This window comes from Podarcis vaucheri (genome assembly GCF_965113315.1).
Source record: "Podarcis vaucheri genome assembly, chromosome: 7".
Lineage (NCBI taxonomy): Eukaryota > Metazoa > Chordata > Lepidosauria > Squamata > Lacertidae > Podarcis > Podarcis vaucheri.
The window spans coordinates 27,707,337-27,820,207 of record NC_138765.1 but is presented as its reverse complement, the minus strand read 5'-3'; the positions used below and the strand labels follow the sequence as shown (position 1 = coordinate 27,820,207).

The following is a 112,871-nucleotide window of genomic DNA, read 5'->3' as shown; positions in this document are numbered from 1 at the left end:
TTTTAAATAAAAGGACACATTCTACCCATGTAAAAACATGTGATTCCCAGACCGTCCGCGGGCCAGATTTAGAAGGCGATTAGGCTGGGTCCAGCCCCCGGGCCATAGTTTGCTTACCCATGCCTTATAGTAAGTGTACTTAAGACTGCAGTCTTCATCTGCTACCAAGGCCTCTGCTCTGAACAGATTTTGGCTTCCTCCGGGCTGAGCTTTTCAAGCAACCGAGCAATCTAAGGAGGGTTTTGTTATTTTGCATAAAATGGAATGGCAATCGCCTACTTTTTTTAAACTAGCATTTCAGATAATACCATAACAAGAGAGAGAGGGAGGGGAGAAAATAAAACAAGAAAGCACTTTTTAAAAAAGAGCAAACAAAAACTTATTCAAGTAGGTAACAGTTTTCCCCACTACGGTGAAATGTAGTTCTGTTTAAATTATGGTAACTATTCCTAAGTGTGTGTGTGTGTGTGTGTGTGTGTGTGTGTGTGTATTAGCATAGGCACATTTTGTGCAAATCTGTGTCCTCCCTTTTTGGGTACATGTAAGTGGCCACCCTAGAAACAAGCCTGACGCCTTCTCTGAGTAATATTGCAAACTGATTCAGGGGGTGGTTGTGAGCAAAAGAACCTTTTAAGCCATGGCCTTCACAGATAGACACACTTTGTCCTTTTGCTTCCTTTTCAGGTGCTAGGCAAATAATGTTTGTTTTTAAGGTCTTTTAAACCTCACCCTGTGTTGCACTTTTTTCACAGTTGTTTAGCTCTGTTAATATACATTGGGCCCCAGGTCAGTTGGCAACCCTATTTTTTTTGGTTTTATGGCAGAGCAGTCGCAAGTTGCAAAGGAGTAACTAATCTGTGCCAGATGATCTTGGGTATGGACTCTTGCACATGGCTACTAAGAGCAGACAGCAAATCAAGTGGAAGTGAGATAAGGGTATGTCATTGAGGGGAAGAGGCTGGCAGAGGCCTGATGTGTGGTTCTGCAGCTCCTCCATCTGACTCTTCTCATCCACCTCACCCAGGCAGCTAAAATCTCCAGCCGCGTCTGTGCCATTGCAAGCAGCCAAGGAGCTCCCAGCAAAGGGTCCATTGTGCTGATGGCGTCTCAAGAGCAGAGCAGAGAGGATGGCCACCGTCTTGCAGCCCCCGTTTCTATACCGGTTGCCAATTGGAGGCTCTGGTGACAACACAAGAAAGATTAAGGAGAGTGGAGTGGAATGGCCAGAAAGCTCATCTCGTGGGCTTTAGGACACGGGAAGCAAATTGGCGGGTAGGAGCAGCTTCTTAAGAGTGGCCTCATGTGCAATTTTTCTTTTCTTTTAAAAATGGCACTTCCCGGCCTCTCTTTGTGCACTAGGCTTTTTCTGTGAACACTGGATCAATGTGGGCGAGAAGGGCAAAAGGGAGGCATTTGTTATGCAGACAAGCAGCATGGCACAAGGTGGTTTCATATTCACACTACAAAAAGATTACTGATTAAGATGAGAGTTAATACTCCATCCAGCCCACTGTTCTATTCAAATACAGTGGTACCTCGGTTTACGAACTTAAACCGAGTTCTGGAAGTCTGTTCTTAAACTGAGGTGCACTTTCCCTAATGAGGCATCCTGGCGCCGGTGCCCTTCCACCGTTTGGCTTCCGTTCTTAGACCGAAGTAAACTTCACAAACCGGGACACTACTTCCGGTTTTGAGGAGTTCTTAAGCCAATAGTTCGTAAACAGGGCTGTTCTTAAACCGAGGTACCACTGTAACACTCAAAGCATACTTTAGTTGTATATTGTATTGTAGGACAATATATACTAATAAAAATATATATTGGATATAATCATATCAAGAACAAGAATATATTCCATTTGCTATATTCCACTTCTTGTCTCCATCAGAGCAGGGTATGACTAACACTCACATTGCAAGCAGTAGCTCCTAATATAATGCATATTCCTGTTATGTTTAATGAATAGATTCTTTTTTATGCACACTTCCCCTAATAGATGCATTTTTGTACACATTGACTGGTTGGAGAACTGCATTGCAAAATTCAGATGAATGTGAATTTTGAAGGATGGCTGTTTTTTGTTCTCATATTGTTTTGGAAATGGGTAGATTTACCTTTAAATGCAAACTTTCGTATCTGTATAAATGTACTGCATCTATGTGCTGGCGAGGATGTGGGGGGAGAGGATAGATACTTTGGATGGACATGTCCAAAAGTGGCAAATTTGGAGGAACAAGTGTTTAATGAGATACGTAACATTACAACATCAGCGCTTCACAATGTCTCCAGAGCTTGTGGTACTGAATCTGTATTTAAATGAGAATCGGGACCTGGTAGATAAATCTCTGTTTGCCTCTCCTTTGCCTTGCTGCCCACTGGCCAGATGGAGCAAATAGCAGGCAGCTGCTCTGGCTATGGAGAAGTTTTTGGAATGTGGTAAGTGAAAAAGCACAGGATCCCCCTATTTTCTGCTTGATTCATTTTGTTTTGCTGCCTGTCAGCCACATGGAGCACTAGGTGGCATCTACTTTTTAAAAAAGCTTCTTCTGGGGTGTGGAAAGCATGAGAATCACATGTTGCTCATTTTGTTGCCTGCCAGGTACATAGCAGGCAACTGCTTGAGGGGATATTTGGAAAGGGTGGTGGTGGAGAAAGAAACATGGGAATCCAGCAATTGTCTTTTTGCTGCTGTGTTTGTTTTGGTTCTGCTTGTATGTCGAGAGCTACCTTAGAGGTTGGAACATAAGGATGAAGGGAGGATGCGGCAATGCTTTCCTGCACTCCATATAACAGAGATTGTTCCCAAGCTGTTGGAGTGGGGGGAGCCCAGTGCAGAGGCACCATAATAATCATACCCGCTTTTTCCTGATTATTCTCCTTGTATACTCTTAATTTGGAAATATCACTGTTTATGTTTAGGTTGCCATGAATAGGGCCCTTAAAAAGCGTTGTGCACAGAGCCCCACCAACCAGAAATCCACCGCTGATGAAAGCAGCAGCAAATGGCTACTTGTCTAATGTGTCATTGCTGGCTTTTGTTTCCTGCCAAGGAGAGGTACTTTGGGGGGTTTTCGGCGTCAGGTGCCAAAATAGAGTGTCTAGCCTCTGCATCCCCTCCTCATCCTGCAAAATGTCTTGGCGTGTCCTTGTTCTAAGGATGCAGTTCTGAGCACTCAGTGGAATATATGTGCACAGGATCAGGCAATAATGCCCCAAGAAAACACATTGCTTTTCTCTGACACTTGAAAAAGCAGGCGTGTCTGATGCATGCACAACACAGCTTGGGAAGACGTCCCACTGAATTTATGTTTCTAAACATCCCTAGTGCATTCCACTGCACCTGTGGCAGATGTGGGGAACCTTTGCCCTCCACAGCTGTTTCTGAACTACAGCTTCCATCACCCCTGGCTATTGGCCAAGCTTGCTGAAGCTGATGGGAGTTGTTGTTCAGCAACCACTGGAGGGTCCAAGGTTCCCCAAACCCCAACGTAGGGTATCTTCCCTTCATGTTGGATGACCAGTTGCAAAAAGGGAAAGGGCTCGTGCACCTTTAATAGTTATGTGGAATGTGGAAATCTGGGGCTTCTGCACCTTTAATAATTGTGTGGAAGAGGAAATTTCAGCAGGTAATGCTTGCACGACAGGCTATGTACATCAACTGAAGTTCTCTCTTCTACACAATGATTAGAGGTGCATATGAATTGGCCCTGAATCACCAGAGTGGTTTCAGGGCTAGGCAGAATGCTGAGAAGTGCAGAACTGGTTAGGTGATCAAGAAACAGTCACTAAATGTGAACTGCTAAATAGCTCTGATCTAAAAGCTTTAACGTCTCATTGCAAGCCCTAATACTTTCACTCTCCAGCAGATATCATATTTATCAAACTTTGGTCACCTCCAGGCTAATAAAATTAAAATACATGGCTTCGGGGGACTTCCGGGGTGGCGCCTCCGGCGATGGCGGACTCCCTCTGAACTGGAGGGACAAGCTCCGCACGAAACGGGTCTTTTCCGCTGCGGCATAGCGGGGACCCTTCTGAAAATCACAGGCGGATGAAGCCTGTGACCATGGGACTCGGCGGGCACCCTTAGAGCCCCCCAACCCACTAAGGAACCCATAAACGGGCTCCGAAGTGAAGAGGGGGAAGTGGCGCAGTGCTGTGAGTCAATTGCTTTTTCTGCGGAGCGAAGCCACACAGCCGTTGCCGGAGAGTGCTGCTTTTTTCTTGGGACAATTTGGTATCGAAAATAACCAACCGTGAGTACTGGAACGCTAAATATTTGGATTTTAAACAAGAATTGGTGAAATAAAAGGAATTTGGACTTTAAAATTTACCCTAATTTGGTACTGAAACGGAAAGGACTAAACAGGAAGTCACCCTTCCGTTTTTTGTAGTTACAACAAAGCAAAGACAACGCAAACTAGAGCCTTAAAAATCACTTTTAAAGGATCGTCTTTCATCATTCAAAATCGCGGAACCCCCCTTCGGAAGCAGGAGAAGAAGGGGGACTTTTATTGAGTTGTTTAAACCTGCAGAAACAAAGCTAAAGTAAAGTAATTTTCCACCATCCTGACCCTGGAGCGGGGTGTCAGATTTGATGATTGAAGCTCATTGACCAGAAATAAATGCTTTGACAGATAGTTAAAAGAAGGGAAATATTATGATTCCATTGTTTCCTTTCGTCTTTTAAAAGAACAAATATGGACAAAATATCTTTAAAAAGAAACTCTGTTGCTATTGTTTTCAAGGAAAAGAACAATCAGAAGTTCTTCCCCCTAGAGGGGAACTGTGAAATTGTAACTAAATCCTGGGAACTTGCAGCTGTTACTGATTACAACTGTGGGAAAGAATTTTGTGACCTTGCAGGACAATGCCTTCAGAAGCACTGTTGGGTGCTTTCTATAAAATACATTCCCTATTGGATCAGTTAAGTTAGAAGATGGTTTTTATGACTAATGCGGCCAGAACCTTTGATCAGGTAGTGGAAAATTATATGGAGCCCACTCAGGAACTAAAACAGGAGTGTGCCATGACAGAACAACAGAAAGAAGAGGATCTTGCTGAATCTGGGACGCCAGGGATGGAAGGACATTTGGCCCAGCAGGAAAATGAGCCTTTGGATCTGATAAATGAACTTGGAAAAAACCAGATTTGGAAAGATAAAGTTTGGATTGAACTGGAAATGGGGGGTTGGACTGACCCCCCTCTGCAGGGATGTTTGGACTTTCCGAGACTGGTAATGGGCCGTCAGAGGTTTGGAGCTGTTGGGACTTCCAATTTCGGAGGGATCTGAAATATGTTTTTAAACATCACATGGAGTTTAGTCTGGACTATGAGAAAGGGGCTGATTTGTTGAAAAGGGTCAAAAACACTACTAAGCTGGAGTTCCCGCGAGTGAAAGGAAAATATGAAGAAGAGCTGCGAAAGGGGCATGGAAGAGATTTGAAGGCCTCGGATATAAGAGCACCAGGTTAATGTCCCAGACTAATGGGGCAAATAAGACTGACAATCCCGGGACCGGGGGGAGGGGACGCTGAAAGAAGATTGGATTGTTTTTATTCTATTGTATTTTTTTTATTACCAGAAATGTTTTATGAACGTTGGGAAAATGTTGAAATGAAATTACTTGGCTCTTGTAAAAATGTTTAAAGAACTAGGCAGAAAGGGAATGGTTATGAGAAGTTGGTAAAAATAAGATTTAAGTTTTAAGCTTTAAGGTCGTTTTTATAAGATAAGTTGATAATAGAGTAAGGTAACGTAATGACAAAATATTATGACTTATGGAAAGGATTTGCTGTGACAATTATTAATCAAGATACAAGAGATGGGAGGAGGAGGAGGTCATGGAAAGAAGGTAATGAAAATGGAGAATTTGAAAGGGATGGTTTTATTTTTTTATTTTTATGTTTTTGCCTTTTTTGTAATTTTGTCTTTTTTCTGTGTAATTTAAAAAAAATTGGTTTCAATAAATATCATTAAAAAATAAAAATAAAATAAAATACATGGCTTCCCCCAAGAATCCTAGGAACTATAGTTTGTTACAGACTCCCAGGAAGTGTGCTTTTGTAAAGGGGTAAACTACAATTCCCAGGATTCTTGGGGGAGGTAGTCCTGCGCTTTAAAAGCATGGCATAGATGTGACCTTTCTTAATTCAATCCTAAGCAGCTCCTTAGGTTCCCCTTCCTTGCTCTAAGGGAATCTCACGTCTGGTGCAACGGTGAGTGGGCTGGGATTGTCTCTGCTTTTACATCAGCTTGCAGAAAGTCACCCTGCGGAGGCTAGCAAAGGTGTAGGTAGAGAGAGGGGGTTCAAAGGGATCCTGCATCCATGGAGATCATGAGAGAGCAAATTGTTTAAAAAAAAAAAGAGCAACTCAAGGTATTTATTTTCCACGGGGGCCCAAATTGCAGGAGTTATCGGTGGAGGCAGAAGCTGTCCACCATTTCCTGCCTTGTGTGCGGAACACAATCTCCTAAGGGAAGGGATTAGGGGGATTATATTATTCTTGGTTATCGCTGAAAGGCGGTGGGGGGACAGCAAAGAAGAAACCTCTGTTGCTGGGAATTCTGCCTAATCGGAGCAATTATTAGCTCTCCTCTCCCAGCTCACTCAGCAGTGCTGCTAGGAGGACATCTCTGACAGGTCTGCCTGCTTCCCATTTCCCTTCTTTTCAGGAAGGGAACGTTTGGTTAAAGGAGACCCCTGATGTAAAAACAAAAGGGGACGGGGCATTATTCAGGCAGACCCAATTATGATCAAGCACATTCTGTTCTGATGTAATAAGAAATAGGATGAAAAATCATACTACAGATGACTCTGATTTTTCTGCCTGTTCCAATCCTGGAGCAATGTTGTGATGTAATGGTGAGGACAGCTATCCACGGGTGCCGTGTGACCCAGCAAAAGGATTGTGAGAAGGCACCTTATTCTGTTCCCTGAATTTTGTCGCAAGCAGCGCCGTTTCCATGCCACTACAGTTTGCCTTCTGCCCCCCAAATGTTATTTGTCCTGTAATGTAGGTAAATTAGTTCGTTCCATCTCCATTTCAATACAAACTAAATGCAAATAGGGGGGAGCACTCAATTAATGTCTTGTTGGTGGAGTGAAAGCAGCAACGGCAACCTTTGCCCATCAAATTTGCTGGACTGATTTCCATTCCAGACATAGGCAAATAAGTGAAAACTGACCATTTCCACTCCTCTTTCTGTTTTCGTTGGAATTCTCTACATTTCTACCGAGCCATAAGTTGTCCTTGGAGTGGAGAGCAGAAGAGAAGCACACTCTGGTCCCTGCCAGCAAAAGGAAACCCATGACCCCCACCGCCAAGCTGCAGTTGGCTTCTCTCAAACAAGGATTTTATTGGGTTGCAGCAGCCGGTAACACAACTGCACATTTCACATGGAGCAGCATGTGAGGCTCCTTTGAACTGTTAAGCATACCATGTTATAGAGCCATTATGATTATTTAAGACTTTTTATTCTTTATTTTAATGTAGAGGTTAGAGCTCTGATCTTCCTTGGTCTAAACAAAACAAAAACAAAAAATCAGCAGAATGTTGCCCCTTTTCTCTCCTGAAAAGCAGCCTATCAAGCTGCTACTGCAATCCTGTAGAAGCAAGACCCATTGAATAGACTGGGGTTGACTTCTGAGTAAACATGCAAAGGAATTTGCTGTAAATCATCCTTGTGAAACGCTCACAGAATGGGAGGGGAAGCCCCTCCCCTAGTGGTATAGCCCTGCTAAAAACATTTGTGGTGAGGCCTGCTAGTGGTGCAGCAATAAAACTGCTAGCCCCTTCGCAAAGCTAAGCACGGTCTGGTATGGTTTCAGATTGGATGGGGGATGGTGTGTTGAGATGCCTGCATTGCAGGGGGTTGGACTAGATGACCCTCAGGGTCATTTCCAACTCTAGAATTCTATGATCTATTGATTTGTGCAGGCTTTGTCTGTCTGCTTGCCAGGCAGCTGCTACTTCAGCTGCAAAAGTTGTGTCTTGCTACAGAGGCCAATCCTCTAATTTGAAGGGATGCTAAGGGACCGTTTTCTATTTGTAGGCATGCTTACTTTTATGGGGAATGTACATAGCTCACTGATTAGAGAGTCTGCTTTGCATGCAGAAGGTCCCTGGTTCAATCCCTGGCATGTTCAGGTAGGGCTTGCAGAGATTCCTGCATGAAACCCTGGCCAAACCGTGTAGACAGTACAGTGCTAGTGGTCTGACTTGGTACAAGGCAGGTTCCTCTGTTCCTATGAAGGGGTGTCTGGTTCAAGTTTGGTTTAAAGATAAAGAACTGCATGGTTCAATCTGCAGTGTCTCAGGTAAGCCTGAGAGTTTCCTGCCTGAAACCCTGGAGAGCTGCTGCCGCTCAGTGTGGACAATACTGAGCTCAATGGATCAGTGGTCTGGCTCAGTACAAAAGCACTTCCTCTGTTCTTAAGAAGGGAGAGCAGGAGGGGATTTTCTGTTGCCCATCAACCATTAGCACTAGGACAGCAGGCTGAGCAGACATCCAGGATCCCCACTAGGGTGAGAAGTATTTCTATCAAAATCATAGTGATGTATACATTTGCATCTATTAGCACATGCAAATGTTATGTAGATCTCTTGTCCTTTTGTCCTCTTCTTTTGGTGATGCATTTTGTCTTCCTTTTTTGGACAGCAGTGTATGCTACTGTTTACCCAAGTGAATGTATATAAGGAGCCAGACTTCCAGTTACTGCTGGAAGGTTCTGATGTGGTTCTGGATATCCCAGGTGAGTCTTAAGGAGACAACAGATAAATGCTTCTAGAGAAAAATTATTGACCAAGTTGTTGGTTTTTTAAAAAAATAAACGTGTCATTGCTCCTTTATTTTCTTGAAAGGACTGCTGCTCTTTTAACAGACACGTGACAGGCAGCGTACCAACAGGTGAAGCTGCCCCTCATATTCTAGCGTCTCTTATGCTGTGCATAGCTGTGTTTGTTGGAATGCTGCATCTCACGTAGACGTTAAATCATTCTCTTGTGGGATTCACCCGGCTGGGAGAGCCATCTGCAGTGTGAAGTGCAAGAGAGGAGAAATTAGGACAAGCGCACTGCGGCTTCACTTGGTTCCTCAGTCTGCCAGAGGCGTTTTCTCTGGACCCTCGGCTCCCCAAAATGAGTTTTGCAAGTGAGGAGCAATTACACTCTCTGGTGGCAATACCAGACCAGATCCAAGCCGGGGATCTGATCCTCCTCCTCCTCCTCCATTTTGTTTTGTTTTGGGACTAGGCCGCCATGAAGCTGGAAATGTGGTTTCCGCCTAGGCTAGGAGTGCCACTGGGGGCCATTTTGTTTGTTTGTGCTTACGACTTCCCTCTTGCTGTGATGAATGATCTGCCGTGCCAGAGAGCTTCCAAGGCTGCAGCAGCAGAAATGTTGCTCTGTGTCAGCTAGAGGACTGCTGATCATACCGATCAGGGCCAGCAACCTCTCTTTCAGGCCCTTGCATGCTGCGGGAGCAGCAGGCTTTCATGTCGCCTGAGGGAAATCCTCCGGCCTGTGCTAGCAAAGGTCCTTCAGTAAACTGCAAATGAGGCCGCCTGTCCCTGCTCTCATTAGTCGGGGCCCTCCCCACACTGTCGTTTACAGACCTTCCAAGTGTCCCTGTCTTGCAGGGAGAGCCCTGGATTTAGAGAAGCCATCCTGGTTTCTGATCTCATCCTGGAACGTCCCACTTTTCCTTAGGGTGTCCCTATTTTCACTGGAGAACTGTTGGAGGGTATGGAGTTATCTGACCTCCAAGCCATCTGAAGGCAGCCCTGTGTAGAAAAGTTTTTAAATGTTTAAAGTTTTGTTGTGTTTTTATACACATTGGAAGCCACCCAGAGTGTCTGGGGCAACCCGGTCAGACGGGTGGGGTATAAAAAGTAAAAAAAATATTATTATGGAATACAACGTCCCTATTTTCATCGGAGAAATGTTGGAGGGTATGCAGTTAGTTTGGGCAAGAAAGCTAGGACGCAAGGAGAGCCGGACTCGCAAAATTGGATCAGAATTGCCCTCCAGTTGCTTTGGGTCTCCAGCTCTCATCAGCCTCTGGACCAGTGGTCAAAGATGATGGGAGTTGTAGTATAGCAACATTTGGAGGGCACCATACTGGTTACCCAGTCTATTCCAGTGTTCTGTTTCCAGTAGGGGTCAGCGACTGTCAGATGCTTCTGTGAAGCTCACAAGTGGGGCATGTTGACTCCCAGCATCTCCTACTTGGGAGTAGGCTGCTTCTGAACATGGAGGGTCCGCATAGCTCACAGCCCCTTGATAACAGGACGGATGCCTCTTGTATTACTATAACTTCCCCATGAAAAAAAATTAAGAACAAACTGCTTAAGAAAGACCAGACACCACACAAATTTTGTGCAAGCAAACCAGGATGAGTGCTCCATAAAGTCTGGAGGAGTCCTGGGTTATTTTTGTTTTTCCTCGGTGACCTTAGAAAACCCCAGCAAGATGTGGTCCAGCAGCCCTGGGCTATTGACAGCCAGTCTCTCCAGCGCTTACATACATCTGCACCCTGTAGGTAGGACACAGACTGCCTTGCCAGGCTCAGCAGCCAATCACCAGCCGGAGAGCCAGACCTGGAAGGCATGAGATTGCGGCGGGGTGGGGGGGGGCGGCATCACGGAGAGAGGAAATGCTAAAACACCCACATGCAACCCAACAGAGAGAGGGAGAGAGGACGACTGAACGCAAAACAGCCGAGCCCTCGCAACCCGGCTTCTGTTCCTTCAATTCCCTAGTTGGCTCCTTTTTTCTCACCTGACTTTTCCTTCCACTTGTTTGGCCACAGCAGAAAGCTGAAGGCTTGTCAACAATGCACACACGAAAGCATTCTGCTTTGTCCCTGCGCAGCCTGGGCTCCGGGCAAGAGAAAGGAGAAGCTACCAGAGACACAGAGGCAGTTTACTGAAATAGAAAGAGGTCCTTTTAAGCACCAGGTTTTAATTGCGAAGCTTCCCTTCCTTGGAGAAATGTTTTTGTTTTTGTTTTGCATTGGTACTGGTGACATCACTGAAAAAACAGGTAGAGGCAGGTGTGGATTTTTGAAACAAGGAAACAGTGGGACTTTGCAGCCCCAAGCGGAGTGATTTTGTTTGCTGTTTGCTGAGGAAGCTGTCTTATATCCTTGGTCTATGTAGCTCCATATTGTTTACACAGACTGGCAGCAGCATTTCAGGCAGGAGATGTTCCCAGCCATACCTGAAGATGCTGATGACTGGACTCTCTTGCCTGGGAGTGAGTCCTGTTTAGCTCCCTGGGACATACATTGGCGTAGATATGTCTATAGGCTCACCCTGTTAACTGAGATATACATATGTGTATTTATTTATTTTTCTTCTAGGCTGTTTGTTTAAATACTTTGCCTATCTCGGGGCCTTATTGGGTGGGGAAATAATAATCCACAACAAACATAGCTAATAATGCCATTTAAACAAAGGAAAAGCAAGTAACACCTGATAAAAATCTGTAAAAAACAAAACAAAAAACCTCCCTTGGTCAGTTTGACCTTGCTCTGAAAAAGGCTATTCTAAATAGCTCAAGTCTGACACCTGGCTTGTCCATACCAGAGCAAAATGCGGATTTGCACGAGCTTGTTTCCCAGTTGATGTGTGGATGTCCACATGATGTTTTCCCCATGCCAGAATTATCCCAGACCAGTTCCCCCTTTAAATGTGGGGTTTTTTTCAATCCTTGGAAAGTTTGAAATGGCCAGGATTGAAAAACTTTGCATTTAAAGGGGGAAATATCTGGGACAATGCTGTGACGGCAAGGACGTCACATGGACATACTTTAAAGGTGAGACAGGCTGGTGCAAATCTATGTTTTGCTCTAGGGACAAGCCCAGTGTTTCTGAAAAAGTGCTCCTGTCTGGGGTGTTGGGGCAAGAAGGAGGAAGTAATCTCGAGTTGCTGTATTGCAGTTTGAAAGCATGTCAAAGTGCAAGTAGATAAATAGGTACCACTCCGGCGGGAAGGTAAACAGTGTTTCCGAGCGCTGCTCTGGTTCACCAGAAGCGGCTGAGTCATGCTGGCCACATGACCTGGAAGCTGTATGCCGGCTCCCTCGGCCAATAAAGCGAGATGAGCGCCGCAACCCCAGAGTCGTCCGCAACTGGACCTAATGGTCAGGAGTCCCTTTACCTTTACCTTTTTACATCCCCCCCATGTGCTTTTAACATGGGGCATGGGTGCTTTCTGCTCTTGAGTTGTGATATCAGGCTGGAAGGAGGTAAATAACTTGGGTAAGGCTGGCTCTGTCTTGAGACAGATTTCACTGCCGCTCCAGTTGTTGAACCCTCTCTTTAGAAGTCTCTGCCCAGAGAAGTGTGTCTGGCACTGACTGTCAGAGTTGGTATGAAAATAAAAAAATTCCTTCCAGTAGCATCTTAAAGACCAACAAAGTTAGTTCTTGGTATGCGCTTTCTTGTGCATGCACACGAAAGCTCATACCAAGAACTAACTTAGTTGGTCTTTAAGGTGCTACTGGAAGGAATTTTTTATTTTATTTTTTGACTATGGCAGACCAACACGGCTACCTATCTGTAACTGGAACCATGGAAGGCACCACATTGAGCCGCATGAAATGGAAGCCATCAACCTCACCAAGGTATCTGAAGAAGTGTGCATGCACACGAAAGCTCATACCAAGAACTAAGTTTGTTGGTCTTTAAGGTGCTACTGGAAGGAATTTTTTTATTTTGACTATGGCAGACCAACACGGCTACCTATCTGTAACTGAGAGTTGGTAAGGTTGGCCATCTGCGATGGGTCCACACTCCAGCCCAACTAGTTATTATTATAACCTTGGGATCTCAGCATTTAATCTTTTATTTGTGTTAGGTTGACAGAAAACCCTAGAACTGTTTGGGAACTTAACTTCTGGCTAATTGTTTTTATTTTAATCAGCAGCGGTGGTGGCTGGTGCCCTTTAGGACTGGTAGGGCGGCCAACAGAACATTGAGCCAATTGCAGGCAAAGCCAATTAATTCTTCTTTGGTCCCCCTCCCCCTCCCTGGTGAGTTCTTCAAGGCCAGCACTGAGAGTAAGGAGGAGGAAGCTCACCACCAGGGCCACCTCCCTGAACTGGTTTGTAAGTAAGAAGGCTTGTGCTTTTGTCATGCGTTCAACCTGTGCTTAATGCAGGATGATGGAATGCAAGAAGCATGAAATTCATATACTATTTGATTGTTTTCTTTTTTAAAAAAACCCCCTCAGAGGTTTACAAAATAAGGGGAAATGAAATAATAATAACATATATCAAGCATAGGCAAACTCCGGCCCTCCAGATGTTTGGGACTACAATTCCCATCATCCCTGACCACTGGTCCTGTTAGCTAGGAATGATAGGAATTGTAGTCCTAAACATCTGGAGGTCCGGAGTTTGCCTATGCCTGGCATATATACCACCCACGGACCTTTTAATTATCTTCTTTGACTATATGAAAGAACTAGTGTTGGTACAGGATTAAAAAAAAATAAAAAATTAGTGCATCATTTACCAACTTTTTCTAGAATAACCATTTGTTACAACGGGGGGGGGGGGTTTTCCAGGGAATTGGAATGCCAGCTTTGGAAAAATAGATTATTGAAGTGCGGGAAATTGTATGCTTGGTCAACTTAATGAATACAGTAAGCATCAGAGGAGGAAGACTGCCTGAGAATTTATTCATGGAAAAAAGGAGCACATTTTGGGGGGTATAACAAGGTACTGGATAACATTGGCCCCGTAGACACTAATAGGAACATTATGTGACTATATGTTGGAAATCTAGTGGTAGTGTTTATGCTCCTGGTTTTATGTATGTAGTACAGATTCTAAATATTGGTATTTAATCAATTAAGTGACAAACTCTTCCCTTTGGACACTTTCCCAAGTGCACCCAATAAACTCTTGTTCAATCAACAACCCACCTGCACCCACTTGGTGGTGGTTCTTATCACACACCCCATGGAGACTGAAAGGAGCTGCTGGTCTCCACTGTGGTCTCCCAGACCCAGGAGCTCCAGGGTCCAGCTGGAACAGACATGCGCTATTTTAATACTCCTGCTACTGCATGGGATCCATCTCCTCATTAGGAGGGGATGACAAATCCCGCAGAGAGCCCCTCCCCAACCCCCAGCATGCGCGAGAGAGGTTCCCAGTGAGAGAATGCATTCACCCTCTGAAAATGGATTTTTCTTGCTCCCGTTTCCCTCTTCTTCTCACTTTGCAACGACCCCCCTCCTGCCCTTTTGCAAGCTGCAAAGTTTTCTGGGCTGTCGGCCGAATAAAGATTTCTTTTTTTGTCAACTAAACATGCTGCATTTTCAGCAACAGTTAATCCATTCATTGACTGATTCAGACAGCTAGATGGGCTTGGGCCCAACAGCCGTAGGAGGAAAGAGACCACTAGATACAATTCAGGATGGAGATCCTGTCTCTTTAATAGTTGTGTAGGAGAAGGGATTTTGACAGGGCGTAGTTTATCACATCAGTGCTGCAAAGGTAAGAAAAGCTCTGCCAGAATTCCATATTCTGCATAACTAGGTGAAGCACCCATGATATATTGGTGCTTGAAGGAGAAAATCGCCCCAATGTGCTAAAAATATAACAATCAACAAAACGATTGGCAATTTCCTCTTGTGGTGCCCTAGGATCTGCCACCTAGAAACGCCAGAAGGCATCACTTTCAATTCCATCTTCTATCTATTGCTTGCAACACTGCTTGTGTTCCACTGCAGTTCAGTTTCCAGCAAAAGCTACGTTACTTGTCTCACTGTTGGCTATGGCGAAATTTTACGCAATTATGTTATCATTACGTTATGATTGCCTTATTCCACATCATTTATATGCATCATTTGCGGACTGACGAAAACAGCAAACACTGATTGCTTGGTTTCCGTTCCGAACATGGGGCAAATAAGCCAACATTGACAAATTTTTGCTCCCATTTCCATCAGAATCCTCAGGCATCCCAACAGCCTCCTGCATTGGCCTGCACTGCGGTAGAACTTGCCTTGGAAAGGGAAGCCACTTCAGGCAGGTGGGGCAACACGCAGACCGGAGTGAGAGAAAGGGAAAGAGAACTGCAGCCCCATACATACCTACTTAAGAGAAAAATGGAGAAGATGAATACGAAATGAAGCTGGGGTTTTCACGTGCTTCACTTTACTGAGCGCAGAATTTGAAGCCCTTCTGCATGACAGTCTTCTGTTTGAGCAGCTGTCTGTTTCAGTATAATAATAATAATAGTTTTATTTATACCCGGCCCTCCCTGGCCAAGACCAGGCTCAGGGCGGCTAACACGGAATATAACTACAGTAAAAACATTAAAAAAACAAAACAAAACAAAACAAAAAACCCAGTTGATTAAAATACAAGTTAGAATACAGTTGAAGGCCGGTTTAAAGATAAGGAACCCTGAGAAGCGAGAGTGAGGAAGGCTTGATGTCACCTGTTATGTACTGAAGTTCTCACCCTGGGCCAGCAGGGGGATACTGTAGATAGTTATGCAAATGAAGGGTTGAAAGTGACGTTCAGTGATTGGATAGTTTTAGAAAGTTGTTACAGTAACAAGGTACTGGAGCTCTATATAAGCAGGCTGACTGAGGCCTTCAGTTCAGTTCTGTTCTGGCATCTGAATAAAGAAGAGCTGTTTGAAGAATCGCTGTGTCGTCTGATATGTTCACCCACAACATAACATCACCCATCAACAGAGACTACCTGGGCATTAAACTGAGCAAGGCACACCGTGCTCCTGGTCACAGTCTTTTTCACTATGGTGAGATGCATTGTGTTTCTGTTTCAATTGTGGTAACTGTCTAAATTTGCCTCTCTGCATGTAAGTTAACACAACTCATTTGCCTGTCCATCTCCTTTAAGTGCAGCATAAGTTGCCACCCTTGGAAAGGGCTCTGTCATCTGTTTTTTCTTTGTTTGCCCATGGACAGTGTGGGGAGAGAAGGCTTAGAAATGGGACAGCTCATCACCAAATAAGTGCACAGCTTTGGCAGACGCCCCACAAACAGATGAAAACGCAGCCCCAGTGTCTGGCACGACAGAGAGGGACCTCCTGAACAGCTACATCCTGTTCTGTTAGGAGCTGGACCACCAGAAGGTAAATCTCCCAGTCTGGGGATTGCCAGCCATGTAGACCTCTGGGCAGTGGCGGAGCCCTAAATGGCCTCGGTCCAGCATACCTGAAGGAGCATCTCCACCCCCATTGTTCAGCCCAGACACTGAGGTCCAGTGCCGAGGGCCTTCTGGTGGTTCCCTCACTGTGAGAAGCCAAGTTACAGGGAACCAGGCAGGGGGCCTTCTTGGTAGTGGCACCTGCCCTGTGGAACGCCCTCCCACCAGATGTCAAAGAGAAAAACAACTACCAGACTTTTAGAAGACATCTAAAGGCAGCCCTGCTTAGGGAAGTTTTTAACGTTTAATAGATTTTTGTATTTTAATATTCTGTTGAAAGCCGCCCAGAGTGGCTGGGGAAACCCAGCCAGATGGGCGGGGTATAAATAATAAATTATTTTTATTATTATTCATGCTCCGGCACCAGGGGGCGGAGAGCAGGCGGGGGCAGGGCTGGCACGTGTCCCGGGGGCATGATGCGCTGCCTGCAGTGGCTTGGTGCCCAGCGTGGGCAGGGGGGCAGCCACGATGGTACCCCACTGGGAACATGGTGGTGCGCTCCCCGTGCACTCCTCTTCCTCCGCCAGTGCCTCTGGGCCACTAAATATAAGACTGTGAATCTCCTGTTGCTCAGTTGGTAGTCCATGGACCAGGCTGGAACATAGGAATCTGCCTTCTCTCAAGCCAGACTATTGGTGCATCTGATTCACTATTTTTGATGCTAGCAGCGGCTCTCTAGGATTTGGGGCAGGAGGCAGGGCTGTTCTTGTGTTCTTACAGATGCTGGTAGAGAATCTGTTTGAAGGCAGGTGATCCCAGGTGTAATCCTTGGTATCTCCAGGTCTGGCTGGAGATCTCCTCCAGGTGGTGGGCTTGCTTGAGTCTTCCATAATATAGAAGAGTGTGTAAGCAGCTTCTGCAAGCTTAAGCCCAGCAGGAGCTGACTGCAAAATAGAGTAGAGTCACTTGGGAGAAGGGGGTTGCCCTCTTTCTCTCCCCTTTCCCAATTAACTTCCATCTCTAGGGACCCCCTCCATGACATGGAGGTACTGAGGATAATATCTTCACTGTCAGGGTTGGAGTCTGCATCCAGCCAGTCCATGACAACAGGAAACTGAGGAGGTGCTACAGAAACCTGGTAAAGGTCAGAAAACTACAAGAAGAAAGCAGTTGGAGGGAATGATTCATGGTTTTATTTGTCTCTCAGTATCTGATGGCAAATACAACCTAACAGACACTACTGAAACTTGGTGGGATAAGACTCATGACTGCAACGTAGGAACTGAGGAGTATAACCTACTTGTGAACAGATCCATGACTTGGAGCATGGAAGGCAGATTGAGAGTAAATGTGTAAAAATTGAAGGAGAAGGAAACAGTGATCTTCCTGTGGGTGTCTCCTGGGGGGGGGCTCTCTTTTGCTGGAGAGTGTGTTTAGCCCCATGCGTTGGATGTAGCGATCCAGCCAATTCTTTTACTAATTACCACGCAGGTGTTCTATATCTATTATTACTACCCACCCCACAAAATGGTTCTCATTCAGATTTGGGATAAAAAGCAAGGTTGGCTTGTGTCTGTGTCTTTCTTTCAACCCAGATGCTCAAACGCAGAGCCCTGCTGCAGAAGATAATCAAAGCTCTTTCAGCTTGTGCCCTTTCCAGGCGGCCAGAGCTGTCTTCCAAAGTCTTTTATTTACACTTTTATGGCTCTTGTTTTTGCAGTAGCAGCCTCTGCTGGAGCCCTGAGCAAATCCTTCAGATCTTGGCTGGTGGCAGAGATCCACCTAATCATAGTCATTATCTGGTAGCAGGTAATGGGCATCTTTCCCCGTATTAATTTTGAGAGGGAAGACAAGGGAAAGCAAGGCACTTCTGGGAAAGGGAGGTGCTTTTAACCCTCCCTGGGATTGAAATTCTTTACCTCCTATCTCCTCTTTTACCACCCCCCTGGAAGTTATGATAAGAAAACATTTCTACTTGATAAGACCAGAACCATTCTGAATAAGATTTGGATTCTTTCCCTTCCCAACAGCATATTTCCTTGGAGTTCCTCAAATTTTATTTTGGCTCAGGCTCCTTAGGCTGTGTACACAACATACATTTAAAGCAAACTGCATTCCCCTCTAGCCAAGAATCCTAGGAACTGTAGTTTAAGTGCTGGAAGAGTAAACTACAGTTCCCAGGATTGTTTCGGGGACAGCATGTGGTTTAAATGTGCTTTAAAAATACAGTGTAAATATGAACAAAAGTCTCTGCATGCACACCATCTATTTAATTACTTCACCCAAAGAATCTTGGGAACTCATGCTTGCTAAGCATTCTGGTCGCTCTGTGAAGGCAAAACTACAGTTCCCAGGATTCTTTGGAGGAAACCATGTGCTTTAAGGTGTGGATGCAAACAAAAACATCTTAGAGCTCATCCTACCCTTAGGCAGAGGGAGGGGGTTGCGCCAGTCAGGTGATTTTGGGTATCATGAAAGGGCAGCAGCTCATTATTTATCTAATGCATCATTACGGTGTTTTGTTTCATTTTTACTGCTAGGGAGAGGTGCCAAAATAACATGCCTAGCCTTAGGTGCTGCGCGTCTCCCCCTCATCCACCAAAATGTAATGGTCTGGCCCTGCAGTCCTAGGCACTCAGTGGAATACACTTCCAAGTAAACTTGTGGAGGGTGAGTCTTTTTGGGAGGAGAGAAGGCACAGAATCCTTGTCAACCGCTGTGTTTGCATGACAGGGGTCTGTGGCTTAGGGCAGCTTTATAAAAGCCACCAAGGTTACCAGACTGCAAAGATGACAAGCCTGCTAGGGGCTAGCAGAGGAAAGAGAACTCTGCCTCTCATCCAGCAGACTGCTGAATTTCTCCCATGGATGGTGAGAAGGGGGCTTCCCTCCCCTGTGAGAACTAGATGGGCCACTGGCCTGAACCACCAGCCGCATTTTATGGCTTGAGCTTTCAGCTACCGATTCAAGAAAAGGCTCTCATTTCTATGGCTCACCTGGCTTTATAAGCGAGCAAAAGCGTTGATTTTTTTTTAAAAATAGAGTGAACTGAGTCCAAATGAGTAGGAGATTTTGAACCAGCATGATGTGGTTTAAGAACGCCTAGCTTCTTCCCTGTGCAATTCTGTTCCTTTAAGATAAAACAAACATGCAACAGTGACACCCCTTTCCGGAAGAATAAAGGTATGGAAAGAATTAGACCACACACAGAGTACATTTAAAGCCCAAAAGAAAAACAAAGAATCATGGGAACTGTAGTTTACCTCCACAGTACTACAATTTTCAGTGCCTTGAACAAACTACAGGATTCTTTTTTAGTTGAAGGGACAGTGCTTTAAATGCATACTGCACCTGCAGCCAGAAGTGGTTCTTCTCCCCCGCTCCTTCTATTGGACAAAGTGCCCCTTATCCACCTGGCTCTAATGGGAAGGAAGGAGAGAGCGGGTTTTGTTTTTCGGTGGTGTTTTTGTGTGTGTGTGTGTGCTTTCGGAGGTACCATTAGCTTGTGAGCAAAGGTTGCTGTGTGTCTCCATGGAGACAAGACAGCAAGCCAGACAGTGCATGTGTAGATCTAAGGTTAAAGCTGATTAGCAAATGTCAGCAGGATCATGGCAGCAGCGGCGTTCCTAGAACTGTCCTCCATCAGCGTTGGCGTGGGTCCCTGTCGGAAAGGGAAACGCAGCAGGGTAGAGCAGGCTGAAAGGCAAGGAGCAGGGGGGAGAACAGAGTGGGGGGGGGGCTTCTCCTCCTCCTTCCCAAGCTAAGCATTACAGAATTAAAACAACACAGAGCCTTTCTGCAGTGGTGATGCGTGCTGCCCTCATTGCTCTTCTGTGACCATCAGCAGCATTAACACCATATTATTTGGGGCTGTTGGCTGATGGTACCATCAAGTTGGTTGGTGTTCGTTTCAGCTGACATATCAGTTCAACTCCGTAGCTTTGCATCTTGCCATGCCCTCAAATTGAGCTTCCTCTTTGAAAAAAGTAGGGGATAACTTAATATTTAATATACCAAGGATTGCTGTTCTTGTTTATTTCTATCCCACCTTTCCTAGAAGTAGAGCAGGGCAGTTTACAGGGTTCCCACCCACTATATCCTCAACCAACACTCTGTGGTAGGGCAGGTGTGGGGGACATTTGTCCGTCCAGACATTGCTGAACTCTGATTCCCATTGTGCCTCACTATTGGCCGTGTTTGGTGGGGCTGCTGGGAGTTTAGTTCAGCAACAGCTGGAGAGCTAAAGGTTCCCCACACCTGAGGTAGGTTTAGGTTGAGTTGAGAGTGCCTGACCCAACGTTGCCACATGAGCTTTATAGCAGAGTGGGGATTTGAACTGTCTCGACAGTCCTGACCATCTAACCAAGACTTCCTCAACTTGGTGCCTGCCGGGAGCAGGTCAGCAATAACTCACACGGTGTCTGTGAAGTTAACTCTTTATTCAAAGAAACAAAACAGTTCAGGATGCCACGCCTGGTGAGCACAGCAACTCTTCTCAGTAGATCTTGCTCCAGTGAGGCAGTTTTAGGGACTAAGGGTCCTTGCCTCCCCACAGTTCCCTAAGTCTCCTCTTTCCCCAGGTGCTTATCCCAGGCAAACTGAGACTTTATTGGCTCGTCTGCCATTGCTCCGCCCTCTTCATACCTCTTCTGGTTCCGGGATACCAAGGAGGAGGGGAGATAGTTGCAGCAGGAGGGGGAAACCCACTGGCTTCTTCAGCAGCCTGCCTCATCTCTGCCTCTTGGCCCCCCTCCTCTCCAGCCTCCGCTTCTGCCTCTGGTTCTGGGCTGCTGTCTGCCACAGAGTCTTCCTGCTCACTAAACCCTGTTACCTTTTCAGTTTCTGACACTTCCTCTTCCCAGTCTGCTCCCTCTTCTCCCTCTGACCATTCATCATCACCCCATCACCAATTCCCTGGCTCAGAGCCTTCTTCCCTTGGGGGTTTCACAGCTGGTGCCTCCCTCTGCATCCAGCCAGTCCATGACAGTGCCCTCCAGATGTTTTGGACTATAGCTCCCATCCGCCCCAGTCAGCATGATGGGAATTGTCATCCAGGGTGTCTGGAGGGAACCAGGGTGAAGAAGGCTGAATCTAACCCGTAATTCAGGACTCAGGTGTTGTTAAGACTCCAACTCCCATCAATCCCAGTCAACATGGTCAATGGTCAGGTATGACGGGAGCTATCTAGCAACATTTGGAGAGGCACAGGTTCCCCGCCCCAGCACTAAATAAACAAAACTTGATATTCATTATTAGGTAGAAGGGCCATCTTTAATTGTTTATGATACATTCCTGATTGTAGTAAGATCCTTTTGCTGAAAGACAGGCTAAAAACCTTTTAAATTAAATGTGCAGTAAATTAAATAAATCATTACAGGAATGTTTGTTTTATAGTGTACATGGGTACCTAGATCAAAATTGCCTTACAGGTGTTCATTTAATTCAGAGTCCAATTAAAATGTGCCCATCCCAATTATCACTGTGCAATGCGATCCTATCCACGTTTATTTGGAGGCAAATCCCATATAGTTCAATGGGACTTTCCTCCAGGTAAGTGGATATGATTGCATCTTTTAGCTGATGGGTAAGCTACCAATATAAACCAATCTAAGCTTGCTGTCCTGCTGATTTATTTAGATGTATGGCTCTGCTAAGGATCAGGGGAGGCAAAGATCGGAGTCGCTACATAAACACTGTTGTGTGTGTTGAAGCAGCAAAAGCTAAATCGTTATTTGGTGACCTTTCCATGACTTTAGTTTCTCCACCACTACTTCTGCTGTGAAATTAACGGGGGAAGTGGGGGGTGGGGGGAGAATGCGCTTTAACAAAACAATTGCTCTTGGCATAATACCCAAGAGGTATTATGTCGTCCCAAAAGGATTATAAAGGCGGAGCAAGATGGGGTGCAAAATGCTGGTTTTCTGCCAGAAATGGAAACCCATATCCAGTTCCTCCGCTTCTCCTTAAGTATTTGGTTCTTGAATCTTTTAGAATGACACACTGTCACATCACTGCAGAGGAACAGATGACTTAATGGTGTCCACATTATAGTGTTATAGGTTTGCGGGGGCCAGACCACTACCACCCCCAAATTCAGAAATCCTTGACCTTAGTGGTTGGGGCTGATGGGAGCTGGAGTCCAATAACGTTTTGGCTTTTTAGTTTAGAAAAAAGGTGAGTAAGAGAGGACACGAGAGAGGTGTATAAAACTAGACTTGGCCTGGGGAAAGTGCATATAGATTTTTCTTCTTCTTCTCCCATAGCACGATAACTAGTGGACATTCAATGAAGATGCGGGGCAGATAAAAGAAAGGACCTCTTCACACATAATTAAGCGATGGAAGTTGCTCCTGCAGGAGACAGTAATGCACACCAAATTGCATGGCTTTCAAAGAGGATTAGACAAATTCTGCAGGATAAGCCTATTGATGGCTACTAGCCATGATGGCTATGCCCTGCCTGCCCAGTCGGAGGCAGTAATGCTTGTGAATACCAGTTGCTGGAAACCACAGGAGGGGAAAGAGGAGGTCTTGTACTTGGCTCCTGCTTGCATCTGGTTGGCCTCTGAGAGAACAGAATGGGGCACTGGGGCACTGAGAGAACTAGATGGCGCATTGGCCTGATCCCGCTGGCTCTTCTTATGTCTCTCAACATTGGGAGAGGCACAGGTTTTCCAGCGCTGTCTAAAACGTAAACTGCAGGCTCAGGAGTGGAGGAGTCCAGCCTATCCTAGGCACCCACAGCCAAGGAAGGTGCATGTCTGAAAGTTAATTCTTTATTGACAAAAGCATGCTCCTACGGTGCTCCAGATACGCACATGTACACACTTCTAAAGGTAAAGGGACCCCTGGCCGTTAGGTCCAGTCGCGGACGACTCTGGGGTTGCGGTGCTCATCTCACTCTATAGGCCGAGGGAGCTGGTGTTTGTCTGCAGACAGCTTCCGGGTCATGTGGCCAGCATGACTAAGCCCCTTCTGGCGAACCAGAGCAGCACACGGAAACGCCGTTTACCTTCCCGCCGGAGCAGTATCTATTTATCTACTTGCACTTTGACATGCTTTCAAACTGCTAGGTTGGCAGGAGCAGGGACCAAGCAACGGGAGCTCACCCTGTTGCAGGGATTTGAACCGCAGACCTTCTGATCGGCAAGCCCTAGGCTCTGTGGTTTAGGCCACACGCTTCTAGCCATGTGCTTTAAATGCATGGTGTCTACCCAGCCTCTCACCCCCTTCAGGTAAATAAGAGGTAGTATCACAGGTAGTATCACATTTGAAGTGTTGACTCCCTGCTTGTGGAATGATTCCCTAGTAAGGCTTGCCTGCCACCATTGTTACGTATCTTTAGCTGCCTTTTTCATCCGGCCTTTGACTATCTATGGCCTTCACATGAGTGGGATGTGTGTGTATATATATATATATATATATTTGCTTTCGTAGATTTTCACGGGTACAGGAATGCAGGTTTTGGTGTCTTCGGGTGTCTTCCCGTGTAAGAGTCGGGGTGTCTGTGCGACGTTTCGACGAGGTCTCACTCGTCATCTTCAGGCTGGTGCTTTCGGCTTCTTGTTACTGGTGTTTGTAACAAGAAGCCGAAAGCACCAGCCTGAAGATGACGAGTGAGACCTCGTCGAAACGTCGCACAGACACCCCGACTCTTACACGGGAAGACACCCGAAGACACCAAAACCTATATATATATATATATATATATATATATATATATATATATATGGAACTGTCTTTTAGACTTTTAAAAAATGCTGGTTTAAATGTATGCCTGTGTGTGTGTTTGCTTTTGCTTCGAATATTTTAAGTTTGCTTGGAGCTGCTGTGACAAAAGCAATTTAATAAATAATGGTAATCCATGCATAAGAGGGAGGAATTAACAGGCTTGGGGGAAGTCTCAAGGTTTGCAAACCTGCAAAGCTAAATTAGCACATATGAACCCTAAAGAGAGCAGGGCAACCGTGAAAAAGCCATACATGGAATGAGCGTGGTCAGTGGCCGTGGGTGGAGGGCTGACGGTTGAGGCGGGGGGGGGGCAACCTTTTTCAGCCCAAGGGCCACATTCTCTCAGGCAGCCTTTCAGGGCACTTGCCAGTGGTGGTGGGTAGATAGGGAAATGTGGGTGGAGCAAGGAATGTAAATGTTACCTTTGTAGAGAAGACTAGTTTCTCCAAACACCCCTCTCTATCCTCCCTGCAAACAAGCACATTGGGTCAACGAAATCCAGCATCGCCTGAGCTCTGCGAGTGCGGCTTTCTCCCAATTGAATTGCAGAGTGTTTGAAGACCGGGAAGTTCACAGGGAAACCAAAATGCTTGTTTACAAAGCTATTGTACTACCAACCTTACTGTATGCTTGTGAAACATGGACCACTTATAAACACCATCTCCAATTCCTCGAAAGATTCCATCAATGGTGTCTCTGAAAAATTTTACACATCACTTGGGAAGACAGGCGAACTAATATTAGTGTACTGGAAGAAGCAAAGATCACCAATGTTGAAGCAATGATTCTTCAACCTCAACTTTGTCAGACTGGTCATGTTGTGTAGATGCCTGATTATCGTCTTCCAAAGCAACTACTCTATTCCGAACTTAAAAATGGAAAGCGTAATGCTGGTGGTCAACAAGAGGTGTAAAGAGTGTCTCAAGGCAAATCTTAAACTGGGAAACATTGGCCTGTGAGCACTCCAGTTGGAGAACAGCCTTTACCAAAGGTGTCATGGGCTTTGAAGACACTTGAACTCAGGATGCAAGGGAGAAACATGCTAAGAGGAAGGCACGCTTGGCAAATCCACACAGTGGACTTTCATGTGGAAACCAATGTCCCCACTGTGGAAGGATTTGTGGATCCAGAATTGGCCTCCACAGTCACTTACAGACTCATTGTTGAAACCGTGTTTATGGAAGACAATCTTACTCGGCTACGAGTGATCGCCAAAGAAGAAAGAGAAGCAGCAGCAACGTCGACTATTGGCTACTAGGGGTGGACAGATCTGTCCATTCTGATTCTCTCAAGTTTCTGACTTTTCCCATCTTAAATTCACTTCTGAAATACTTTGCTTTTTTTCCTTTAAAAAAAAATACTCTCATGAAAATTCATCAGCATCTTAGTATGCCTTTCTCCTAATAAACACATTTTTTAAAATGCAGTTTTGACTACGGCACACATTTTTGCAAGCAATTGCTCCTAATATAAAGCATTTGTGTATGCTATTTTCAATGTTGTTTGCATTTTTATGCATACTTTCATTTTCACCAAGGTCGTTTGCCTGAAGAACTGCTTTGCAAAATTCAGAGACGCTTACCATAAGTTTTGAAAATCACGGTGTTTCGGTTCTCACATTGTTTTGGAAAGCGCAAATTAGCCAGCTTCACCTTTAAATGAGGACCAGTTGAATTTCTACACTCATCTTTAGCTAGAGTAGAATATTTCTTTCAAGGCTACGATTTGTGGTGTGTGTATGGATGTGACAGGGGAGGGGATCCCGTGGGCTCTAGGGAGAGCCTCTGTGGGCACATGTTAGTGACCCTTAGTGGTCCTGCCTCTTTCAACTGCAATGTGTATTACTCCACAGGCTTCAAAGTACAGTGATGAAGCTGCTGTGTTTGGGGCCCTCCCATCCATTCTGCAGCCTGGGTTCCTGGGCTCTTGCCCCCAAGTTGTGCCCTGGTGGCACCCCTGGGAGTGGGGAGGCAACTTTGGAAAGGGAAGACTTGCTAAAAATCATTTAGGGATCTAAGTCTTTTATGCTGAAATTAGCAGCAATTGGTGCCCAAATCAGAATGTACAAAAATAGAAATGATGTCATCAAAGTGTGCATATTTGTAGAGAGGGGGTCAATTGTGTGAGTAGCAGGTGATTGGAAGCTTTCGAGATTGCTAAGGTGCAGAGTATTACATGTGGCTTTTTAATCTTTCCCAAAGTTGATTCAAGCATCTACACCTGCAGTTTGTCTCTTGAAAACACCTGTGTTCCAGCTCTTTAGCGACCCACGTCTCCTAATCTCAGATCAGATTCTTGGTGAGGCTGACATACTAAATGCAGCATAAAGACTCCTTCTCTCAGCTGCAGGCTTGAGCAAACTTATTTGCTGAGGAAAACAACTGTGTGCTGGGGGTCGGGGCGGGCAGCCCTGATTACGTGAGGGCTGTTTGTTCCCCATGCTTTTGTGAATGTGGGATTGCGTGTGACACCTGCTCATGTGTTTCCAAGATGCTCTGTTTTTTTAGAAAAGTCAGCGAGCTTCTGGTCTTCATGAAACTGAAGGTTTGTTTGAAAATATTCAGGGCTGTGGGTGTGTGCACCCTTTATTCCTAGGCATTGCCACCTCTATGGCCTGCAGAACTAGCACTCCTTTTTCCTTCCTGACCTCTACTGCCACTTCGTTGTTTACTGTAAGAAATTCAAAACCCTTTGAAAATTCAGACCCAACTAACCCATCTAATTATGTTTGACAGATACAGGCGAGGACCATTTCTTGCTGGAGTTCCCTTCCTGCCCCCCCCCCCACACACAATGGAAGAACTTGCATAAGTGCACCCCACCCTCTTATGCCCCGCACACATTATGCCCACTTCCGGTTCCAAAAGGACCTGCATGTTGGCGATCACATGCCAATTGGACGCACACAAAATGGTGGCCAGCTGTACAACTTTATGGGTTTTAGCCATACTTGCAAGTTTTAACACATACAGATGAGACATATCAAAGCAAGTGATATAACAACGGTATGAGTTTGTGCAGGGGAGGGGGAGGGAGGCTGCATGTCAAGACCCTTCTAACCCCTGGATCCAGAACATGTGAAATTGTAAGTCAGGCTAGATTCCTGGTGAGCGCCTGGAATCTCACCCCTCTCAGAGACTGGGGTGGTGTGCAACAATAATGATGTCACCTGTATCATGAGGCACTGGTGAGGGATATGTGTCATTTCCCCAGTTAATAACATTTGGAAGAATCCAAGGGGAATCTCAGGCTTGGGGAGACCAAATGTAATCCTCCAAGTCTCTTTAACTAGACCTCAAGGCTCTTCCAAGTCTGCACCCTGCTTTGCATCTTCCTTGAGTGTTTTGGGCTGGCTGCAATGTGTTCTTGAATTCTGATATTGCCTCTTGCTTGCTGGGATGGAGAACGGAGAGTGGGGTGTGGGTGTGTACAGAAGCTAGCCTACTAGACAAAGGCAAAACTCACATTCATTGCTGCACCTGCTTTGCTTCTGGCCCTGGCCATCAATGACATGTGGCCCCCAGAAAATTGCACAGAAGGGAATGTTGCCTCCTGGCAGAGAAGGCACTCTGGCTTAAATGTAGCGTGCACACACAAACACGGTTAAAACAATGCAATAATCATCCAACCAATAGAAAATAAAAAAGTTGAGTAGAACATTAAGAAAGACATGTAAATGAGAAAGGATGGGTTTTAATAATTTATTTAAGCAGGATAAAGAGGCCTGGTGAGCCTGAAACCTTTTCATCCATCTCTTTTACCGTATTTTTACGTCTATAAGACGCCCCATGTATAAGACGCCTCCTATTTTTGGGGACTCCGATTTGGGGACTCCCCACTCTGCACTATCCATGTATAAGACGAGCCCAGATTTTGAACATAATTTTAGAGTAAAAAAAATAGTCTTATACATGGAAAAGTACGGTAATTGTTTTTTAAGTACAGTTGTACCTCTAAATACGAACAGGATCCATTCTGGAGCCCCGTTCGCATCTAGAAGCAAATGTAAGTAGCGACAACACGTCTGCGCACGTGTGCGTCACTTTTCGTCGCTTCTGCGCATGCACGTGAAGTCATTTTGAGCGCATGCGCACACGCAAGCGGCAAAACCCAGAAGTAACATGCTACGTTACTTCCGAGTTGCCGCGGAGCACAACTTGAACACGCCCAACTCGAAGTGTATTCAACCTGAGGTATGACTGGATTCAGTTATGCTTTTTAATTGGCTTGTTTTATTGTATCTTCCTATACAGTGTATACATTAAAACACAGTGATGCAACGCTCTGCAGTTCACACGACCACCAACAGAGGCTTATCATGGTGGCCAGGGTGGGGGCAGAGAGGCCCTTCAGGCAGTTTTAGCAAGGTGTGTGAAGTGTCTCTCCCCTCCTTTAAAGGGTTGTGGGACTTGGGACAGGAGGGGCTTGGGTTGATACTTTGGGGGATAGGTGAGGTGTAAAGGGAAGGAGGAGGGGCTGGTCAAGTGTGGGGAAAGAGGAATGGGGTATGTGGAGTTGATTCCTGGCAGTAGCCACTAGTATTTTAAATATGTGTGTTTTAATGTTTTGATGGAATTGTTTCTTGTGTGTTTTAATTCTGTATAGATTTTATTATTTATCTATATTGATCTATATATTAGTAAAAGTTAAACACCACTTGACTGTAGAAACCTCAGAGGTTTACAAAAAATCAAGAAAAATGCACAGCCCTATTTTAAAAGATACAAAATACTAAAAAGAGAGAGAAAGATTGAAATTAACTCAACTTTCTAAGCATCTGGGTAGGCTTGCCCAAACAGGGATGTCTTTAACAGGCGCCGAAGATAGTACAGGGAAGGCACCTCCTGCTTGATCTCCAAAGGCAGGGAGTTCCACAGTGCAGGCTCTGCCACGCTAGACGATGGAGTCCTTACAGAGGCAGCGGACTGATTTTTATGCCTGGAAATGAAATCAATCAACATCTGGATAATTCCGCATAAGGAGCCATCAGGGACAGACAGACCACAACAGGGTCGGGACTCGGGAGAGGGGGGTGGAGAGAGAAATAGCAAAAGGAAGCAGGGTTTTTAAAAATAAAAAAATAAGGTTAGTGTTTAGAGTAGCCAGATGCAAGCCAGAGTTGGGCTCTTACACCTCAAACAGCTCTTTGGAATTATACATAACTTTAAAAGTTCCAGGAGCCTTGCCCCCTTTTGCACCTGGCTACCCTATTTTGTGCTTCATGAATGGAGAGGCCGCCGGCAGAGACGTCTGAAAGTACGTGGGTCTTATGCAGGTAAGATCCTCCCTCAGAAGGACTGGATTGACCGCAGGTTCCACTGAAAGAGAAGTCCCGAGCGAGCGCCACCCCGGCTCTCGCCGCTCCCTTCCGTCTCCGGAGTCTCAAAAAGCAACCCCGCCCCTTTTCCCTTCTTGCAGTAATACCCCTAACGCGCCAGGGGGCGCCCTCCTTTTAAGCCCGAAGAGCAGAGCACTGGTCGGCCCCGCCCGGGCGAACGAAGGAGAGGCTGGGCGAAACCACGAGGAGGTCCGTTCTCTGCTGAAAACTCTGACGCGAATTTATCAACAAAGAAATAACTTCTATTTAAAAGCAAAACAGCAACCGTAAAAAGCTGTAACTTTCCCTTCTCAATCTATTGGAATTCGCTCCAAAACGTGCTTCACCTCCCCGACCTACCACTTTAAATATCCCCCTACCCACCTCGGCATTATGGTACGCCCCGCGTTGTTATCTTATAAAAAAAAAATCAAAGAGGAGGCTCGGTTTGGGTGTGGTCATTTAAGAAATCTGGGTGGGTACGCAAATCGCGGAAGGTTATCAAGTGACTGACAGCACGGCCCGGCCAATGGCGCTGGGGCGGGAAGACACCGGCCGGCCAATGGGGGCGCGGACCGGCGGCGGAGCAGGCGGGGCCACCTTCAGTCAGCGCAGGCTGGGGCGGGGCGGGGCGGGGCGGGGAGAGGAAAAGCTGTGGAATGGCGGCCGGCCGGGACAGGCCGCTTCGGTGCTGAGGAGTTCGGAGGGAGGCGCGGAGAAGGCGGCCGTGGGCGGGTAAGCCTCGCTCCGTGGCGGCGGGAGGGCGAGGCGCTGCCCTTTTCCGGGTGTCCGCTGGAGGGCATGGGCAGGAGCGGTTATTATGGGATGGGGCAGGTTTTTTGCCTTCGCTGTGTGGGAAGAGGCTGACACGGGAGAGACCGAGGAGCGATAGGAGGGTCGTGGCGCGGGCGGGGCCTTCGGGCTTTCTGAACAGGAAGGTGTTGGGCAAAGGTGGTTGGGGAGCCGCGGCCCTCCAGGTGCTGCCGGTCTACAACTCCCAGCATCCCTTAGCCTCGGCTGCGCTTGCTGGGGCTGATGGGAGTTGTAGTTCAACTTTATAGAGGGCCGCAGGGTCCTCAGCACCTGGTGCAGGAAGCGGGCTGGGATGGCTACCTCTTCCTCCTCCACCCTTGGTGTGTGTCTCGTCCCCTCTACCTTCTTCGTCAACGCCCTTCCTAGGCAGACCCATCTTTTTGTAGGAGTTGTTTCCCCCTTCACTATGAGCCACTGGTGTAACTTACTGATCGAAGTGGTTTTTATTTATCCCTTCGGCCAAAAGAAAAAAGGAGAGTTAGGGGCTTCCCAGAGTGGGTTACGAACCACAGGATTAAGAGGGAGGAGAAAATAAGGAAATGTTTGAAAGTTTAGTTGGGTTCTGCTTTTAATAAGGGCTGCATCACCCACCGGTGGGGTGGGGTGAGAGGGTTTCTTTCGAAAATGAGAAACTGTCTTGATTGTGTTGGTCTAAGATGGTTTTTGTTCTACGAAGCGTACAAGATGGTATACATACATGCACGCACACATCTAAACTGCAATAGCTTGCTCTCTTGATAAATTCTGAAGCAAAGCACTCTTTCTACCATGCAGTCTCGCACTGCTTTCTAGGTGGAGGAGTTGGAGGGACAGATAGTATCAAGTGGAGTACTTAGCTGCTGAAGCAAGAAATCGTTTTTTGAGAGGGCAATCCTGTATGTCCTTAAGCAAAATTAAGTTCCATTGTAAGAACCAATGTGATGTAGTGGTTGGAGCAGCCTTTCTCAACCATGGGTCTCCAGATGTTGTTGGACTATAACTCCCATCATTCCTGGCCACTGGGCCTGCTAGCTAGGAATGATAGGAGTTGTAGTCCAACAACACCTGAGGACCCAAGGTTGAGAAAGTCTGGATTAGGGTGTCAAACTGCGACTGAGGTCCAAATCCTCATTCAGTCAGGATGCTCACTGAGTAATCCTGTTCCTGTTGCTATCTCTTAGCCTAACCTACCTGATACTAGGAATGTTGTCTTAAGTAAAAAGGGAGAGAAATCATATATCCTGAGCTTCTTGAAGGAAGGGTGAGATAAAAATGAAATAAATCACAATATAACAATAATAGTTGTGCCCAGTACATTCCTGATCAATGTTTTTTGGATAGCAGCCTGAATTTATTGTCACCTCCCCAATGTAACATAGTAAAGCATTTTGCTTCTGTAATGTACATCAACGGCCTTGTCCCAGTATACCTGAAGGAGCATCTCTACCCCCATCTTTCAGCCTGGACACTGAGGTCCAGCTCTGAGGGCCTTCTGGAGGTTCCCTCACTGCAGTGAGGTTACAGGGAACCAGGCACAGGGCCTTCTCAGTAGTGGCACCCGCCCTGTGGCGTGCCCTCCCATCAGATGTCAAATAAATAAACAACTATCCGACTTTTAGAAGACATCTGAAGGCAGCCCTGTTTAGGGAAGTTTTTAATGTTTGAAGTTTTATTCTGTTTTTAATGTTCTGTTGAAAGCCGCCCAGAGTGGCTGGGGAAACCCAGCCAGATGGGCGGGGTAGGAATAATAATTAATAACAACAACAACAACAACAACACTACCACCCATACAGGGCAGATGCAGGAAACTTTTGTCCTGCCAAAGGTTGCTGAACTAACTACATCTCCCCATCATCCTTGGCCATTGTTCATGTTTCCTGAGTATGATGGGAGTTACAGTTCAATATCTGCAGGGGTGAATGATGCCTACACACCTAGTATAGGAAATGCTGTTATATTAAAATGTAAAGTTGCTTTTTAACTGCACTTGGGGCATACTGAGTTGGCAGTGCAAACAATACAAAAGGGGAAAGTTCTGCAGCTGCAGAAAATTATTGCTCTCTTGAGAGCATAGGTATGAATGTACCCATTTGTGTGCTCCACAACACAGCCCTTTTAGCTTATGGCAGGTTCTTGGGTTTGCCCTAAAGCAATGCATGTCCTTCTCCATCTCTTTCCACTTATCTGGTAAGCTTGTTTTGGGATTGGATTTCCTATCATTTCTTCCTTAGGGGTTCATCAGTTGCAAGTGATGGGGGAAACTGTTTATGAGTGAGGTGTTACAGTTAAATGTGTTGTGTGATAGGAAGGATGTGGGTACTCTGGGACTTGAAGAAGGGCAGTGTGTTTTTGTGTTTATGATGGTGGAAGGTAGGACAACTGATATACTGTAGGTGGCACAGCTAGGTAAAGACAATAAGAACAGGAAAGGGAATCCAGGAGGAATAACTTTGAATGCGGGTGGGACAGGCTTCTGACCATATTGAATGTGAGGGTGTTGGTGCAGGAGACAAAGTATGAAGCAAGTCTGCAAAGAGATGGAGACTGTCTTAGTCATTAAAAGCAAAGATAGCTGTATTGGTCTGTAAGGCGGGGGGGGGGACCAAATACAAAAGCTAAAGTTGGGCAAATCCTTTTTTTAAGACCAATACTTTTGGTTAGTCCCAATAAAGGTATTGCCCAGCTGTGGATTTTGTCATTTCAATTGTAGGACTCTTGGTAGGATCATGGTAGATTAGGGAGTCTTTGTGGTTTATGTGGGGGAGGAGCCTAAATTGGGCCCTAGGATTAAGAAGTCCTGGGTTTTAAAGCTACATATAAAGTGTATGACAAATGCTGTAGGCATGGCTGGAGGTCTTGGGGTAGTGATCTATGTATTTGTGACCTTAAAGTGTCAGTGTGACATGGACAATGATACCTTTGAGAAAGGTGATCATCCTGTAATAAGAATGGTATCCATACTCCTTATTTTAATTTCAGATTTATGCTCTATTATAAAGGCAGTGGCTGGGCAGAGATAGAGGAATGTTTGCTTTGGGAGGCTCTTGGATTGTGAAATCCAGGGATACATTGAAAAGTGCACCTGCACTCAGTTGGAGTTGTCCAGATACAAGACTGGATTTTATAACGTTGTCACCAGCATTGGGGCAATTGTGGTACTCAGTAGCAAGTAATGAGACTCTATGCATCTGCATCTACAAGTTTAGACTTTGGAAAGGGAAGGAAGTTGTGTGCCTGCGGTCTCTCTTGTTGTCCTCAACTTTCGCCAAGGAGGTCAGAGCAGTACACATACAGTTTCCTCCATTTCATTCACACAGCAACCCTCTGACGTAGGATAGGCTGAGGAATTTGTGACAGGCCCAAGGTTGTACAGTGAGCAGTGTGACTGAGTGAGGATTTGAACCTGTTTCTCCTGATCCGAGTTCCATGCTTTGACCATTACGCTGGCAATGGCATGCTACAGTAGGGGTGCCAGTTCTGGAATGCAGGAATGTTTCCTTTATATGATGAAAGAATTTGTTCCTTTAAGGCCACCTGAAGATCTCTTTAAGAAACATAACAGGCCTTATTTCTCAAGGAAACCTGGTGGATATTATGATCGGCTTGCTCCTGAACAAACCAACAAAGTTTATTACCATTTTTGTTTATGTGGTATCATTTTCTGTATGTACGTTGATGGAATTTGTCTCCATGAAACTTGCTTTGCTTGTGAAAATCTCACCCTTTTTGTTGGCACATGCAGCCAGTTGCCCTTACTTGTAAAATCTATTATGGGTGGAATTGTTCTGGAATTTACTTGCATAGTAACCTTTTAAAATGTGTATCAGTTTTCACTGGTGTGCAGTATTGGCTGTGAAACAATTGTCTGCTACTTATTAATTGCCCTTCACAGGGAGCTGCATTTGGGTGCTTTTCTATATAAAAATATGGAGATATATTGAATGCTCAGCTAATGTTTGCCTATGTATGTAAGTAGAACAGTGCATAGCATAAGATTGCTTCCTTTTGCCATCAATACTAATATTAGAAATGTCTGAACTCCTTAATTGCCCTAGTACTTTACTGTAAATATCACTGGCAGCATTGCACCAGAACTGTCCTTGTTTTTAAGTTACCCCAAGATTCTTTGTTTACATAGCATTAATATCCTTTTCCCTTTCTTCTATTTGTGTTATTTTATTTCTTAACGAGAGCCTTTTATAGAATCGTTCAATATAAATTTCCCAAGGACTGTGCAACATAAAACCACAACAATCCAAGAACAAAAATATAGTGGTACCTCAGGTTACAGACGCTTCAGGTTATGTGTTTGCGGGTTGCGCACCGTGCCGAACCCAGAAGTACCGGAACGGGTTACTTCCGGGTTTCGGCGCATGTGCAGAATTGCCAAATCACGCTTTGCACATGCGCAGAAGCGCCAAATCATGACCTGCGTGTGCGCAGATGCGGTGCTGCGGGTTGCGAATGTGCCTCCCATACTGATCACGTTCGCAAGCCGAGGTTCCACTGTACAGTTTAACATAAATCAAAGCTAATAAATAAAATAGAAGTTTATGCGTTGCTACCCATTTGGAATACATGACTGAGCCATTCAAAAATAAATCCCATTTGCCCACAAACATACCTTCCACAAACAGAAAAATAGGATTTGTCATGGTTCCCTCTTAAAGAAGGAAAAGAACTGGGGAACAGCTGGCCAGTGTCTGCATAGCCTATCTGTGGAAATGAGTCATCTACAGACCAAATGGTCTCATACTAGTTTTATTAGAAATTCTATTTCAAGCCATATATAAAGTGTTTGTTATATTTAAGTTCTGATTGCTTTCTGCAATTATTAGTCTGCCAGAAGGTCTTGGTTCAAAGTAGATTCATCGCTTGAATTCGTGGTATACTTCTTGTGCAACTTTTCAAAACTGAGGCTGCAGTCTTATGCACACATACCTGTAAGTTCTGTTGAACTCAGGACATATATTAGAGTGTCATGCCACTTTTAGGTTAATGTCATGTTGCATTGTATTCTGATAGGCATATGTTGTACACTACCCTGAAATCCTTTCAATAAAGGATGGCATACAAGTGTTTTTAAACAGGTGGAGCAACTGATTTATTCATCACACTTGACTAATCTCAGTCTACTATGGTGTCACTCACATTGTTTATCTTGGAATCCCCAGTAGAAAGGAGTAGGGAGGAAAACTGCTTGGGTTATTGGGTGTGGCCATGATTACTTAAGTGTAAAGGAGTGGAGAAGCTTTCCAAATTGAGAGTTGGATGTCTTTACTGTACTGTAATGAGAAATTCCAATTTACCTTTTAGCACAGCCTTTTAGATTTAGTTTAAAATTAAATACCTTTGAAATAAGCCTTCCTAAGAGGATGCGGGTGGCACTGTGGTCTAAACCACTGAGCCTAGGACTTGCTGATCGGAAGGTTGGCGGTTCGAATCCCCGCGACAGGGCGAGTTGCCGTTGTTCGGTCCCAGCTCCTGCCAACTAGCAGTTCGAAAGCATGTCAAAGTGCAAGTAGATAACTAGGTGCTGCTCTAGCGGGAAGGTAAACGGTGTTTCTGTGCACTGCTCTGGTTTGTCCAGAAGCAGCTTAGTCATGCTGGCCACATGCCCTGGGAAAACTCTCTGCAGACAAACGTCTGCTCCCTCAGCCATTAAAGCAAGATGAGCACTGCAACCCCAGAGTCGTCTGCGACTGGACTTAACTGTCAGGGGTCCTTTACCTTTACCTTTAAGAGTTGTATTTATAACAAGCCGTAGTCAGTCCCCTCTTAAACTGCGCTTGCAGCTTCTTTTCATGTTGGCAGCATGATTTCCTGAAGAGGTGCGAGTATTTATTCCAAGGATAGGCAGGTTCAGTTTTCTTAATGTTAGTTGGTTCACTTCATTTCTCACAACAAGTCATGGCTGATAACTTACCGTATTTTTCGCTCTATAACACGCACCCGACCATAACACGCACGTAGTTTTTAGAGGAGGAAAATCCGTAGGCATGCCACCCGTAGGCATTTCCTCCATAACACGCACAGACATTTCCCCTTACTTTCTAGGAGGAAAAAAGTGAGTGTTATGGTGCAAAAAATACGGTATTTTAAATGAGCAGTGTACCAATGCCTGCTGCTCCATCACACCCCCTGTGCTCCATCTCTAGTGCAAATAAGAGCAGCAAGCCAAGGCTTGGCTTGTCATTAATGTCCAAACACCAGCATTGTGTTTTATGCCTGTGTAACAAACCATGGTCATGGTTTGTTCTTGGCTGGCGTGTTGTTACGTCCTGGTTTGGATGTCAGACTTCGTGGCTTGTTACTTCTGCTTGCCCCAGGGGAAGAGCGAAGCAGAAGCAACTAGGCAAGCTTGTACTATTACTCTGTTCATGCAAGGTAACCCGTTTAACCATAACTTATGGTGATGTGTGAACTAAGTTACCCCATCAGGAGGCAGACACTGGCTGTTAGTGCATTGCTTTATTTGTATTTGTATTTATATATCAGATTTGCAAATCCCCAGCAGATGTTTTCTCTTTCTCGTGTTTTCAAGGCTTCTTATATTTTGTTTTTGCTTGTATACAAAGTATATGCTGCTAAATCTCATGGTGCCTACTCAGTGCTTAACCAAACAAGAAAAGTTGAGTAGTGCCTAATGGATTGGTATCCCAGTTAATACAGCATTTGTCATACACATTACAGCTTTAAAAAGCAGCTTAAAAATGTAAAACTGTGATGTGGCATGAATATCAAGTCTCCTGCATTGCTACAGTCTTGGAAAAGCACACAACATGCTTATGTTACAATTGGATAGAGGTTTTTATACCTGCTTAACTGTTGTGATTCCCCCAAATCTTAAAAATTATAGTTTGCTGATAGTGCTGCAGCCTTCTTCTCAATTTGGAAGTGGGCGTAGCAGGTATGAATCTCGCAGTTGAAGCATAGTGGTTGGGGATTATTCTCTCCTTGGCTCCAACCTGGAGATGAGGTTAGGTCCCCTCTCACATTTGCCAAAGGGTAATGGGACACTTGTCTATAGTGATTGAAATTGTGGACTCCTGCTCTTACATCTCTTCCCCACCTGCACATTTAAAATGCTGAACTGGCATTTACATGGTTTGATACATTTTAAAGAACGCCCCCCCCCCCCATATTTTTTTAGCACAGTCCTATTGGGTTAAAAGAGTCCATTAGAGGGATAACTGCACTTCCAACAGTAGGTCTGAAAAAATGATAGTAGGAATTTGCCATTGGAGGTTGTCTGCTTTTTCATATGTCCTAGTCACTAGGATAGGTTTCCACTTACTTATTCCCTAGACACTGCAGCTTTCACAGATGATAAGGCTATTAAGGAGAAGCAGGGGTACAGCTGTACAAGGATCCAGTTTTTCTCTTGGCATTCAATGTTCCTACTCAGGTTTTATTTTTATGTTCTTAATTCTCCCTACATTACTGAACTTTCGGATTCTGATCATCTGTTTATCTCTTTTTTTTCCATGGGCCTGAATAAAGTCTGTGTGCAGTTTATTTTAGCCTCGTATCTACTAAGATAGAAATAAATGTCTCCAAACAGATGGCTCATAGAAGACAGAGTTGAGTTTTCTCTTGAGACATAGGCAAAAGGGGAGATGGGACTATTGTTCATTTAGCCTCACTTTGCAACAAAGTTCCACATTCCTTGTAATAAGTATCGAATGTCTGGTATACAAGAAAATGCTGAACTAGTATTAAATATCTATCCAGAATTAATAGACACTCTCATACTTGTTTTTCAGCTTGGTAGTAACCATTAGGTGTATTTTATTTTTTAGTTTCAGACTTGCTCAAAGTGAAGCTACTTAAAATGGAATTTAACTTAAGGATAGTAAGCGCGGTTAAGATGGTTTTGCTTCTGAGGCTGTTGTTCCCACTTGCTTTCTTGCATTCATTGTCTTTGATTCTCTGCATATAGTTTTGCAGGGGGAAACGTGATACTGTCCTTTGGCTTTCAAGCAGCTTTACAGTGAGATACTCCAAATTGCATCCATGGGCGAAAAACATTCCATGTGGGGCATGTTGCTATGGCTGCAACATGCGCAGAATGCAAGCGGTAGCGCCTAATTGGGAATAAGTGCTGGTGTAATTGTGGTACAGTGGTACCTCAGGTTAAGTACTTAATTCGTTCCGGAGGGCCGTTCTTAACCTGAAACTGTTCTTAACCTGAAGCACCACTTTAGTTAATGGGGCCTCCTGCTGCCGCCGCACTGCCAGAGCACCATTTCTGTTCTCATCCTGAAGCAAAGTTCTTAACCCGAGTTATTATTTCTGGGTTAGCAGAGTCTCTAACCTGAAGCGTATGTAACCCGAGGTACCACTGTACTCTCAAGGTTCAACCAAAAAGACCTCTTAAAGTGGTGTAAGAGCAGAAGTGATAGTTCCCCTTTTCCACACATCTGCTTGTATATGCAACAGCTGGTTGCATATATAGTTACACACCTATAATATACGAGTTCGCTGGTGGGATTAGTCCCACAGCCCATTTAGTTTAGCACTGTAACTCAAATAAAGGCCTGTTGTAAGCTATGTGAAACTCGCAAGTAGGGGTATGGTAAAGGTAGCCATTTCTTATTTTTGTCTTGCCTTTGATAGTAAGAGGTACACTGCCTCTTGTCACACAGTTTCCATTCTTAAGCCATAGTGAAAACCATAATTGGACCTAGCCTTCATGAATTTGTGTAATCCCTTTTAAATAACATAAATGCTAGAGGCCATCCTAACATTTTGTGCCAGTGAATTAAAGGTGGTTATGTTGAAACTGTCTGATTCTTTTCAGATATATCTTCTCCCCAATCATGAGGACTAGAATCATTCTTTGAGAAAAGTCTTGAGAGACTGAATATCTCAGAATGTCAAATCCTCTGCTACATTCTGTATTCTGTGTGGAGCATTTAAAGGTAAAAAGAATAAAGGTGACTCACAGCCCCGAGGATTTGACCCATTCTCTCTGACTAACCTAGCCAGTGACTTCCAGCAGTAAAACATCTGAATCTTGTTCTGCTAATTCTAGCAGCTTCTGGGTCTGGTTCATTGGAGAAATCTTCTGAAGGCAACTTGCACAAAGGCTTAACTGTGCCTCTGAGAGTGCAAAAGCTGTCTGTTTCCCCAGAGAAATGCCCTTGACCTACCTGTTTTACAAAGCAGCATTTTAAAAAACCTCTGAGAAACCAGAACAGCATCAAGGGCATTTCTGTGAAACTTTGCTTTACGTAAGAGGCTTCAGTTAGCCCTCATTCCCAAGCAAGGCAGATATTATAAAGCCTTCACAATAAAAGGACATAGAATCTCAGGTTTACATTGGTGATGACCCTAGTGGTGTGTGTTTAAAACCACCTCTATTTTAAATTATTTCTGAAACAAATAAATCAAAATAAAGCAACTAATTATAGCAATGGGGACAAGGAATGTGTATTTCCTGACCAAGAGCTTAAATTAGTGGGTTACATAAGCTGTTTTTGAATATATTGACATATAGGTCATTTGTGGCAATCTGTCTTCAATAGATGACAGAAAATATAACTATCAAGAAAGTGATCTACAGGCCTCTTGTAATCTCCTGGGTCTTTGCTGCTATATTGCTTATCAACAAATAGTCCCAGATATTCGCAAAGCAGCACTGGGCGGATAGATCCTTATTTTCACTGAGCAGCAAGCTGAGATTTGCAGTTGCTAAGGGTATATAATTTATAACCTTTAGGATAACAACTTTTGGTCTCATTGATTAAATCCAGTGATTTTCTATCTATGGGTGTGGTATGGTACCTTGTTCTCATAGTTCAGGCCTATGGCAAGTTCACCAGATATACTTAAACTACTTTTCCTTTTCAAACCTTTGTCAACACTGGCCAAATCTTACCATTGTGCATCACTTAAGTTCATCCGATTTATGATGCCATCAGTTTAAAAAGTGCTTTGTCTATCTTTGAGGCATGGAGATGTTTTCCAGTCCAGAGCCTCAAGTTTCTTTCTCTGGTTTCCACCACCCCTACTCCCTGTACCTATAACTTAATGTCTCTTGTTTCTATCCCCCCCCCCCCCAGTAATAAGAACCTAAGTGGCATAAAAATGTAGTAGCACTTTTAAAATATGCAGTATATCTGATTGATTTCTCAAAAAGTTAAATCTCTCAAGTATTTTTAAGATGTGGAAATTACAAGAACTGAGACCTGGAAATACTGGTACCTAGGGGAATTTACTTATTAGCTAACACTTTATCCTCCTGGAGGGTTTAAGTGAACCCAAAATATTTGCATTGGCTCTTGAAGTTGCAACTTTGGATTAATTACAAATGGGAGATATTGGGGATGTAGCTGGAGCCAGATGCTTTCCCCCCATAGTTCCAGACTTTTAATTTGGTGTATAAATACAAATTTTGTCAAGAGCCGCCTTTGTCATTACCCACATCATTTCTTCAAAGGACATAAGAGGAGTCTGCTGGATAAAACCATCCAGTCCAGCATCCTGTTCTCACTGTGGCCAACCAGATACCTATGGGGAAACTGCAAGCAGGACTTGAGTACAGGAGCACTCTCCCGTCCTGCAATTTCCAGCAACTGATATTTAGAAGCATACTACTTTCGACTGTGGAGGCAGAGCATAGCCGTCATGTCTAGTAATCATTGATAGTCTTCTGCACAAATTTGTCTTATCCTTCTATAATAATAATAGTATTTTATTATTTATATGTCACCCATCTGACTGGGTTGCTCCAGCCACTCTTGGGTGGCTTCCAACAAATTAAAATACCAAACATAGTAGAACATCAAACATTAAAAACATCCCTATACAAGGCTGCCTTCAGATGTCTTCTGAAAGTGTGAAAGTTGTTTATTTCCTTGACATCTGATGGGAGGTTGTTCTACTAGGTGGCATATCTCTCTCTCTCTCATCTCTCATCTATCTGTCTATCTATCTATCTTCTATATCACTGATCAATAGCTTCTTACTATCTCTGACAAGAAATAGGCATGGAAATGTAAGAAATGGGTATTGTGGAATTGGAGAAAAGCTCTATTTAGTCCTGCATTCTCTTTTCCACTGTGACTAACCAGTTGTTTTGGGGAAGTCTACAGTCATGGAATTGGCAACAGTCTTCTCTAACTGTTGTTCCCAGCAAATGGTATAGAAACGTATATTGCCTCTTATTTTGGAGGTTCAATATGGTCATAGTGTGTTTGATTTTTATATTGTACATTGATTTTGAGGTTTCTTGTTTGTATTATAGTTTATCTCTTTTTGTACACTTTTTATATTCTTTGTTTGGTACTGGACCTCTAATTTGTACAGTGTTCTGAAATTCTGTTCTATTTTTTCCCTTTTTTTGACTATTTTATTAGTTGAATATAAGAACAACATATAATCAAATACAAGCAATCAAATACAGTTTTGAAATTCTGTTCTATTGTATTTGATTTTCCTGTACATTGCCTTTGTGATTTTTTAAAAAATACAAAATAAATAATTTTTCTAAATCAAATCATGGCTATATTCCATGAATTTGTCAAATCCCCTTTTAATAACCTATTGGCTACTGTCCATCTCTACCCATCTTGCCTGTGAATTCCATAAACTAATGGATGTGAAGGTACTTGTAGTTGCTTATTACTGCAATACTTTGTACTACCTCTCTTTTGTAGTTGTAATTGGACTTTATGTCCTCTCTGACATAAAGAGCACCATCACTTCCAGTACACCCTATCCTTTTCTTCCTATGCAGCTTTTAGCCGGGAATAAATGTTCCACTGACTTTCTCCATTCCATCAGGCTTCTGATATTTTTACTTTATTGGTGGTCTCTTTTAGCATCAAGTGCTCTACCTCCTCAATCTTGGCTTGGTGGTTTCTAGTTGACTAACAGAATGCTTTAAGAACTGGTGGTAGTCAGTATATTTTAGCTCTTGCCTTACTCCTGGGTTTAGTGAACTATCCAGTTGTTTGGTTACACCAGAAATAACATCTGGACTACCAAGAAGCTGCTTAGGTTCTTGAATTCCTAGTTTTTTGTTTGCATTTGTTTGTTTGTTTTAAATAATCTTTTCCTCAGATGCAACTACTGTATTTAGTCACTAGTAAGCATGTCTGTATTTGTGCAACTAAATGTCTCACAAGCAAAGACTGAAGAAGAAACCTAAGATGTTAATGAGGACAGGAGCTCAGATTGCAAACCCACTTTAGCGTAGCATGGTCACTGATGAGACCGGAAGGCGCCCCAAAATTTTTAACCTTGGTATTTTGTGAAGTTTTATCCTGATTCCCGTAACTTCTGTTTCTTAAACTGAATTTTATCCTGAGGAAGTAAAACATGAGTTTGAAGTATAGATTGCTAACAAAAAAAATATAATGTGTTCAGAGCTCAACTCCTTTTCTGTCGTGGTACCATTTATATACAGGCATTCCTGGAATCCACATATGTGCATTAGTCTGCCCTACCCAGTTATGCCTTCCCCCAGTTTCATCCCCTTTCTACCTTCTTCAGATTTACACGTCAGTTGGACACGTGCAAAATCTTTGCCGCCTGTATTCTTATTTGAAATGCTTGAGACAGTTTTGTTTTTTTTTAAAAAGTTGATTTCGTTTCCAAAAAATTATCTGTAAAAACATTTTAAGAAGATAAAATTGACTGCCATAAATTTTGTAATGTCAAAGGTTGACTTAATAATATGAATGCAGCCATGATTAATTTAAGATATTAAATCTATTCAGGCAAGAATGCGTGTACATATTGTAATGACTTCCTTTTCGTACAATTAAAGTAATTGGATTATATTTAATGAGCTATTTACATTTAATAATTAAGGAAAGACTTATCTTTCCAGTATTCCCTAAGTGCAACAAACGGAAGGGTGGGGGCATTCAGTACTGGGATATAATTAACAAGCCATAAGTTGAAACTGAAAGAGCTGCTGAGCTGCTGTGGAAAAGACTGCTTTATTCCTGTAATTTAGAATTGCTATTGAAAGAGCAGTGCATAATTTAGAATCTGCATGAAGGGAAAGAGAGCTGACTGCTTCTAGGGACTTTCTTGTATGATACAATTTTGGGCACACATCCTGGAGAATGCCAACAGATAACCATTCCTAGCTAGATACAATGTGAGAGGAAGGAAATGTCTGTAAAGGGAAGATAAATTTTCTGCTTTTTTTGTAGGGAAGCAACCCTCTCTTTTGTAGTCTGGCTCTAGCACATGTAAATTTTAAGAGAGGAGAAGATGCAGGGTATTTCCCAGGTGAAGAATGCAGTATGCCAGCCATGAGCAAATGAGAGTGAACTATCCTTAGATGTACTTTGATACTGGAGTAACCCCTTTTGTAAATAGGTGCATAAACACTAGAGCTGGGGGATATATTGATATATTGCCCCAAACCAGTTTGAAGGCCGTATCATGATACTGGTTTCATAATTTTTGACCTGGTAATATATTGCGAATCGTGATGTGTGCTATGCAAAAATCAGAGTGTGGGATAAACCATGAAGCCAGCCGATGCCTCTACATAGCTCCATCCTTATTTCAGACATCAAGATATATTGGTATATCACAATGTTTAGCTGGTGATGAAAAAACAGGTAGCGCCCAGCCTACTGTTCACCTCTACATAGTTCCACCCATATTTCAGACATTGTAATATATCAGTAAATTATGATGCTTAACTGCTATATGTATCACCCAGCCCTAGTCTACGCAGACACAAACACACATAGAGAGACGCATGTATGCTAATAATTTGTGGAATGTCCTTGGGCGTGGAAGAAGAAACTAAGCAGTTTACAAATGCTTTCTTGTCTGGTCACCTCAAAGTGTTTATTTGTCACAGGCAAGTGATGATTTACAAGTTTTCTTAATCTCTTTGCAACTGCTGCTAGGATACTGAAAAGCACAGGAGGATTTTAAGGATGTGCCGCCTATGGTACACCAGTTGTTTGTAGCTGCCCTCACCCATGTCATTGGAGTAGAGGTCATCTATAGTGGAGGAGGCTTGAAGTGTTCCCCCGCCCCTTCACCTGGGAAAGTTCATGGCTTAGTTTATTGCTGACCAGCCTAGAATGCTTTGCACATCTTCTCAACGATAAGCCATGTTGGTAAGTAGCCATGGAGTAATTGTTGCATCAATAACAGTTTGAATTCCCTGCTTGAAATTTTGGTGGTGTGGAATATGCTAGTGACGCAGTTTTCACAAATTAGGTGAGCAGTTGAAATACACTGTAGAACAAGGAGTGTGGAACCCTTTTCAGCCCAAGGGCCACATTTCCTAATGTGGATCTTCTGGAGGCTTCATGTTGTTGGTGGGCAGGACTAGAGGTGAAAGTGTGTGGAGCAGTGGATATCTCTCTTGCCTTTGTACCATAGGCTACATTCCAGCCATACAAAAGTCAGAGGTTTCTGTACACACCATGCCTCACCATCATCCATCCAAACAGTCAAGTAACATTATCACATGGATCAATTTTATCCAGCCAAAACCTATTAAGAAGGGCATGGAGCAGGCCCAGTGAGGGGTGTAGTCTGCCATTGCCTAGGACACCTTCCAAGGACCAGATGGAGAGGCCTGGAGGTTTGCATTCAGTCCCCGGGCCTGAGCTTTCTTTCTCTTCTGTAATATATTTGCCAACTAGGTGGACCAGCATTAGGCCATACAAAGTGGCTTCAGTCTGTAGAATTGAATCAAAATCTCTCACTAATAACCTAGGGGGTAAACTAGGTTTCCTATTTGAGGTTGTACCTCAAAATCCGGTCGCAATCACTGCACAACCAAAGGAGTCATAGATCACGCATGTAAACAGCCCCCAACTGCATTGTTTCACCTATTTGCAGAAAATGTATATGCCTATGTGACCCACAAGAGCAAGACTAATCTGCTACTCACACAGTATTGTTACTAGCTTTGGGCAAGTGACTTACAGGCTTAGAGGTGGTGCAGGGTTAAGAAGAATCCTACAGTTTATATTGCCAAATCACCAACTTCTCTGTTTGGTTGTCTCCCTCTCCTGCCTATAATGAACTCACTGGCTGGTGATAGTGGTGATCTTTATTGGTCTTTATTATTGCAAATTAGAAATAAGTGAATTTGGTATAGTTTGATTTTCTCATTAGCAAGACATTTGCTTCGGTTAGACTGGGGCATGCTGTATTTGCGAAACATGACCAGAAAACAGATAGACTCATTTTTTAAAAGCTGGTTAAAGAACATAAATAGCACTTTTGAGATGCAGAAGGTGCTGAAGGCATGTTCTCCTCACTGCCTGTTTATTAGTGACAGTTGAAACATGCTGCACATGTGCACACTGCACCTTTTTATGTCCGAAAGATACCTGCTCTTAGAGCAGCTCTGTTAATTTATGGGCTTCAGTTAATATTTACCATCCACAGAAATGTGTGTGCTAAAATGTCAGAATGGTGGGATGAGTGATCCTTCCCAGAACACGTTCCTGGAGTCAAACTGGCATTGTGGCTTTGCAAAACATGAATCTGAGAATGAATAACCATTCTGTCATTCTTCATTTTAATGTGCATGCTTTTTTTGAAACTTGCTGATATCCAAACATAACACATAAAGTAACAGTTAATCAACCCTTGACCAAGTCAGTCATTAGCTTGTTGACTTAAATTCCTGTGATACCCAGCTTACCGTGATAGGATTTTTTCCATTGGAAGGAAATATTAGTTTTAATCTAGTCCACGCTACTCACTCACTATAAATTATATAACCATTTATACAGTGTGGGAAAGCTTTTGCCCCTTATCATTTCCCTTATCTATCATTTATTGCATACAGTTCTAATATTGAAGGTGCATAATGCCTTGGATGCTTGGAATTGCTGAAACCAACTTCCATGCTTGTAGCTCTCTGTAGCAGGGGTTGTATTGTTTTTTGTAGAAAAACAAGCTGCAAGAATGAACATTGTGGAGTCATTCCATATTAAAGGGGCATGGGAGCGTGCCTTCCTTTAGTACATTGTAAGCCTCAAAATTATACAGCACCTGTTGAACTAATAACTTGAAAGTTGGGATATATGAGCTACCTAATGGAGTCTACCAATGTGCCAAATGTTGACCTGATCCATGTTTCCTAGCACTGTTGTGATTGATGGTGCCAAAAAATAATTGTTAAAGCAAGTTTAAAGAGGCAACAACAAAAAGTGCAACTTTGCATAGTGAAGATGATTTGCATGCAGAAAGGGGTTGTTTAATCATTTACATTTCAATGCATTTGTTGGCCAGTTACTCTCCTCACTCCCAAAGGCTCCCTCGGAATTTACATAAAGTATAAAGTTAGACAGTTGAGCTCACTGATCTTAGCCCCACACATTTTTCCCCCCTGTTGCAAGACGATGTTGGAAACGGACAGTTTAAATAAAGAAGAGCTGTTCTGAATGAAGATATTCGGCTCCTTGAGAGAGGGAGGAACATCCAAGCAGAGTCTGGATGCTGTCAATTGCTGTGTCAAAGGCCATGTTTTCCCATGAGTACAGTTATCGGTAGTGCTCTGCCCATCACTTCATCTGCTTGCTGCAGTCTGTGATGGTCTCTCCAGACAAAGTTTTCAGCGGTGAAGTTTTTCCAACTGTTGTTCCAAAGGCTTTCTTCATGCCTTTGGACATTTTACCCTACAGGTACTAGAAATCTTGTCAGTTGGATGAACATTGGTTACTGCAGTTACCCAATTTTAATTGGTAACCTAGTATTTGAGGAATTAAACCTTTGTCTAGATATTTTCATTTGTGTATTACCGTATTTTTCGCCCCATAGGGCACACTGGCCCATAGGACGCACCTAGGTTTTTTTGGGGGGGGGGATAAAGGGGAAAAATTATTTTCCCCCCAGGCGCAGGGCTGGGCTTCCCTCGACCCCAGCCCCCAGAACAGGCTGCTATCTGCAAGCCTAGGGAGCCCAGGTTTCAGGATGCAGGCAGCTCTCCGCAAGCCTTGGGAGAGCTGTGCGACTTCGTGCCGGGCTCCCAAGGCTTGTGGATAGCTTCCTGAAGCCTGGAGAGCGAGAGGGGTCAGTGTGTACCGACCCCTCTCACTCTCCAGGCTTCAGCGAAAGCCTGCATTCGCCCCATAGGACGCACACACATTTCCCCTTCATTTTTGGCGGGGAAAAAGTGCGTCCTATAGGGCGAAAAATACGGTAGTTTGCAGTGATTTTTGTTCCGGCAAGCATTTTTGTGAATCTCTTAAACAGATTAATATTTTCAATTTGTGGGTACCATTATGAGGAATAGCCTAGGATTTTCTTAGTGCTGCCTTTAAACCGATTGAGCTGTGAGACTTTTATTCTGCTCTGGGTTCCTCATGAGGAAAGAAATAAAACCTGTTATGAGTGTATAGTGAGGACCACACACAAACAAACTTCCTTATGATTAGGAAATGTGAGAGGTCAGAGTTTTTGTTTTTATATTTGTGGTGAATATCCAGGCCTCTTAGGGTTGTTGGGAGAAGAGGATCCTGTTCAAATCACTATAGCTGCCCTTTCCTACCAATTATTATTTGGCTGCTGGCTATAGCAGGGCAGCTATAGCCAGCAATGACAGATGAACCCATGATATTTGTGAAAGAATAAGTGCTCATTACAGGGAGAGAATAAGCACTCATTACAGGCGGAAAGCAATAGCATGTGGCATCACGTGGTAGTTGCTTCATAATTATCACTCTAGTGCCGATTGCTGAGGCACCTCCCTTAGGTTGCCCTGTAATTCTAGTGCCCTGGATTTACAGCATCCTTTTCTGTGAATCTTGCTCTGGGCCCTCAGCAGAACTTTTTGCTGAACATCCTTTTTATTTTTTGGTCTCTGCATGTATTTCCAGTGTTATTTTTATTATTTTTTCCCTGGCCTTTTGGAGTTTCACAAAGCCAGACTTTCTGGCTTTTTCAAGGAGGAACTGCTACTGCTGAGAGACGCTTAAAGCTAGTTGTCTTTTTAGATGTTGGAAGGAACAGTTGGCCTGTGTTGGCAGAATGAAACAGGACTTCTAGCTCTGTGGCCTGATGAGAATTTCAGATTTGATGATCCTCTTTCTCCCTTGCTTCCAAACCTTCTGGTGTGTCTAATCCACCAGTGGGTATTCTCAAAAGCTATCCCTGAGGTTCTGCTTGGTTTTGCTGTTTGGGTTTGTAGGGTGTGTGTGTGTTGGGGGGGGGGATAATTTGCAACTACAGGCATCCCATTTACACGTGATCAACTTGAGTGTGACCGCGTATATGCGTGGAGCCAGGAAATAATGAAAGAATTCAATTCAAATCAGGAAATGGCATGAGAGAGCTGGAGAGTCCTTGTGGCTCAAGAGGAGACTCTCCCCGAAGCCAGAAGAGGACATCAGTGAGGGTGGAGGAAGCCCTGAAGAAACCAGAGGAGCAGTGAGGCTTTGTTTACACTGTTCAACCCCCCTGTCTAACAGCTTGTATACGAGGTAGCGCAGCAGCAGCTGCTCTCTGATGTGTTCTCCAGCCTCCTGCCGGCCTCAAAGCTTCAATTCTAGTTTTGGATTTTTGGATACAGAATTTTTGGCATGGCAAAAAAAGAAAGAAAAAGAAAAGAAAAGTGGCAGAGACGGCATTTAAAAGGTGTTTAGGAGGTGCTCCCTACTTTACATGATTTCACTCATGTGCGTAGGGCCCTGCAATGTAACCCCCCATGTAAGTGGGGGGAGGTCTCATCTGTAGAAATGCTCCAGAAACGCTGGCCTTGGGTTCAGGGTCAGGTATCTTGAGTTATTACAAAAGTGCTCAGTTCCTAAAAATGCCAGACCTTTAAGGGGATGGCTTGCTGCTAGCAGACAGCTATTGTGGCTGTGCTAGTTTAAAGATGTTTCACACAGATGGTGTTTAGTAAAAGGTAATCTCTCACAGTAAAGAAGAAGTGAAATTGGTAAAGTCCATGTGTGGTTCCTCCCTACCCTTTTCTGTCTTCACTCTCACCTTTAAGTATCAGTGCTAAAGCAGGCTCCCAATTTCCTCTGGTTTACTTCAAGTGGTTCTTACGGTTGTGTTGGGGAGGGTGGGGCATATGTTGGCTTCCTTCCTTTCTGTATTCACAGATAGCTTTTAAACAAAAAATAACACCCCCCTCCAGTTTGGTGCCAAAAGATTGCTGCCATGCGGTAAATTTTCTGGAAGGGCACTGCGACTGTGTTGGTCTGCTTACTTTAGGGCAGTTGTTCTCTAACTTTTTTCTCTGGGTCACACTTTCAGAATAATTTTTTTAATTGACAGAAATGCAATGGAAAACAAAAAGAAGCACCTCCTAGCAGTGCTTGTTTTGTAACATAGAACACAACTACAGCTCCATGTGGACAAAATATTTCTGCATTGCTTGGAATTTGAGTAGATGAGCCTTACAGTCCCTTCCAACTCTGCAATTCTGTGATTCTGTAAAACTTTATAACAAGCATAGGCAAACTTGGCCCTCCAGATGTTTTGGGACTACAATTCCCATCATCCCTGACCACTGGTCCTGTTAGCTAGGGATGATGGGAGTTGTAGTCCCAAAACATCTGGAGGGCCGGGTTTGCCTATGCCTCCTTTATAATATGGTCATGGGGTAGCCAGAAAGTAAAAAACAATGCAGCTACATAAGAACATGAATCATTCTCAAAATACAATATTGATTGTCCTTGACTCTTCCCACCACAATTGCTATTCTCTCCTGCCACACCCTTTGAGAACTACTGGTTTGGGGACACATTACCTGGGTACATGCTTATGTGTTTGGTGTTATGCAAGAGTAGCTTCTTCAGCTCATTGTGGTAAGTTTGTCTGTATCATGTTTTGAGAGTGCTATAATTTATACTACCACAATCTTTATGAGAACCTATTTGGTAACCACGTTCTATTAAAATGTTAATGCTTGCATATGCATTATTATTGTTTTTATATGGGGTTTAATGTTTTTTATATTCTAGGTTGCTTTGGGGCACTGTCCTGTGTATGAAAAAAGGTTAATAAATATAAATAGATAAATAAGCAATATATTTAGCTGTACTTAGCATGTGGTTGCTAGTGCACTTTATGCAAGTGGGAGACTTCTGTCTCTGACATAGCTGCTGTTCAGTGCTAGAAATAGCCAGTCTTGTATGTGGACCTTTTGGACCATAGCTCAGCCATTTCTGGTTTTTGAAGCTTAAAATAACCACAACCCCACAGGATTATGTCAGCATCATGATTGCCACAGGTCAGGAAGGCTGCTATTGTTGGATTTCTGGTCAAGATACATAACACAGGCAGAGTTCCTCCACCCTCATATTTTGAGGTTACAAAGTCATATGTTGGGAGGGTGCCCACAGACACTCAACAGTCCAGGTGGCTCTCTTCTTTACTATTGCCATGGAAGTCGGGCCTTTTCAGTGTGCCTCCAAGGCATGGAAGCAAGTGACTAATCTTGGAGTGCTTTTACATTGTCTTCTACAATTTCCACAGAACAAACCTGAGGTAAACTTTCAGAGAGCAAAACTTGTGAAGCAAAGATTTCTTCTCTTTAGTTTTGTTTCTGGTGGATGATTTGTCTCCCTGCCCCCTTTTTTTGCTCTGTTGCTTGTGCTTGCACTTTTATTTCCTCTTCCTTTCTTTAAAAAAAAAATTTAATCCATTACAACCCACTCCTTCCCGTTTTCCTTTTTACATTTGTCTTCCTTCTCACATTCTTGCTTCTGTATTTCTGATATGCCAAACTTGATTCTTAGGCTGATTCTTGAGTGTTCCATTTCTACCTCCTGTGATGGTGCAGCGTGTATTTCAAAGAATCAGAGCATTGAAAGGGACAGTGAAGGTCATAGAGTCTAGCCCCCTGTTTTGCCCAATGTGGGGCTCAAATGCATGACCCTGAGATGAAGAGTCTCATGCTCATGTGTTGCAGGAGTGACTAGATATCCCAGTGTGAGTGTGTGTTCATCGTTCTGGCACAGATTCTGGGGGAAGGGATGTTCTGAAAGTTATCCTACTCCATATCCCCACTCCACCACATCTGCTGTTAAATTTGATAAAATACATGGGCTTGTACCATGCCCATATTTTTCCCCAGTAGGGCAATTTAGGATGGAAAATGGGCAGGAAGGAAAGCACCCCTTCCTCTAGAACTGCTATTCTGACCTAATTTACAGGCCTAACAGCTGTGTATTAAAATGTTGCAAAAGGGTGGGGACTTTATGGGGATTTGAGTCCTTCCAGAAGATGGGTTTTGGGGGTTTTTTAGGCTTTGTGTTATGATTATGGGCAAAGAGTACTATTGGAAAACTCATGGACTTTAGAATATGTGGTTTTAATTCTGTAATAATCTTCCAGGTGGTGCATTTGCATGTGGTGTTTATGAATTACATCACCATTAAACTGCTTAAATCAGTATATGAGATTTTAAAACCTTAATAAACATCAGTCAAACAATAATCAAATGTTATCACAGTAGATTCCAAATCACAATAAAAAGGTAGAACAAAAAGGGTATCCCTTAAGGTAGAACAGGTATTTTTTAATTAGGCCTGCCACTTGATTAAATTTTAGTTGATGATGCATCCACCTTCTTACCAACTGATTAAATATATATGATAACAACAGCAATTGAGGTGACCTTTTCAGATCCTAAGTATGGTGTGAATTTTCATTTCTCATAGGAAAGGCCCTCTTTAGCAGCACAGAACATTAAATACCGCGTGTAGAAGTCTGTTTCCACCTGTGTGTGTTCATTTCTAATGTTTGTTATGTGAAAGTTGGCATGTTGTATCTTTGCTTTTCCACTGCAGTCCTGAATTCAGTGATAATTTGGTGTGGGGGAATTTTCCTTGTATTTGGAACATTAACATTGTGGTCACATGGGATGCAGCTTGGGGTGATGTCATATATCCACCTAAACAATCACCAGTGCTTCTGAGTGACTTGAAACTGTTCGTATGCAGTATTCTGTAGTTGTCCTTGGCAGAACTGACATGAAGAAATCTGTTGCTCTGGGAGTGCCTTTGTACTTTACATAGCTAATCACATGTGGTCTTCCAGACTTTTCCTTTGGACCTCTGCAAGTTATGCTGTCTACTGCAGTGTTTGGAATCACTCCATTGTATGACATTGTGTATTGTCCTCCCACCCACCCCCAATACTGCAGCCAGTGATGTGAGGGAAAACTCACAACATGATGACTGGCAAGTGATTCTCTAGGGATGCTATTTGCAGCATTTTGTGTAGTTCCGCCTTTCAACAGGAATAGAAAACTATTCTAATTGTAGTAATAAAAAGTCTGATGCTGCCCTTATGAAGAGTTAGAGTCAGATTCAGGTTTAGCCAAGACAGTGGTTGACTTTGAGCAAATTTTCTTTAGCCTCAGTTTTCCACCTCCGAAATAGGTTAAAGAGCTGTGCTGCACACAAAAATGGATGGAAGACTTCAGTCATATACAAAGTATACCAACTTTTCTGGCTATGAAAAATAGAAGTCTGTCCTTTTTATCATTTGTTGTGATTGTGCATACAGCAAGCTGGCTGACCTCTGCAGTATCCAAGCACAGGAAGACCCATTAAAAGGTGAATGTATTCCTGTCAAGTTTTGCTGGCGCTTCTTGGCTCACACTGTTAATTTCTTGAGATTTTTTTTAACCTCATGTTACATATAAAACCTTGGATGCTGTTCTGTGCCCTCCAGATCTTGAACTCCTCTGCGGTGGCAGGTCAGATTTGGAAATTCAGATTTTTGACTTGGGAGGTAATTAGCAAAAGCTAATATCGGCTTCAGTCCCTTAACGCACTGATAGAAAAGCATCCAGGAATGACTCCTGGACCTCAGAGATAAGCTGCCAGCTGCCACAGAGACTATAAAAGGGTGGTTCAAAGTCAAGCACAAACAGCTGACTTTTAAAAATGATTCTTGGTTTGTTGCTGTTGGTGACAGGAAGTCATGTTCCCCAAGCTGTCAGCTTCCTGCTTTTATTTTTTCCATTCCATCCACAGCAGATCAGAGTCTTTGTCATAAGACGGCTGTCTCCTCCGGTGGAGCTGTTCACCATCTGACCTAGGAAGGGGTCCACCCTTTTCCTTCAAAGAAATGAGCAAATGAATTTCAGTGTACTCTATTTTCACTAGTTGGATATCTTTTTAATGCTTGTTTTTGTTCTCCACTAGAGCTTAAATTTCTCAGAGAAATACTCTCTTGAGGATGAATGACTTAGGCATATAGGCACTACAAATGGACTTTATATTTGCTAGAAACAGGTTTGTGTTTTTTGTAATTAAGTGGAAAGGAGATAGTGATGATCAGAATATTCTTATTGGGATGTGTGTATTTGATATTTTTATACTGGAATGCTGTAAAATGGGGGGGGTGCTTTCTTCAAGTGTCAGGTTAGCATAACTGCAGATTCTTTGATAGTATAACTTCTGGGAGAGCAGATCAGCACGATTCCCTGTCAAACCATTTCAAACTTGTACTTTAATTCCTAGAGCTGCAGTCTTCGTTTGTCAAGCTATCAGCTGCTGTATGCCTTTCTAAAACTACTAGTGTGCATGTATCTCTAAAACCATAGCTGCTTTAGTGGGAGAACCTTCCAACACAAGGGACTTGGGGTGTGTGTGTGTGTGTGTGTGTGTGTGTGTGTGTGTGATGCAGACCTCAGACTGAGAAGCATTTGTTAGCAAGCTTCCTGGTCAGTTAAAAGTGCTTCCTGTTTTGTCCTGAGAGCCCAACTTGTCTGGTGTGATGGAAAATGTTTAACCCTTTCCCAACTGGACTTGGGTTGGTGTTTGTTCTCCACACCCCTCCTGTTAGCCTTTAATGGTTTTGGCTGAATGTTTAGCAGTATTTGAAAGAAGTCGGCTAGATAGATTTGAGCACATGGTTTGTGGGACAGATCACAGCAGCCCAGAGTGGGAAGCACCTTACAGTGGCTGGCCCCAGCTTCTCTGTAGCAAGCCTTAAAACTGCAGGGTTTTTTATTTTAAAAGCCTAGTTCTGACAGGTGTGTGTGTGTGTGTGTGTAGGGGGGGTGGAGATGAAAGCAGATTTGGATAAAGCTGATTTCTGAGCAGGGAAACGAATGTTGTGCTGCTGGTGATGCCAGCATCTGTGGCTGAGTAATCCTTTTCCTGTTTGCGGGATTTTTTTCCTCTTTTCAGAACGCCGCCTGAAGCTGGTCCACCATGCCATTAGTAACAAGGAACATCGAGCCAAGGCACCTGTGCCGTCAGACATTGCCTAGTGTTCGGAATGAGCTGGAATGCGTGACCAACATCACCCTGGCAAATGTCATTCGACAGCTGGGCAGCCTGAGTGAGTACCATGGCCAGCCTGCCTGCTGCCCTCAGGAGCTGCTAGGCTCTTGATTCAGCTGCCTTCTCTCTCTTCTTGTGTTCCTATTTCTCCCCCATCTGTCTTCCATGGGTAGTGCTAAAATATCTTCCTATGAAACCTCCTTGAACCTTCTCTCTCCTCCTTGAATTTCTCCCTCCTCTACTCAGCCAGTCTGTGTTGGAGAGGGATGAGCAAGGGATAACTGCAGCTGAAGCACAGCTGGAAGGAATACAAGACAGGCAGCCTCCATACAGAAGCGGTGGGCTAAGAACCTTCAATATGTTGAGCACATAATCAAGTGTCCCTCTCATTTGTTTTCAGTATTTAGTGTGCTAGCATTCCTTTTTATCCGATTCCTGTCATGATGCAGATGCAGCTACTTACTGATTTGAAAATTATGCATGTACCACATTGTATACTGAAATTCCCTCATGGAGACTATGAACCGTCACTCTATTTGGTTTTTTCATGCTGTTTATTTCTGTGGATGATGAATATGTTTTGGCTTTTATTTAGCTGGCTTTGTAAAAGGGCAGGATTACTACATGGGCAAAGGTTTAAAAAGAGAGAAATCGGCCACTTGGGTCTTTGTTACTCTTTAAAAATCATGATTGGATTGGAGTTGCATTAACTCTATTTCTCTAGACTTTTGACTTTCTAAAATGCTTGCAAAGGGGTCCTCATATACTCTGTGAGGTTGATACTCATTAGAGAGTGCCTGTATAAAGCTATGTAGGGTTAAGGTTGAATAGCTGTGTGAATTGATTTAAATAAAGCTGTTTTTAATGCACATATTTCCTGAACAAGCGTACCTGGTTGCAATTAAACAATTAAAACAACTGATTTGCAACTTTTAGAGCTTTTTACAAGCAAAGAGCAAAGTCAAAAGCCTTTTGGTCATGAAGATATAGGTCTTTTGTTTGGTTTTCTCCATGTACATGCAAGGATACTAAGCATGAACAAAATGGATCACATATGAGTAAACATCCATAAAATCAGCCTTTAAGTATCCATATCTTTGTAGAAGCAAGGGCTAATACAATATGTATGCAGATGAGCTAGAATCCTCCTCTTGTTAGGTGTCATCTGAGCCTGCTTGTATCTGGGCTGCTGCTTTTTTCCTTTCCAGCATAAGAGAGACTGTTCAAGGAGGTAGGTTTGTGGGCTGCATACCACTTTCTTTTATGTGGTTCCTTGTGGAGTTGCAAAACGTCGTGCGTCTGTTTCAACTGGGCCAGCATGCCATGGCTGGAAAGCAATACAGCAAGCCCTCAACATACGCAGGGGTTACGTTCCAGGGCTTGTGTCTAAAGCCAAAATCATGTATAGACAAAACACATTAGGTGCAATGGCAGGTGGGATTAATAAGAAGGATATTGAAATGCTGGAATGCGTGAGGAGGAGAGCGACCAAGGTGCTAAATGGTCTGGAAGCCAAGCCTTATGAGGAACAGTTTAGCTTGGAAAAGAGGAGACTAAGAGGAGGTAGGCATCTTAAAATAACTATGGTGCTGTCACATGGAAGATGGAGCAAGCTTGTTTTCTCCTTCTCTAGAGGGTAAGACTCAAACCAATGGATTCAAGTTATAAAAAAGGAGATTGTGACTAAACACCAGGAAGAACTTTCTGACAGTAAGAGCTGTTTCACAGTGCAACGGACTCCCTCTTGAGGTTGTGGGCTCTTCTTCACTGGAGGTTTTTAAGCAGAGGTTGGGTGGCCATCTGTCATGGATGCTCTAGTTGATTCCTGCATTGCAGAGGGTTGGACTAGATGACTTTTGGGTAACTTCCAACTGTACAATTCTGTGATTGCCAAAGTCTTTTATCCTGGATGCTTGCCCCTCCTTCCCCTTTTAATTTTTTTGCCAAGCATGTGAAGCTGAATGCACACAAGTTAAATGTGAGTAAGTTGCAGGCTGCATCCATAAAAGGGATGGCCTAGGAAGTTGGCAGACTTAGAAATCCCATCTCTGCTTCCCCAGGCATAGGCCAGTTCCCTTGGGTGCACAAGCACCATGAGAAAATAAAATGTGTGTCAAATTCATTAGCAGGTGTTGCCATTTATCAAGAGTATGTGTGCTAAAATCAGTGGAATGGCCGAAGTCTGCACCAGAATAAAGCACAGTTACCACAGTACAGAGTTTCAAAAGAGCCACCAGATAATACTATTTGATAAAGTGTATATAGCAGTGCTATATAGAGGGACGCGGGTGGCGCTGTGGGTAAAAGCCTCAGCGCCTAGGGCTTGCCGATCGAAAGGTCGGCGGTTCAAATCCCCGCAGCGGGGTGCGCTCCCGTTGTTCGGTCCCAGCGCCTGCCAACCTAGCAGTTCGAAAGCACCCTCGGGTGCAAGTAGATAAATAGGTACCGCTTACTAGCGGGAAGGTAAACGGCGTTTCCGTGTGCGGCTCTGGCTCGCCAGAGCAGCGATGTCACGCTGGCCACGTGACCCGGAAGTGTCTCCGGACAGCGCTGGCCCCCGGCCTCTTGAGTGAGATGGGCGCACAACCCTAGAGTCTGTCAAGACTGGCCCGTACGGGCAGGGGTACCTTTACCTTTACCTTTATATAGCAGTGCAGCTTTACTAGATGCACATGCATAGACTCAGACTGTATATCAGTTGCACCGATAACTTAATGTGCAAATGCATAATACAATACAGTGGTACCTCGCAAGACGAATGCCTCGCAAGACGAAAAACGCGCAAGAGGAAAGAGTTTTCCGTTTTTTGAGTCGTTCCGCAAGACGAATTTCCCTATGGGCTTGCTTCGCAAGACGAAACGTCTTGCGAGTTCTTGCGAGTTTGTTTCCTTTTTCTTAAAGCCGCTAAGCCGTTAATAGCCGCTAAGCCGCTAATAGCCGTGCTTCGCAAGACGAAAAAACTGCAAGACGAAGAGACTCGCGGAACGGATTCATTTCGTCTTGCGAGGCACCACTGTATCAATGCGCTTTCCTCTCTTTTCATGGTGAAACAGCTTGAATGTAAGTGTGGCTATCCAACACTATAAATGGACTGGTTCAGTTCCATGAGAGTGGGAATAAATGTCCCTTCAAGCAGGTATGGGCAGAACATAGCTCTGTGGTTGAACACATGGCATTTAGAAAGTCCCAGGTTCAATCACTGGCATCTCAATTTCAAGTGATCAGGTGTTGGGTGGTGGGAGATATTTGCCTGAAGCATTAAATTGCTGCTGCTAATCAGAGTACATAGCACAGGGCTAGAATTTATTTTGACTTTATGTAAGGCAGCTGTATCTTCATATATACACTGAAACTGATTCCCTTGACAGAAGTCTAGTTGCAGTGCAGTCACCCCTTTTTGTGTGAGGGGATATACCATAAAAGCAAGTATTCCACAAAGCTGTTTAGGGGGACTCCTGCTCTTCATCTAGGTCTAACTAACAGTGAATATTGTTTAAACATCTTATGTGGTCTTGCTGACAATGAGAACCCACTGCTAGCAATACTAAGGAAAACAAATATTCTAAGTTATTTTGTTGTGCCCACAGCTTTTATGGGTGGGCTTTGAGGCTGGTATATCTCCGAAGTCTGGAATCTGTATACATTTTGTAGCTATTAGTAGCTGAGGCTTGATTGGTGGCGATGCTGAAACTGAATTGCTTTCCCAGAGTTTCTAGCAGCTGACTTATAAGATTCCACTAGCTGCTTCTGCTTTCAAGGCAGCATCACCTGTCTTGCTACCTTTGCTTCCACCTAAACGTATTAAAGTGTCTTTCATTTAAGACTATTTACAGTGGTACCTCCGGTTGTGGAAACCTTGGGATCCGACCCGGAGCTCCGGAACGGATCCCGGGGTTTCCGCAACCGGAGGTGCCTGTTCTGCATATGTATGTGGTGCAGTAGAGTGCTTTTGTGCATACGTGAGCAGCAAAACCCAGAAGAATACTTCCGGGTTTGCCGCTTTCGCAACCTGAAGTTTACGTTACCCGAGGGTACTGTAAGCCAAGGTTCTGCTGTACTCACAAAAACAGTGAATTTTTGTACTTGTAGCCTGCCTTTCAGCCCTCTGGGACCTTCAGGGCTACTCACTAGATTTGACACTGCTTGGGGATGAGGATCTCTCTTCTTTAAATCCTTCCCTTATTTCCTTTGTGTTATACTTTAAAATTTACATAATCCACTGTGCTTGCATGAGAAGTTGACCTGCAGAGCTAAACTGAATACTGAATGGTTTACTTTGCTTTGTTGGCTTCTTAAATACACCAAACACTAATTTAGGGTACTTGGGTACCAGTGGGAACTTCAAGTGTTCTGTAGTTTTGAATTTCATCTTTAAATTTTAAATTGCTTAACTTCAGGTTCCTTCCTTCAAAATACTTGTTGTAAGTGTCTAGTCTGGCAGGAACATTAACATCTCCCAACTCAAATTCGGAGGCATTGTTTTCAACCTTGAAAGCACCTTGCTTTTTTTGTGCTGCCACCTGCAAGTAATAAATGACTCTGTGCCTACTGTGAAAGAGAGCCGAGAGATGGGGAGTTTCTTTTGGCAGCATTTAATGAAGTGAGTCTTTTTGAGCTTTTAGAGGACAATGAAATGTAGCTGTCATTGTGTGTCTATCCAGTAGACCATCCTAGAAGCTAAAGAGATCACAGACCCACAAGATGAAGGCTAAATGCAACAATATCATCTGATTCATGGCTGCCCTCCTTCTTTATTACTTTATGGAAGTCTTTAAGTTTTTTGTTTCGCTTCCTTCCTTGTTTAATGATGCTGTGGAAGGGTCATGTTTAGCTAGATTGGTTTGTAGACTTTTTCCCTACATGATTTGCTTGTTATAAATGTCCTGATTAGGAGAGCAAAACGTGACTGTTTCCAGTCATTCCCTCCTGAGATAAGAGGGCTAAAATACTTATGTATAAATACTTAGCACACCTATGCATGCACATACAATTTCTGGCACCCCTCTACCAATTGACATGTGGGGTACATAACAAAACTATAATGAAAAAGGAGCCTTTGCCAGCTTGCTTTATGACACACAGAGAGCAAGAAATTGTTCATTTAGAATTATAACGTTCTGCTATTCTTTTTCAGGTAAATTTGCTGAAGACATATTTGGAGAGCTTTTTACTCAGGCAAACACCTTTGCCTTTCGTGTAAGCTCTCTAGTCGAGAGAGTTGACCGCCTTCAGATCAAAGTTACTCAGCTGGATCCCAAGGAGGAGGAAGGTAATGGTGCAAAATTGATACACTTTTAGGCCAACTACGCTAAATTGCCATAGCAGCAGCTGCAAAATGCTTGTGGACTTGGAATGAACTTGACACCTGCAGACTGTCAGACTGTGGTCAGCTAACTTGCTTATCGCCCCATGGATGTGTGTGTCACTTGGTAGTAATGGCAAAAGTGAGGACCTCTTGCTCACCTGCTCTGCAGGTTTAGGGACACACATGCATAAGCCTGATACAGCAGCAGGCACCTTTTTCTTCTTGCAGCTCCCTCCAAAGAGCTTCTGTCCTCTTCTCTCAAGGTAAACTGTTTAGTTGTTCCTGCAGGCCATGCAAGTTAGCTGCAGGGATTTTGGAGCAAGCTGAAATTGGAGTTCATGAGGGCTTAATGAAGCAAAAATACAATCTGTAAGGATTCTGAGCTTTATTGGCCTCCAGAGATTTTTAGAAGGTGGTAGTTTTTGTCAATAACCATAATTCTCAGTTGTAATAAATATGTCCCAATACTTGGCTGTTATTTGACTGGTCATTAGACGAAAGAGGGGTTTTGGTTTTTTATGGGGGTGGATGGAGGTGAACTGTTCAAAGTCCAATTCTACTTGGAAGTTTTTCTGAATGCATATAGATCTTCTCTTTGATTAAAGGGGGTTTGTCTTTCCCCCCATGTTCTGTTTTTGTGTGTATGATTCTTTTCTTTTTTAAAAGCATAATTTCAGGGGATACTGTCTTGAAAGCTTTATTGATGTGGCAGAAGGATCCCATGTTGTGACAGCAGAGAGTATTGAGAACTATAACTGGGCAAACATGGGCTTAGGTTGTGTTTGAAGTGGCTTTATTTTCCTTATTCTTTCATTTCTCTCCTCTTAGTGTCTCTGCAAGGTATTAACACCAGGAAAGCCTTCAAAAGCTCCACAACTCAGGACCAAAAGCTCTTTGACAGAGACTCTCTCCCTGTGCCTGTCCTTGAAACTTATGGCGTTTGTAATATGCCTCCACCTCTTAATATCCTCTCGTCTTACAGGTAATGCACCTTATGCTTCTAGCTAAGTGGGGAGGCTGCCCATTCAGTTGAGAAGGTAATGGACCTGCTCTTAAAGGGCTTTCTTCTGTAAAGACTGTGGCGTGGTCCAGCTAGCCCATAAGAAAACCTGCTGACTCACCAAGGGGCCAGCGGACCTTCCTTACAAAGGCTAAAATGTCTTGGCCTTTTTAGTTGAGAGAAAAGTTGATGAGAGTGGTGGGCAAAGACTACACTATACAGATTTGTAACATTAAGGAGATGGGGAAACATGTTCTGCTACAGTACTAGAACACTCAGTTGAAATTAGGAACTGGTTTTGAAAAAAGAAGCAGCAGCACTACTTCACACAGCATGCAGTTGACTTCTGCATCACTCCCACAGTGACTGGTGATGCCTTCTAGTCTTCGAAAACTGTTAAAAAGCAGTAAACGAATCTGTGTAATATAGGGCCCATCTGTGGTGGGTAGCCATGATACGTAAATGAAACTCCCATGTTCAGAGCCTGCCTAGCCTGAGTATGCTGGAGATGTGCTGTGCATATGAGGCTCTAGAGCCAGCTAGCCAGTCACTGCTCAACTAAGTGAGTCTTTGCTGCAATTCAGCAAGATGGTTCTTAACATTGCCTTCTCTGCAATGGAGGGATGTCTAATGTCTTGAGCCTACAGACTGGATTTCCTTTAGCCAAACGGCTCAAGGGCCATATTTCTCCACCCGGAGCAGTAGCATAATTTCATGCTCCTTCTGCACACCCTTGCCAGATCAAGCATTTGACGGAACAGCATGTGCAAGGTGGAGAGTCAGAACAGGAGGGTTGCATAGTACATCCCTACCTTGCAAGTGCCCCTTCCAGTGGGAAATAAGCTGCCCCTGCCAACGGAGGCCTTTTGCTTTCAAACGGAGGATATGTCTGTCCATGAGGTCTACACTGGGCGTGGGCAAGTGCTTACCTTATTTCCTGATGTGTTTCCCAATGTGCTATGGGGAGAGGCTGCTATTTAGTGGTAGTTCTCACACGTACCATGCAGAAGGATCGAGGTTCAATCCCTGGCATCACTAGGTAGAGCTGGACTCTGGCCTGAAAGCACGGAGAACCACTGCCAGCCAGTGTAGACATTATGGAGCTAGATGGCAGGGGTCTTATGTGGCCTGGAGGCCTCCATTCAGCTCTCCCTGCTACTGAGGTTATTTGTAACTTTCCTTTTGGGAATTTTGAGAATTGATGTGCTTTGAAAAACGGTTCGGTGCTTTGTGGTATAGATTTGTAGTCATAGCAGTAAATAAGTTTCTGTGGTGGCAAGCCTAGCATATAACTTTGGTGTTTGTTCATACAAGCTCTTTTGTGTAATCTTGCTGTTCCTTTCTTACTCCCTTTGCACAATTTGCAGTGCATACATTTGCACGTATTATTGCCTGAAGTGGGTGCAGACAGTTCTTCTGAAAAGTGTGATTGTCTGTTGGTCCTTTTGCATCTCCAGAGACTGATACATCCTAGAGGAGAATGTGCCAGTGATACCAGACAGCTTTTCTTTGCTTGCCATCTAATTATGTCAGGTCATCTTGTGAAGATAGTACACATGGTGCAATTGGAATGGGATCAGGGTTAAGAATACACATATTTACTCAGTCCCCATCAACAAATATCTTTTGAATAGGTAAAAAGTAATTACTGATAGCTGGAGGCAGCTGTCTTTGAGATGCGACTGCACTGCAGTGGAGGTGTGTGGCTGTGAGCTAGTGACTGAGAACCTGTTTCCTCTCCATGATCAGGGACTATGAGGTGTCCCATCCCCAGACTCTACAGTTTAAACAGGGGTCTTGCTTCTTTCAGGAGCAGCCAGATGGGTGGAGTATAAATAATAAATTATTATTATTATTATTATTATTATTATTATTATTATTATTCCTTCTCAGCCTCCTTATTAGAGCAGAGAATCTCTGCTCATCTTAAGGTGGGTGGGAAGAGTAGAGAAAGAAACCCACCTAATACTTAACACCAGTTTTAATATACTTCCAGGTGTGGCCTCTTCCACTTTCCCCCTCCTCTTCCTTGGTGGTCTAAGAAACTTAGAAGCTGTCAGCCCAAGTCTGGAGGACTTGCCTCTTATCAGCCCCACACTTGAGTTGCAGCCCATCGTGTCTGATTGGACTACTTGTGAGAAAGCAACAAGGTTTAGACTCTTTCCCACATGAGAGTCGTAGTCCAACAACATCTGAGAGGGCAACAGGTTCTCTAACCCTGATGAATACTGTGAAAAATTGCCTTCTGCACCTGGAAGGCACAGCAGATGCCCTGGCTAGTGCAGGATGGGATGGAAAGATTCAATCCTTTTCCACCTGTCCCAGACGGTTTTTAAAAAAGAGGCGGGGGGTGTTTTCATTCTTGGACCACAGCGTTTGCATCTGAAATTTGGTGCATCTTAGTTGGGCTTTAGGTAAACATTTGACTATCTTGTGGTGAGTCAGTCTCTCTCTCTCCCACCCCCTCCTAGGGATGACGGCAAAGAAGCACTTAAATTCTATACAGATCCGTCATATTTCTTTGATCTTTGGAAGGAGAAAATGCTGCAGGACACGAAGGATATCATGAAAGAGAAGCGGAAGCATAGGGTAAGATGAAGGGTATCTTTTGCTCTTTGTGGGTTTTTTATCCCTTAAACAGGGAAAGGCAAGATATAAGATATTGCCACTGTCTGAATCCAGGCAGCCCTTTTTTGAAGTGGACATGAACACACAACAGGGTTGGTTCTTTTTATTTCAGTTTAAGTAGATAAAGTGGAATCAAATCTGCATCATTGGGTGTTTGTGCTGCGACAAGTCATGCCATTTATTTACCTATGGAGATAATATTTAGAGTCTCTTCACAAATTCCAGTGTGGTGTTAACATCTCTTCATTGAATATAGTGAGATTTGCATCAGAGTAAACACAAATACATACGATTGGACTACAAGCTTTTCACTCTGAAGAAAAATCTGGCTTTTGTACTTATTTGCTGTAACTCATCAAGGCTGTCTTTAACATTCTGGAAAATAATTAAGTGCATTAGGAACATTTTCCTCCCTTTCCCTGCAGTGTGTCAATTGTGTTGGGATTGTGCTCAGATGAAGCTTTTCCAAAACTAACCCCTTTTCCCCTGATCTGAGGCCTGCAATCCCTGGCGGGGGTGGGGGTGGGGAGGAATAAAGGGGAAGGACTGAAGCCCCACTTATTTTCCAAAATGTCCATGGTAGAGTGGCAGGGCAGGGAGAGAAGGCAAATGGGCTCCAACACAATATGCTAAAAGGTGTTTTCTCTGAACCAAATTTTCACACTCCCTCTCCTTGATCTCTTCTGAGGCAAAGGGAGCCATGCTTCTCTTTTGCTTTGAAAGGGATTGTGGCTGTGCAGATTGTGGTTTTATGGCACGTGCATGAAGGTAAAGGTAAAGGGACCCCTGACCGTTAGGTCCAGTTGCGGACAATTCTGGGGCTGCAGCGCTCATCTCGCTTTACTGGCCGAGGGAGCCGGCGTACAGCTACCAGGTCATGTGGCCAGCATGACTAAGCTGCTTCTGGCAAACCAGAGCAGCACACAGAAACGCCGTTTACCTTCCTGCCGGAGTGGTACCTATTTATCTACTTGCACTTTGACGTGCTTTTGAACTGCTAGGTTGGCAGGAGCACATGCATAGTTGCAGACAATTCAGTATAGAAGGAGTTTCTATACTGAGCCAGTGTGGTGTAGTGGTTAAGAGCGGTAGTCACGTAATCTTTGAGACTCCTGAAGGGGAGTGAAAGGCGGGATATCAAATCCAAACTCTTCTTCTTCTCTTCTTTTTTGGAGGTAAGAAGTGAACACTATTGGTCTCTTCCACCTGAGTTGCAGGTAGAGCCTTTTGGCAGCTGCAACACAAGGTTTGGCATATTAGTAGCTTCTCCTATGTCCTATGAAATCTAGGGTGAGGGGCAGCACTTGGTCGTCTTTGTGTCTTTTGTTCAACACCATTGCAGGTTATTGTGGCAACTCATAATCCTTTTTATATATTTTCTAGAAAGAAAAGAAGGATAATCCAAACAGAGGAAATGTGAACCCTCGGAAAATCAAAAGCCGGAAGGAAGAATGGGAGAAAATGAAAATGGGACAGGAGTTTGTTGAGTCGAGGGAAAAACTTGGACCAGGAGGGTAAGAGCTTATTCAGCAAATGGTCTGCTTGGTTGATCTGAATATGATCCACATAGCTCTGCTGTTCCTCTGGTTTAACATTTCAATGCTACTCTTATTGTGGCTTTTACATTCTACCAGTAATCCATTTGGTGATGAGGTTTTAGAACAAGTCCAGGAGTGAAACGTTTGTCATAAGTTTGCAACTTGCTGCATGTGTGTGGTGCTTAGGGGAGGTTACTTAAAACTGGCTGAGAGTCTTTAACGAAGTGTTTTCAGAATTTGATTATCCTTGGGCTGGCTTCAGTGCAAGCACAGCAGAAGTGCAAAAAACAAAAATGCAAGGAGCTTGAGGTTTCCATTTCTTGAATAGCAGCCCTGTGTCACATGGCAGCCCACATGGAAACTGGAGGGGCTCTCTGGCTGCTTGTGATCTGGCACAGAGGTGGTCTGTTGCTCAAAGCAAAGTCAGGATTCGTATTGAGCATGACCCACCCATAGGCATGCCTGAAGCAGCTTTTCAGATCCTAGCCCAAGTCAGTTTTCTGTATATCTGGTGCAGAAGTTCAAGGGCTTGGAAGCTGATTTCCCCACTTCTCAGATCTTCATGATTTTGATAGCTGTCTGCAGGAGTCCTGTATCATTCTGCTTTCACAAAACCCTCTTCCACTCCCAAATACTGCATGTTTATTGATTTGCATAATTCTGAAATGGGATAAAATGAAGAGGGAAACGAGCAGGAGGAAAATTTGTAATAGATGTTAAGTACGTGATATGTAACTGCATGCTATACAGCCTGATGGATCGTCTTAAGGTAATAGCTGCTGAACTTGCATACTGGTGCTTGGAGCCATTACAAGTGGTAATAGGGACTGAGGTAGCTGCTCCTGGTATGGCTTACTGGAATTAAGGTCAGAGCATGCTCTCCAAGCTGGCCATTCTTCATGAGGAACACAGCCATTTATAAGTAGAGAATTCTCTCTGCAGAATCCAAATTGAGGGTACTTTCTTCACCCAAACTTGGCCACAAGCTATGTGTTCCTGTTTGGCCCCAGCTCGTGACTGTAGAGGTGGCACTTCGGACATGGCGTTCTGGCATTCAGAACAATTCTCAGCTGGTTAGCTTGGCAGCATTCTAGGCGGTAGCTTTCTACCCGGAGAGATAAGCACACAAGATGATTCTGGCTCTTTCTGATACTCTCTTAACAGAGAAGGGAGGGATCAGAAATGGAACCGTTTAGTAGCCTTTCTCCTTTTAGTTGAATCAGAGATTTAATGGAACTGTCCATTTCAAGGTTGAATGCCACAGCAGGTGGGGAGAAGATGGCAGGGACCAGGTTTAATGGCCACTTCCCCTATAAAAGAATGTGGCCTTCTGTTTTAGACCCATGTAGTATGAAGCTTCCACCCATTTTGCATTTTCCAAGCCTTCCTTTTAGGAAAAGAAACCCTCATTTTTCTTCCATACCTCTTTCTTGTTTGTGGATTTTGCTTTTAGTTCTTGCCTTAGCTTCCACAGATTTGCATAATCATAGTCTAAAGAACACCGTTCCTGCCCTTTAAGTGAGTGGACTGGAAAGCTGTGTGCACTCAGGTTGTGGATACTTGTTTGTTCCTACTTGCTGTCCCTTTAAAAACATAGCTTGTCTAAAGCTGCTCCTAAAATTGCAAGCATTTCTGTTGCAAAAGAGAAGCCTTTGGCTGTGCTGGAATGGAAGGATGATTGGCAAAGGTGTGCCCTTGCCTTGCCTCTTTTCCAGTGTGCCTTCTGCTGGGCCCTGATCTGAAGGTTATTAGAAGGGGCTGCCCACACTATCACACTTTTCAGAGTCCCTCAACATGTGCCTGCTAGCGCCTGTTTTCCACACTGATGTGGTCTAGCAGTGAATTGTAAATGTCAATTAGATAACTTTAAAGGGTTTTCTTAATTGTTCAGGCAAGCAGGTGAAGCTTCAGTAACTGTGTATTTATGTCCATCACCTACAGCTGGTACCTGTCGGCTTGGAGACATATAGCAAATTTGCAAAAACAAATGGAGCCTATATCTGAATCGGGTGCAGCACTACAGACATATTGCTGGCCACACAAATGAGCGTTTGTGATTTGCCTGAGTTGGTGTGATCATGAGCAGACTCCCAGGACTGCACTTCCCACCTTTGGCAGGAGAAGGTGGTTTGTGTGAATTATTCACCCGTGCTTTATCTTAAAGCAGTTCCTGTACTGGACACTTCACTATTTCTAACTGAATCCAATCTGTATATGGCTAGATCACTTTCAAATGTGCAGGAAGGGACAGTTGGAGCTCCTAAAAATTGGTGGTCCTTTGGAGAGGACTTCCCAAATTTTCAGAACACGCGTCGCAAATAGATGTATGCACATATATTCCTTTCTAGCTCCTGCCTGAAAAAGTATGGAATATGCAGCCCCACCTCACTCTATGATGCAATGAGAGCCATCTGGGGAGCTGGAGAGTTCCCCTCTATACCAGTGTTAGAAACTGAGATAAATGGCACCTTTAAGATAGGTTATGGGTGCAACAACAGAATGTCTGTTGTTGTTGTTTAGTTGTGTCCGACTCTTCGTGACCCCCCTGGACCAGAGCACGCCAGGCACTCCTGTCTTCCACTGCCTCCCGCAGTTTGGTCAAACTCATGTTGGTAGCTTCAAGAACACTGTCCAACCATCTCGTCCTCGGTCGTCCCCTTCTCCTAGTGCCCTCCATCTTTCCCAGCATCAGGGTCTTTTCCAGGGAGTCTTCTCTTCTCATGAGGTGGCCAAATTATTGGAGGCTCAGCTTCAGGATCTGTCTATCCCCTCTCTTCCAAATAAAAGCTTTATTTCAGTATTATATGCAATATCTCATTCTAATGAGTCAAATTTATATAATAATAATAATGATTTTTTATTTATACCCCGCCCTCCCCAGCTCCCTCAGAGCGGCTATGTGGTGGTTTCCTTTTTTAAAGCCATAATCTTTATTGAAATTTTAACAATACATAATGAAAACAAAGTAGACGAATAGAAAATGTTGACTAAGCAAAAGAACCGAACAGTGGGAATGTGCGTAAACACAGCTCATAGAACATGCAGTTGTAACAGTAGGGGACACAACTTGTATTTTAATTTTGTTTAATTAATAAACTCCATTCTCTTGCTGCTTCACGTGTGATCTCATAATGATCCCCAGCTGCAGCTGCCCTGCCTTGCACACATTAGTAGGAGAGTCATTGGGATTGGAAGTCTTTTGACAGGGGTTGTTCTCTGACTCTTCATGGGCACACAGCACCACTCTGGTACTGAAAATGGTAGCCTCTTACTAGACTTTCAATCCAAATGATCTGGCAAGATGCTACAGTTTTCAGTACCAGAGTGGTTCTGATCTTGATGGCATTGTTTGTATTTCTTCCTGACTTGAATGTTCTGGAAGTATTCTTTACTTGGGGACCATTGAAGCCTTGGAAGGGAAGGGTTTTTATCTGATGTAGTCCATCTTGTCCTTTTGCTGATTTTTAGATACCCGTCTAATATGGTCTATCAGAATGGTAGCATTGGTTCCAATGAGAGTGTTGATGCCAACTACTACCCCCCGCCTCCGCAGCCAGATTCACCATCGCCTCCTTCGTTCACAGAGGACAGTCTTCCACCACCACCAATGGAATTTAGGTAAGCACCACTGAAGGACCACAATCAATGGAGTGAAAGAAGCAAGCTGTTTCGTTTTTCCATAAAACAAGTGCTTCCAATAAGACCACAGTGAGCCTGTCATATAAACCTCGTCCATGAAGCTTGTAGTGGTAGCTTGGGAGGAGAAGTGCTCATTATTGTTTTTTAAGCAATCCACAAAACACCTCACAAATAAGGGTGTTGCCCCGTGGTTTCTTGCCAGATACTGCTTAGGGTTGTGTTGTGCAGCACATTTACCCTTCATGGAGAGATCAGATTCCCTCCATGTTAGGCTGCTATGTGCAACCCAAGTGTCTTGCCATGATTGCACATGACTGTCAGCCACTCTGAATCCAATTGGTGAGGAACAGCTATAGTTACTGTTCAGACTGGGGAAGCGTTTTACTAAGAGGGAGAGTATACTCCTCCTTAGGGGAGGTATGTGGAGGAGGGGGGGGATTTTAGGTGAGAATTCACATACAGTGGTACCTCGTCAAACATCTGCGGCAAACCCAGAAGTACCGGAACGGTTTACTTCTGGGTTCGCCACTCGTGCATGCGCAGAAGTGCAAACTGTTCTGCACACGTGCGCAGATGCAGCACTTTGTCCAGCGTCCTTTTCAGCCCAGCGACCCGGGCTCCGGAACAGACCCTGGTCGCAAAATGAGATACAGTACTGTATTACTTTTCATTACCACGAGGGCTTCGAAAATCGATGTCTCTGTCATCCTGACATTCCGATGCAATTTTGTGTTAATGTGTTAATGTGCCATATTCCTAAATCAAGTTCCGATGGATTTCCTTCCCTCTTCAGGGTTGCTTTAAGAGTGGTTCCTGTAGCTATCTTAGCTGGAAAATACTATTGTGGAATGATGGGATTCCAAGGTACCAGCATTTGCTGGAGCTGGATATAAAACAAACACACACACACACACACACACACACCCTGGCAACAAGAATTTTTAATCTTTTGAGCAAGCTGTGCTCAAATACTTTCACATGTGTGCATGTGTTGGAATACTTTCCAAAGTCAGTCGTTGGATGCTAAACAGAATATTGGAACATAACTCCCAAACTCCTGGATCTCTTAGCCAAGCGTGATCTAATAAATGAAGCAAGTTACTATCAGGAAAACCTGAGAAATAGTGCTTACCCTTTTCCAGTTTATGATATTTGCAAAACTCATGGGACGTTTCCCCCCTGTCTCCTTCCCAATCTCTACTTTCAACAGCTATCCAGCACAAAATCAGAGTGGTTCCGGAGGGCTGAGAAAACCCAGCCTAGTCAGCCCAAGCCACCCTCCACCAGCTCCACCTATTGGCTCGCCACAGGGTGCCAGGCCAGGATTTGCACCACCTCCTGCACCGCCACCACCGCCACCGATGATTGGTGTTCCTCCACCGCCTCCACTGTCAGGCTTTCCGACTGCAGGCATCCCACCGCCACCATCTCCACCCTCATTCCCACCTCACCCCGATTTTGCCGCCCCTCCTCCTCCACCACCTCCAGCAGCAGATTACGCTGCTGTGCCTCCACCCCTGGTACCCCCGCCAACAGGAGGTGCACCGCCCCCTCCTCCACCCCCACCCCCTCCTGGTCCACCTCCATCGTCTTTTGGCGGCATGGATGGGCCAGAAACCCATCTTCCACAACCAGATTCGGGATCATCCAAGGCCAAGTCCTCATTGCCTGCTGTTAGTGAGGCTAGGAGCGACTTGCTTTCTGCTATCCGTCAAGGTAAGTCTCTTCTCATTTTGCATATCCTAAGTTTTAATGCCTGAAACGAGACCAATGGATTGGGAACTTGGAGTCCTCCGGGTGTTTTAGAGCACCCATCAGCCTCAGCCAGCATGCCTAGTAGTCATGGATTATGAGAGTTGTGGTCTTGCAATGTCTGGACTCGACATTTCACGTGTGTGTATGTATTTTGGTGGGGCTTACTGGAGCTGCAAGATGCCTAGTCATTTAGCAAATGTGTACTGGGAATACTTGCAATAAACCTTCCTTTTTCACTCCAGTGAGGGCATCCTCTTTGAACCTTTGCAATTTAGCCTGTTTGTAACTGTCTATCACGTGTCCTAAGCTGGGAAAGTAGTGAAAGAGCCACACTTTTTTACTCTCGTTTCCTTATTACTCAATTGAATTCTTCACTGCCAGTGATAGTTCCACCAGACTATAGCTGTAGCGGAATATTAGGAGCAGTTGAAACTTTAAAAACTGCAAGTCGAAATAACTGCTGGTTTTTGTCTTTTCAAAGGGAGGCTGCTTTTTGCTGCTTTATCCCAATATGCTTTACTTCAACCTGAGATCCTTTGCTGTTGACATAATCAGTCTTCAATAAGCTTCCTGCGCCACAGTCTTCAGAGGATCATATATTAGGCCCCTGCTAAGTCCTGCACCAGCAACATTTAAAAAAAAATCTCTCTTGAGATCTAGCTTGTTTTTTTTGTTTGTTTGTTTTCAGTTCGCCCTAATAAAGGTATTTCATACTACTTCCGTGTCTGCCCCTCCCCTGACACTGAGCAGCCCTTACCAAACATTACCAAAGACCACTGTTCCCTGGAAGGACCACCTCTAACCTTTTCTTTCCTCCCTTGATAGGATTCCAGCTTCGTAAAGTAGAAGAGGAGCGTGAACAAGAGAAGCGAGAAGTTGTGGGCAATGATGTGGCAACCATCCTCGCCCGCCGCATTGCAGTGGAATACAGCGATTCCGAGGATGATTCTTCAGAGTTTGATGAGGACGACTGGTCCGATTAAACACCAGCCCACCATTTGGGGGTGGGGGGAGTGGGTTTGAGAGAAAACGTATATAACTTCTGAGATTGCCAAAACCATTTCCCCCTTATTTTTCTCTCTCGTCCAGTAACCAAAGATCAATGTGCCCAACTTCCAAGTAACTACCAGCCACTTTCCATTGTTGGGATTTGTGCCTCCTTCCAGCAAGAAGGAAACTGAAACTAACCCCAGATCTCCATATTCTCAGGGTCCTAATCAAAAAAAACTGCTCTCTCGGGGTTGGGAGATAATTTCGTAAAAACAAAACAAAAGAACATTGCCTGTCCTGTCGCAGTCAGTATGTGTTGGTTAAAATGATGGGCATCTTGAAGGGCAATAAAACTTCCAGGCGATGCTCTTCCACTTTACAGCTTTACGGTGTGCATTGGAAATACTCTGCAAGCAGCCGGTGATTTGCCTTATCCAGTCAAATCGGCAAATGGATTTGAATTTCTATTCCCAACCCATTCCATCAACAATCTCCAGAATGCTCAATTCAAAATGTAAAGCCCAATGTTCATGAGAGTTGCACTATATACAGAACAGTTACTCCCCCCCCCCAATTCCTGTTTTTACAGTCTGAGGTGTGGCCCAGAGGTCATAGATCCTTTTTGCCCAGTTCCATATTGCCAAGCTGGTTTCACTTATGATAGAATTAGTACCTGCTACATGGGCAATATAACTTTCTGCCATGTTCCCCAAATAGAAAGCAATAAGCACTGGGCATAAGCAGACAATATAGCTGCATCATCTTGGTCTGTTGGGGGCCAAAAGTGGATCAGATTGGTTGCACATCTGTTTCAAAATTATGAGACTGTAACATCTTATATTAGAGGCTGAGCAGCAGCAATTTCAAGCCATTGGCCCAAGCTCTCTGTCTCTTCAGGCATCACATGGGGGCTTTGAGGATTAAAAAGTTGGTCATCTCTATACGCCTAGTCTGCTTCACTAGCTTGCTTTAATCCTTCAGCAGTTAGTTCCAAGGTCTATAGCAGCAGCTTTAGATCCCCTTACCTCTTTTTAGACAGGTGCCTTTTTACATTAGCCTTTCTAGGTCAAGAGCTCTGGATACATTAGCTTCTCTGGGTCAGTTAGCTCCCTTGGCCAAGAGCTGGTGTGCAGAAGGTCCTTAAATTTATCTGGGGATCCTGGTTACTGGAATAATGACAGCCACTCCCATAATGAGGGTGCTTGTTCTGGGTGCTAATTGGGAGCTCTCCTTTTTTTTTAACCTGTTTGAAATTCTTTACCTTTCCACATGCCTCTCCTCCTTTTTCACACTGTGACATGCCTTGTAACAGCTTTCGTACACCAAAGGAAAGGTGTCATCTTGTTTCTTTCTGTCTCATGCTTCCAACCCTTTATTACATGTCCTTTTTTTTTAAGGGTGTCTGATGCCAGAGCTTAGTGTTTTGTTTTAGCCAAGGGACCAAAGTATTAAAAGCAGGCACAAATTTGTTTTGGACTGAACGCAGAGTCCCAGCGAGGGAGCGGGGAGAATTTGTATCTAAACTACACTATGAGGTTCCTTCAGACATTCCCTGATGGAAGGCTGGTGCTTTTTGCTTTTGGTGCAGAGCTGCTTTAAGCATATGTTTCCATTGTCTTGAGAAAAAGGAGACAATAGGCTCTTCACTGGTGGATTAGCACTCAATGTTAGAACACAGGATATTTGTATCATAAAAAGGCAGGGGGGAGACAGGGTGCTGTTTTCACATAAACCGTGCATCCTGGAAGGTGCTGTGCCTGCTGTGATTTGGAACACTGAGTTTCTTGTTCAGGCACCAAGATCAGCAGCTGGCTTATAATGTCTGTTGTATAATGTGCCTTGCAGTTCTTCCCAGTCTTTGCTCTCAAAATCTATGCAACAGAACCTGCAGCTTTGCACTAGCGTAACTATTTAGAGATGGCATTTGTGTGTGTGGTGTTCTGTCTAAGGCAGTGTTAGCCAAGCTTGGCCCTCCAACTGTTTTGGGACTACAACTCCCATCATCCCTGACCACTGGTCCTGTTAGCTAGGGAACAAGTAATACTCTCTGCAAAGCCTAGTGTACACATTAAGGATCACTAAAAATGGACTGGTTATTCATGGACTTGCTACGCCCATTATTTTGTAATCAGGTCAGTGGTAGTTAGCGTGGCTGTCCACCTCACCCAGTGGATGGTTGCACACTGGCTGGCAGTTTGACGATTGTAATCGAGTGAACAGAAATAGGAGTAGTGGCCATCCTTAACTGTGCAGAATAAACGTGAACTTCTCAGCATGTGCTTGGACTTCTAAAGGTTTTATAGTGGTGATGATAACTTTCTGCAGTCTGTAGATGTGGATATAACATATGCACAGAGCAATTCATTTTAAGAGTTGAAAAATAAGTTGCCTGTAACCAGTGCTATTTTTCTAGAAAAAGAGGTGCCGGAACTCACCATGAACACCTCCCTTGTTCTCTTATAATGCCAATGGCGCCCATCTGAGCGGTCCTGGAACTGAGTTCCAACTGAAAAAAAAAGTCATGCCTGTAACTCAGGTTCTCCCTGCTAAATCTGTGTCTGCTGTTGCCCTTTGAAATGGGCAGCATGATGCATTGGAGAATGACATGCAACCAATGGGAGTTTAAGATGAATAGTTTAAAATAAGAGATTGTTTGCCCATATTGTATCATTGAGGCTTGTGAACCTCTGCCTGCAGCCGTGTAATGGGTGCTGTCAAAATACTGAACATTTCCTGTCCCATTTTTGCAGTTTAGTTTTGCAGTAGAAACAGGTATCAAGCTTTCTAAAAGAAATCGCACTGTCTCCTCTTGAAACATCTGCTAGTGTGTGCTGGTAACCAAAATGGAAACAAGATGTGTGTCCGGGATGGTTTCCATCAGTCAGTTGGCTTTTTTTAAAGCTATTTTGACTGTAGAATTGCTTGTCTATCATGGGCATTGTGTGGTTTCTGTTGATTGGTTTTTAACCCCTCCTTGAGGGTTCTTAAATTTTACTTAGCAGTCTTCTAAAGCAGAGTGATAGGGAACAGCCATTGTTCAGTTAAGTGAAGGGGGGAGCAAATTTCTTGAAAACCCTTATGCTTGAGCCTTTTTAGGCCCCAGGACCCTTAAGCACATCCGCTAGAACTGTGGTACCCCCCATTGCATTCTGCAGAAAGCTTGCCAGTTACTCTGCCCCCTTCTCTTTTACTTCACAGCACATTTCCGAGTCAGTCCTTTTTCAAGCTCTTTTAAAGTGCTCCTTCTCTTCTTCCTTGGCTCCAATTTTCGACCACAGCTACCTGGGATGCAGAGTGTTCGGTCTTAAACCTCTTCTACAGCCAATGAATTTCCGCTTCTTTCCTTGCTTCTCCATCACCGCTGACCAAATCCAAGGAGAAAGACCCTTGACTGTCCCAGAGGCCACAAGCAGCCTTTCAGTTCTCTAAACTGTGCCTCCTTTTGAACTACATGCTTGGGGAAAGGAGAGAGTGTCCTTTTTGACAAGCTGTTCATGCCTTCAGAGACTCTCAAGCTGTTCTGTGTTTGATTTTCCTTTGTATGTACCTTAAAAAAAATCTTTATAAAGTGTGGGGTGGGATAAGGGTCTGATTATATATTTTTTTTGTATTGCCGCTTTTAACACAATTCATTTTAAATGATTTTTTAAAAAACTAACCAATTTCTTTTTGTTTCCTGTCTAGGATGATAGATGACTTTGATAAGTGCCTTATTTCGTATGACACAAATATATTTATAAGAGTAATTATTTCATGTGTATTGCTAGGGGCTCACCTAAACAAAAGATGGAATGCTGAAAGAAAACCGCCTTTAATTCTTCCCCTTCCCCAGTTCCCCTGGTGGATTTTACGGTAGAGAAACATCATTAGATGCGCCTTGGTATCTGTGGGGGAAGCAGTTATGACTGGAGTTGTTTGATTCTTACTGGGGGCAAAATATTCCTGTCAGACCAAGGGTTGGTTCACATGCTTCTGAGTGGTAGGCACAATGGCTGCTGCCATGTTTTCCCAGATTGATCATCATGTATATTTTCACATGCTTACTGAATAATGAGGCATGTGGTCAGGCAACCGTTTTTGTTGCTGTACATGCAGAACTTACTAGATGCCCAGAAACTGGCTGTTGCCATAGATCCAGTGGTTGTGTGAACTTGCCCTTGGGTGGCTCTAAGAAAATATTGTCTGATCTTACCAGAAAATGCTATTATGAGCCCACCTTTGTTCAACACTGAGGCCAGTAACGGCTTGATGGTGAGGTGCCAAATTTTAGTTTGTCCACCTTGGGTGAGGAGGGAAGTAACATTGCTTTCCTTCATTACCTTCAAACAGAATTTGGCCCTCCTTGTTCATCTGATTATTATTTCTGGCTACAGTTCTTAATCCAGACTTTTTAAATAATTGCTTTTATAAATTCTTCCAGTCTTCTCTCTCTCTCTCTCTCTTTTCTTGAGGGACTTTTTGTAATGTACATGTGATTTTAAAAAAATACTTTTTACCATGTAAACTTTAAAGAAATGATAAATTCTTTCTAGCCAATCAAAAGTTGTGTTCATATTACTTGGAAGTGGAGGGGGGGATGATACGTTTGAGGTAGGAGAAGTGTAAGATGCTTTCTCCTTCATGCTCAGTCTGAGGATTGAAAAGGCTCTTAAAACTGCTGTTGTGTCTATGCAAACTAAACTTAAAAAGGAGGTCACCTTCTTCAGCCTCCCTGTGCTCATAATGCCCCAAATAAATAGCTAACCTTGTCATTTGTTTCCAGGAAATTCTATCTGTCAAAGCAAAAATGGTCTTGCCAGATCAGATCAAGACTGTCTCATCCAGCAGTTCATCTCCCAACAGTGGCCAGCCAGATACCTTGAAGTTCACGGGTAATAGCTGTGCCCTGTTTGTAATAAGAATGCACTGCCTTCAGTCACGAAAGCTCTGTTTTTGGCTTTGTCATAGCTAATGCACATTGATAAGTCTATTTTCTGCACATTTGTCTAATCCTCAACAAAAAACAACCAACCCACATCAACCATATGTGTAGCAGAAATTCCACTTAGCCTGGTCGGTGTCTGTAAGATTGAGGGTGTTCCAAAGCTTATTTTAGGTGGAGATACATGAAACTTCAGCTCATATTCACGTTGTTTGCACAACTCTGTTGAATCTTGGATTGGCACTTAGAAACAGACTTCAGTTATGCACGTTACCCTTAACACACACATCTCCCTAAAAGATTTTTAAGAAGTCTGGAGTGAATCGTGAAAGAGCCCTGGACTCTGCAAGGCAAACAGAGAATTCTGCATTTACAGAAGAATGTCCGTCGTGGTTTCCCAAGTCCAAAATACAACTTTTCATGTTCCTTCCTTGCCCTTGTCACTGTTCCTAATAACTCCTCACTTGCTTTTTTCTCTCTACCTGCTGCCCCAAAGTTTCAGATTCATTAGTTCAAGAAAAAATAGTGATACAGAAGGATGCTATAGATGTGTTTTTGTACTGTTGGTGGGTTTTGCCAGTCAGTTTGGTGTCCTTGGCCTTCTGTATTAAGTATTTTGTCATGATTAGGCACTGGCCTCGCTTAATATTATTGTATCTTCCCCTCCCCACCCCACCCCACAAAATAGTGTATTAAAAACAGTGACACAAAAATGGCAAAACTATTAAATCTATATAGCCATTGGCCATTTCAAATATCTAGAAGTTTAGAGAATGTCTGCAAGGATAATAAGAGGTGGATGGAGACCAGGGTTTCAGTAGTGGGGAAAACTCACTTAAAAGGGAGTATAATTAGCTAGGCAAGATCTCCTTTCTTATTCTCAACTGCTGGAGGGAGTCATCCCAGCAGCTTCTGATTTTCTCAGCCTGCACCAACTAAAGGCCACATAGCTCAAACATCTTTCTGTAATCTGAAGCAGGCATTGCTCAGCATGCCAAATTTCATGTTGGATTGTGCATTTGTATGGAAAAGCACAGGGGGAAAATAATCATACTAAACAGCAAGCTCGTTCCCAGAAGACATCTGTTTGTAGAAGAAATACCAAAAATCCTTAGGAGAAGAAACCCCCGAGACAGGAAAAACCACCCAAACAGTTCATGTGGACTGAGTGTGCTGAGTAGCCATGGAATGCAGACCGGGAGAATGGAAAACAGAATGGGGAAGGGAGCAAGAAAAAGGGGGAAGACCAGCAAAAGACCAGGTCTGGAATCTTGAACAAGAGCACCCCACCATTTGTATCAAATATTTTTTAGAATATTCAGTGTCCATGCTCATAGAAAGAAATCGGCCATTCATTTCAGGTTGATGTAACGCCATCTTCTATTTCCTTTTGCTGGAATTCTTCATCAGTATACTGCTAGGACCACCAGGGGAAGTGCCCCAGGCTGTATAGAGTATGTGGTTGCACATGGCTCCCCCTAAAGAATGCTGGGAATTGTAGTTAAGTGTGGTGGAAGCTGCAGCTCTGCAAAGAATAAAGCCCAGTTCCCAATGTTCTTTGGGGGTGCCATGGCCTTTGTGCAGAGCCCGACCACCCATGAGGCAAGGTGAAGTGGTTGCCTTAGGCAGCGAAAGTGCCAAGAGGCAGCTCCCCCCTCCGCTTCCACCCCTGGCAGAATGCCCCCTCTCACTAGGAACATTCCAGCACACAGTGTTGCCACTTGTGTTCTCCGCCCCTGAAGCGGAGAAGACAAGTGTCAAGGCCTTATGGAACGCTCTCCCTCTTGCCAAGGGAGGGGTTCCAGCCTGCCACTTTGCCTCTCATCTTCCCCGCCCCTGGGGTGGCAAGGATAAGCATTAAAGCATCACAGAACGCTCCCCCTCTTGCCAAGTGTATCTGCCTATGTGTATCTGCGGTCATTAGTTAACAACTTAGGTTTAAGTTACAGATAGGTAGCCATGTTCGTCTGCCATAGTCAAAATAAAAAAATTCCTTCCAGTAGCAACTTAAAGACCAACTAAGTTAGTTCTTGGTATGAGCTTTCATGTGCGTGCACACGTAAGCTCATACCAAGAACTAACTTAGTTGGTCTTTAAGGTGCTACTGGAAGGAATTTTTTTATTTTAACTTAGGTTTAGTTAGGGCTGGCAGAACCAGCAATAGTTACAAGACTCAAAGAGGTTTCAAGATCTAGAGAGAGTTTGGGCAGGCATCCACTTGAATATTTCTGCCTCCTTGCTTGTTTTCCTCACTGGAAGTGGATTGGACACTGCAATGTTGTTGTTTTCTGTCAACACAAATTTGGGGAGAGAAATAAGAGGGAGGTTGATCGCTAATTGTGCAAGCTGCTTCCGATGTTATCAGCTTGCAGGGAGATGCCCTATGGTGCTCACATTTCAAACCCTAAGACTTTGGGCAGGAGTCATGAATAGGTGTACCAAAATATCTCAGTCCCTGCCCTGCTCCTTGATTTCAAAATGCACACAGTTGAGTCATTCCAACCTTTTTAAGCTGCTTCTTGGCTTGCTGCTTAATTAAGGGTTTTAAGACATTTTTTGCCAACAAAGGTCCATATAGTTAAAGCTATAGTTTTCCCAGTAGTGATGTATGGAAGTGAGAGCTGGACCATAAAGAAGGCTGATCACCGAAGAATTGATGCTTTTGAATTACGGTGCTGGAAGAGATTCTTGAGAGTCCCATGGACTGCAAGAAGATCAAACCTATCCATTCTTAAGGAAATCAGCCCTGAGTGCTCACTGGAAGGACAGATCCTGAAGCTGAGGCTCCAATACTTTGGCCACCTCATGAGAAGAGAAGACTCCCTAGAAAAGACCCTGAAGCTGGGATTGAGGGCACTAGGAGAAGGGGACGACAGAGGACAAGATGGTTGGACAGTGTTTTTGAAGCTATGAAAATGAGTTTGACCAAGCTGTGGGAGGCAGTGGAAGACAGGAGTGCCTGGCGTTCTCTGGTCCCATGGGGTCACGAAGAGTCGGACACGACTAAATGACTAAACAACAGCAAAAGACATTTAGGGAAAGAAGCAAGCTATCCTGGTTTGAAAAAGAGTTGAGGAAAGAGTCTCGGTACAAGAAGCCAGGTTGGTGTAGTGCAGAGGGCCAGACTCAGTAGGGAGATCAGTGCTCCCAAGGGCCACTTTTGGGCCCCTGCCAATCATGACTGGTGATTGTAACTTCATGGAGCCAAGACATATGAGACATGCCCCATGTGAGATTTCTTATGTGAACCTGGACCTACAAGTCATTCCAGAGATATAAAAACAAACAAGCCACTGGGCTAAATTCAAGGTTTTAAAGTCCTTTAAAAGCTTGGGATCAGAATACCTGAAAGATCATCTCACTGAATTGATCCCTGCTTCCTGCAGATGCCATCTTATCAAGAAATCTGTTCTGCACAATGTAGGAATTGGACTTCTAGTGTGGTGGCACCAGCCCTTTGGAATTCCCTCCCCTCTCTCTCTCTCTTGTCTTTTTGGCACCTACTGAAGACCTGCTTCTAACAAGTTCGTTTGCAGCCTGCATCTGTATTGGAATTTGGTTTTAGTTGTTTTGTCTCCTGTTCGTTTGCTGCCCTGAGCTCCTTTGGGAGGAAGGCAGGAAATAATAATAATAAAGATAGTAAATAATTTATAACCACCACCATCCCAAAAGAGATAACTAGACCATGCTGAAAATGGGCAAAGGTTTGGCTTTAGAGGTTGTGGGAAGAGTAGGGTGGGGAGGACTTGTGCAATGCTGAACCACCCTTGCTTCTGCCACTTAATTTTTTTCTTCTGTAGATGCTGAGGAGGAAGCCTCACATTTTTGTTCAGAGCTTGAGATCGAGCAACTGCTTGCTGAGGTGATGGTATCTGGTGGTGATGTCGCAAAGTGAGCACTTTGCAGCAGAAAATGCAGGGGTTCACTGATTTGGAGAACCCCCCAAATGCAGCCATGCTGCTAGTATTTCACATTTAAGGTAAAGGGTAAAAGGATCCCTGACCATTAGGGAGCCGGCGTACAGCTTCCGGGTCATGTGGCCAGCATGGCTAAGCTGCTTCTGGCGAACCAGGGCAGCACACGGAAACACCATTTACCTTCCCGCTGGAGCGGTACCTATTTATCTACTTGCACTTTGATGTGCTTTCGAACTCCTAGGTTGGCAGGAGCAGGGACCGAGCAACGGGAGCTCACCCTGTCGCGGGGATTAGAACTGCCAACCTTCTGATTGGCATGTCCTAGGCTCTGGTTTAACCCACAGCGCCACCCACACTTTAGTCATGTCCAAATAGGTGTCCAAACAAGATTGTTAAAAGATACTCCCCTTTTCCACATGGGGAGGTGTAAGATGTTAAGATCACTGAGTGGGTATTTTCTTTCCCAGCTTGCAATTCTGCAACCATATGGGTTCACAAGATCCACTTCTGTTGGTTAGCACGTCACAGTATAGGCGTGCGAGAACATTTTCAAATACATGGGTTTTTAAAGTTAATGTATATTTCAGTTAGTTTTGATTGATTACTGCTGTTAATAGGAGCTGATTAGGATGGGTTGGTCTCCCCCCCCCATCCCTTTTCCATTTCCCCTTTTTTATTTGCAAAAAGAAGAATAAATGCTTTCCACATTCTGAAGGAAAAGTAATACAAATTGCCATGAAAAGAGGGTGGCAGTGCAAGACCATTAAATCCAGAGTCTTAACATTCCTAACTCCCATTTCTGTGTACCTAACTCCTCTCTAATTAAGGAGGAAGATTGTAATCAGGAAATACTTTGTGGGGAACAGTCAGGGACTGGGGTGCTTAGCTAAATCCTGCCCTCTGCATATGCTTGGGGCTAGAAAGTAAGCTCATCTCAGCAGCGAGCTGCATTGGTTGACTTGGAGATGGTGGTGGTGACGGCTGCTCCTGCCAGGGGCAAATCCCAGCAAGCAGAAATATCACAGCTGCGGCTTCTCCCTCAGGAGTTTGCTGCTTTCCAAGCAGAGCTGCTAGCTGGCGTGTGAAATCATTAACCACGGAAACCTCGCTTTGCAGCCTCCCTTCTCTGAAAAATTAGAAAAGGGGAGCTCTTGTCAGTTGGCAGGGCGGGAAAAAGTTTTAAAGCCAGATCAGATTCTCCTCTCAACCTGGATTGATGGGTGACTGGTTGGTGGTTTCCACTGTCCAAATCAAGCTTCAGTTTATTATTGTCTGTCTGTTTAACTGATGGACAAAATCAGTGACATGGCTGAAAAACACTTTCATTTATTGGCAAAAACTCTATATGGGTGTCTGATGATCCTAAGATATGATTAGTTGCCATTTTAAATCCTGCAAACTGGATATCAGAAAGCCATCCATCTTATATGCTGTCTACGTGTTAACGTCAACACTGCTCTGCCTTTCTGTCCTCTCTGCACTGATTGGCTAATGGTTGCCCATTGACTCATAACTTTTCTTTAATGCACAAAACAGGCATGGTGGATGTTGTGGACTTTCAGATGCTGCTGGGTTGCAACTCCCATCGGCTTCATACAGTATGACAATAATTAGGATGATGGAAGCTGTAACCAAGCAGTAACAAGGTTAGGTTCTCCATCCCTGTGCTAGAGCAGGGATGGGGCACCTTTTTCAGCCCAAAGGCTGCATTCCCTATGGCAACCTTTGGAGGGCCGCACCTTTGTACAGTAGGCTGGTTTCTACATCCCTGTACCTCTGTCCGCCATCAAGAAGCATTATCAGAGTTCAATAACACATTCCAGCCAGGCAAAAACACAGGGGTGGGGGGGGAGAAAGCAGGATCAGTAAGGGGGTGGCTAAGTGAGAGTTCCAAAGAGAGAAGGGCTGCTGGGCTTGAGGTTCTCACTGCACTAAAGGAAAAATCCTTGTGCTTTGCCAGCCTGTCAGGAGGACGTTGGAAGCCTGTCTTTCCCAGCCTTGTCAATTGTTTTTTATTCCATTGAACTTACTGGAGATATTTTGTCCTCCCACCCTTTTTTGGCCCATGCGAACCCACAAAGCAGCTACCCAAAGGATTCAAGCAAACACATCACTAAAGCAAATCCAATCAATATGGGCTGAGCCACAACGGTTCAGGGTGTAGAGATCGCAAGAGGCAGGGCTTGTGGAAAAGGAATCTCAGAATGGCATTCCAAGATAAGCATCCCATTTCCAACCAACTGAAGGCTGGTTTGAATTAAAGTACCGTAAGTTGTGACGCAGGTGGCAGGGTAGTTGCTCAGGTATCGCCAAGTCAGAGGAGATGCGTTGCACTGAAAAGGGACAAAAGAGAGCACTGGTTGGCATAAAATTGGCATGTGTTCTTGAATATGTGAACATAGGAAGCGGTGGTTCCTGCATTGCAGGGAGGGGGTTGGAATAGATGGGCCTTTGCGTCCCAGTTCTATGATTCTGTGCGGCACACAGAAATACAATACATAGCATAGTGGTAAAGACTGGTCTCTGCACTTGCCCAGTCTGCTGTACAGCTGCTACTAACAGTTGATGGGCAACTTCAAGGCCTCCTCTCTCTCCCTTCTTAGGGTTCTTTGATCTGTGAACCAGCTTTGAACTGAACAATCTTTCAATCCAGGTATTTCTGTGGAAGGAGGTTGGTATAATATGACCACCTTACTAAGTCACAAAGGACGAGTGGCTACTGTTTTCCAATACCCAAGGAGTCTTCCTATTGCAGTGAAGGACAGAAGATACGCGGAAGATCTTTTGGTCATAAATATGGCTTTTTGCCATGGAACAGACACTTTTTTTTTTGTTCGTTCTGGGGCTTATGGAGGGTACTTAGGATACACACAGCACAACTGTAGGAGTATCAGACTTATGAAGTTTAATGAGGCTTATTGCCAGATATGTCTCTAGGACTGCAATTAAAAAGCTACCCTTTGGTATCTGCCAACATAGTTTGGTGTTGCATCACTTTTTAACAAACAGACACTATAAATAGCTGCTGAGGGGACCAATTAGGACCAATGCTGGCTGGTGTCCATTGGGAGTGGTGGGGTGGAAGGCAGGAAGACCCAACAGTAGGTGGCGCTAGAGGCAATGGCAGGCAGAGCTGCTGTTTGGTTGTAAGAAGATGGGCAGATAGGGGCAGGCTGAAGTTGGTGAGGCAGTGCCCCACTTGCCCTTATCAACCTGCCTCTGCTGATTAGGGGCATGTAGAGAAGGGTCAGAGCCCCATATAAAAAGACTCTTCCCCCATGCCACCCCAAATCTGCTATATGACACTGGGCAGAAACTGCTCTGAGCATTTCTGAGCCCTGCCACTGAATGAACTAAAAGGTTTAAATTGATTTAACCAGCTGATTAAACCAACAAATGCTTTTAGCCCTATTAAAAATTGATCGGCTCCCTAATGAGGGAATGCTCAAGGTGATTTACACAATTATTTAAAAACAATGAAACATTGCAATAGCCATTTAATACCAAAGCAGCCGCATGGAGAGCAGTTTAAAGAGTCTTTCCAAAGTGGCAGTTTTCAAAGCCTGCCCAAACTGTATGCCCCCCCCCGCCACACACTTAAAGAGAAGGGGGGTGGCAGTTGTGAGGAGCAGAAGCAAGAGCTGCAGGGGCCTCTGGTCAGATTGGCAGCAGACTCTGTCTGCGCCACGGCAGGGGGCAAACAGAGTGATCAACATGTGAGCCTCTCTGGGCCAAGGATAGGAAAGGTTTTTTTCAGCCAGAGAACCTTCTGGGTAGCCTGAGGGCCACATGCCAGTGGTGGGTGAAGCCAGAATGCAAATTCTACCTTCCTAAAGTAGGCCGATATTGACACACTGTCCATCCTCCATCCAGACAAGCAAGAGGGGGCGTGGCTGGGGGGGCAGACTGAGGTGCCTAGAGGGCTGCATTTGACCTCCAGGCCTGAGGTTCTCCCTCCCCTGGGGACCCCTGACCGTTTGGCCGAGGGAGCCTGCATACAGCTTCCAGGTCGTGTGGCCAGCATGACTAAGCCACTTCTGGTGAACCAGAGCAGCGCATGGAAACGCTGTTTACCTTCCCACCACAGCAGTACCTATTTATCTACTTGCACTTGACATGCTTTCAAACTGCTAGGTGGGCAGAAGCAGGGACCGAGCAACGGGAGCTCACCCCGTCGCAGGGATTCGAACCACCGACCTTCTGGTCAGCAAGCCCTAGGCTCTGTGGTTTAGACCACAGTGCCACCTGCAGTTCTCCCTCCCCTGGGGTAGGCCTCAGTTATTCTAATCTACAACGAGCACAAAAAGCTTCTTTCATGAAGCTGGAAGTTTCAAAGGCACTTTCTGCTGGCTACTGCTCTGACTTCCTCGTGGCGCCTGCTTACCTGGTCCAGGTACCCCAAAGGAGAGGCTAATTGCCTGCCAGCATTAACTTGTTCCCAAGCTCAATTGGTTAGAGCCTGGTGCTGATAATGCCAAGGTTTCAGGCTCGACCCCCATATGGGGCAGCTGCATATTCCTGCATTGCGGGGGGTTGGACTAGATGACCCTCAGGGTACCTTCCAGCTCTAAAATGCTATGATTCTTCTCTGCTAGCTGTGATTTCTCAGGATGGAGCTCCTCACAGCTCCAACTGCCATGGGCTCTTGGAGTCGACGAGAGTGTATGCATTTGTGTGTCCAGATGCTGCTTTTACAGGCGTCTAGCCTCCCAAGACCTGTTTAATTTTCTCCTTCCAAGGTGGCATTAGCAGCAACTGCGAGACAATGCTGCCGCCTTAACTCGGACTAGCAGGGACCGTCTATCCTCTCCAACGCTGACGTCATGCTCCTCCTTTCACCCCCTCCATCTTAATTCCCCCTCTGAGACGGAGGTGAGATGAGGTGCTGCCAGCGCCAATCAGCGTTAGCAGTGCAGGTCTGCTGCTGTCATCTCGGTAGTGTTGGCTGGGTGCACTATTCAGCCATCCGCCGAGGACAAAGCAGTGGATGTTGCAAACCATTAGGAGTGCAGGGTGGTTTTTCTGTGCAGGCTTCTAGATGTCCTGTTTATTGAGTGTTGCTCCTGATTAGTTTGCAGGAAGATCAGGCATGGCAGGCTAATTAATGACCATTTATTCTGACTTGTTCGTGGAGTGGTTAGATGACGTTGTTTGTGTCAAAAGCAGGGGCTGTCCCCAACTCTTCTAGCACTTTCCTTATCACAATAATTCTAGTTCCGTGGGCAGTGAGTTTGTTGCCCAACCAGCTCTGGCCACATACTCCTCATGCATTTAAAGCACATGATTTCCTGCCCAAGAATCCTGGGAACTGCAGTTTGCCTATTTCAGAGCTATAATTCCCAGCACCCTTAACCAACCACAGTTCCCGGGATTATTTGCTGGAAACACATCTTTGCATGCATGTTATGTACGTAATCTATAAACGCTGTTATGGGAATTGTAAGGTCTAAGATATAAAATAAATGTTCATCAATGTACCAGACAAACACATACATATATATATAAACTACGTGTCTGAAATAGTACAGGAAAACATTCCTGAAACCATTTTGACTCTCCCAAATTGACCTCAAATGTTTCTCTGCAAGGAGGAAGGAAATGGGAAAACCTTCCCATTGTCTCTTTGCTCACAAATCCTGTCTTAAGGGCGTATCTCTGTATGAATAGGATGAGCCTGTGACCTGGATTCAGGAACTGAGTATTTACCATCACAAAAGAATGGCCAGGATGCCCAGGTAAAAGCAATCAGTGACCATTATCAGGTATCCTGGCATACAGGTTTTTTGCTGTAGACCGCCCCTTCAGTGATGTATGTATGATGTATTGGGAGGTGGCCTTGAGCTACAGAGTGGCAATTTCAAAAGTCTAAGACCTTGCACACCAATGTTCTAGGTTCCTCTCCTCCCTCCCTTCATGGGGGGTGGGGACCCTGTTGCAACAGTTTACCGGTAATAAAGATCAGGCTTACTGGCTGCTTTGCTTCTCAATATTCTCTGGTTGGCCTGTTATTTTCTCCTACTGATAGAGAACCTCTATACGGGCTCTTAGGTACCCCATAAGGGAAAAGGAGCAGTTTTTCTTATAACAATGCACAACCCGAATTTGTGGGTGTGTAATTGAATCCCACCTGGGTATAGCGGCGGTACCTGGAAATGTTCTGTGTTGGACTGCCATTTCAGTGACCCAACTTTTCTCTGTGTTGCTTCATGCCTCCCCAATCCCTTGCTACGTTGTGATTCTGCAGGCTTTTTTTTTCTGTGGAAAGCCTACAAGCCAAGCTTTTAGAAATGGCTGACATTTTTACTGTTGACTCCACAGCTGGGTCAGAAGCAGAAACGGCCTTTTAAGCCAGGAGTGGCTTTGTTCCTAGCCTCCCGTCCCCCATCCTCACTCCCCAACCTGTTTGCAAATAACTACAGGCTGCCACAGGAGGAAATGTGAACTCAGAGCTTCTGCCGCCTGGCAGTGTGTGAGGCTCAAACGCTTAACAAAGGCCAGCTCCTACGTGCTGAAGGCTTAGAGCAGAGAGCTTTGTCAGATGCTGGGTCCACACAGATGGACCAGAGCAATCTAGTGGCACAGCAATTAGGGAAGGCTGCATTTTCTCTCCTTCACTGCTTCCAGCACAAGCTCTCCCCTTCCGCCTTTCTTTTCTGGCAAATCTGGATTTTTTGGCTTCTGAAGAGAAAGGCCTGATGTTACTCAAGCAGTTGCCAAATTCAGTTTAATCAGAGGACTATGTATACAAGGAAGATCTGACTGGGCCTAACATTTGCAACTGTGTTTACTGCTTGACCGTGGTCATAACAGTTTAGGGTGGCTTCTGTTGCTTCCCCTTTCCATTGGTGCATATGGGAAAGTGGACCAATCATCTATCAAACACTCCAGATGTGGGCAAATGAAATATGCCCGTCCATCTCTCTCCACTTCCTGAACTGCCTCGCTGATGCAAGCAGGCAGAAGTACTGCCAGAAAGCTGACATGGAGGAGAAGGTACTGCAGACTCAGTGCTGGAAGGCACCTCAAAGGTCATCTGTTATGACCTCCTGCCCAATGCAGGAAATCCACTACTGTGGGGTTGCCATATGTCTTCTTTTTCCAGGGCATGCCCTCTTTTCCATGGGTAGAGTTGTCATAGCGATCCATAGTTAAAAGTAGAAGTTGGCAAATCTGAAACCAGCATGATCAAGTATTCCAAAAGGACTGGAGTAAACTTATACGATATTTGAAAGATTATTGTAAGCAAATAAAAATCACTAGCAGGGTTGTCTGAAGACTTGTAATGAGAAATTATCTACCTTTCTATTTAAATTTTGAGTTTTTTTGTAATGTGTGTAATTAGAATTGGAAAGTGTACAAAAATGCAATGATATAAAGGTTAATTTTGAAAGCCATGAGGCGGGAGGGAAGGAAGTTGACAGGCTCTAAAGAGCCAGGGACATAAAATGGAGTGTTATGATGTGAATGTATATTATAAAATGGAATATATATATATATATATGGAAGTTGGCAAATGTGTCCTCTTTTTTGCTCTTCAAAATATGACAACCCTACACTAGTGCATTCCCCCCCCCCCGGGTTCCTTAATGTGAGTATGGTACCAACACTGAGGGGCATTATCATGGTGGTGCACAATAAAATTACGCTCATAGAACAAGTGCAAAAGTAATACTCATGAAACAAACACAAAATATAGCACAAATCAGACTAACCCATCATACTTCAAGAGAAAATCAAGTTGGGAGCTGGGAAGTGTTGAGAGATTTAGGGAGGAGGGATTCTTGCTGAGAAAGAGGCAGGATTGTTGCTCTTGACTTGTGTGAAAGCATTGGTGTGCCTGGAGCTCTTAGGACAAGGAACTTTGCAAAGCATCAGACTGTGAGCAAAGTGTGAACCAGATCAGGCCCAAGGCACCCTGTTCTTCCCAGTCTCATCCAGTTCTCACGCTGGCCAACCAGATGCCTATGGGAAGCCCAAGAATGTGACATCAGGGCAATAGCATCCTCCTCACCGGTGATTCCCAGCAGCTGGTCTTCAAAGGTCTGGTTCTGGAGGTAATATAGCCATCATGATTAGTAGCCACGATGGGCCCAAGTCCCTTGATTTCAAAAGGCTTAGGGACAAACTACATTTCCTTGGGGGGGGGGGACATGCTGTTAGGCTCCCTCTGTTTTAATTAAAAAGAAAAGTAAGTTGGCTACATGAAGAAAGCGTTGCCTCCTCTACAGGAAATTAATGTGATTGCCATCTTTTCCGTAGGAAAGTACTGTTTCTTCTGCAGAGGTGTTTGGTTTCTAATCTCTCTCTGAACAGTTTGCTCCGATCTGGAGGTCTGGAGCCTATTCTGTGTGGAGCAGCTGCTTTAAAAGAACAGGAAGGACCGAACTTTCACAGCATGGTTACAGGATGAGGTCAGCGCTTCATCCCTCTCCTTGCAGGAAGGGTGATGTTTTAAGTAATCCCTCCTCCTCCTTTGGATGATGCCCTGCATTCCTAGTTGGTTTCTTTTTTGTAGGGTTGCCATATTCCCAAAAGTGAGAATCTGTCGATTCCCAAATATTTATCCCAAATAAATTTTGGGGCTTGTTTTCAATTCTTAAAAGCATTTTTTCCCTTTAAAAATCGCTCTACTTGCCATACCTCCAGGTTTCCCTGGACATTTTGCCAATTCAGCAAAAATCATCCCAGATGCCTTTTTAACAGTCTGATTCCCAGATGTGAATGTGATATGGCAGTCCTATTTTAAGAGTGTTTTGGATATCCATGATGAGATACAAAATCAAATGCTTTTGTTAATTTTAATAATTTTCAGTATTTTAAATATGCTGCTGACTCTGCAATATTAGATTGCATGCCAAGATTAGTGTCACGAACTGGCAGGACTATGGGGAAAAGGAAGAGGAGGAAGATCCCAGCCAGAAGTTTAGCCAGGACTGGGACGCACCAGGGTAAGCTGGGGGTGGGGAAGGAGATGTTAGTATAGGAAGTACTCACAGGGTGCCAGAGGAGGATGAGGAAATGGGGGTTGGTGCACAGAAATCAGAGCAGAGGACCCATCACCAGAGCCAGAGGGGCCCCTGTCTCCCTGAACACAGCAGGCTCTGAGGCGTAGGGAGCAACAGGCAGCGTGCTCCAGGAGGCTGAGACAGGCAAGGGTCCACAGCCCAGCTCCTTAGCTGCCCAGGTGGGGCTCATTAGCTCTGGGAAGAAAGGTGGGATTCCTCAGATGGAGCAGGCTCAGAACAGGTGAAGGTCACCTGCCTCGTCAAGCCCAGATGCTGCAATCAGCATGCAAAGGGAAGCAGAGCTGATATGCTGTGTCTGCTCAACTGCCCATGTTGATGACCTTGGATACTCCTGGACCTCCATGGGACTGTACTTTGGGCGTGACGCTGCACTGCATCCTGACTTCAGACTTGCATTGACACTGGACCTTGTTTCCTGACCTTCTTTGGATCTTGGATTGTGGACTTTGCGGATGCTGATTTTGAACTTGGCCTCAGCACACTGTCTGGCTGCCAGGTAGGCCTGGGGGCTCAGGACAATTAGTAACTGAGTATAATCAGGTGGTTTCCTGGAACCACATATATTCTGTGATTAGGTGTCAGGCTAGACGGAATCCTAGGCTCCACTGCAGTGGAATGGGGGTGAGGGGAAGAGTCAATGTATTTCATCTCTCTCCATTGAATCAGATTGCAGTGTTTTAGCTTACGCCCCCTCCTTGCCAGAGCAATGTTATACTGACACAGGAGCCGGTCTGAAATGTCACTCTAGAAGTAACTCTTTGTGTCCAAAGACAACAGAGTCTTACAGCATTGTGGACTAGAGCCCATCTTCATCAGATGTAAGATAATATCTGTCTGCAAATTTCTTGAGAATGTTTAACCTGCTCTTCAGCCGAAAAGGCTCCCAGACCAACTTACCAACATTTGATTAAAACAAGACAGGATTTTAATCTAAAAGATGCAACACAAAAGGGGATGGGGAGGGAAGAGGTGGGGACATAAATTCTTTAAGTTAAATAGTAGCTCTTATAATGGTCAGCTGCTATGGAAACAGTTCAGGGGCAGGAAGAGCCCAGTGGAGCTGTTATTTTGATGGAGCTGCTTCTCATCGCATGAGGCTCATGAATTTCCAAATCATTATACAGCTATAATGTCAATGACCTCTAAAGGATTACTGTATTTTTCTCTCTATAAGACGCACCAGACCACAAGACACACCTAGTTTTGGAGGAGGAAAACAAGAAAAAATATATTCTGAATCTCAGAAGCCAGAACAGCAAGAGGGATTGCTGCGCAGTGAAAGCAGCAATTTCTCTTCCTGTTCTGGCTTCTGGGATAGCCGCGCAGCCTGCATTCATAAGATGCACACACATTTCCCCTTACTTTTTAGGAAAAAGTGAGTCTTATAGAGCAAAAAATACGGTAAGTCTGTACCAAAGGTCCACATGTGTTAGCTTGGCTTACTAGCCAAGCATTATTTCTGATCACCACCAATTTGCATCCCCATATCTTCCGGCATGCACAGGTGACTTGGAAGAGAGGCAGGGCCTTCTCTCATCTGGATGGAGCTGGGCAAAAGTAAGAAGCAGAAGGATTCTCTCCTACTGCTCAGAATGGGACTCCTGCAATTTCTTACCTCCTCAAAAAATGCAGTGGGAATAAGACCTCTAGGGGGGGGTGGTAGGTCAAGTGTTTAGCTCACCAGTGGGTTGGGGGCACTTGGCTCTGATGTGCTGATTTGTGGATTGCTGGTCTATCAGAGTATGATCCAGTAGATCTGTTCAGGCTTTCAGGTGCAGTGGAAGACTCTTCCTTGTTTTTGCTGCAACACACTAACATGGCTAGGAGTTCCCAGGAAATGGTGGGCCATTTGGCTTTGCTCTGCTGGCTTTCCCACTCGGGACCAATGAACACAATCGGTCAAAGAGTGCCCCAACCCTATGCTCCCCTTTGCACAGTGGTGCAGCTAGGTCTGGCCAGAGCCACAAACTCCAGCCCCCCACCCTGAAAGTGACAGCATGGAGAGCAGCAAATGATCTGCAAACAGGCCCTGGATCAGCACTTGATCCAGCTTGGGCCTGTGCTGGGAGTGATCACCCCAGTTCCCTTTCTCCATCTTATATGAAATATTCTGTAGTTATGTAAATGGTTACAGATGCTCCTTTTCTTATTTATCCTTTTAGAAATACGTTGGCCTTTTCTACAAAAAAAAAAAAAGAAATAAAAATGCTTATTTATAAGACAAAGGGAGCTGTCTGGTGCGCTCGTTCCACTAGCATGAGGATTTACACTTGTGCAATGGAACTCCCCGCCCTCCTCTTGTTCCTGCACATCCCCCCTACCCTCCCCAAACCTGCTCCGGAGGGTTGGGGGGAAACCCAGAACAGATTTAGGGGGGGGGCACATGGCAGGGGAAGCAAGGGAAGTTCCGTTTCACACGTGCAAATGCTTGCATTGCTGGAACAAGTTACTCAGTGCTGCACTGGATATAACCCATGTGGTTTTGCGTGGCAGAAGCAGCAGTAGACTGCTGTCACCACAATGCTATGATTTGAGAGATTCTTAAATGAAAACTGCACATGCTCAAAGTATTTACTTTCCCCCCTCAGGGATGAACAAGATCATAGCAGGGGTGAACAAGTAGTTGTGAAGCAGAGGTCCCATAACCTTTTGGATCTTGTGGGGATCTTTGTAAGCCAGAGGGACTGTTGTGGGCACCCCACCACAACAAAGCACCCCCCACTACCTGTTCTGTTAGCTCTAGTGGGATGTTAGTTTGAAGCCTTCAGTGGGAAGAAGGGTAGGGAGGGGCTTCTGGGGGGCGCATGTGCGCCCATGGGCACCACGTTGGCAACCCCAGATGCTACTTGGGGAAGAGAAGGGCCATGTTAGTTGTGTGCTTCACAGCTTGAAGTAACACACACAGCTGTTTTTTTTTAAGGGACCTTGATCATGGCCCATAAGACCATGAAATGAAGATCTGAAATTAACAGCATGCCCCACTGTCTTTGCATGTAATACCTACATTCTCAGTGACAAGAATAGCTCTGTGCAGGAGGGTCGTGGCAATACTTTGCTGGTATTTGCTGTGACTCAACTCCCAGAGTTTCATACCCAAAATGAGTTTTTGCTGTCAATGTGCTTTCAACCTGAAATGACTAAGGAGGCTGCTGTTTGTGGGTGCAAGGCAGGGGGCAGCAACAGGTTTAGGGGTGAGAACGTGCAGCATTGGCACAGGAGCCCTTTCAGTCTCTGCAGCTGGCCCTGGAGCAACCTCTGCCATCTGCAAAACAACAACCACAACCCGCCCCCGCCCCAAAGCAGCAGGCAGCCACATGTATCACAAAATTATCTTTATTTCTCTGATGGCTGTAAACAAAAGTGTACAGTACTTCTCAACTCATACAGAGCCTTTTCTATAAGCTGCTCTGCAACACAGTAGTAAAAACATCAGATTTCCAAAAGTGCCTTGTTACATTAATTTCCTTGCCAGGATTTGTGCAAATTCAGAGGAGCAGGGGAGGAAATACAGTATATAGATCAGCTTGCCCCAGCCCCTTCCTGGATGTTACTCGACATAAACCCCCTAGATGGCCAATGCTTGGGACAATGGGAGCTTTTGCCCAACAACAACTGGAGGGTACCAGGTTGAGAAAGATTGATTTATAGACTATGTGATCCATGGTTTTCAATGTTGGCTGTTCTGTTTCCCCGTAGTCAGAAATGCCCCCCCCCTCCTGTGCATGACAGTTTCTAGTGCAATGACTGTGATCCTTAAATCACTTATTTTAGAGTATTACCTCTGAGGTTCATGACAGCACGATCCTAGGCATGCCTACATAGATGTAAGTCCCACTGGGTTCTGTGGAACTTGCTCCCTGGTAAATGTGTCTAGGATTGTAGCCTTAGCAACATATTAATCTCTTTCAACTCACATTGTTTATAGCTAATAGTTATACATTCCATTTGTTAATACTGGCTTTGCTAGACATGCAAAATAATCCTCCTCTCTCCCTGTTCCCCCACCTTCGTATTTTTATGTGCATTAAAACAGAACGAACACCAGAGGGCAGCAAAATACAGAAAAGGGGAAAATCTATTTTGTTTCTAAAAGCTGGAAAATACAAATAAATAATGTGTACATTTATTTTAGAAGCTGGCGAATTTCGGGTCTCTCTCTTCTTCCATCAGTTGGGTGGGGTGGGAGAAATAAAAGATGGAGAAGGGGATACAATGGAATTTGTTTAAATGTAGAAAAATATTTTCTGAAGATCTGAGGTAATTAAGGCTGTAGGAACTCAAAAAGCAAGGTCAAAAGGTCTTGAGGTTTCTTCCCATTTAAGAAAATAATGCATTACAAAGATCTCAAACAAACAACAGACATCAGCTTTTGGACATGTAACTAACACACAGACACACACACGCAAACACACAGACACACACACCAATCTGTCCGAAACACGTTTGTGTTTTGTTTTTTAATGTATGGATTAAAAAAATAAATGATATATATTTCTCTCTTCTTTCCCTAAGTGAAAAATAAATAAAAAGATAAAACGGCATGTTCACTCACATAAGGGAAAGGACGCTAGGAAGGGGAGAAATGAAGGAGGGGGAAAGGATTTTTGCGAATTAGTCTTTGAGCAGCGCAGGATCCTTGGGAGTGGGATGACTCAGACGTCACTGGGAGATCTGGACCGGAAAGGCATGGTGGAAGAAATGCAGCCGCAGCAGATAGTCCACAACACTTTTTGGATTTCTTGGTTCCTGAAGGCATAGATCACAGGGTTGATCATGGAATTGTAGGTAGCCGGGAGTATTGTCATATAGGTGTAGAGAGCTGGGTACGTGTAATCTCCGAGGAGGCAGTAAATGGCAAAGGGGAGCCAACAGGAAGCAAAAGTCCCCAGGATGACAGCCAAGGTGGAGATGCCTTTCCTGGTGGTGACATAGTGCGAAGTGGCCAAGAAGTGTCTCTGGAGCGCAATCTGCTGTGCGTGCCTGCAGACGATCTTGCAGATCTGCACGTAGAGTTGCAACATCATGGCAAAGATCATGAAGAAGGAGATGGAGAGGATGATGAGGTTGTTCTTGGTCAGGGGTTTGACGATGCTGCAGGTGGAGTCGTCCTTCAGGCAGTTCCAGCCCATGACGGGCAGCAGTCCGAAACAGATGGAGACCCCCCAGGTGATGATGAGCATGATGTACGTCCGGGTCACCGTCCTTTCCGAATAGTAGGTCAGCGCATTGTAGAGGGACAGGTACCGGTCTATGGTGATGGCCAGGAGGCTGCCCACACTGGCGGTGAAGGAGCACACCAAGAGGCCCACCGTGATGAGGTTCACCACCTGGGACTGGATGCAGTAAACAAAGGCAAAGTGGAAGATGAGGCCCAAGCCCGCTAGCAGGTCTGCGGTGGCTAAGCTCCCAATCAGGAGGAACATCGGAGTCCGGAAGGCAGGGGTGTAGAAAATAATGGCTACCACAATGGCATTCTCGCAGGAGATGATGGTCCCGGAAACGCAAAGCACCACGTCCCAAGGATTCAAGGGAAGAGGAGGAGGAGCTTCGGAGAGATACAGGGAATTGCTGCTGCCATTGCTGGGCAGGAACCAGCCGGGCTGCTGGTCTTCAGTGGCATTGAGGCGCACCTCCTCTTTCATGCTGTCCTCTGGTGACCTGCAGTGGAACAAAAACACCCACTTAGCGTCCTCTGAGACATGATGGAAATCGGCAGGCGTTTGTAAGTGTCTGGGGACCAGAGGGTGTGTGAGTGTGTTGATGGAGGTGGGTGGGGGTATTAGAACCAACTCCAACCTTTAAGGTGCTGGGAATCAAGGCAGAGGCAAGCAGGCTGCCTTTCAGTGCTGAAGTTGGCTGGTGGTGGTAGGAGTGCCCATCAAAATGCCACCCCTGTTGCACGTGATGGCTGCATGGTTCTTATCTATGGTCTCTGGATGGGATATTTCTGGCAAGGGCCTGTCATTGTTTGCCATCGTTTCCCCCCCTCCACTCCTCCTTTCTTTTTTCTCAAATAAAGCCATCAAGATAAAGGATAGTAAACAAAATGCCACTATTGTTTCTGGTCAACGTACGCTTCCCCGGATTACATCATCACTGCGTACCTGGCAATAATCTTCCTTCCTTCTTCACCCCCTCCCTTGCCCAAAACACACACAGACTGAGCTCTCTCAAATCACCGACTTTCCCCAAAGTTTACGCAAGACTCTATAATGGAAAACTGTAAGAAGGCAATGATGCCTTACGGCGCAGCTCTTAGGCTGATTACAGTCTTTTGGCACCAAAAGCATCACCGGTGGATTTGTAAGGTCTGGCAGCAGCCTGCTCATCTCAGCCTTTGCCACAGAGCTGACATTGTTATTACATATGCCAAAGACCAGGCACCGGGGTTTTGCTCCCTTTTCTTCTTTGCTTGTCTGTTGTACTAACCCCCAATGCTTGAGTCTATTTGGTCATCATGCCATGTTGTGCCTAGTAAAATTCAGGCAGTTATCTATTAGAAATTATTTTCCCCAAATTCACACTGCAGAGCTACATTCTGGTTTGCTTCCTGGAGACAGGGCTACAGTGGGGAATGCTATATGTGGGTGAGAAAGTGAGACAGGGGTTTGTATGCTTCTAAACCCCTTCCTCTCTTTTCCCCGGGGGACTAAGAATGCAGGCATGCCGTACCCCTTACAGAACTACAATTCCCAGCACCCTTAACAAACTACAGTTCCCAGGAGTCTTTTTTGGGGGGGTGCCCTTCAAATGTATGGCATGTCTGCAACCCTGTCCAGGTCTACTCAGAAGTCAGTCTCATTTAGTTCGCTGAGGCTTCGTCCCAGGTAAAAGCATAGAGGATTGCAGCTCTAAGGCTTAATTTTTTAATGGATTTTTTTTGGGGGGGAGGGGGGTCTCACCTTTTGCATTGGGAAAGGGGCTTTGATGCAGAGAAGCTGGTCTGTCCTGAGCATGTCAAATACTGCGGAAAAGAGGAGGGCGGCGATGGTGGCGGCGGCGGCGGCGGCGGCACTTACCTCGGGTGATGTTCCAGAACAGGAGGCTGCACATTCAATCGGGATGGGGGGGGGGGGTCCGCTGCCTTGCGCGTCCGATTGGGTGGCTGCAGGACAAGGAATCCGCCTCTCTCAATGCAGATGCCCTCGGTCCTCCTATACCAGGAGGGCTGCGGACTGCAGGCTCCGTTGCAGCTGCAATCCGAAGAGCAGCGAGGCTGGCTGGCAGGCGGACTGGCAAGGAGAAGCGCGGAGTTATACTTGAACAAGCCCCCTTTTTGAGGGTGACTCACACTTCAGTCTTTGGGGCTGGGGCGGCTCCTCACTTCGCATGTCTTTCTCCCGGGTGACGTCAATGGGCGGCGGGAGCCAATCACCTGGCTGCAGAGGATAGGGGCGCGCGCGCGCCGTCTGGCATAGTAAAGCTGGAGAATTCCATTCATAAAAAGGGAATGTATGCAGAATAACAATAATAATAATAGACAGCACCGCTGGGGCTCTTGATGCGTAACCAGCAGGTGCCTTCCCCCTCCTCCCCCTCCCCCTCTTTCCGCCCACCCTGCCCTTCTAAAGTCCTCTACGGAAAAGAAATTGTGAAGGGAGGAGGAGGAGGAGGGGAGGAAGAGGCTCCCCAGTCCCAGGATTCCCCGACCGGGAGCAGCACTGTGGTCCAAGCAGGGCCGGATTTCAGTCTTTCAAATATCAGCAGTACCCTCTGCTGGCTCAAAATTCGGCACCTCCCACCTCTCGCCATGTCTTTCTGTTCAATTCACTACATCATAGTTGTGGCACCCGCTAGGCTGGATGCCCAGTGCTGTGGAACCAGTCATGCTGCCCTAAATCCGCCTCTGGTCCAAGGACATAATGGAGGGAAGAGCTGGTGGTGTGGCTGGTTTATGATGCGCCATGTTGTGTCTCTACGAGGACGAGGCATGAATGGGACAAAACATTTCGAGCCTCAGGTCCGACTCACCCATGAGGCAAGGTGAGGCAAGCGCCTCAGGCAGCAGAATCCACCAGGGCAGCTGGTCCAGTCTCCAAGAAATGCATTGCCCGCTGCTGCCACAGTGACAGCAACAGCTGTGGCATAACTCCTTGGGGGCCAGATCTGCTGTCCTCTTGGCAGCCCCCCTCTTGGCGAATAGGAGGTGCTGCCTCTCTTCTCCCACCCTTGTTCGGGATGTAGATCAGTATATGTCTCTAAACCTCATGCCCAAGCAAATGTGGAAGTCAGATCATGGAGATTCCCTCTCCTTTTATCTCCCACCGAGGGCATTATGATTCATCTGCCACACTGAGCGTTGTCCCTCAAGTTGAGAGCATGAACATCTCGCCATGGGATGGTTTTACTGATCAAAGCTTTACCTCAATTTACTTTGTACTTAGATGCCGGATTTCTGCCTGTGCTCCTTGTCTGAAGTCTTTGGGTATAGTTCTGCATGAGCCCGTGTGACACAGGTAGGGAAATGTGGCCCTCCAGATGCAGTTGGAACCACAACTTAAATCAGCCCCAGCCAGTAAGGCCTCTTGGGTTGAGTTGTAGTCCAACCACCTCTGGAGGGCCACCTCTGCTCTGTTGTGGGACATCGTGCCTGAGTTGATTTTAAAAGGTTTTCTAACCAAATCTGGCCTTCTGAATGAGCCTTAAGCAAGAACATAAGAGGAGCCTGCTATATTAGGCCAGTGGCCCATCTAATCCTGCCCTGGAGGAGAGGGCTGCAGCTCAGTGGCAGAGCATCTGTCTTGCATGCTGAAGGTCCCAGGTTCAGTCTTCAGGTAGGGCTGGGAGAGACTCCCTGCATAAAACCCTGGGGAACCAATGCTTGTCAGTGTAGACAGTACTGAGCTGGAGGAGCTTCATAGATGTTCTTCACCCTGTTTTCACAGCTGCCAACCAGCTACCTGTGGGAAACCCTTCATATCTGTGGTCATGTAAGGATCTTATTCATCAGTCTTCATAGACTCTAAATCGGATGGGGCAAACTCATTTTATTCCATCACCGTTCATCCATTAGGAGGTCCATTTTTAAACAGCAGCGGCAAGGGCTTTGACTAATTTAGAATCAAGGCACTCTAGCTGATAACAGTGTTTTGCAGAGCTGCAATCACTGCCTGATTGTCAATCCCGGTCTCCAGGTAATTTGCTACCGAGTTGTATTCCCCTTCATTAGCTGCATTACATCATTGTGCGGCTAAAGGGAAACGTGCTTGGATCTACATTTTCAGCCTCTCTCAGGCTACTAAAGACAGTGAAATGGGATGGTGAAAAGCCTGTTGGAAATCCAAAACTCATTGCTCTGTCGAAACCTTCTTTAATCTGGTGTCCTCTAAATGCTTTGAACTACAACTCTCGTAATTCCTGACCATCAGCCATGCAAGCTGGCGCTGATGGGAGTTGGAGTCCAAAACAGTTCAGGATGCTGTGATGTGATTACTGACAGGAGTGAAAACTTGCTAGCATATTACACCTGTGCTCAGTGATCTGAATTGGCTGCTGCTGGGTGAAATTCAAGGTTTCTCTATTACTATATACAGCCCTTAACAGTTTGGGACCTGCTCCCTTTGAAGAATTGCTTTACCCCATATATGCCCACTTTGATTGGCAGAAGTGGCTCTTTCACACTTGCAAGTGTGGCAGCACATACATCATGTAACTCCCAGCCTATTGATAGAAGGCAGGCATCTTTGCTGTACAGTTTTTGGCACCTCCTAAAAACTTTTTTGTTTATGCGTGCTTGCCCAGGTAAACTTAAATAACAAGTCTTGCTCAGGTACGTAAATCTGACATGTATGTTAACACTCCCCCCCCTCACCCCATGCATAAACCTTTTAGGAAGCTCAGAGGGGTTTACAGAGGCCTTCCTCGTGATCATGCCTCAAGGATTAGAACTGTCTACTTCCTACTCTGCTGGCCAGTTGCCCATCTCCCCTTCTTGGGCAAGGTTCTTGAGCAGATGGTCACAGAACCAGATCCAGGTGCTCTTGGAGGAAACTGATTTTCTAGATCCATTTCAATCAGGGTTTAGGCCCAGTTCTGGCACAGAAACTGCTTTGGTCACCATGATGACTCATTTTGGGAGAGAGAGACAGGGGAAATGTGTCCCTGTTAATTCTCCTCAACCTCTCAGTGGCTTTCCGTACCATCAACCATGGTATCCTTCTGGAGTTGGGGATGGGTGGCCCCACTTTGTGGTGGTTCTGGTCCTACATGGATGGTCATCTCCAGGGGGTGATGCTTGGGGAGTGCCATTCATCCCCATGGAGTCCTCAGGGTTCAATTTTATCGCCTATAATCTGTAACATCTATATGAAACTGCTGAGTGGGGTTATCCAGAGTTTTGGAGTGCGCTGTCAGCAATATGCTGATGACACACAGCTCCACTTCTCTTTTACATCTATAGGTGAGACAGTGGAAGTGCTGTACCATTGCCTTGCCTTGGTAATAGGCTGGATGAGAGACAACAATCTGAAGCTCAATTCAGTTAAGAGTGAGGCGCTGTTAGTGGGTGGTTCCTTAGACTGCATGGATGGCAGGTTGCCTGTTCTTGTTGGGGTTACACTCCATCTGAAGGAGCAGATATGTAGCTTGAGGGTGTTCCTGGATCCTCTGCTGACGCTTGAGGCTCAAGTGGCCTCAGTGGTGTGGAGTGTCTTCCATCAGCTTTGGCTGGTGACCCAGCTGCCCTCATTTGGACATAGATAGCCTAACTTCTGTTTTCTATGCTGTGGTAACCCCTGGGTTAGATTACTAAGGTAAAGGTAAAGGACCCCTGGCAGTTAAGTCCAGTCACAAACGACTCTGGGGTTGCGGCGTTCATCTCACTTTACTGGCCAGGGGAGCCAACGTTTGTCTGCAGACAGTTTTTCCGGGTTATGTGGCCATCATGACTAAGCCGCTTCTGGCGAAAGCAGCGCAGCACATGGAAACACCGTTTACATTCCCGCCAGAGCGGTACCTATTTTTCTACTTGCACTTTGAAGTGCTTTTGAACTGCTAGGTTAGCAGGAGCTGGGACCGAACAACGGGAGCTCACCCCTTCACAGGGATTTGAATCGCCAACCTTCCAAGGCAGTTCGGAAACTTCAGCTGGTGCAGAATTCGGCAGCCAGGCTGCTCACTAGGACAAGATAGTTTTAGCATATTCCACTGAACCTGCCTTACTTTGCCATGTGATAAGGCTGCCTCTGGGGTCTGAGGCCCAGAAAGATCTGAGAGGGACCATTTCTTGGTGGTACATGCTTTGCATGCAGAATGGTCTCTGGTTCAGTCCCTCCCATCTCCATTTAAAGGAACAGGTAGCACTAGTGAGAAAGAACTCTGCCTGAAACCCTGAAGATTTGTTGCCAGTCCAAGTAGATGAGGTATGAGGAATGTTTGGCTCTCTATGACATCCCTGAATGGCAATATCCATCAGTCCCAGCAAGCATGGCCAATAGCCAGGGATGGTAGGAGTTGTAGTTCAGCAACATCTGAAAGGCCTGAATTAGAAAATACTGAGCTAGATTGATTGACCTGTTATTTGGAACTTCTTAGCTTAACCATATAATTTAATTTCATGACCTTTTAAGATACCCACTCCAGGACAGACTACCAGAGACAATCTGACCTTAGGATAGACTTCCTTTCTATGTCACATAAATCACTGGTGTGCGCCAGTTCCTCTCACTACAGACATCTCAAGCAGAGTGGAAGCTCATGCTTCAGTGTGAATGGGGTGGACAATCATCAGTTTAAAATAACTCCTTTTCAGAACTTTTCCTGGGGGTGGAGGTGGGGAATATCTTTCAAAATAGAGCATCCTAATTGAGATTATGATGCATCATCTGTCTCCATCTTTTTATTTTATATTTTTAACTAGTGACTCTACCGCTGAAGCAAATGAAATGCAATATATCTCCCTTTTCTTCAGCTGGTGCTTCTGCCAGCAGAATATCAAACAGCACCAGTTATATAATAGCCCACTGCACGCCATACATGTGTAATTAGATCCCACCAGAGAAAGCAGGCAGGCAGTGGAAGGAACACCCTTTGAAGTATTTCGGGATGATGATCGTGAGTGCTCCCGTATGCATAATGGATTTTTAATTTTTTTTGGCCTTGAAATAAAACAAGGGGTTGGTCACTTGATCCTGTTGTAGGTGTCGCCTGTGGGTCTGTTTGCAAGGCTAACAACAAACCGCCCCAGGATCTTGATCACTGCTGAAGATTCAAGTTGCTCTGCAAGGGCTGCAGAGCAGGGAGCTGTCTGTGGTGCTGAATATCCATTCTTTGACCCAGCAACTCTGAATGAAAGGCATTGCTAGCTCCAGGGCTCACCTTACCATCAAGCAAAATGAAGCCGTTGCTTCAGCTGGCAGATTTCAGAGCGGGAGGCTTGTCTTCCTGCCCCATATTCATCTCTCCCCAGCTTTAAATACTATGCAGTCACAACCCATTTTTCCTTTTTTTTTTTTTTTTGAAGCTTCTCTTTATCTCTTGGATATTCAGCCCCTTGGCTTCCTAGGGAGAGCGAATTTGGATATCATTGGGGGTTTTTTTCTGAGTTATGGGGAAACTTGAAAGCTCCAGAACAGACCTGGGGATAAATGTGGCCTCACCGTCTTCTCTTTCTGGCCCCCAGAACTCCTTTTGGGTGCTTTTCACATGGCTGGAATATGCCCTTGAAATCAGTTCCTGCTTCCTGCTTGCCGGATGGAGGATAGGGAGGGGTGTGGGAGTGTGGAAAAAGCTCACCTACTGTTATGAAGGTAAAATCCACATTTGTTGCTCTGCCCACTTTTTTGACCCTGCCCACCACTGTGACCCTCTGGCTGAAAAGGATTCCCTACATGGGCGTAGTCAAGTGGGGGCACCCCCCCCATCTAGTAAAACAATAGAAATACTTAACTGGCAAATCAGGTTGGTTCTGCCCAGGGGCGCCGACTTATAAAAAATATTGGGGGGGCCCATACCGGGGTCCTGCCGCTGGTTCGCTCGGGTAGCCGGGAGAACGCAGTTCGAGGTGGCGGTGTTGGGGAGAGACCCTCGCTCAGGGCGCCACTAGACTTGGCGGCCGGCGGCCTATCTGGGGGGTTTTGGAGCGTATTTCGGCGGAGCGATTGGGGAGGAGGGGGCTTGTTGCCGGATTCTTCAGCTGAGCCGGAGATCCGCTGCTGGGGGGTCCCTGGGCCGAGTTGTGAGCACGGCCTGCTGAAGGGAGATCCAGCCGATTGCGCGACGGGGACGGCCGGGGCTCTCCGGCTAGGGCGCGCGGCTGGCTGGCTGGCGAGGGAGCAGGTGGGGAGGAGGCGGGGGTCCTCACTCTCTTAGGAAACGCACCCACGCGCCCGATTGCCACGAAGTCCGAAGGGTGCGTGTGTGGAATTAAAAAGCAAAAACGAGATACGGGCAGGGCAGGCAAAGAGTTTTCTGCAAGAGGATGGAGGGCAGGTTGAAGAGAAAATCACTCAGGATGAGACAGTCAAATCAGCCATGATAAAATGGGCTCAGGATATTGGGTATAACATCATGTTTGAGGACTGGGAAAGGTTATGGACCACCGGTATGAAATTCACGGCATGTAATGCCTTGAAGGAAAATATTATGAAAATGATTTATAGGTGGTACATGACCCCAGTCAAGCTTGCAAAAATATATCACCTGTCTGATAATAAATGTTGGAAATGTAAGGAGGCTGAAGGGACATTCTTTCACCTCTGGTGGACTTGTCCAAAAGTTAAGGCCTTCTGGGAATTGATCTATAATGAGTTAAAAAAGGTATTTAAGTATACCTTTCCCAAGAAACCAGAGGCCTTCCTCTTGGGCATTGTTGGCCAGAAAGTGTTAAAGAAGGATAGAACTTTCTTTATGTATGCAACTACAGCAGCAAGAATACTTATCGCAAAATATTGGAAGACACAAGATTTGCCCACACTGGAAGAGTGGCAGACGCAATTGATGAACTACATGGAACTGGCTGAAATGACTGGCAGAATCCGAGATTTAGGAGAAGAAACAACGGAAGAGGACTGGAAAAAATTTAAGGACTATTTACAAAAACAATATAAGTTGTATGAATGTTAAAAATTTACACGATTCGGAAACTATAGCTTCAGCAATTAGATTTGGGAAACAGGAAATTATATTTTAAGTAAGAAAAGGTCAAAATCTAAGGTAATACTATGTTTAATTTAAGATATAAGTAACTGATGAAAAGTATGTTAAATTTAGAGGTATAGTATTTGAAAAGTACAAAATAAGGTACGAAACAAGGTAATAATTTGCTGATATCTTTATTATAAAGAATGCAGGGTAAGGGAGATGCGAGGAAGTCCAGTTAGTTATATAAAAAATGTGTTGAATGGTTGGTTTTCTTTTCTTCTTTTTCTTCTTTTTCTTGTTCTTTTACTTTTTTCTTCAGTGTATGTTTCTAACTTTGTATTTGAAAACTTAATAAAATATTTATAAAAAAAGAAGAAGAGAAAATCCTTTCGCTTTTCTGGGGCTCAGGGAAGTCTCAGAGCCGGAGGTTGGGGAAGGGACCCCCTTTGCTCTGCCCTCTTCTCCCGTCTTAGATTCGCATGGGGGTCCCCGCCCGAGCTTGCCTGGCCACCGGGCCACACAAGGGCCGTGCTCTACGCGGCGCACCTTGCTAGCCGCGCAGCTGTCCTCCGCAGCTGCGGAGTGGCCCTGCACCAGTGCCCAGCCCCTCTGGGCGCCCGCTGCGCTGCCAATGACAAGCGGGCGACGTCGCGGGCGGGGAAGGCGTCGCTTTCTTTCCCAATCCTGCATCCTCCCAGTCTTCCAGCCCTTTTTTGGGTTGGAAGCTCGTCTCGTTCGCCCTTCTCCTTTCTTCACCCTGAGCGCAATTTTCCTCCCTCGTCTCCCTCCCCATTTCTCCTTCCTGACTGACTGACTGACGGGCTTGGGCTCGGGCTCAGGCTCAGGCTCGGGCTCGGGCTCCGGGTCGGGCTCAGGCTCAGGTTCGGGCTCCGGGTCGGGCTCGGGCTCCGGGTCGGGCTCAGGCTCCGGGTCGGGCTCGGGCAGCCACAGCGTCGGCGGTGTTGGCGATCGGCGGCGCGGGGGAATGGCCCTTCCGGGGGAGCCGGCGCTGCTCAATGGGGTTGCCAAGGAGACAGGCCGGCCGCCCCCCTCTTCCGGCCCGGCGCCCCCCGCCGCGCGGGTGCCCGTTATCGAGCTGGTGCGCGCCGGGCGCCCTATAAAAGCCGCGGACGCGCCCACCGCCGCCCGAGATTATTGGGGGGGCTGAGCCCCCCCAAACGAATTTTTGAGGGGGCTCGGGCCCCCTCAAGCCCCATGGAGTCGGCGCCTATGGTTCTGCCCCCCCCTAACAAAACTCCTGCCTCCCCCAACCGAGTCCTGCTCCCCTAACAAAAATCCTGGCTATGTCCATGATTCCCTACCCCTAATCTCCAAACCACCACAGTGCCAAGGCAATTTATTCCCTGAAATTTGTAGCTGAAAAACAGCCTGAGTGATTTGGAAAATAGAGTAGGGAATCTCTTTTTGGAGAGGGGGAACTAGAAATGAGGTGAAGTCAAGAGAGCTTTGGAAAGGAAGTTACAGGATGGGGCAGTGGAAATCAAGTTGGGAATCTGGATCAGCCTTTACGGCAGCTTTCCTGCAGCTGATTTAGCCCTGCAGTATTTTGCTGGAAGTGCATAAGAGAGAAAGATGAGGGAAGAGTGCAAGATTTAGAGGGCAACTGTCTTTGCTTAGGAGTTTTGACATACACGCTGCTCTTACTTGTTCTTCCCTTGCTGTTCCTGCTAGCAGTGAAAAGTTCAGAGATTTTCACATTCTAATATGGCTTGTTGGGAGCGAAGCATGCCGAACCACACATTTTCAAAATTTGGGAAATGCTGTCTCTTTAACCCCATTAAAGTCAAGGAGCACATTGTAAGGAATGCCAGCTGCCAATGGCTCTCAACATGATACCGGATTTTTATTTATTTAAAATATTTGTATGCCTTTCGGGATAAAGCCCTCCCAAGGTGCCTTTGAACACATACATTAATAATAGAAAATGCTAATGCGTCAGGAACATAGGAATCTGCCTTATGGTGAGTCAGAACACTGGTCTATCTAGCTGTGCGCTTTATACACTGGCTGGAAGTGGCTTTTCCAGGATGTCAGATGGGGGGGGGTCTTCCCAGCTATACCTGGAGATGCTGGGGATTGAGCCTGGAACCTTCTGCATGCAAAATGGATATTCTACCACTGACTGAAGAGCCTTCTTCCCCTCTGGTCTCCCTCCACCTCGCTGTTGCCTTCTCTGTTCTCTTGTTTCATATAACTGTAGAGTTGGAAGGGACCACAAGGGTCATCTAGTCCAACCCCTGCAATGCAGGAATATTTTGCACAACACAGTGCTCGAACCCACAACCCTGGGATGAAGAGTCTCGTGCTCTGCCTACTGAGTTATCCCAGTTGGTTGCTTTTAATTTTAGACTGTACTTCTTCACCAAGAGAATGGCAGGCAAAGGCTGCCATAGAGGGAAAGAGTGGAGGACAGAAGTCGTAGAAGATGCCATTCTCAATTTTTCGCAAAAAGGAAATTAAGAAGGTGAGTGATGCTGCAGGGCTTCACTTCATCAGTCACCATGCACTTCTGATTCCCCCCCCCCTTTTTTTAAATTTCTTTAAAGCAACAATGCCAGAAAAGCAGCAAAAACAGCCTTTTCTGATACAAGGTGAGTTGAGGATACAGGGTGAAGCCAGGTCAAAATAATAAAAGGAAATACAGCAAAAGAAATCAAGGAAGGAACCAAGGAAGGATGGTTGTAAAGGGCCTCTGAAGGTTAATAAATGAAAGCATTGCCTCATCAATTCCTCCAGATAAAGGCTGTGCACACATCACCAGCCTAAAATTGAGCAAGGTCATATGTCCATGTCCCCCCCACCCCTCTGCATTTCAAATTACATTTGCACATTAATTAATTAATCATTCATTCATTCATTCATTGGATGTATAGGCCACCTTTCTGCCAAGGCACTCAAGGCAGTTAACAATCTTAAAACACTAAAATAAATGCATTATATAAAGTAAAGAGTGACTGCGGAGTCTCTCATGGCTTTCTTTGGAAAAAGTCAATGGAAGCTACCCACGACATGACACTGACTCTCAATAATGAAAGAAAACAGCTTGCAGGAGCATATGGGAATGGGAGTCCAAAACACCTGGAGGCCACAAGGCTGGGCAAGGCTGGGCCAGAATCATGTGCTCATGTATAACATGCTCTGGGCCCCAGATACGGCAAGGGGGCTGAAGTAATCCAACACACACTGGTGATTTGGACCCAGATCTTCCTGGTCTGAGTCCAACATTGGTATTTGTTAAACTGCGTCACACTAGCTCTCATGCTGGCACACAGGGCAACGCTATGGAACTGTCAGTCCGACACCCTCAAGGGAAGCCGAGCAGCTCTCCTCCAGACTGATTTGTATGGTGATGCTGCTGAACGCTCTCTCTCTCTCTCTCTCTCTCTCTCTCTCTCTCTCTCATACACACACATTATAAAAGAACAGAGAGTGCTCTGGTTCAGGGTGTCCTTGACCCTCTTTGTGCATTGTCATGGTGCTATTGAGCTCAAGTCACAATACGCTCTTTGCACAGACTTGGCTGAGTGTCTGGAATCTACACAGCCTGTACAAAGCAGGCAAGCACAGCAGTGCCTTGTAGGGAACCAGTGGAGAGAGCTGGCTCTGCAAACACCATCTCATTAATCTGCATGAAGCTGAAGCAAAGCCTTTTGGTGGCGGCTGCATCTCAGACCATCCCGCCATCACTAGGGCTGTCATGTGTGTGCATGTGCTTTGACACAAATCACAAATTATGGGGAAAGGGCAGGGAGGCGCTTGTTAACTGCAAGATCTTCAGCAGGTGTTTCTGCACCAATGCTGCAAGCATGGAGGCAGAGCATAGCCATTATGGCTAGTAGCAGTCGATACTCTTGTCCTCCATGATCTTCTTTTGAAGCCAGTGTTGTTGAACTTCATCTCCTGTTGTCCCTGACCACTGGCCATGCTGGCTATGGCTGATGAGAGCAGGCTCCGACAGCATATGGAGGGCACCATGTTGGCTACCGCTGCAATTGTTCAAACAGGCAGTAACTAGAGCATGGATCCTTGTGGCCTCATCCAGGAACAGTCATAACTGGAAATAGGCAAGCCGCACCACAGAAGTCTCTTGGGCTGCCTCTGACAAGGTGGGCTGTAGATCAGCCTTTACCAACCTGGTGCTGCTCATGCAAAACAGAAAAGTACAGGTAAATGTGCTTCATCTGTATAATATATTCAGTTGCAAAAGTGGGGCTTTACCCATTGTTTCAAGCCTTTGCAGGATGACATATTCTATTCCTATGCAGGAAACAGTTGCCCGTCTCTGTAACTCTCCACCTACCACCAAGCCAGATTAATTAAAGACTCTTGAGCAAAGAGAATCCGGTGCTTTATTTTCCCCCTTTACATCTCTTAACAAGTGTTTTGCTTCTTAAAATAGTAATGCCAACTTGCACCTGTAATTAAGTTGCTTCCCTTTTTGAGCCAGGCAGCTGATATTAATTGCTAAAACTTTCCAGGTGTGCATGTTTCTTCCTTTCCATTTTCTTTCTCATGAGGGATGCCCTGTATTCAACAACATCAGAGCTTAATGGGGAAACCTCTGCTAATATTATGTGGGATGCTTGTCTGAGAGAGACTTGCAGAAGGCCACACGGAGAGCTTTATGGCTGAGAGAGGATTTGAACCCTGGTCTCCCTAAGCCAAATGCAACACTCTGCCAACCACATTGCTCTTGATTTTAAAAATTGTTTTATTGTTGACTGTCCTTGCTGTGGTTAATTGCCTTGGGTGCTTTGTGTCAGAAGGTGGGTATAAACTGAAATCAATCAATCACACCAGATATCATAGAATAAAGAAAACTGTAAACTGGATCATCCCTTTAATAGCTATAAATCAGGGACGGGGAACCTGTGACCTTCCAAATGTTGTTGGATTCCAGCTTTGATCAGCCTTCAGGCATAGGCAACCTCGCCCTCCAGATGTTTTGGGACTACAGTTCCCATCATCCCTGACCACTGGTCCTGTTAGCTAGGGATCATGGGAGTTTTAGTCCCAAAACATCTGGAAGGCCAAGGTTGCCTATGCCTGCTCTTATCCCATGCCTAGCAAGCATGGGTTTGAGTGGTTTTCCACTTGCCTCACTCCTGTCCCAGGGAAAACCCACTCTTTAGTGCTGAATTGGAGCAAACGTCAATCCAGAGAAAACCCAAATTGCCATTTGCTCCTATTGAGCACCATAGAGTAATTTTCCCTGGAGAAAAGCAGAAGGACAAGAGGAAATGTGAATGAGCCCTCTGTCAGCAGGGCCTGTGGTTGGGGATGATGGAAATTGTAGTCTAGCAAAGTCATAGGCTCTCCATCCCTGATCTTCAGTGGGAATCCCTGACACCACAATAAGACTCGACTCCCTTCTTTGCATGTAGAAGGGAGATAGGGTTGCTGGTGCCAAGCTGTGCGTCTCACATGAAATGTACACCAGGGTTCAGCAGCAGCATTTAGTACATGCTGCTTTAGCTGTGCAGAAACATCCTTAACCAGCACAATGCAATGCTGGAGAAGGATTGACAGCAGGAACTGGATTAAGATAGTGTGGGTGTACATGAGGCATTGCACTGGCCTTGGCTTCCCTCATTTTGATTGCACCCCTCTCCAAATGAATGAGCTTCTCCCACCCACATTACTCCACACATCGGCTGGCCAGCAGCAGAGCAGAGCAGAGGCTGCTTGCAGCTTGTTAGTGCTGCTGGGGAAATCTGGCTTGGACCTAATGGCCTGTGAGTGGATGTCTGGGGGGAGAAAGCAACAGGCTGTATATGTGAGCACAAATGCATGCACAGAGGCAAGTCTAAGAGAGTGCCTAAATGCTCAGGGAAGCACTCAGGGCTTATGACAGTGGGGCTGATGTGCCATTTTATGAATCAACATGTGTAGGCTGTACTGAATTGGTGACTCAGCGCACTGCAGATACATTTGCTTCGCTTCTCTTTCTCCCCCCCCCCCCAATGTTCTTGAGAGCACAATAGCTTTTGGACACCGTCAATTCCTGGTACTTTTGGTTCATTACCTGTCTTAACCTTTCCTGGATGCATTTGGGCATATTTCCCTCCCTCAGAAGAAGTGAGGAAGGCAGGAAGGCACTGATGTTGATGTTTTCAATAGTCAGTGAGAATTCTTCCCCTCCTCCATAACCTCAGATGTGTCATTTAAGATATAAGGTGAGAGCTGAATTTTCTCCTGGGGGGGCAGTTGCTTCTGCTACAGAACTGCCTGCTTTATTTCAAGGTAGGCTCCCTGTATGATACCAGGATGATTCCTAAGGTGGTCAAGGAAATTTCCTTATGTAAGCAGCAGAATCATTCATGCGATACAGACTGTTTTGGACTGTGTTACTTCAGGCAGCAAGCTGGTGCACCTGTGTGTGCCATGCTTTTGAATTCTCCCCATGGGGTGGTAGGGAACCCTTCCTACACAGAAAATGCTAGCCTGTCAGGATGAAAGCCAGCCTATGAAATCCCTGACATGCTGGTTTCCTTTGTCCTGGGAATTTTCCTCTGCTCCCCAGGGAGGCATGCTCTATCTTGTCCTGCAGATGTTGTACCATCCAGCCCATGGAAATCAGTACCATATGATTTTGAGGCACCTGCCTCTTGGTTCTTAGATGACATGTTGACCAAGCGAAGCAAGGCAAAGTTCAGTTTCCATTTAGGCAAAGTAAAGTGCTAGTTCCCAGGATGGCAAAAAGCAAAGCTCAAGTTATAGGTAGCACACTGGATAGAACTTCGTATGTTGCTCAGTCTCAGAATTCATACAAGCCGGCTTGTATCCTGCTTCCGCCACATAGAAACTCAAGCAGAGCTTCAGCTTAGTCTGTTAGGAGCAGCTTCTTCCAGTCACATGGGCCTTGCTGGATTGCAACAGCTTTTGACTCCGAGAACATAGAATCATAGAATCATAGAGTTGGAAGAGACCACAAGGGCCATCGAGTCCAACCCCCTGTCAAGCAGGAAACACCATCAGAGCACTCCTGACACTCCACCACACTCCTTGGCAGCAAATTCCACTGTCGAACAGCTCTTACTGTCAGGAAGTTCTTCCTAATGTTTAGGTGGAATCTTCTTTCTTGTAGTTTGGATCCATTGCTCCGTGTCCGCTTCTCTGGAGCAGCAGAGGGAGGAGGAGACTGTGCCACCCCCACCCACATGTGCAAAACCTGGCTTTCCCTGAATCATTGCTAATAGACCCTCTTTTTTCTCCGCAGCCCAGTTCTGGTGACACAGTCCTGATTACAGTCACAGTCTGGTGACCCAGTAACCATACCTCAGCAGCCGTGTTCAGTGTTGGTCTTTGTCAGGCATGAGTAACCTGGGCTGCAGCTCCCATCACCCCTGACCATTGGCCATGCTGGATGGATGGGGAGTCCAGCATCATTTGCAGGGTCACAAGTTTCCCATCCCTGAAATATAATGTGAAGGTGCTGGAAATTTTAGATGGGAGGTTCCTAGTCGCCCAACCTCCAAGGCAGAAGGAATAACTATTTAATCATGGAATAGTCAATGCTGTGCCTACCATGCATTGCTGGGCTAGAACTCTCATTTCCCCTAACTGTTGGCCTTGCTGACTGGGCCAAGGATGGGAGTCATAGTTCAACAACATCTGGAAGGCACCACACAAGCTGCTAGCCATGATGACCATGCTCTGCCTCCGTGGTCAGGGGCAGTAATGCTTCTCAATGCCACAGGAAGGCAGAGGGCTCTTGGGCTCCACTCCTGCCTGTGGGCTTCCCCACAGGCACCTGGTTGGCCACTGTGAGAGCAGGATGCTGGACTAGATGGGCCACTGGCCTGATCCAGCAGAGTTCTTCTTAGGTTCTTATTCCTGATTTAACCAGTTGACATCTGGGGTATAGATAACATGCCCCTCTCTGCAGTAACAAACTGATGCTAAAATGTTCGGTGTAGTGAGCCAGTGTGGTGTAGTGGTTAAGAGCGGTAGACTCGTAATCTGGTGAACCGGGTTTGCTTCTTCTCTCCTCCACATGCAGCTGCTGGGTGACCTTGGGCCAGTCACGCTTCTCTGAAGTCTCTCAGCCCCACTCACCTCACAGAGTGTCTGTTGTGGGGGAGGAAGGCAAAGGAGAATGTTAGTCGCTTTGAGACTCCTTAGGGCAGTGATAAAGTGGGATATCAAATCCAAACTACTACTACTACTACTACTACTATTCTTCTTCTTCTTCTTCTTCTTCTTCTTCTTCTTCTTCTTCTTCTTCTTCTTCTTCTTCTTCTAACTTTGAGGGAGCCTATGTGACCCCTGGAATAATTCAAGGGGAACAGGACTGTTAACTGCAATTTGATTTGATGAATACTACTACTACGTCTCAGTGTCCCATTGCACCAGAAGCAGTTGAGTCCTGCTGGCCACATGAGCTGGAAAGCTGTCTGTGAACAAACGCCGGCTCCCTCAGCCTGAAAGTGAGATGAGCGCCACACCCCATAGTCACCTTTGGCTGGACTTAACTGTTCAGGGGTCCTTTGCCTTTGCCTTTACTACTACTACTACTACTACTAATAATAATAATAAAATAGAACCTCCATGTATGGAAGCAGTATACCTCTAAATGCCAGATTACAGGGACAGAGTAGGAGAAGACCACCATCTTCATCATGCCCTGTTTGAGAGTACCCATAGGCATCAAGTTGGCTGCTTTTGGGATAGAGATTCATCTAGCTGGGCTTTTAAGTCTCAGCCAGCCAGCCAGCCAGCCAGCCAATAAATCCTACGTACTTAATTAAACTGCTGTGTGGGCTACTGAGAAGGATGGGCAGGCTGATAACCTCTCAGCCCTACTGCCTTCACTGTGGGCTCTTTGTTTTTCACCTGTGTATCTTCCCCTTTTAATTGCTTGCCTAATCCCCCCGCTTTTCCTTGTGGCCTGTTTTGGCATTGATCTGATCTGATTTGATTCTGGAGGAGATTGCGTGAGCCGGTCTGTCTGTCAACCTCCGTAAGCCCTTGAGACCTTGGGGTCCTGCATGGTTTATCGAAAGGCTGCTTTGCCGAGGTCTGATCGGCCTGGAGACTTATGTGCGGTTTCATAGCAACAGAGAGAAATAGCTGTGGTGAGGCTGGCGTGCGTATGTGAGAGACAGAGAGAGGGTCAGAGGGGGCTGCCTGGAATTATTGTCAGTGATGTGTTTGATTTAAGTTTTGAATCCTGCTAAAAAATCCAACCTGGGAAGCCTGTAAGCAGAGGATGAATGCAACAGCAACTCTCCTCACCTGTGATTCCCAGAAACTGCTATATATAAGAGACTCAAGACCTCTGACAGTAGAGGAAGAACATCACTGTCATGGCCAGTAGCCTTATCTTTCCCAAGTTGGTCTGATCCTCTTTTAAAGCCATCTCAATTTGTGGTCCTCACAGCATCTTGTGGCAGTGAGTTCCATGTTTACTGTACTCTGTTTGAAAAAGTTCTTTCTTTGGTCTGCGCTGAGTCTTCCACCATTCAGCTTCAGTGGATGGCCCCGGGGTTATGATAATGAGGGGAGTCAGGTGGAAACTAGGAATGCTCTATGGTGGAAGAATGTATACAGCTGTGTGCATTATAATACTCTGTTGGTTCATCCCGGACACTGAGGTCCAGCTCCGAGGGCCTTCTGGTGGTTCCCCCACTGTGAGAAGTGAGGTTACATGGAACCAGGCAGAGGGCCTTCTCGGTAGTGGTGCCTGCCCTGCGAAACGCCTCCCATCAGACGTCAAGGAAATAAACCACTATCTGACTTTTAGAAGACATCTGAAGGCAGCCCTGTTTAGGGAAGTTTTTAAGTTTGATGTTTTATTGTGTTTTTAATATCCTGTTGGAAGCTGCCCAGAGTGGCTAGGGAGGCCCGGCCAGATGGGTGGGGTATATTATTATTATTA

At 45.1% G+C, this 112,871-nt stretch overlaps 2 protein-coding genes and 1 long non-coding RNA gene across 4 annotated transcripts in view; 2 read left to right on the top strand and 1 right to left on the bottom strand.

Annotated features, from left to right (window-relative positions):
• LOC309537427 overlaps positions 1-1,736 on the top strand; it is an 8,667-nt gene extending 6,931 nt beyond the window's left edge. The window contains exon 3 of the long non-coding RNA XR_014221917.1: positions 825-1,736. This is a non-coding gene — a long non-coding RNA (uncharacterized lncRNA). The remainder of the gene's footprint in view (positions 1-824) is intronic.
• Positions 1,737-29,789: 28,053 nt separating this feature from the next.
• Positions 29,790-75,776, top strand: WASF2 (WASP family member 2). Its single transcript, XM_082231732.1, has 9 exons — positions 29,790-29,912; positions 54,077-54,230; positions 59,307-59,441; positions 60,306-60,459; positions 62,949-63,066; positions 64,489-64,619; positions 68,112-68,261; positions 69,493-69,998; positions 70,863-75,776. Exons 2-9 carry the CDS (start codon positions 54,101-54,103, stop codon positions 71,018-71,020), a joined length of 1,482 nt encoding a protein of 493 aa, XP_082087858.1. The 5' UTR covers positions 29,790-29,912; positions 54,077-54,100; the 3' UTR covers positions 71,021-75,776.
• Positions 75,777-92,206: 16,430 nt separating this feature from the next.
• Positions 92,207-96,288, bottom strand: GPR3 (G protein-coupled receptor 3). 2 transcript variants are annotated; one of them, XM_082233362.1, is made up of 2 exons: positions 95,911-96,288; positions 92,207-94,549 (listed from the first exon to the last, which is right to left on the bottom strand). In XM_082233362.1, exon 2 carries the CDS (start codon positions 94,531-94,533, stop codon positions 93,544-93,546), a length of 990 nt encoding a protein of 329 aa, XP_082089488.1. In that variant the 5' UTR covers positions 94,534-94,549; positions 95,911-96,288; the 3' UTR covers positions 92,207-93,543. The 2 variants fall into 2 exon arrangements, with proteins under 2 accessions (XP_082089488.1, XP_082089489.1); XM_082233363.1 differs by lacking the exon at positions 95,911-96,288 and adding an exon at positions 95,794-95,895.
• Between the last annotated feature and the right edge of the window lie 16,583 nt (positions 96,289-112,871).

Excerpts from the sequence above, each read along its gene's own strand:
- GPR3 (XM_082233362.1), bottom strand. The coding sequence starts at position 94,533 with ATGAAAGAGGAGGTGCGCCTCAATGCCACTGAAGACCAGCAGCCCGGC.
- WASF2 (XM_082231732.1), top strand. The coding sequence starts at position 54,101 with ATGCCATTAGTAACAAGGAACATCGAGCCAAGGCACCTGTGCCGTCAG. Across the intron at positions 59,442-60,305 it reads GGATCCCAAGGAGGAGGAAG|TGTCTCTGCAAGGTATTAAC; the intron begins GTAATGGTGCAA and ends CTCTCCTCTTAG. Across the intron at positions 68,262-69,492 it reads CCACCACCAATGGAATTTAG|CTATCCAGCACAAAATCAGA; the intron begins GTAAGCACCACT and ends TACTTTCAACAG.